This window comes from Pempheris klunzingeri, chromosome 13 (genome assembly GCF_042242105.1).
Source record: "Pempheris klunzingeri isolate RE-2024b chromosome 13, fPemKlu1.hap1, whole genome shotgun sequence".
NCBI classification, from domain to species: domain Eukaryota; kingdom Metazoa; phylum Chordata; class Actinopteri; order Acropomatiformes; family Pempheridae; genus Pempheris; species Pempheris klunzingeri.
In genome coordinates this window covers 13098020-13242198 of record NC_092024.1, presented here as the reverse complement: position 1 = coordinate 13242198, position 144179 = coordinate 13098020, and the positions used below count along the sequence as shown (strand labels likewise).

Below are 144179 nucleotides of genomic sequence, written 5' to 3'. Positions count from 1 at the left end.
TGCTGGTTCTGGAGACATTGTTTTGTTATTGATCATTAGTCAGTTTCACGAGGGAAAGCACCATCAATAGAGGTGACTTTGGCACTTAAACTGTCACCGGGGAAGTATAATGAAATAAGCTCTTTAATGGTTGAGACATCACTGAGCTCTATGTGATTCGAAGCACTCGGTTGCTCGGTAGGATATACAGCCTGTTGAAGAGTGGCATATTTCAAAATGACACCTTTCATTTCATTCCAACACAGCCATTATACAATGACTATAAAGTGGACTTTTTCCAGTGCATGTAATAATAATCATCATTATTGTGTAATTAAAATCAGTTGCTGTAATGTTGCACATAAAACCTGAGCTATTTTGTGTGGTGCGAGTGTTTCAGACAGAACAGTTTTACCCTTAGTGGTTTTGATTAAGCTTGAGTGGACACAGACACAGATGGAATATTATACATGCGTAAAGGTTAGTTGAGGCTTCACTGTGCAACCATTTGTTTCTTACTGGTTGATGTCTGTGAAGACAATCATGCTGTGCCGTGTTTAGTCTAAGCAGACATTCATGTGGAGTTGGGGAGGATTTCCCCATTCAGTCAGGAAACAGTGAGTACACTTTACATTACCATGTGTCCTTTGTGAGTGCGTGTGCAAGAGATGTTTTAACTCAAATGACTTTGCTCTCTTGCTGAGTAAAGTGAAGTCCTCAACTTCCAGCATCTGTGCTCTGTAGAGGTCTAATAGAACAGCGTTTCTATGGAATCACATTCATTCCACCTAACCCTCATACAGTCACACACACACCCACACATACAAACACACACACGCTTCACATACTCTGTACTGTCTGTCTTGCCATCAGCTAAACAGATGTGCTCGGTCACAAGATTTCACAGTTAGCCCCCTCAAAGGGAAATTGATTATAAAAAAATCAAAGAAATAAACACATCCCAGTAGGGAGTAAATAGGCCAAACTGAGCATTTATGAGAATCATTTTCTTTAGGCGAGCAGGATGTTTGAGTTATCTGTGAGCCAATAGGTTGTTGTGATGATGAGACTGTCCGCTGAAAGCTATGAAAACATGAGAAAAGACACTTCCCATGAGCTCAGAACATAGCACTGCATGCTTTTTAATCTTTGATAGAAGGGGAGACTAGACACCCAACTTCATCAATAGAGGCTGTGACAGAAATCCTGTATCAGAGCCTTTTTCAACTGTATGCACTGCTGCTGAAACATAATATGGAAACCTCAGCAGCATCGCCTTTGTCTCAAGTTCACAACATCTCAACACACTGTGCTCGCTACGTTGTACTTCTCAAGGTTGTATACTCTTAAATGCAGGAGGCAGGAGTTTCAATACAAGTTAAGTTTGTCGCCCTCTACAAAGGTTGTCTTTGATGTTTGGACAGCGGCGCTCTTCACATTCCCATGAATTATGAGAAGTGATGTAAATAGAAAAGTCTTTTAATCGAATGTTTATTTCCATTAATGAAATGTCTCCCCCATTATCTGGCTCCCTTATGATCCATATGTTAATGTCTAATATGGAACTATTTATCTGTTCAATTTGCCCCCCCCCCCCTCTTTCTCCCCATCTCGCTTATCTAAAATTGTGCTGTAAATTTGGCACTGTGAATGATTATGCTTATCGCCTGCCCGTAGACCTCATATTGAAATTTTGTGGCATGATTAGCCTATTTATCTATATAATTGGATTGGAGTGTGTGTATGTGTGAAAGCAGCTGATTTAAAGGACCAAGAGAAATAAATACCAAGAAATATGGCCAACACAATTGTGTCTTAGATTAATGCCATTTGCATACAATCAATAGTTGCAGCCTTGAAATCTTTTGGAGTCTAATCAAGTTATACTTGCCTATGAGATTATTGAAAAGAAAACAACCTCGGGCATGGTGTAAAATGAGACAACATAGAATTTACTATGCTAGGGATTAGTGTCATGAGACCAGGGAGATTTGCACAGGCAAAATGTGAACACTGCAACACAATGCATTACAATAGTTTCCGGCATGGTGTAATTCATGCAAACATCCCTAGGCTATTTATACCACTCCACTAGAATCTAATTGTGTCCAATATATAATCCAACTAAGAGTTACAGTGGCAAGGGTTCAAGTCCTGTCTAACATGAATATTTAAGACGTGCGGTGTTGAGGACAAGTGTGACAATTTGTGCATGCCACTGTTTCCCTGACTGCCTCTCAGGATGCAGGGCTTTTGAATGCGAACAGTTAATTTGTGTTTTGCAATAGACAGGACATATGTTGAACTGTTCAGAAAAAAAAGATTCAGGCTAAGTAAATTACATCATTGGCTTTTTGTGTATACGTGTGGTTGGGGACCTCTGCACCCAAATAGGGTGTGGTCTGAGAGGCATGCCTAACGTGAAATTATGTTCGTAGCTTTTGAGCGACACAAACGTGCGTGTGCACACACTCCCCCGCACACTCGCTCTCATACTGTTTTGACAAAGTAAAGGAATTTCATTACCCCTCCAAAATTGATTGGTTAATGTTTTTCTGAAATCAATAGCGCCTCACTCAGTTTACTAATTGGATTACTTGTTTTTGCTCAAGGATGTCCAAATACCAAGGTAATGTGAATTGTTTATGAAATGATTACCTTGAAAGTAGGGGCTAATGTCAGTGACTAATGCACTCATCTCTCGTGAACGTAAGATGCTTTCACAAAACACTCACAATAATAATATAGGTCGAGCTACCGCTGGCTGTGAATGCCAGTAACTGGGATATTAATAGCCTTAATACTAATCATTAATGAAGCTGTCCTTATTGAGGCTGCTATGAGGACACACTTGCCGAGTGTTTATTAATCAGGGAATAATAAGTAATCCGTGAACATTAATGGAAATGGATGAGACTAATGGATGACGCCTGCTCTCTCCTACACTTAAGCCTCTGACTTCATTACTGACAGGCAGATTAGTGGAAAGGAGAAAGAGCATAACAGACTCCACCTGTGAACATGCGTGCCCACGCAAACACGCACTTTTTCTCTCCCTCTTGTGACAACATGATGAAACACTGTCAAGCTCATTTGCTCCTCAGCAGACTATATGTAATTAACAGTATCCTCTCAGAGAAGCTGCTGAGAATACAACGAATAGACGACCCATAAATTATCCGGCAAGGTTGGCTCCTTCAATGCTTCCAATCTTATTATGACATTTTTCACCAATGCTCTCACTGCCGCAGAAGCAACTCCAGTGGATATAGGTTTTGTGTGTGTGTGTGTGTGTCTGCAGTGTGGTTGGTGGATAGATTTTTTTCTCATCCTCTTTCACCAACCATGACGGCTGTAGTCACTCACTTCATGCTAGCTGTTGCAGCACAAAGTTAATTTCACCCAGGCCCTGAAATGCCCTTTAACCATACTCCGTGAGCACATACCCAAGCCTCATCATACATCATCTGGATCTAATGTAGATGGGAGAATTCTATAATATGTACCAAACTGTTCAGATTGCGTATCGCTATCACATCAACCAAAGGGTTAAGCACTTAGGAGAGACATGACAATACAAAGTTCTCCCTGCTGCACTATAACATGCTCTGTGAAAGTGATAAGAGTGTCTGATCATGCATCCCAGCATTCTATATCAGTCCCTCTATAATGGATCCCCCCAATGGCTCCTTGTGGCTGCATTATTTAGATGGAATAAAATGCCGGAAGGAAGGGAGAAAGGAAGCTGGGATTCAGTGTTTCATAAACCAGGTAGTGTGATCGTCTAAATGTTGACTGGAGCCTGTAACAAAGATTAGCTGCATTTGTACACTACCTAGGGGGTTATCAGGGTGAAAGACATCCAGGTTATTTAATTTTGTTGCTGTTATTGTGTGTGTATGTGTGTGTGTGTAGGTGTGTGTGTATGTGTGATGTGAGTGTAGGCAAAGGGCGAGTGAGAGAGCAGAAGAGGTGACAGACGAGACAAAGTTGTCTGGTTTTGTTTGTTATGCTCAGCTCGCTCAGGCCATAACAAAGAAGGGGAGGTCCACACAGCAACAATTTAATTGGTAACGCTTGAAGTTAAGGGCACATGAGTTATCAGGAATTCACGCACGACATACGTAACCTAATGTAAGATCAATATAATAATAACTACTGCAATAACTAAAGTTTTTCAATCATGATTTCTGAATTCCCTCTCTCTATTTAGGCATCATGTATTTGGAAAAATTGCATTTTTTTGACCGCATTTCAATTATCAGTTACCTAGGAATGAAAAAAAACTTTATATTACAGCCACATATAATTACTTAAGTAATATCTAGGAAATAGCTTTATATGAACAGTGGGTACACTGTTTCCATCAGGAGGAACGACAATTATTTCAGTGCTCAGCACACCTACCGAGTGCACTTTTAACACCATGGACGCCATGAATACAGCATTTTCGTTGCCATGTACTTTAACTGGCCTCCTGGAGTTCTTTAGAAACCGACTTTCTCTTCGCCATGAAAATTAACCTTTAGCATACTGAAAGGTTCTGTCAGAAAGAGCTGCAAGCATCACAGCCTATGACTCATAGGCAAGCAACAGCATTGACAACGACACATTAATTGACACACATACGGGACCAATCAGTGTTGAATTCAGATACGTGGTGCATTGTTTATAATTTCATACTAGGTCAAGTAATAATGAGTGGGACAGATAATATTAAAATAATTTTAATTGTATTTAAAATCAGGACAATTTAAGTGAATGTTGAAAAACATTCAGGCAAAACAGGCAACTAGAACCCAAGAGGGTAATAAAGGGGAAACACATTTAAAGATATCAATGAGGTGAACAATTGTTGATCTATGTTATAGTAATATACTAACAACCATAAATTGGTTATATCTGCAATATTTGGATGAAAAAATGGCAATATGGTGAAATTAATATGGCAACAATCTGATAACAAGGAGGTAATGAAGGTGGATGTTTTAACAAAATCATTGGCTGATATAAACTCTTTAAGTCTTCAAGGCTAGCATTAGTATTAGCAATCGCATTAGCATGGAAAGCTGACATTAGCCAACAGTTAAATCATGTCAGCTTGTTGAGCTATGCAGATTAATAATAAACCATAATAATACGGTCAACTAACACAGTTTTCTTCAAGCTAATTTATTGGAATGTTCTTAACTTTACCCAGATATATCCATTGATAATACCAAGTTATTACCTGGTTATTAATTTGATAAATACATGGTGTAACCTAATTATTGCCTCTTTATTCTGTTACTATTACCCCACTATTACATGTTATTAATGAGCTGTAATGTAAAGTGTTGCTGAATATTTTTTGTCATGTGTGCATAAACAAACAATAGTTTACCAACATTGATATGCTATATGCTATTTATCAGCATTAAAGATAGACCAACACTTTATCTGAAGGGCCACACACATAAAGAGGTAACAGTTAACGGTTAACGGTTAGGCCTACAACACTTCCAGTTCAACAGAATACACGTGCACTGCTGTAACTCTTTTGGGGGGGTTTTTGGTCCCTACATACTGAAATAGGCCTACCTTGTTGCATTGATTGATTTATTGCTCTTCCATGACATAACGTTTATTCTTTTACATTTGTGATAGGTGATGAATTATTACATGAAAGAATTCATGCTTTTTCATTTAGCCTTACCATAAGGTGTTACCACTTAGCTAAGCAAGTAATTTATCAAGGATAACTCAAAATATACAAAGCATGATGTGTGAAGTCAGAGGTGAAGTGTGGGGGTTTGATGCTCTGAGTCTGTGCTAACCTAAGGCCATATGTGGCATCAGTAAGTATAAACTAAACACCATCAAACCAAACAAAACTAGGAGAGACATTTTGGACGCAAACTGGTTTACAAAGACTACCATGCAGGTGACGCCAGCACCTTAATGATGTGGAAGGGGCCAATCAATCATGGAGAAGCTGAGTGATGGAAGCAGAGACAGGTACTGTCATACCTTCCTGACTTATTCTGGCTTTGTTAAAGTGCATGTTTTTGAGAATGAAACCTCATCAAATATGCTGATGTAAAATAATTAATTTAAGTGACTATTTGCTGTCTTGCCATGAGTTAGTTGTGAAGGTTGATATCATACAGTTAAAGATAACAATCTACCTACCAGCGCCCAGCAGCTACCAGCTAACCAGCTCTGCCAGGTGACATGTGAGTGGCATCAATTTTGTCAGGTTACTCCTGGGGTGAAATTGAATAAGCGCGTTTCCCAAAATGTCAGACTATTCTTTCGGAAAACTAGTGTCACACTGAAAGTTTTAGCAATTTGTGTATTTGGACCCTCAAGAGCTGCAACCAGTACAATGGTCTTTTTTTGTCAGTTTGTTCCTAAAATGCCAGAAAATAGTGAAAATGCCTTTTACAATTTCCCAAAACCCGGGGTGACTTCTTCCCATTGGTTGTTTTGTCTGACCGACAGTCCAACTCAAATGTATCAATTTAGTCTTAATATATTTAGTAGTTGTTGTGATGATGAGACTGTCCGCTGAGTTGTATTTCACAAAAGCAGAAAATCTGCAAACCAGCTGAAGCTCAGCATTTATGCTTGATGAATAACTCAGAGAATTACCACTGAATCAATAGATGATCGATAATAATCTATCGTCAATTGGTTTTTTTTTAATTATCAAGTTGTTTTAGCTCTAGTTTGGTTCCATACCTAAACCTCAGACAGAAACACTTTGCTTTGAACACGCTGACAAAACACGCATGACAGAAGTGGTTAGCTTTGTTTTTGCCCATAAGCTGCAGAGACAGCAGAGGCCTGTACAGCCTGCAGGTATGACACACCACAGCTTCACCTGATGTGACACACTTACAGTAAAAGTGACATCCTACGTATCCCCGTCACTCAATTGCTGAAAACTCATGACAATATTGTGAAACAAACCAAACTGTACTGAATGTGATACAGTATTTGTTTTGGGTTAAAAAGCCGATGCTAAAATCACTTGACAGAGTGTCAGAGAGCTGATATGATTGTGCCAAAAACTGCGGCGAACCCGGACCAGGAAATTTCAGGCTGAACATAGGGACCTAATTTCTCTGTCAGTGAAGCATGGGCAACAGGGCACAGACTGAGGGATCTACAAGCCGTGTGAAAAATGCCACTGATCATCATGCTCAAGCATTTTTTTCTTTCTGTCATGGCTGTCGCCGGTGAGCAAAGCAGAACCCAGAAGTCTCCATCATCAGCCTCAGACCCCGGGGACAGGAGAAATCACATTATATCTGCTGTCACACAAAGTCACTGTCAAGGTGTGGCGGAGAGAGCACGCAGCAGCTCTGGTGTGATGCTGGAGACCCAGAAATACCTCAGACGCCTCATCTCAGCCCCTGGCTAGAACCAAGCTGCAATTCTAACAAGTGAGACACATTTCACAGTGATTTAAGGTAGAAACACCTCTCTCATCTCGTTTGTACTTACAAAACCCCTATGTCTTACAATTCTGTGTTCTGAGGTGATGCTGGAGTGCAAAGAGTCCAACAGATGGGATATGCAATTTAGTTAACCTTGTGTTCACTTCAGGCACTTCATCACAATTTGATAAAGAGGGTTTTATTTTAACACTGGCCTGCCCCCTCCAGGTTTTCTAATAAGAGGAGCTGCCTATCAAACCTGTGCTGTGGATGATGAAACTCCAGTGCAATAGTGAACAGCGAGGTGTAGAGCGGAGCTGTGTGTAGCAGTGTGCTTGTTCAGCACACACAAGCACGCACACAGACTCTGCTCTGTTGACCATGTTGTGTTGATGGACTTCCAGAGGGACGGTGTCTCAGGAGGTACGGTTGCTGCCCAATGCGAGACCAAAACAAAACTGTTGGATTGTGCTGCCATGCTAGAGATGGAATGAAACAAAAGCATGTGCACACACACACACACACACATACTAACACACAAAGCTCTGGAGGAATGCGGTGTCACTTCACTCATTCAGCCATGTCTGTGAATCAATTTATCACTTTTTTTTTATCAGTCACTTCAAGCTGCCGTATGTGTAATCTCCGTTCAGTTGATGTGGATTCGAATAATGGTTGCTTTTTTTTTGTCCTGCAGTCGGTGCAGCGTGAGAGGAAAACTATAGGGGAAAGAGAGGAAAATAGAAGAGAGGAGAATAGAGAAAAACGAGCACTATTGCCGGTTGACTGTGGTGCAGTTACTTTTCCTCCCAACTGCAAACTAAAGAATATCCAGTAGTTAGGATGAGTTTGTCATTGTTTAAGGCCCTTTAGGGATTGTATCTCATAAAGCTTTCATAGAGTGTTTCCGGCGAATGTGAGGCATTTTTTAATTCCAAAGTCTTTGATTCTCTGGAGAAAACCAAGATACTGGAACTTGCCACAGCGTACTTATTCTGTATCTATGCCCGCCATCTGAATTCCCAGGGAACTTAAAAGCACACGCTTTGTTATTCATGATCACTGTAAGTTTCCATGGGTTGTTTGCCTTTCTCCTCCAATTTATGTGTTCAAGTCGTTAGTCATTCAGCACGGCGTGCTGGTTACAGATGTTAATGACAGATCGGTTTAGATTGTTATTCAGTACATTAACATCCAACAGTGACTGGCGGCTCGACACACCCCGGACCTCTGGCTCTCTCTAGCTCCCGCAGCAGCGCTAGCCCACCCCTCCAGCCCACCTTGCACTCCCTCACCACCAGAGTGGATTCAGCAAAAACAGACCCCCAATCCCTCAGAGAGGCCAACTCTATTTCATGTCAAGAATAGCAAATGGGCTGTGTATGGTAAAAAGTTTTGTATGCACTTTTCTTCCCCTTTTAAAGAACTAGGCTACAGACATGTACCAACAAGGTGCATTTTATAGTGTTTACAGCAGCTGGTGATGAATACAGTCAAAGTCTGGCTTTTGTTCAGCACATTATAAAGCGCTGTGGCTTATTCCTAAGTCTAACAGGGCGTACGTATATACCCATTAACTAGGAAAAAACAATTTTGCTTTCATGCATTTGTTCTGCTTCAGTTCCTGGAAATGCATTTACATGCTGAAATATTATTAGAACCGGGACATGCATACAGTAATTGTAAGGTGATAGATTATCAAGCAGGATAAAGAAGATGTAGCTTATTCTCTTTGTGTTAAAATGAGGTTGCACTGCATTATCCATCTAAGTTAAGTTAATGTAATCAGGGGCCACCATGCTTTAACATACTCTTTAGTCACACTGGTAAACATGTATGTGGCAGCCACTTTCATAGTTACCATGCAACACTATTTGTAAAATTGAGCATAGACAAATAAATACTGGTGGGAATATTATAGTGGCGGGCACCGCAGAAACATTTTGCTGTACATGTGATGCTTTTCTCATCTTTGAGTAAATGGATGAGGTTGATTAGCTGCTGCTCATTATGACCTGGATGGCAGAGTGAGTAGAGCCTGACAGATCTGGCCTCATTTCCCTTCATGTTGCAGCAAATTAAATGGATCCCATGTAACACTGAAAGCTCAAAGCTTGGCCTTGGTCTTCATCTGATGAAATGGTACATCTGTTATGGGAAATAGGATGTGTGTGGTGTGTCTCCGTGTGTGTGTGTGTGTGTGTGTGTGTGTGTGTGTGTGTGTGTGTGTGTGTGTGAATAAGAGAGAGTATGCGATTGAGAGAGAGAGGGAGGCTAGAAAGAAAGAAAGAAGGAGAAAGGGGGAAAGAGTCAGGAAATAGATCAATACACCCCACTTCACCATGGGCCTACTGACACTAAATGAGAGAGAAGGTGAGAAATGATAAGATCATAGCACTGTAAATTTGTCTCCTTCTCCTGCGCTGTGCACTACTGTTTCTGTGCATGTTGAAAGGACCCGGAAAGGCCATGGATCATGGGATCACTACTGAGGACAGGACATTAATATAGTGATCCGTTTCTGCACATTCAAGAGGAAGCAGGATCTCTTAGCTCCAACGCGAGGAGCCGCGCACCCCTGTGTTCCACTGGGGCACATGATGTATGAAGTGGCTTCTCTGTTTATGGGTGAACAGTAACAGAAGAGAGGAACAAAGAGAGAGAAGCGGAAAGGACAGAGAGCAAAGCAGGGGAAGGGATTGCAGTAGCGGTCCTATAGCGCTGCATGAACAAAGTGAGGTGTTTATTTTCAGACACTATGCAGTGGTCACACAAACCCATGTGGGGCATTTTTCACACTACATGTACACTGTTGCCTATGCTCAAACCCCTACCTACAGCTTCAGCAGATAATAATGATGCAAATCCTATTTTGGCCTCCTATTTTGGTGACGAGGTTCTCCTGTTCCACCCTATTTGTGCTGAACAGGCTTTTCTGAGGCACTGATTCTTTATCTCACATGTTGTGAAAAGAACAGCCAACCCACTGCTCTCAATAGAGGTGAACTTATGTAGCACACTTACATGAAAAGACAATGACAGACGTTTATCAAGCGGAGTATTGAGTGTCACAGGGGAAGTGCTGATGTGGGATCACTGACGATGTCCTTTTCGTATCCTCATTTATAATAAAGAAGGCAAACGTTTTCTACCTCAGCACTCTCACTTTTGGTGAAGATGCACTGATAGAGGCCGATCTGTGTTTCACGATGAAGTCATCCTAATGACACATTTGAGCATTTATTTGGATTTGTTTACTAACATGGATTAAAATCTAAGTGTAGCATCAAGTCCAGTGTTCATTTTGGTTTATTTTAATTTAGTATTAGTCTTCTCGTGAAAATATATATTAGTATGTCAAATTTTAGGCATTGAAATTTTCTACAACTAAAGACATCTTTGTTGTGTACAGTTACCATGGTTACAGATGTACTATAGGTAGACACATCGATAGATCGATATCTAGACGTTAGAGGAAATCTTGGAGCTAACTCACTCAGGTACATCCACAGCACTTGTTAATAAAGTTTTTCTGTAGATGATATGTTTCTTTCAAGAGCCAGTAATCTCAGATATAACATACTGACAGTGACAGAACATTAATGAATGCAAGCTTCTTCATATTCATGGTATTGCAAGAACACTCGTTCCTCTGGGCTGGAAGGATATCAGATGACTGAGGTCAAGCAGCTTCCTCTGAACAAGAGATACATTTGGGATGATTCCACAGAAGCACGAAGGTTGTTGAATACGATTTTGGTTATTTAGTAATAGTAATTTATTCTTTTTTCAGTGTAATTTCTGTTTGTCCATTTGTCTGTTGCATTTTAGTTTGTATTGCTGGAGAAAAGATTTAGCTCATTTTCAGTGGTTACTGTTACCTGTTTTCATTGTGAGGCTTAAACAAATGTGTGCATATATATATAGATATATGTATATGCATATGTGTGTGTGTGTGTGTGTATTTCTTTCAGTTTCTTTGATGAAATTAACACTGGCTGTGTCTGAAGGGGAGGAAGGGAATGCTAAGAGTTTGATGGAAGTCACTCTGTCTCCTCTGTGTGTTTCCAGCCCACTGGTTTTTAGACTTGACCAACTGACCAGCATTCTAATAAAAGCACATATAGGAAAAAGACCTACATATTTATATTTTATATACACATCTTTTCTCCCTCTCTCTTCATCTCACTCTCTCTGTCAAACACACACACACACACACACACACAGACTGCAAATCCAAAATTAGCAAGCCTATAATGATTGGGCACTGGGAACTACAGGGCGAGGAGAGATCCAGATTGAACTCCATTAGCACTGAATCAAGAGAACACCCTGCATGACTCTCACCTGCTTGCTTTGAGACCCCCCAAATAGGCCCACATCTCCAATTCCCTGATAAACATGCACACACACGCTCGTAGAGGCAAGCACACACACACGTACAGTAACCCTCAACTCTGACCCATCTAAGCTAACAGGATGTGTTGTGCATCTATAAACATGAATTCCATTTACAGAGAATAAACAGATATACATAGACATGCATGCACTACACAGGGTGTAGCATTGCATGTTATGTTTAAATGCTGTCCTCTCAATCATGGCGTTCAGGCCACGGATGAAGTGGTTTAACCCAAATGGAGAGGAAATGAAAATAGATTTGTTGTGAAACTGAAGAGCCTAAGTTCCTTTGGTAAAAATGTGGTTCATTAATGAAAGACGGGGCAGCATCTCTATCTGCAACTTACTGCCATTGTCATTACAGAGAGGGTGATGTCACGAGCGTGTTTGAGTGAGTTTGTGCGAGTGAGAAGGAGGAAGAGAGAGAGAGTGTGAGCGAAGAAAGACGAGACAGTTATGTGTGGCATGTTATGCACAAGAACCAAATCAAGCAGCAAACCAAGTGAGTGGTAGCGGTCTTCTGGGAGAGCCAGTCATTTGCATGGCATTTAGTGGAGAGGCAACATGACAGCTAGCTGCTCCGCAACATGCTGTCAGACTACTGAACCTGCATAAAACCTGCTTATTAACAGCATTCAAGAGTTTTGTTGTGGAATTTTTAGTACTGTCTTATCACTGGTACAGAGCGCTCTTTGCTTTCCAGAACTCATTGCAAAGTGTGGCGTTCAGTGATTTTAAATGGTAGATCAATCGGGGAAGAGGACGCTATGTTCTATATTAACCTGTATTTTAACCTAGATTACTTTGATTTGGCCATTTGGAGGCAGCACAACAAGCTGTTTAACCCAACATTGTCATATTATCCCCTATATAGCATGATATGGCAAGCATGTTAGAATCAGTTGCCTATTTCAACAGCTTTTAACAGACTTGTAGCAACAGTAGTTTTTGCTTGGTGTCCTGCTCCTTTGGTCTGTTATCACCAGCTATTCACTAACATCGTGTGCATGTCTGAAGAGAGCAGTGAGACTGAATCAAAACAGTAAAGATGCCGGCCGTAAAAGCTGAAAGACACTTCACAGAGCTGAGGGGAACGACACAGTCAGGTTATAATTCTCAGTAGGTTTGTTCTTACAAGCGACTCTTTTCACACTACATGGTGAATTTTGATCTATTGTTAATATATATATAAAAAAAAAAAAGATTAGTGCAGCTTTAATGTTAATCATCATATAAAAACAGCATGTTTATGAAACATGAGCCACGATGATACTGCTACATGGAAAACCACAATTTTAAGCTTGGCTTTGTGAAATCTGTTATACTGTAGGACTGAATAATGAATAATTCACCACACAGTACGTATATTCACACATAACCGTTGCTCCCATGTTAATGACTGCCACCATCACTCCAGGAGCCTCCCAGTCCAATTCCCATTGCTTCCTATATGTCTCATCAGGCAGGCTGTTAGCAGTGATAAAGACAGAGTATCACTCAGCCCTCTTATCTCAAGTTCATCATCTTCTAATGCTTTGAATAAACCTAAAGTCATGAGGAGCATGGGACTCCATTTTGTAAGTTATTCAATTAACTAATGAGAAACGTTGTCTTGTTAATAACTGATTGAGGATCATCATTAAAGCATAATCTAACAGCTACGTTGCTCCCTCTCCACCCCTTCCCCTCAAACTGATCATTATACACCAAGTGGCTCAGTCATTGTAGTATAGTGGCTTCCGAAGTGTTTCATCAAGAATTTTCATCCGAAGCTAGATCAAATTGGAGGATTGTGATTGATGTCATGCTGCAGAGAACAATCAAGGATCCCCGATTTGTTACAAACCTCAGTAAAGCAGTTTTAAAGTGTGCTTAATGATGTATACCCCTTTTGTTTTGCATATTTATTTGATATTCATGAAGTGTCCAAGCACACTGACTTGACATCTGTCTCCATGGTGATGAATTATTGAGGGGTCTTTTCAGTCAGGCAGTTGAAAAGCAACTCCATTAATAATGAACAAGTCTGTGTACTCTTATAATTGTGTTATTTTCCCTGGAAAGTTGTGTGCACCCGCTTTCAATCTTGCTTTTGTTGGGTGGCTTTGATATGTGGACGCTGGCCAGCACTTACGAGCATGTTCTTTAAATGGGGCAATTTGGTGTAACTTTCAGACATGATGGTGATTTATCAAGTTGCTGTTGTTGGTGTTTAGTGCAGTGATTGTACATACTGACACACTTTGCTTGAACAGATTTGGTTTTGTTTGTCAGTGGCATGTTGGCCCCTTTAACTCATCTCTTTGGATGTGCTTATATTCCACACAAAAGGATGGAAAATTCTTTCTTGTTGCTGTTCTGAAATTCTGGTCTTTTCTTCCCAACGAGATTACCCACTTCGATCACATGCCAACCCTTGCCCTATTGTGAGGGTAAGCTCTAATGTTAAACCCTTGGAATAATTCTGTTGCTCAGAGACTTTGGATCATATTAGTAGTCTTTTGCCAGGCTGCACCACACCACCACGAAATACCGGTAGTTTCATCAGTCGGTAGTGTGGGTCCTGTTTTCCACAGAGAAGCTCCAGTGCTGGTTCTGTGAGAGGATTGGAGAGGACATGTGTAATGTGTGTGAAAGGATGTCCTGTTGAGTGAGAGCCAGCCTCATCTGTGCCAGTTCCCTACCTCTCCCTCTCCCTCTGCCCTCCCATCCCCCTTTTCTCTCAGTTTCTGCCACTCTATTCCTCTTTCTCTCACTTTGTCTCTCATGTCTTTCTGTCTCTGTAATATCTCCCATTTCGTTTTTACACACAGGCGAAGCAACCAAAACACACACACACTCTATGCCCGATGTCTCACTCAAGTGCAAACACACACCCACACAATCTGTCTCCCTGCTTCACTCTCTCTTTCCATCCTTTTTCCCCCTCTTTTCTCTCATCCTCAGTCAATTATACAGATGTCTAATGCTTTCTCCCTGCTGTAGGGAGCGGACAGAGCATCTATCATCCTCCAGGGGATGGTGGTGATGGTGGGGGGTGTGAGCCCCACGCTTTGCTCTGCAGCAGAACACTCGTTCCTCTGGGCTGGAAGGACGCCAGTCGACTGGGGATCAAACCTTGGCCCTCGGCCCGGCAGCAGGCTTCCACAGCTCCCTCCCTTCAACACCAGATCTGGGCCACTTCCATGTGGGACAGCAGCAGGCAGCTTTTTTGCTGGTATCTAATCTGTTGTTTGTTCTTGCAAGTACGCTGTCGATGAGCAGAGAAGGATGTTGGGGAGGAAATAGGGGAGAGAAACATGCCGGTATCAGAGATACCAGCAGAGCCTCTGTGGCCTAAAGGTGATGTTTGCCAATCAGATTTGTGGGGATTGAATCAGTAGGATAAGACACACAGGCCACTAAGCACTGTGGGGTTGTGCATGCTCTACGTTTCTGACAGGCCATGATACTAAAATATTTTAAAGTCTGTGTAAAGCAATAAAGATGTGCTACCATAGAAAAATGTGCTATTAACCACCCATCCAAATTCGAATGGCCAAAAAAAAACACCACGTATATAAAAATTAGGATTCAAAATCTGAAAAAATAAGTAATATTCTCTGCTTTGAAACTCTGCGGAAGCTCTGGGGTGTCTTCGCTGAGAGCACTGAAACCATGTCCACCATGATCTCCACCGTAGTCAACCCAACTTTGATAGCCAGTGTTAAGATGCCTTCTGATGACTGCTCCACTGGTGCAGACAGGGTGTCTCTTCTAGAGAGACATCTTGGTAAGTTAGAGCAGCTTCTCTCTGTTGGCACTACACTAGATATCACAGGCACTCTAGACGCAGCGTAGTGGCTGCTCTAACTCACAGACACGTCACTCTAGAAGAGACACCTTGTCTGCAGCAGCACAGCAGTCAACACAAACCAACCTAACACTGTTTATCAAGGTTGGGTCGACTGCAGTGAAAAGACTAAGCTGCAATGCTCAGTTAGAGTTATCCTTTATATAGTGCTGTAGGAGGAGTCATGCTAAGGCCTGCCCAAAAAATCCTGAACACCAGAGTGTCTGTCTGCACAAGTACTACTTATGTCAGTCTTTTCATGTTTTTAACAGTTATTGTGTAACATGTATGTTTAGAAACAAATCTCTGAATTAGCTTCACATGGATTTAAATACAGTTCTTTTTAGCCAGATGGGGTTTTCTATTTGCACAATGAAACAGGTTAGAAAAATGCAGTAACTATCCCTGTTTCTCTCCTGCAAACAAGATGAGATAGAGAAAATTGTGGGTTGAGGCCAGCTAAGAAGAGACTGGAAGGCTTTTTTTCAAACAACGTCCAATTTCTTTGCTGAAAACCCAGAAATACAGCAGATGAGCAAGTTGTGAATAAAAAGAATCTCACCTCATCAATATCTCCGCCAAGTCACAGGAGCTAAGAGAGGTAAGGGTTAGTTCATAATCAAAACAGACTCAATATTTCATCACTTTGCAGATACATTTCTGCCTGGCTTGGCCGATTTTGCTGAGTGGAAATTCAAGCAAGAGTTTTGAGGGTAACATTCAGAAGCAAGATTCTTCTAGTCAAAACACTAGTGCCCTCTGGGGACCTGTGATGCTTTACAGGGATGTTTTTAAATTGTTCAGCCTGGGAAAAACTTATTAGTAAATGAATAATTCAGCTTAAAAAGCTTCACGGGATGTATTAACTGTCAAACATTTAATGCTTGATATCTCAGTGCAGTACAACTCTGATAAAGTGAGTTGTCCACATTCCAAAAGGTCAGAGGTTAACAAGTGAAACTGGATGCTGTGCCTGTGTCTGTGTGGGTGAATATAGTGTGTAATCAATACACACATGCCGTTACCATGGCCTGTTGGAAACATTCCTGCCTTAGGGTGAGTAAGAAAGCAAAACTACACAGTGTAAAGGTGGTAGAGAGGTTGTGTGGTCGATAGTATTATGTGATAGTTCTGGTGGTGTTGAGAAAGACAGGGCTGGAGGTGGATACAGCCCTGAAATGAGAGTGAAATAATGATCCTGGCATCCCTGCAGTTCAGGTACAGCATAACCTCTGCCTACATGTACTCACCCTCCGTGTGTGTGCTCACAGGCACTGCAACAGCACTGAAAGTGCAGGGGGAAATGGCTATTCCCAGCTGTCAGCCTGACCTGCAGGTTAGCCGCTGTACTTCTGCCTGACCGGCTGTAAAATTAGGAGCAAACAAGGTGCTCTTTAAAAACAAGGGCTAGCATCCAAAGCCGTGTCTCTCTGGGGTAAATAATTCATATTAAAAACATCACTCACAAAAGCACTAAAAATATGCCCAGGGCTCTGAAGACTCAATGATGTGCCAAGCAGGGGAAGGCTTGTATAAGATGCACACATTGTGAAGAAGGAACACTGAATCATCTCACTTGGAGGCGTGTTGGTATAAGAAGATCATGAAGCTAAAACCAATCCTCTTGTTCTAGAAATAAGTGCACATAGTAATGGAGTTGAATTTCCTCATGTTGTATTCATTTTTGTATCATTTAAGATTGGATATACTCTTGATATAGTCTTAACTAAAGCAGGTCACTGAGCTTGGAGTCACTCTATTACTCAATGAGTCACACTAAAATTAGCTTTTTTTTTTTCCCGCAGCACTATGCCTTTTCAATCTCATTTTAAACAGATGCCATGTGCTTTGCAGAGCACCCAAGAAAATAAAGCAGCTCTTATTTTCCCTCTGAAGAACATACTCAGAGTAATAGTAGACAGAGGGAAATGTTGATCTCACAACAATCCCTCTTTGTGTATAATACAGCTTTACCACTTGCAAATGTATGAGGTTTGAATCAGCAAAATGTTCACAGAACAATTGCAGGAACGTAATGGGGCTTTGTATGTCCAAATATGAATCACGCATAAACGCAGAAATTACACTTCAACCATTTATTCTGGTTAGAGGACATGAGTTAGTATTATACTTTCCAAATGCTATATGTAGCTATCACTGCCCCAGTAAAATAGGTCAATAGATTGTGTGTGCGTCTAATCTCTGATCAGATGGTGTTCTCATCCAGGGCTATTAATGTGCTGATCCACTAATTGGAAGAGCTTGCTCTCTTAATGCAATGGCCTTCTAAATGTGTCCGTCCCAGTAATTTAATAATGGCCATTTCATGCTACTCTGACTTTTCAAACAGCTTGCTCGGGGCAGCTACAGGGACTGGTTATTGATTGAAACTCCTAGGCTGCCTGGGCTAGGCTGTGGGTGAGAGAGGCTGATCAGTCTGCTTCCCAGAGTCCAGATGCAACCACACACACACACACACACACCCCTCTCTCTCCACATGCTACTCATAAACACACAAACATGAAGCCTAGACCGACACAGGCACAAGTACATACTCGCTCGCAAATTTTCCCATTCCACTGAGATCCTCTCCACCGGGCTCCATCAGTGGAACACAGATGAGAGCTTTGAATGGAAAAGTAAAATGAAACTCTAGTGGGAAAAAAAATGTCACAGAAGTCCGAAATGAAGACGTGGGACATCTTCAACAGCGCTCTCATTCTACTACCTTGATGTGCAGCTCTGTGCATGGTCACTAGGGCCTGGTGCCTGTGTCTGACGAGTAATGAGGAGAGGGCCGAGGAGAAGAGATAAGAGGAAGAGTGATGGGGGTCAGGCTACAGCGTCGCTGGCAGCCCTCACAGACCTCACACACCACCCTCCTCCCCCTCCGACAAGCTGTCCAGGACACCGTTTGTTTGCACAAGGTGATAAATAATTTGGCCTGAGCTGACATGGATTAATGTGGCCCTTAGCCCCCTTTTCCTCCCTCTGCGTTCGGTCACAGAAATGTTTAGCTCCTCAAACTGGCTCTCCCTTAATGGCCAAAATGCATGAAATTCTTATCAGCTTTCAAAGCCAGGGACCATGAAGTGACCCTGCTGTTGCTGAGAGGCTATCGTGGAACTTAAAGGATGCTTTTATATATTTAGAGCAGCACCCTGGACATGTTCCCAGAGGCATTTACAAGAATTTTAGCAGTTTTGTTTCTCCCTGTGTGCACTTTGAAATGTTTTCATCTCCAATTAAGAGCATTTGGAGTACTTATTTCACATTTTTTTAACAGCAGTGGAAATGATTAAACTAAAGAAAAATAATAAGGGGAAAAAACAATACTTCATTAGAAACCCACAAAGGGAATACTGATTAATGTGATGAACATAAACTGTACACATTATAGTATGCTGTAATTTATGGTCCACACTGTGCATATGGAGCCAGAGTGGACCGAAATCTTCCTGCAACACACTGACCATACCACAGTGTGTGTGATGTTTGATAGTCTGGTATTGTAATCATACACCCTTAAACCTATGATGACAGTAACTGGGTGGCAGTGGGACTGAGAGCTGAGTAGCTAATTACACTCAGCAACCCTAAGTACTTGAAAAAATTGAACAATGCACTTCAGGCCATGGTGACAGTGTTTTTAATGCTACAAAGTGGTTTGTCTAGCCTCAATTGTGATAGTTCATACTTACCTTTGGCCACAAATGACAACAGCTTCATATTGTTAAAGAGCAACACACTCGTCCTCTCAGCAAACTATCTTACACTACTCAGCAAATTGAAAGGTGTTTTCTTGTCTTCTCTCCAGTTTTTTGTCTTCACAGGGGTGTTTCTTTTCAAACTACATTATTAGAGGCCCTTTAAAATATCTAAGATGTTTCTTGTTTCAATAATTAAACAGTGTACAGCTAAGGGCTCTCGTTATAACTCTTAATGTGCATGCCCTATGGCCTTTATCTTTGATCTTTCATGCTACACAGTGTGCTTTTGCATAATTTTCACTATAACGAGAAACACTTGAGCTGCCGTATCCTTCCTCCCTCTCTCTAATCTCGCTCTCTCGTTTCACTGTTGAGTGTAATCATTGTGCATCATGTATGACGCACAGTGATTGATTGACTGCATGTACATAAAACAATCATATTTGCATACTTGAGGAGCTTGAGTGGGAACGTGTCTGTGACTGTTGTCGAGGACAGTTTGTGTGTTTAAATGTGTCGAGGTCATTCTGTCTCTGTGTGTACGTGTGTGCTTGTTTGTGCACATTGATTTTCTCCGGGGTTCCAGCTCAGACCCTACAGTGCTCCATCATCATCCTCAGCCCAGGCCCCTGTAGGCATGGGTCACAGCTCTGCACACCATGAGCCTGGCTCTGTGATGGCTCATCCCAACCTAAATTCCATACACACACACAAACACTTACTTTCTTTGTGATACGGGCTCAAATTCAGACACCAGGGGCAAGATGCAGAGAACGCTGTATTGTGAATGGTGCAGTCGCGCACAAGCTTAATATCCAGATAGCCGTTAATTTGCAAGACCATAATCAAGTGTTTGCATATAAATACCTTTGTTCTATTGGTCTTTACACCTTTCAGTGAGAAGACAGCGAGGAAAAAGTGCAGTTTCACTGAATGTGTCACATAAAGGTCCTTAAACGTCAGAGCAGCCATCGTTATGCACTATATGCACGTATACACAGCGGTGGCTTTTTATAGCATCAATGATGTCTTTAATACATTAACTCATTACACATGCACCTGTAAACCATCACCAGCAGTCATAACAGCCTTCAAAGAGGTAATCAGAAATTATTTAGTTTATGGCACGCATATCAAAACAGAGCTACAAAGAGCTTCACAGTGGAGGATCAAATGAAAAGAAAATAAACACATAGAGTACACAGGTACAATTAATCTCCGTAATTGCCATGCATACATACAGTCTGATCTGAAGTATGCCCACTATTTGTATAAAAGCCATCTAATGTGTGTAAATGTTTTTCTTCTTTTTTTTTGGGAAGTTGTGTATGTTTGGTTTTGCACTTATACATTATTTGCATATGGTCGCTGTTTTTTTAAGGCGAGGAACATGTCCGAAGTTTTTCAGGAATTTGGATATATGGATATATTTAGTGAATTTGGCAGTAAATTGTAATTGTGTAACCTGTTTTGCTGTTAAATGAAGGTGTGTTTTTTTTCTCTGATATCAGGTGTTGTTTTACAGCATTAGCCACAGTGCCCCATGACATCATTGTTAGCTTCCAGGAGTAAGCACACTGTAATTAACATTAAGTAGCCCCCCACCCCCTCCACCATCTTCACCTCTTTCCCTTAACCCTTGCCTGTGTCCGTCTGTGTTTGTATCTCTGTGTCTTTCTTCCTCCATCTCTTTCAGTCTCTGTATATTGACTATGAACTGGCTGTAGCTCTGAACAGCAGGCCCACACAGACCAAAGCACCAGCGATGGTGGATTAGTCTGTTGAATTATTCAAAGCCGAATTCCCCATTGAAATGTGTAAAAGGTCCCTTGCTGGGTTTAAAAACAGAGTACAGTCGGAGCTGACAACAAAAGGTTCAACTTCAAATAAAAGGCCCCCATCACTTTGGCTCATTTGCATTGCAAGTTATTCATTTTAACATTAGACTTTTATTCTGACTTTGTGGCGAAAATTTTTTAATCATCTTTAAAAAGCACTGATTTTCTGGGGGTCTTCTGTTGTTGACTAGTTTGACACACAAAGCAAAACAATTAACACCACAGGGTGCTTAGAAAAGTCTATTTTTGCTTTTCCCCAAGTTTCAAACAAGATGCTGATGGTAAAATGTTGTTAAAGTAAATGTGCAAGGCCTTGCCATGTTTCATGGTGTGATGTAACACTGAGCCAATATTTCCAAAATAATTGTACACTGTAGACAGTGTTCGTTCAGCACAACAAAGCAGGCTGAAAATACTTTGTCTATAGATTGTTAATTTACTTGAATGAAATAATAGAATGCGGAGCAGTGAAATAAGGAAGTGAGACACGTTTGGCAGCACATTCAACATGTTACACGTTTTATGTTTCATATGTAATTGCCATTAAATGTTACTCAGTTCCGGATATGAAATGCAATCATGGAGTCTGGCAGTTTTTAAGCTCAATTCGACTTGAAGTCATGTCATTTTATGACATTTGAAACATTGACAAAAACTGTCCCTTTGCAAAAGTGCCCACATGATGCAGGGAAATATGCAAATATGATACAGTCACTGTAAGTGCTGCTACTATAAGTCATAGCCTGTGAAATAGTTTATTCACTTTATAGTCAATTGGGTTTAAACAGTGTAGTGTTTTAGTGTTATACCCTCTGTACTGGATCCAAATAATCCCACAATGCAATGTAGAAAATAGTAACCAGTTGATGGTCATAAACTCACAGCACGTGGGTGTTACTGTAAACTTGTGAGCTCTTGTATTGTGGGGACAGATAAAAAGAAAAAATAATTTTTACTTAGTTTTTTTAATTCTATTTTATTTCCAATCGGACACACAATATACTCCTTTACATAAAAATTAAATATAATGAATAGTAAACAGTGAATAAATGAACGGTTTTGGACACAGCCTTTTATGAACAGCAGTACCCAAGTGTAAATAGCTGGCATAGAACACTTTATATTGTAGAGCTGCTCAGAGCTTTATCCTCCATTATGAAGGAACAGCGCAGCACCTGCGAACACACATCCCCACAGGAAAACTAAATCCACTAGACCAGCAGCACCACACAACTATAGCATGAAATGCCAACCTGATTCTGAAATACCCTGTATCCCAGAGGAGTGCATGGATGTGTGTGTGTGTATGTGTCATATAGGGGTGCAGGGAAGGTGGGATACCTTGTTGAGGAGAAGAGATGGAGGCAGTACTTCAAAGCAAACAGAGTCAGCAATGCTATTTATGTATATCAATATATGTGGAGTTTCCCCATTGAGCTTTCCTTAAAATACTCGCCCACTGGCCTGTGCATTTCTATCTCTCCCTCCCTTTCGCCTGGTATATATCATAGAGAGGGGGAGTGACAGATGTATGAACCATTTTAGCCTTTTTCTTTTGGGCAGATGCATAGGCTAAAACTGAACTTATGTGAGCCTGCCTTAGAGACTGAATGACCAGATTAGTGCAATGTGCATAGACTATATGTCCTATTATGCCTTAAGAATGGCAGACATTGCAAATCATTTATTAGCATGGCAATATGTAAAGGGGGTAAATATGGATTTATGTCGAGGAGCAGCCGCACCATCAAAGCATCACACTCTGATGCCAGTGGTGGAGTTCAATAAGCTGGAGAGATGAAAGCTAATGAAAGGCAAACACGAGAAGGGTGTTGGTGGGGTAGGGGAGGAGGTATGGAAGGAGGGAATGGGTGGGTGGGTGAGTGTGTGTGTGTGTGTGTGTGTTTGGGGGGGGCGGGGGGTGAGCAGGGAAGGAATACAGACGATGGGAGATGTTGTCTGGTGTGGTCCAATCAAGCCACAGGATATAACAGTAGTCAATAGAGGGAGATGAAAGGGATCTCGATATGGAGGCTGTGTGGTCTCAGGGAGGACCACGTGCATGTGTGAGCCTTTGTGTGCTTGTGAATGGGCGCATGTGTGTGTGAGTGCATCAACGAGCAAGTGATTGCCAATGTGTTATGTGCTCCTGCCAAGCTGGCCAATGCATTTCTATACTGTAGCAGTAAATATGTAGCCAGGAACACATGCCCACTGCCCTGGCTGTTGCACATTATAGATGCTTCCTGCAGAGTCCCATGGGTACAGTACACCATGTTCCAATCAAGCCGCCTTAGATCATACCTACCTACCTACTGTATGGCATGACTGCGTTTGCAAATCTACCAGACATGAGGGAACACAGTTAAGGAACAGACTCGTATGAACAAATTAATTAGCATGTTGTCATTACATCTGTCTTTATTGAAGGTAGCCTGCTGTGTGATTGCACACCTGCTTTAGTACCTTTCATTCTGCGTATTAAACCTACAGCGCAGCATGAGTCATGCTGGTGCAGATAAGGACAGGCTTGGGATGTAAAGTAGTTTGCTGTGAAAGTTGTGGTGTTTTTGTGACTGAATAATGCATGTATTTCAGTCTTGGCTGAGCTAATGGCACACAGGCACTCATTAGCCATTTCTGGCTAAGTTTCAGGCTTTGGCCCATAAGCCCTTAAGTGTACATGTCATTGACGAGACAAATCCAGTCTCCAGTCCAGTGCTGAAAGAGCCTCTCACTCCTCAGATGCATTCACACAAAATACACAAATAAATGGCCACATAAACCATCACCACTACACTCTTCCCTTCCGTATGTCTCTGTTTAGTGTATCCTACAGCCCATTGAAAGAAAATGTGGATCATATTTGGCAACTCTTCAAGCCTGCATTTCTCACATACAAATGAGGTAACTCTCCATACATCATCTCTAGTACGCCTACACTGTGGTAAATTGCTGATGGTGTAAAATGTGTTCTGGGCATAAGGGAGTGAGGTTAAGACAACACCTGTAGAGAACAATGGTGGCTTGTTTAAAAATGAAAAAACTAATTTTAACTCAATGCAATAATCTTCATTGTTTCTCATTCTCTCCTATCAGATGCTCTCTGTTCTGTGCTGCACAGCTTACACTTGGAAACGCTGTATGGCCATTTTCACACTCTAGTGCTGACCTGTGAGGTGTACTGGCATGGGCTGGGTAATTGCTTTTCACTTTCTAGAGGACAATTTTGTGAGAAAAGATAACCGGGCAAGCATATGTTTGATTTGGTTTGGCTTGGTTTGGTTTGGTTTGGCTTGGCTTATCTTGGTTTGGTTTGGTTTGGTTTGGTTTGGTTTGGCTTGGTTTGGTTTGGTTTGGGTTGACTCAGCTGTGTAGAAATGCTGATGCCAAAATGTTCTGCGAGAGAGCTGCATTTGTGTGTAAGTTAGTTGGTTTGCTTTTCATTTTGTGGTAGTCCATTTTATTTTCCTTTGTGGTCTGTGTTACTTTGCTGTTAAATATCATGCAGTGTGTCAGTGCGCTTCAACTGAACAGTTGGCTCAAAATGTAGAATAGCTGACTGAAACTGAACAAGGAGAGTAGAAGTTCAGATCAGGTTGACTTGGTTGTTTCAGTCAGCGGTATAAAATTGACAGTTGAGTCCTCGTGAGTCATAGCCCTGCCGTTCCCTAATTGGAGAGATCAGATCATCTCTGCGTATTAATGTATAACTAATTACCTGACCAGAGGTATTACTGCTACAAGTTTGCAGGTAAGCTATGCTGCCAGGGTCACTGCCTCTGCACGAGTCTCTCTCTCCACTCATTACTACAGTAATGAAGTTATGCTTTCCCTTTTTTTCTTCTCTTCTATCTCATGTCCTGCTCCTTTGGAGCTGGGCCAGTGTTCTGCTGTGTAGTTCTGCAAACTGTCTCCGCTTTTAATGGCTCTTAGTTTATAAGCGTTGGCAGTCATACATGACAAGTAATTGTTGTGTAGTGTGTTATGCACATTTTAGAGACATTCAGCTTTTCTCCATTACTCAAAAAAAAAATGATATTAAAAAAAAAAATGTCCTTAATCCATTGCTTACTCTGTGTATTTGATGTGAAATATAAAACACTTGCTACCCCCCCCCCTTTGGACATAGCGAAGTATTTTACTTACTTTATGACTGTTGAAGGCGGACGGCTCGGTCACGTTGTAAAAAGGTGGATCATTGACAACAAGGCTCGTCAAAGACAGCCACATAATTTACAGACAATGACAGGCCTATGACATCATTTACACAGCAGTAACAGTTATTAGACTAAATGTTTATTGCAACACAGATTGCCTATTAACAGAAGAATAGTGTGCTTTATTGTTATGTTGCAGCATGTGTGAGCATTTGTGAGTTTGTTGGCTCAGGGCCAGGGAACCTGTTATTTGGGCTGCCTCTCTTCTCTCGCTCTCTCTCTCTCTCTCTCTCTCCCCCTCAGCCGCCAGGCATTTGAGAACTGGGGTACTTTTACACATAGTTAAACCCTGAACAGTCCAAAACTCAGCCTGCAGGCGCGCAGGCTCACACTACTGGATCAGGATAACAGGACTGCCATCTGCTGGTTACTTAGGGGGATGGATTTTGTACATAAGCGAGGAAGTGGGGAGGAGGGGTGATCTCTCTTAACAAAATTTAAAGTCATCATTGCTGACATCTGAGGAGATTGGTGTCAAGGCCAGGAACCCTTCTGTCAATCAGCCAAACACTTTGTTCATCAAATAAGATGCCTGTATTATTTGAATATCACAAGGCTCTTTGCTCCCCTTGCCGAAAACCCTCTGAATCTTAAGTAAGTTTTCTCTTCCACAGGATTAACATCAACAAATCACTTGTATTTTTATCTGTGTGGGTCTGTCTGTTGTTTTATGTTCAACATTTGTAAACTCGGTCTCCAGGTGTTGATATACTTGATATTGCGAGCACATCTTGGTTATGCAGTATGCTCAGAGAATCCCATCTGGAAGACCAAGCACACTTGTCCTTTTTTTTTTTTTTTAATCATTACCCAAAAAAAGTTTCTCCACCATTTCTAAAACAAGAAAGCAGTGCACCCTGAGGTACAAAAGCCACGGGGGAAAGAGGCTAGATGTTCCTCTCAGCTGAATATGCAACACTCCTCTAGCATTGTTAAAAACCACTGGACCAAGAATGAGTCTTTGCCCTCTTCACTACCAACAAAAACTGCATTTTTGCCTCTTTGCTTTTCCTTATTCGAGACTAACCAAAGGAAGGGTGGTGACTGAGAGGAGGGAGAGAGAAAGAGAGAGAGAATTGGGATGAGATGAGGGAGGTGGGTGGGGCGCAGCTTTCGGACCCTCATTTACCCTGTCAGCCCTCCTAGCAGGGGATAGTGTTCAGGATCTATTGATCACAACTCAGTGGAGCAGTAATCCTACAGACTTGATTGATTCCGACTGTTGCCCAGGCCTCACTGCACTGCCCAATCCTCCCTCTTTGCCTTCTCTGCCTCTGTACTTCTCCCAATCCCTCGTTCCCTCCCCTCCATCTCTCATAAAGCATTGATATGCATGACGGCCAAGGGGCCCCATGAAGGAGGGATGCAGGGAGGATTGGAGGGACGGGAGTTGGGGCATTAAGTGTGTGTACACTGCAACAGGAAATAGCTGGCAAGGTGACGGGTGCCTTGACACAAGAAGGGGCCCCGAGGTGTCTATGAGCTGCCTGCCCCCTGATCGTTCTCTTGCTTTTTGTCTAGCCAGAACTGATGAGTCATCGACTTCACACTTGCACTGTTCTGGCTGGTCAGCGAGAGAGAAGTTTTTGTCATCACAAACTAGGGTAAGGGGGGACTGAGGGAGTTTTTTTTAGTTGTTTTCAGTAAGAGTTTTCATACTGCACTCATTTAGTACGACCTTAAATCTCAATTATTGCAAATTACCTGATTAATTAGGAGTTATATGTAAAATGATAGTGGACAGCTTCCGACCTTACCATCTTTCTTACCATCTATCTTTAAATGCTTGCATTTTTAAGTTCAGTTCGGTGAAGATTGCCTAATGCTATTGAAAGTTGACAGAATTAATTATTCTTTTCAACCCAATATTCTATTTCCAGTGTAAGGGTTTATGTTCAACTCTGAAACTAACTATGACAACTCTACTATAGTTTCATGTTTCATAGGTATAGACCTACGAAACATGAAACTATAGTAGACTTTTCCCCATTGTTTCTCTTCTTTTTTATTTAAATTAGCTTGAAAGCTTTTGTCCATTATTTCTTTATTTATTATACACTGAAATAAATTATTTCTATTCTATTCTATTCTATTATTTATTGACGGCATAAGACATAGGACAAAACAAGAACATGAGATCATAAGTCTGCTCTGAGCATATGATGCAGAAAGACACATACATTTTTATTTGGTCTGCTTTGCACACTGATGACAATGCTTCTGTATTTATCTGTGTTTGTGTAATGGTGGCCACGGGGCTGCCGTCATGCAGCCCACAAGTGTTTCGGGACTCCTCTGAAGGTTTCTGGGACCACTTTTCAGAGAGTCTGACAGCTGCAGAGGGAGCTGGCTCAATCCTGCTATTCTCCCTGGCAGTGGCCTGTGCCAGGATTGAGGCTGGCTCAGCTGAGCTCTGACACACACTACAGATAGGGCACCAGCAATGGGAACTCATCCTCACACCCCAACATACACAAAAACACAGACAAACATGGGGCACAGACACAGGACACACACACAATATACAGAGAACAGACTGGCAAGATTTAAATTGTATGAAAGCTAATGAGGCTGTAAAGAATATTTGAAATGAATGAATGCACAAAAAAAATGTTATAAAAAAAACATCTTTTTGCATTAGAACCAAAACCATAAACGTGAACACAGTTGGTGCTATTCAGCACTTTTAAACTGAGATACTGACCTTGTCATTCCAAAAGTATGACTGAACCTGGGTTTAGTTAATATTCAGTGTAATTAAAATGTACAGTTTGAAAAGTGGCGGTGCTTTATTCTAGCTTTAAAGAGCTGGAATAAAACCTAAAAAGGCTTAATCGTTCTATAGACATAATTCATATGATTTAGTTGATGGTCCCATATGCTATAATGTTCAGTTTTTGTGACATGGTTTCTGAATGTAATGACATTCAATTAAAAAGCCATATGCAATGACATTCTTGAATCATTAAGGTCTTTTTGACATTTAAACACCCTTTTTCCTTGCCCTCTAATCAGTGGTGTCTTTTTATTCAAGTCTTACCACAATCACTTTCTCCTTTATCACTCAATGAGTCAGTTGGGTCACGTAGCCTGAGTCGGTAAGACTCAGAGACATTGTCCAGAGAATCAGGTGTGGATGTTGTCCGGAGATGCCTTTTCACAAATGTAGCAAACAGTAGGTGACTGTCAGATGAACAGATGCATTCTTTTTTTGGGTGAGGGGTGGCACCTGGGTAGAGGGCACTCAGGAGGCAGGACATGACCCACTAAGTAGAGTTGAGTACATTAAAATTTTGTTAACAGTACACTGAAGATGTTGGACTGGTGATAGCAATACTATGTAGATTTGGGCCGTATCTGCAATATCAAAAGAGTGGTGGAGAAAAGAGTGCAGTTGTTTGTAATTCTTCCGGTTGGGGCCAGTGACATAATAGAAACGTTGCTCATTCACACACTGTTAATTCAGACAATGGCCTGTTCTTCCACGGGCTCACCTAGATATTGGCAGATTAGTCCTTTTAATGTCTGATCCAACTGATTTGGACATTTGCGTTTTCACATCCAGCTCTCTGGGGTCAGGGTTGCAGTGCATGTGTGTAATTGATTATCAGGGAGGCAGACCCTGTGGTGTTTATGTTAACAGATAGTGCATGAACCTACTCCTGTCTTACTACACAAGTGTACATTCCCATCCAAAGAAATTGTACCTCTTCCTTCCTCTGGTGTAACCCTAAGTTGTTTTCAGCCTTTTACTCTCCACCTGACAGATGACTCTCTCCACAGGCTCAGGTTGGTTCTGAGACCTAATAATATTGACAGCTGGGCTGAGTACTAAATCCTCAAAATCTGTCTTATTTTTTCCTGCTTCTTCCTTCCTCTATACATGTCCCTGTACGCTTTCCTCAAGGCACCTCTCTTTCCTCCTCAATCCCACTGTTTTTTTTACTCTCCTTGCAATCACTCAGTTTTGCTCTCCCCCTCTTCCTGCACTCTCAGAGGTTCTGGCATTAGGGGAATTCCTGAGGGGGATTTTCCCTGCTTTAGACTATCAGTATGGCCCTTAAAAACTGTCTACTGTCAAAGAGAGTAGTGCAGAGTATACAGGCTAACACGTGTTACACAAGAACTTTATAGTAAATACACAGATACAGACAGCCTGTTTCTGTTTATCTGACTATACTCTTTAAGTACAACATGAGACAAACTTGTATTGCTAGATTTCATCCGAGATATTCGTGTATGTCAGCCTATGCCTGATGCTCCCGCTCTTCCAAGTGAAACACATCTGTTACTGTCAAAGCAACAATCTATGACAGACAACATGTAAGTAAATGTCTATTTTGTTGCTTGCTACGATCAATTAACATAACACAACAGTGATTAAGTCTTTACGCAGTTCACAAGAGCGCTTACTGATTTGCTGCTCCAAATTTGCTGGTGTTAGTTGGATACTACACTGTACAGGAGAGCAAGAGTAAACAGCAAGACTGAGCGGACTGAATGACACTCACAGCCACCATAGAGGAGCAGTCAAAGAAATAAACATTGTAGGGAACAAATATCTATGCAGCAAATGGTCTTTTATGTTAAAGTCTTTATCAGAAAGCCCTAATTTCATAATAGAAATGTTAAAAAACAGAAAAACTTATGATTATGAGGAAAAAGTGCCACATAGAACAACGCTCAAAGAGCTCATTACTAAGAACTGTACCAATTCCTAAACGTAAAGAACCAAGCCAAGTATTAGTAAGAGGAGTCAAAGCACATCACATTTGCTTAGGTTGTTATTAATTATGTCAATTACATTATTCAGCTATGCTGCTTTCTCTCAAGTGCAATTGGTATTTAAACAATAAACCAGATTTAAAAGCTTCTGTCCAATCAGTATTGCTCTTGATTCCTCTGGGTCTTAACAACCTGCCCATCTGGATAACACAAAGCTGCATAGTATAACTGTACTACTTTAATTTGGAGCCTGCCCAGATTTGGTCCACTGTGACTAGAACCAGGAGAGGCACAGCAACAAGCAAGTTTTTACTTCGCCTTTGTGCCAATTTCTTCACTATCAATGGATCTGCTGTGCTAGAACACCAAACAGGAAGAAGAGCAAAAGCTGTACACATTCCTATATACCATTACATTCTGAAATAAGTGACGATTTGTACATATCAACAAAATGGAAGCTGCCACACTGAGTCTCAACTGATTTATCATCCCACTGCATCATATCTCACTTTGTGCATACAGTGTGAAACTTAAAATCTCCACTCAGGTAGCACATTTAGACTTTTAACAACACCTGGTGTAAACACAGGCCTCCACAGCCTTTGACTGATAAGGGGATCCGTCCCTATTGTCAGCTATCTGAGACGCTTGATTGCTAGTCTATTACCGAAATATTTGCAAATGAATACAGACACTGAGAGAAAAGACAGTAGAATGGCCGAGAGCCCCGAGGCAGCTGATTTTTATGGCTGACAGCTGATGGTCACTCGCTGGTAAATGTGCTAACGAGGTGATAGAATTTTCCACAAAAGCAAAATAGCACTTCAGCCTTCCTCCTATACAATAGCTGACTCCTCTCTTTCCTTTAGAAAACACTCCACAGATGGATAAGCAACAGTTTCACAATTACTGACAACCGGGTGTGGACGGTTTGGATTGGTCTTCATAACAATGTCTTCCACAGATGTAGGCTCTCTTAAGAGCTGATTTATTGGAGTTTGGCATCTGCTCCATTTGCATGGGGTTAATCTCAAATGGTTAAAAAAGAGAACTCAACTCCCCTGTGGCCAGAAAAACAAGGTTTGATATGCAAATTGCATCCCCTTAGCTGCCACAAATTCAAAACGTTTCTCCTCTTCAATAAGGTAATTGTTACTGTTGCTGAAGCATGTAAAAATATATTTATATAAAAAAAGAAAGATAGTAAATGAGGGTGGGATGAGTCTTGCTGGTGTGGTAATTTTTTTAAAAAGGCTATACAAGGTAAAAAGTAGTAGAGATTCCTCAGTTCAGTAGTCTCACTCTTTTTGAACAACAAGCGAAGCATTGTGCTTTTTTTAATGCTGTCTCAGTGGACTTAATACTCGTTATTTTCTACCTCTCCTTTCTCCCTTGCTCTCTCCTTCCACCTCATATTCCCAGTGCGCTGTCTGTGCTCTTGCATCTGTAATCACAACGTTACCTCATTGGGGGCTGCCTTTGTAGCCTGTGTGTGTAGGTGAGCGTGTGTGTGTGTGTGTGTGTGTGTGTGTGTGTATGTGTGTGTGCGCATTTTGAGGTTCTGCTGGGGGCTGTGAAGGGGCTTAGCAGCACATTGGGTTTCAATGGGAGCCCACACCACTGCTCTGCCAGTTCTTATCTCCTCCCATGCAGGAGAGCAGTGGCATCAAGCCGGTGGCTTATTAGAGAGGCAGGGAACGTATCCCAAATAGCCCCCCCGCCCCTCTGCACTCACCCCTACACACACACACAAGAGACACACAGCGGTGGACCTATGTTTCTATCTGGGCCTGTGGCAGGGCCCATGAGGAGAAAGTATGTCTAGGCACACAATGAGTGTTTATCGCTTTTTCTTTTGTGTTGATGATGCAAAAATAAATTGCAATTTGGAGACTGAACAGCAGCAGGAGAGGAAGCCCCACCACTTAATATCGGCAATGGAAGCACTCTGTCCTGCTTTAGGGTTATACTTATAGTGATCAAGCAGGGAGAAATAGAGCGAGAGGAAGCAAGACAGAGTAATAAGAAATACATTGTTTTTATATTGTTTTCTCTGACAGACGAAACAGTATTAGCTGTGATTTTGCTGTTATTGCTGCTGCTGTGGGGTGAGGTGTAGTATTATTTCTGAGGTAAATGAGTGGAATCTGGACATTACAGTTGTTTCTGCTGTGGGCAATGCCTTCATTACCAACAGCTGAGCTGTAGCTCAGCCATTATGCCTTGGCAGAAGAATAGTAATAAACGGAATGAAAGGCCAGCAGGTCCTTTCAAAAACATCAAAGGCCTGAACACAAACATCTACCATTTACCTGCAATCAAACACAATTTGACTTAATCTATTTCTGCTTCACCCATCTCCACTCACCAAGATAATTTCAGAGGCCTATTTATTCCAAACTGTACAGTAGAAACAAGAATGTATTTTATTTCATCACCACTGGGTTTAAGGAACTTTGCTTTTGAGACTCTGTATGCTGTGCATGAAAGCCAAGGAGCAAATGTATAAATATTGGGCCTTGAAACGTGTGTATTCATTTTTAGCTTCGACTTCCGAGGAATATGTTGCCTTTGGTCTGTGAGCACGTGCAAGTGTGGGAAGATAATATTATGCATTTGCATGCAGTGCTTCAATGTGGGAGAATGTCATTGATTTATAACCATGATGAAAGGTCAGTTCACCTTATTAAGCAACACATAGGTATACTGCTGCATAGTATCGGATAACCATTAGAAGCCAATCTGTCCATTCCCACTGTGACTGGTGGAGGCTTTAAGGTCTCGGCTAAAAAACTGCATATAAATCAGCTTTAAATGAGTTTGTTTTAGAAAGCATACACCAGCATTATCTTGGAAACTTGTTTGAAATTATAGTTTATTAAACTATTCAAATCCTTCCTCTTACTCGCTTCCTGTTTTTGTCCTCTATGTGCAAGCTTATTTCCTAGAATTGATTTAAATGCCTCCCGTCTCAATAGCACAAACTAAGGACTGAGTTTTTAAAAGTGTGATTGTGTTCATGGAGACATTTACGCAGTTTATCCACAGTCGCTTTCAGAGCAGAGACATCTCCCACGTCCAGTTATTAACCTCATTATGTTAAGACAGCCAGTGAAAAGTGGACTCAAGGGGCATTTGAGACTGTCAGTGAGCATGGATTCAGCATTTGTCCAATCATCTGTCTCGTGTGGGCTTACGCACAACTTTCTTCACTTTGCATTTACCAATCCATTAATTTCTCACTCTTACCATGTCCTTCACAGTTATTTTGTCTGATTACACATTGTAAACTAAAGCCCTGCAGGCTGATTGCCCATACGCTCTGGCTTCATAAGAGCACCAGCTCCTCATCACTGGCTTTGCTATCTTTAGGCATTAGCATGTGTGTGGAACATTCTAGGACCCACCGCTAATCGAGCGAATGGAGACGGACCTCACAGAGCTCAGATGTGAGTGTTGAGGATAGGTTGTGTGGGTGGGACTGTGTGCGAGACCAGTTCCAGTAAGCGTGTACAGTATGTCTACAGGATGTGTGTGGGAGTATTTCTCTATATCTTAGCAGCAGGTTGCTTTTTATGGTTAAACACGCATATGTGTTTGTATTTGCATATATGCACATGTGCTTGTGGTTATACATCTGTGTCTAAACATAACTGCATGTGGCGTAAATGCATACATGTTTTCCTCCCTTTCTCTGTATGTTGAAGCTAGCTGCACGCCCACCTGTACTGTCCCGACAGGTGCAAGCTAATGTTCAGAGCAGAAAACAGATGCAAAAACGCTAGACTTGGCAAATGACAGACAGACAGACGGACTGACCAATATAAAGGAAAACCATCTGGGCCTGCAGTTGCTCCCCTTCAGCCTTCAGAAGGCTTCAGAACACTGCATGTGCCAGTCGCTGCTGGGGTGTGGCCTGGACCGAGAGATGGCACAGAGTGGATGACGAGATGGGGGATTCGGGCCCCAGCCTGGAGCTGCTCTGGAAGGAAAGTAGAAGAAGAGGCACCAGCAGGCCCTGGAGGTGATCCAACAGGCGCTCTTATCCTCTCAACTGTTGCAAAAGGATTGGTGGTTAGTGGGATAATCCACCGGCGTGGACTCTTCAGATAGCTGCCTCCACATGTGAGGAAGGAAGAGGAAAGAATAGTGTACCCGGCCAGCACAATCAAAGTCTTAGGCAGCAATGGTACTGTAGCTAAAAGAAAAGTCTGAATGCTGCCAAATTATGTGAACAATTAAGTCCTGGTTTCGAATAGTTTGTGTGTGGGTGAAATTATTTTTTATGCACTAGGTTTATGTATCCTACCAAACTGTTGTTGCACGCATCACCTCTACTTACATTTCATTTTTTAAAATATTCTACCATAGCATACAGATCCATTTACTTTTCACAGTAAAAGTGAAAAGGTTGCTCCTATAAGGGAATCAGTAGCTGTTAATCTAAACAACTCGGTGTAGCTTCAGTTGCTTTCAGATTGTTGTTTTGGTTTGCTGGTCTGTACAGTGAAAAGCTCTCACATATCTGTCAATGCTGAAATGTGGCCAACAACCCAACCAACAGCACTGATCGTATGTCAATAACACCAAATCAGAAATTAAGTTTAAAAAAAGGGCATCAAGCTGAGATTTAAAACAGACACACACTAAATTTATTTATTTGTTTACAAACCTTTTGAATGCATTTCTTACCTTTCAAGTCTTAACATTAGTGAGGCAGAGTTCTTTAACATCTTTTATATGCATGTTTATGTCCTTCTTCAGTTTGCTGCATTTGTTGGCAACAAATTGGGATCCACCCATAAAAACATTGCTCCATAGTGCTACTAGTGGTGAAAAACTCCACAGGATACCTTTAATTGGCAGAGAGGGCATGTTGTGAGTTTGGAGTTTTGGAGTTTTCTCTGACCCCTATTGGTCAAAAATGTTGTGCAGCTTTAATGAATGATGTTCATTTAAAACCTTTCATCCCCCCTTTTAAACACGTTGTCCTTGGCTTGCGTTTTTTAATCTCACTTTTTACTCCTATCCTTGGTCACAGAGTTTGTTTGATGCCATTTCTTTTCAAGGGCACCACTAGATAATGCTCTACACCCAGTACGCAGCAGATGGGAAAGATCCAGGGTGGCACGACGCCCATTTCCACAGGGTCATCTCGACCATTAGACCACCAACATCAGGTGACTGCTGATGGGAAATCTCCACCTAGTGTTCAAGGAATGCAGGAATGAGCCAAGGCACTGCGGAGTGTGCCAGCTCAATGAAATTGGCAGTTAAGGTGTTTTGAAAACTTGAGATAATAGATAGCTCTGACAAAACAGAAACGCAATATAGATCTGTTAAAAAAATCATTGGATAAAATGTCAGAACTGAAATGGCATTACGATATCCTGCATAGAAATCAATGAAGACCTGCATAATTTTGGCACAAGGACACTACATACTTAGTCCACTGCCTTATTTAAACATAAAACTCTCTGCCCTGATTCATAGTTTTACATTTAAACTACCATATAGGTTTCCAAGTTATAGCGTTTGAAGTCAAACTCTGGCAGTAAAGGCCTTTTTCACAGTGGACATTTGGACTTGTCCCACATCAGGAGAAGCACAGATGAAAATGATAACGTTAATAAGAATGGCTCCATTCAATTTAGGTGTTCAAGTCAGCATATACAATAGCATAGTAAGACCCTGGCACTGGCACACCTGCAGTACATGTAACGCTGTCGTGACTGTTAGTTACACCTGTGTATGAGGATTTTTTACATAATTAATTTACACAACAAACTTTTTTTTTTAAATTGAACTTTTGCACATGATCATGCTGAAGAAATGTGAAATTATTTTTTATGCACTAGGTTTATGTATCCTACCAAACTGTCGTTACATGCATCACCTCTACTTACATTTCATTTTTTAAAATTCTACCATAGCATACAGATCCATATACTTTTCACAGTAAAAGTGAAAAGGTTGCTCCTATAAGGGAATCAGTAGCTGTTAATCTAAACAACTCGGTGTAGCTTCAGTTGCTTTCAGATTGTTGTTTTGGTTTGCTGCATCTACATGCTGTAGATGGAGTTTGATAAAATCCAGAATTTGGGGAGGACAGCTCACTGTTTTCAGTGGTAGCTAAGGCCCTGACCAGGTTGCAAGTATTCACTTAAATAAGTTGGGCAACGTGTTAAAAAAGAGGCTTTCTTCAACTGATGGCTTAGTAACTGTTGTCCATGGCACATTATATTGCTTTCATACGTCATTTATGGCTCAGTTGCACGTTTCCACAAAATATGTATGTCCTAAATAGATATGCCAATTACCCTAATGGAAACCAGAAAGCGTGACTGCTTCAATTAGCAGTCCTGTTCCTGTTTCATTTTTCCTGCAACACCTCACAGAGTTTGGTGATGAAACACAATGCATTGTGGCGGTTGTATGTTGCCCGTTCTGCAGCTGGAAATTAACTGTTCCTTTTGCCTCAAACTGAACTGACACTACAACAGGATGATGTTACCGACAACACATCCACTCCAGAGGCATCAAATTACAGCACAGACTGTTGGCAAATGCACGGTTCTTCTGTGTATCTCAAACATGTTGGTGCTGGTGTAATTGGAATCAACACCATGTGAATGAAACACCGTATCCACCGGGCCTCTGCCTCAATAAGTAAAAGTGGTCACAGTCTGGTGACTCTGGTGCATCAAAGTTTCTGTTGTGTGTGTGATCGTGTGCTTGTATGATACAGTATGTGCTCACATTAACACACAAATGTGTACACACAGACATGCAATCACACACACTAATAAGTTGTGGCTGTTTGCTACACATTCTTTGATTAGCGGTCAAATTTGAAACCAGAAGAGAGAGTAAGAATTTTTTGTAAAAAGCAAGCCACATATACGATATGTACACTGTCTTACATTTAGATTTGCTCATGTGTGAATAGGTCCACTAGTATTTTTCTTCCCTCCTCTCCCTCAATCTACTTGTCCTTGTGCCAAATTTACAGGCTTGTTAGTAGGGAGGCTCCTGGACTTCAAACTATTTCACTTGGGGCAACCAAAACATATTTCTTTTTTTTTCCTTTAACTCTGGATATGTAGCAATTATAGACAGGAAGAGCTCCCCGTTTTTCCACATTATGGGCTGTGCTAAACTGAAATCAGCTGGTCCGGTGCTCTTTGCTTCATTTTGGAGGCTGTATTTTCGTGAGGAAACTAGATTTGGCTCCCTGCCCGTTTCCATTCTCCTTTTTCTGTGAGTCAACCGGCTATTATGACTGTCAGTCATTTTCGAACATAAAGGGGCTCATTTGAAAAGGCTCAATGCAAATCTCATATCTTACATGAAACAGTCTTGATTTATTTTCCCTGAGCTTTTCTTCCTAAGTCTTCAAACAACCTCCCAACGCACTCCCCACACCCCCTAAACACACACCCCCCTTGCTGGATTCACGCCTTTCAACATCCAGTCAAAGGAATGGGGAAGTGCTCTGTGGACGGTTGCCACGATCCTCCAGCACCTAACCCCCCCCCCCTCCACACACACACACACACACACACACACACACCCAGCCACCCCTTTTCCTTTTACTCCAGTCGATATCTGCCCACAGCAGGTGCCGCGCCGAGCCCAAAGATAGCAGTGATATTGAAAAAGAAGTATTGGGAACTTCATTTATACTCTGCTCACATAACTGTCATTCGTCTTTCTCTGGGCAAAGCCGGATGACACACCTTATTATCAGCAGCTGTTTTGTCTGTGTTTGTGGATGCCTATTTCTCTTTTCTGTGGATGTCCGAGAGATCTAAAGATGGTGTACTCATCCCAAAATGTATTACTCTACACACAGACTGAATAAACAGATGTAGTCTTTAAATGCATCTGTCTAGCTGATGCGTAGAATACATCTCTATGCTGTTCCAAAGTCCAGTTCTTCACCTTTGCTTGTAATCCTTTCCCCCTACTGACACAGAATAGCCCCCTCAGTGGTATGACTGTGTGTTGGGTTGATGACATGTGCTAACACGCTGTCTGAAACTGCCATCACAAGGAAGTTGGGATGCTTTGCCTCCTGCTGGATGGCAGCGGAGGACAGACACCACGTCAGTGCCAGACGAGGCAGTGGGAGCCACCAATGAGGCAGCTGTGACCTTGCAAACAGAAGCTCAGAGTCTGAGCCAAAACCTCACCCTCCTTCCCCGTGGTGATGTCCAGTGTGCCAGCAACGCCAGGTGCCCCTCCAGAAGTGTTTGTGGAGGCCAGGATGGAGCTGTGGGCTGCCATCCTGGGGCTGTTTTACATTAGAATTGAGAGCACAGGAAAGACAATATTGACTGATTTTCTGGTTGGTAATTCAGCGATTTACAGATTTTCTGGAGACATCTGTTGACTCAACAATACTTCTGGCAAAATACTTTTGGCTCAAATAATAAAGTGTGCATATTAGACATTCTGTTTTCATATTCAAATGTCAAAAGCGGATTTCTTTCTTTTCTGTTAAACAATTATCTGTATGTTCATCCTCCATCTATTCATTTTTAAACCACTTGTCCAATAGTTGGGGTAGAGTTTCGTTTTCCAGCATTAACAACTGACCCCAACTTTTCCAAGTTATGAAACACAATATTGATCAAGAACTTTTCATCATGATATGACTTCAATTAAAACTTTTTCTTCTTAAGCCATTTGGGCATTGTCTTCCAGCCAATTCTGCAGTGGCAGGATGATGCTTATTTGGAGCTTATATCCCACAGCTTCAGCCTTGAGATCTCCATAATCACCAAACCTCCCACTGTGAAAAGATTATCAAAGAACGCATGTAGCAAGTCATCTCTCACCACAGAGTCCTCGAGGCTAAGAGGGAAAACATGCATACATCAAGTAAAACATTGCTGAACATAATTAGCTACTTTATCCCAGTGGTCACTGGAACCTTAAAATCAATAATAACATTAGTAAAACAACAGAGAACACACAGCACCAGTGCCTCAATGCATGCTTTTGGAAAAAACACAAAGTTGCTTGATTGTCAGCGTCTCCTCTTGAATTATAAATCAAGGTGTTGTTGCTGTAAATGAAAGCTGCAGACGTTGTTAATGTGGATCCACAGCTGTCGTATTTGAGATTTTCTCCAGAAAAGGGGCCAAACTGGGTCCCCAAGCTGCAATTGTGGTTTCAGCGTTAATGCTGCACAGACTCCCACCCAATGAAATTTGGTTTCAGAAAACTTTGGAACATAGAGTTCATAAGCGCTCACACGCTAATCACATGATTTATGAAGCATGGTAGGCTTCTCTGCTTCTAACTTTCCTTGCTTGTCATTCTTTGCATAATGTTACAGTTAGCTTTGGTTAAATGCTGTGCGGGAGAACGTGAAAGAGTAACTGAGGAGACATGTAAAGGTTGATAAATACGCTAAGTGATCTTGAGGTCTTTTTGCTCTGTTTTCAATTTTCTTTTCCACATTCTCCCACATGAAATGGAATAACCTTCATTGCTTATATAACCTTCTGCATTTGATTACCATATTAACGTCCTTAACAGCATGAAGCTAATTTGTGAGCTATGGATGTCTTTGGAGAAGGTCACAGTAATGAAGTGTACACCAAGAACATGAATTCAGCCTCACTTATTAAACATTTGCTAATTGTTTATACTTGCGTGATTAGAAATTTGAATAAGAAAAGAATGCTGTGGACGTAATGTGCCATACCTGTGGCTGTCATCTCTTCTTTCCGTTGACCGTCCCACCCTTTTCCACCACCAGTGGTTCTAATTATCTCCCCTGACACAAGATACTCTGGCAATTTCACCTCGTTATATTTAAGAGATGGTTGGATGGTAGAACCATGTTTACTGGGGTGGCACTCTCAGTTATACTGAGGCTCTCTAGGAAAACCAGCCCAGGCTCATTTTATTCATACATGTACAGCATATTCACCTGTCAGAAGGGATTAGTTCAATGAGAATCATCTAAGAAACATCTCACCTTCCAACAAATGCTACAGGACCACCTAAATATCCTCCTAGTACTGTATGGCTAATGCTCACTCTGTCAGTATGGAAACTGTGCTGTAATACAGCAATCACGCAATAAATCCTGCCCTCACGAAGGGTATATCCTGGTTTTTAATTGAAACCAGTAAGGTGGTTTAGGACTGTAGTTTGTGGTGCTGTTAAAATTCTATTGCGTTAGAGGTGTTTGTAACATTTAGTCTACCCTCTTTGATATAAATGGTGCTGACAAAATGTTAAAAACAGCTCTCAGAGTAATGTGAGGTAACACAATTTAACAGCAAAACAAAGAAATAGGGGAAACAAAGCTGAATCAACACCTCTCAAAATCAATAAAAACTGAACATCACAATCTTCATGGCTGTTAGTGCATTTGTTTTAACTGGGTGTAAATAATAAACCAGAAACTGTGTAATAAAGAGTTGATACTGAATATAGTGATGGTAAGGAGTGACATTAGTGTTAAAAATGCTCTAAGATCCCTGAAATGAAACTATTTCTCCTCTTTCTAACCACAATGCTAGCAATGTATAGAGGCTAACATACAGTACAGCAATATAGCATAATGAGTAATCAGGCGTTGTATCAGGAAAGTAAGATCACACTTGATTTACCAAGCTAAAAAAATGCCAGTGCACATGGACAGAGATGATGCAATCAAACGTCAATGAATTTTAACAAGAGGCAGGAAAAGCAGGCTAATTGCTAATGCAGGCTAATTACTGAGTCTCCACTTAATGCTGTGGTAACAGTGAAAAAGAAAGACTAGAAAATCATCAAATTCTCCAAAACTAAATCTTTCAGAAAGATAAATAATAGAGAGAACGTGTCACAAAGTGAGATGAGGCAATGGAGTCAGAGGGGACAAGAAAGAGGATGTCCTTAAAGAGAGTGTTTTCTTTTTAAATTAAATACGCCTTCAAAAGGAAACCCCACAATGTCTTGGTGAAGCCACCTGCACACAGAGGGCAGGCTGCCACTGTTTCAATGGGCGCTGCATGCACACCCCAGCGGGCTTCCAGATAGCGGCTAAAGAGCTTATTTCCCAAATCTCTTTATCCTTTCTAGAACTGTGAGACGTTGACAGAAAGTCAGTTAACTCTAGCCAGTGGCAGCTGCATGGGTTTTGCATAATTAATTATTTATACGGAGCCAGACATAGTAATTACCATCCAGATGAATATGATATTCTAATCAGGCAGGCTTTAATTTTAATTGCCCTCCAGCATCTAACTGTCAGTGCTGGCCTGGCTTGATAAAGTGGAGAGTCTCTAAACACCATTAGACATCTGCTCTGAGAGCATTGCCTCCACTACCCACCAGCCCCACCATCCGCCATAAAAATCAATACAGGACCAGGGTGTGTGCGTGCGTGTGATCTTGCTCATTTTTCTAGGGAAAGCCATTTTTCGTCAATGACAAAACCAGAGCAGGGCTTCAAGCTATGGAGCCCCCTCCCTGATGATTGATGAGGCCTCTAGGATTTTGTGTGTCTTTGCTTTCTTTTCTTTCTTTTTTAAGAGTCCCATCTCAATATATTGTATGGAAGAGTTTATCATGCTTCTCTTTTGTCCTCTTCTAATTAGACAGTTTTCTGACAGGTGCACTGGAAAAATGGAAGGAGTGATTTACAATATTTATTTCCATGCAAGTCACCCCTTGTGTAGATGAGCAGTATAGACAATAGCATGCTGATTTAGTGTAATGGGTAGTGTGGCTATAAAAATCCATGTTTAATTTCCCCATGATTAAACAAAATATATGCCTTTTTTCTTTTTATGATTGATGCGTGTTTGTAAGATTTGCTGAATGTTTGACAGTTATATGATGATTTACACTTGTGGCTCACCAGTTTCTCAGATTTGGGAATTTCACGTCTGTTGATGCCCAGCTCCCTGAGACCCCTTGACAGATCTCAGTACAGCAGGCACCATAATCCCAACAGCTGTTACTATGGCAAGGTTTTTTTTTTCAGTGCAGTTTCCAACCACAATTCCAACAGAAAAATATTATCACACATTTCACACAGGTCTTATAGTTAGAGCCTGAGCCAGCTGTAGGGACTGAGTTGCATACTCTACTTGTAGATGGTATAAGATGAAATATAAATTCAATATGAATATATGTTGCTATTAAAAGGAGTGTTCTGTATATCAGTGACTAAAAGCACATGCCTCGCTTCCCCTTTGTGATAAAAATATATTTAACATCATTAAAAGTGTCTTAACCCAGCATGATGTGTGTTTCTCTGCCAGATGCCTATTTTATGCGTCTCAAATGCTCGTAGTAAACAAACCTTTGGCAGACGGATATGTATAATATGTGCATATATGAACAGCTGATTGGGGAAATTGCTTTAGTTTGGGGTATGATTTTTGTATACGGTGGACACTGTGCTGCGCTCTGTGCGTGCCTTGTGTTGAGCTAAGCCTGCACCTGCAGTGTTACACAGAGACTGTGTGGAAATGAAAACACTTAAACTTCCTTGACACAATCTGGAAAGGCGAGGAAACATATGGAATCCACAATTATTATGGCCCTGCACCTCAAGTGAGAAAATGGATGGCTTCACAGATGTGCTTGACAGACAATAACCCCAGTGGCCTCAACCAGTTTGCTACATTTCCCAAAGCACTAAATGAAAATGAGAGACGTTAAATCACGTTAGACATGATGACTTAGTTTATTCCCTTCGTATCTTATTTTATTTAAACTTTTTCAGCCTAACTGTTTTCAGCTTCCTGGCTGCCACCAGCATTAGAAAATGGAACAGTAATTGACAGCACTTGCAAGAATATTTGAGTCCTTCAAAAACCCTTGGTTCTCACCTAAACCTCCCATTGTTTCTCATCATCATTGTGCATTCACAGAGTGGAGCAACATTCCTCTATGCAGCTTGGCTCAAGGTTTTTTGATCTCCACACATTGCGACTGAGGTGAGAGGAAGTAAGGTCTTCAGATGTCTATGGCTCCTCATGCCCAAAGTTTGAATTTCATTAAAGACCCTCTCTGCTCCCCTGGCTACCAGGAACAAAGCCTGAGCCGGACTCGATGGTAATCCTGCCTGCGAGGCGCTGGTGTCAAAGGTCACTCGTCGCTAGCAGATGAATCCTGTGGTTGGGGTGGCAGAGGCTATAATGGAGAGGAGAAGAAGACAGAGGAGCTCTTTTTCTCAGGTTATCCAGGGAGAATCTAATGAGGAGGATTGGAGGAGAGAGAAGCCATGCGGCTGCTTGGGTGGAGGCAAGAGGCGAGCTGCGGGAAAACTTCAATACAGAAAGCAACAGTGAGGAGGATGAGGTAGTGAGGGAGAAACCTCTAATGCGTAACATGAAAAAAAGGCAGAGTGAGACATAAGGCACAATCAGAGGTTGCATTCTGTGGTGTTGCGTGAGAGCCACTTAGTGCCTGAGGACAAGCCCAAGGCTAATAAAGCTGAAAGTTGGTAGACGCTCTGACCTTGCTTTGGAAAGAAAAGCCCTAATAAGGACACAGTCTAAAGAGAGGAAAAAAACTTTGCTGTTTCTCTCCAGAGCAAACACTCTCTCCATCCCTATTTCATACACTCTCCTTTCATTATAGCACAGAGAGCAAGAGGAACCTATAGACACCCTAATGAAGGGGACCGTCGGATCGGATACATTAGAAGGAGGGATTAGACAGTGTCTGACACGGAAACTGACTTTGAACATGTTCGCAGTGCATGATTAGTAATAGACTGTGAAATTTCTAACTCAATTATAAGAGGCTTTCATAGTAATAGGATTTTAGAATGTGAGAGCATCAGTAATTTTAGTTTCAGCTGTCAAATACTGCTTTGGAGGATGTTACACTTAGTTATATGGCAAAAGAAAAAAAAATTAAACGTGTAATGTTTAAGTCGTTTCATGACTTTTACTCTGACTTTAATACTGATATCTCCTTTTGAACAGTGAAAGCACCACAAAAAGCTATTTGATCCACAGAGGCTTTCGAGTGTTGGTTTGGTGTGACTGGTTTCACAAAGTAGATCAGATGTAGACATTGCATGTTTGGATTAGCTGCTATTTCTTGCCCTCTCTGTTGCTTTGATTTTATATAAAAGTATTTGGAAAATCTATGGGCAGCGACAACAAGGGTTTGTATGCTGTTTCTTACGAGTGGAGTCAATGGGGTTCATCCTAAGCACGATTTCCTTCCATTTCATTGAATTCATCCTTATCTCTCTCTCTATACATTTATTGACTGAAAACTAATACGCCTTATATATGGAAAAGTAAGAAAATCCCACAAAAAGAGATGAAATTGCTTCCACACATGGGAGTCTTGATAATGCTAAGTCTGGATATTAACAGTAGTTAATCAAAATCAGAGAATCTTCATTCACTTTTTCTACAATAAATTGTTTAATTTCGTGTGTGTGATGTGTTCTTCCCATTTTGCTTGATCCTTTTCAGTCATCTGTGGAGGGAAAAAGGTTTTCTCCATGCTGTATTGGTTCTTCACAGCAGAAGGCGGATGATAAGGTAGGTGCTTGCATCAGAGCAGCCGGTCTAGAGCTGGCTGCACTAAGAAACTTTGACAAGTAGTCAATGTGAGTCCTCCCGGGGTGTGTGTTTTTCTACTCAGGCTCAGTCAGTCAGAGCACTTTTTGGACCCCTGGAGATAAAAAGAACTTCCACCATGCCCTAATACTGTAGATAATTTGTGCCATGATGTTTTTATAACGAGGCAGGGGATTAGGGTTTCGTTCAAGCTTTCCTTCATGAATTCAAGATTAACAACAGGGTCTGTCTGCACAACCAATTTGAAGGAGGAGAGATTTGAAAACCTGCTAGATACATCTGTGGATAACTCGTAGTCCAATATTGAAGTGTTATCAGAGGGACAGAGACAGAGAGGGAGAGAGAAAGCATCAGTCATGCCAATGACCACTAGTCTGTCCATGCAAGTGAATCCAGTTGTATAACCATTACATGCGTGTCAGAGTTTGTTTCTCCAAGACCTTTAACACAGCCTACTGAACATGCCAGAGCAAATCCCTGTGAATTGGCCCAGCGCTCCAACATTAATCTGAGGCAGGGGTGACCATCCACAGTCTAAATTGAGCCCTCAGAGACCATTCACCCAGAGAGAACGCGTTGTTAGAGAGCTGGAGGGACCAGGAAGGTACAGTGTGCCCCCAGTCCAATAGCTCGTGCTGCTGGAGATGAGATAAGGGCTATCAGCTGCCCGGCTCCGCTGAGAGAAAGTGCTGCATTTTGATGCTAAGGGCAGCAGCAGCAGCAGCCACCGCCGACAGGAACAGAGACCTAAATATGAGCTCAGGCAGGCATCAAAGGCCATTCTGGAGCCAGTGTAAGTGGAATGCCAATAGAAAATGCTCCAAAGATGCATGGCACTGATGCAGTCATCTGTGCCAAAAAAAATACTCATTGTTTCACAGTCCCTGTTGTAGAGAAAGCGTATCACTCTGTAGTTATTTCTGCTGGGTTCACAGTAGGTGAATTTTTCAGCTGTGTTGCTCTGCATTGTGTACGGCTTTGCCCTCTTTTGTTCCAATTCACCTAACAAGTTATAAATCAGCAGGAACACCAACATTAGCATTTGATTGACTGAACCTCCTAGTTAAAAACATAACTAATTTTTCTCCAGTAGTTAACGTTATTGTTTCGACCTCAGTAACTTTCTTTATTTGCCGCTGTTGCTTTCAGGGGAACCAGTGATTGCTAATCATTTTCATTTGCATATGAAGATAAGTCTAATGTGGTTGCTGGCTAATCCCCTCCCTCTAAGTGCTGGATAACAGACCATTTTTAGCTTTTAATCCATTAATGAAATTTGTTTGCTCATTGACTTGAATCATCACCATAATTATAGGGATGAATTTATCATTTCAAGTTATTTGAAATGATGGGTATTGTACGTCCCATTTGCATATATGAATTAATGACAGTGATGTGTCATTAATTGATATGATTTTTCACAGTCATTACAGTGCAAACCACATAATCAGAGGTACCTTAATGAGACGGTAAGAGCTAAGGTGAAAATTTGTTAGTAGTGTAGTGTAGAAGTCAACTAATATTATTTCATCATTTTACATTCACGCAATATAAAATATTTTATATTGCGAACATTTTAAGTACTTATTTATGCATATACTGTACTTTCAGAGGTTTGCATGTAATTTAAAAGGGAGAGCTATCTCATAATTTATGTATATGGCGACCCATTACTCCAACATGAGTGCATCTCACACACTCACGGAGGGGAGGCAAAGGTGCATGATTGTAACCATTCAACATTACAGTGCGCAGGCCTTCATCTGACAGCCTTAAATGCAGCCAATTTTACTGGTCAGCATTTTTAAATCATAAACCATTGTTTAGTGTCTAATGCACATATTAATTATGCATGCTGGTTAAGATGTACGTACCATGCTACAGCCATCTAAATCTCCCACAACATATTTTTAGCTCCTATCATTGATTGCTCACAGCCTTTCCACTACGCTCACCACTGGCAATTTGCAGATGCAACATTTTGGAAGCTTGTGTGCTTGTTTGTTACAGTACACTGTCCCTTGTGTCCTGATTTAGACAAAGAAAGTACTCGCTATGTGATTCAGAAAGATCTTTTGGCTCATGTTGTCAGTGGTGAATGCTGGAGGTTTGTGGAGACGGCTGCCCAGTAGCTGTGGATCACAAACACAGAAGTAGTCATTGCACACAAACCACTGTCAGTTCTCATCACTCCCAAAGACCCCGAGGGCTGGGGTGTGCATGTGAGTGAGGTGCTTACTTTGTGTTCCTCAGTCCTGATAGCCACCCTTGAGGCACCTTTCATCCGGAGATGTGCTCTCTGCTATTTTCAGCCCCTCTATATGTGAGCGCTGGAACCATCAAGAAGCACTAGATTGGAAAACCTGAGAGTGGCATCAAATAAATCTAAGGTTCCACAAGCATTTCCCCCCTCCACCTATTACAGAGCTCCAACTGACCAGCCAACAGTATCTAGTTAATAAATAGTTTCCACTGTGATGACTCCTGGGAAAGAGGCACGGAAAACAAAACATCTCATCCTGTTCCACAGTCTGCATTTAGATTTTTATGTCAAAACCACAGGGAAGAGGAAAATACAGTTTTTTTTTCTGCATACTTGATGAGAACAAAATAACTACAGTGATTCTTTTTTTCTTTTTGGGGGGTTGGGATGGGCATACTGACAGCTATTATTTTCTCACAATAATCAGTTCAATAGTACAGGACATGTTTACTAAAGCCACTATCCCTTTATGCTGTCACCAGAGCTATGATTCAGTTTCTTCCCTCCTTTCCTTCCATCATTCACCCACCGGGATGATAATCCTGCTGAATGATTAACATTCTGAGCGCCTGTGTATGAGTTCAAAGCTATCAGGTGTTGCTAATGTGTTTCCAATTTCCTACCATCCTCTTAGTGCAACCCGCTGAAAAATGGCATCAATATTACAGCAAGCAGTGCTTTTCGCCACAATGCTGCCTGTAAGCGTACAAGACAGCTTTCACATCTGATTATGACCCTTCATAAGCAGCGAGTGGCGCATCTCTCTCGCTCCTGCCCCTAAACATCGCTTAGGGCTACAGAGGCGTTCATATGGCCCCAATCTCTCCATGTCAGAGTGGCAGGAGGGTAATCGTTGGTGACAGAACTGCCCGTCTGAGTAGCTTTCTCGGCTGTGTGCGTGCGTATCCATTTTTGTGTGCGTTATACCCTGCCTGTCTGAGTGGCCACTGTGGCAGATGTGGATATTTCTCCATCTCCTCAATAGGCCTCAGGTCTATTGCCTCTCCTCTACTCCTTTCTCCTCATCATAGTGTGACCCCCTGCTATTCACCTGGGAGTGCAAGAAGCGATGATGAACTTCTTGTCCCAAGGCTGCCTGCGGGGATCCCAGGATACTGTGATGGTGTCACGCAACCTATCCAGGCATCTGGGAGAATCAAGCCACTGACATGCAGACAAAGCAGTAGCCAGGCTCTTTGTTATATGCGGGTGTGTGCCTGTGCATTTGTATGTGTGTTTGTAATCATGTCATATAAGAAACATGAATGACAGAGGTGGCTGGTGTCACAGGGGAGTCCCTCTCATTCTTCCGCCTTTGAAATCCCGCACAAACACACTGTTCACACGTGCACACTCTCCAACACACTGGCATATAGAGGCACCTTGAGGATAAGAATGCTTATCCATTCCCACTCATCTATTCCATCCAATCTTACCACTGCACATGCTGTTATGGATTCACTCTGGAGCTCTCTTTTATTCAGGACAGAATCTGTCTGTGTCACTCTTTTGAATCTCTCTTTTGGATCTCACAGTGGCATCGCTTAATAAGTGAACCCTGAACAAAGACCCTGTCTGCCTGTCTATGGCTCTTTTACACTCTTTTACTCTTACTACCACTGAGCATGAATTTATAACTGGAATATAAACTATAACCGTAGGCCTGTTATTTCATAGACTTGCTATGAAAATATTGGAAAGATGTGGGAAGCTGCTTCAAAAACAAATATTCCTGCAGTTAATTTTGTCCTAGAAAAGAAACAAATCTTGCATTAGATTCACATTTTGGCTGGAATCAAACTCAATCTCAATGTCTTTACAGCCATGAAACTATCAGCAGCGTGTCTGTTAGTGCTGGTGATACTGTAACTAACGGGATACAGTCGCAGCCTTCAGAATTCCTCCTCATCTGCATAACAATAGCAGGATACAATGAGCAAATGTATGACCATGTCTGACAGTTTTTAACCATGAATGCAATACTACATAGAGAAGAGGGGGAGAGAATGAGAGGAGGCTAGTCAAAACAGAGGGAAAGAACAGATGGGAAGACATAGAGAGGGGTAGAGAGTGTGTCTGTGTTAGGGGCGGGGATGATAGGATGTGCTTCATTATTTTGCCGCACGGTTTATTCTTAACTTGTATGACAACTGCCAGGTTTACGTAAAATCCAAATTTCAAACACTGAGCTATCACATAGCCTTGGGCAAGCATGGCAAAATCCCCTCCTCACAGTGTCTACCTCATAAATAGTTAACGCTTAAAACACTGAGACGGCCCTGCAAACTTTCTCCCAATATTCATATGCTCCTTGTCATGCTCCTGTCACACTCTTTAGACAGATGAATGTAATATTAATCCTCCCGCTACCCCTCCTCTGCCTTCCCCCAAACACCCTGCTCTCACCACTGCCATGACTCCTATATTTTCCTCCTTGGCCCTGGTCCAACTGGGCTGTCAGACCAAGGCCTCATCTTAGCCCCGTCCGTTGACGTCAAGGCGGTGCGAAGCATTTGTGCATGACATCTGCCAAACGGCGATGGCCTGTCAGGCTCCTCTCTCTGTCTGTCAGTGAGTAATTGGCACACATACAATATGAGCAGACGCATGCAGGTGGTACCTTCCCTCCCCACCTCTGGACCCCCAAGGGGCCCCGTTTAAGCAGAGGTCCCGTGGCGGCAGCCTGCTTGTGTATATATTATGGGCAATATCCTTCACTCCTCTGCAAGCTTTAAGTGCCAAAATAAAACATAATTGGCCGTCTGGAGTTTAGGCGTAATGGCATGCATTCATTTTAAGGTTTGAAAAGTTTTCCTCCTGCATGGAAAATGATTGTGGGATATTTTTGTTTGTTTATTTAACAGATGGCATTTGTTCTCTGGTTTTACTAACCCTGTACCTCCTGCAGTATGCCAGACTTAAAATTCAGCAGCATATGCGGTACAGCAGGGGTGTTAGTCACGGTGCAATAGCCAAATCCCAAACAGGTTGTAAATGCAGGTCTGCCTTTCTAGTCCCTCTGTCTACATCCCTATTGCCCTGCTAAAACCTGAGTTCCCAGTGTTCACAGATTTGCTAGAGGCTACTCTGAGGGCTGCTTACCTGCCGAACATGAGGCAGAGTTAGTCACTGTAACACTGGGATTGTCAAATAAAGTGTCCAAGAGTGTAAGACACCATTCAGGTCAAAGCTCTTCCTTGTCTCTCGCCTAGTCACATGTTCAAACCTGGTATCATCCAAGCAGCTCTTTATTTAAAAAATATACATGACCTGCACACACAAAGCATAAAATTGGCAACTGGATCTTTGCTGGGTTTTTTTTTCATGTATCACTACCATTACCAACTATATTTGGGATGCTGGGCTTTGTCAGTGTTACAGTAGGTCTGTATGAACCACAGTAAGTACAAATGCAACAAGGAGGGGAACTTGTGCAGACAAAAGTTAAAGTAATTTAAGTTCCAGATGCCAACTAATGACTAATGCAAGTTGCTAAGCCACTACCCTGCAGTTCTTTCACCATAGCTGACTCCTGAGAGCTTCTGTAAACTCTGCTGTTTTATATGGATATGTATGTATGTACATTTGCTATTTTTTAACACAAATGCAAGGAGGTCCAAAAAAACAACAACACATCTTTGAAGTTAGAAAAAAAATGCAGACAAACCTCACCTGACCTCACACCTCAGGCTGCTATCTGGCATTTTACACACTTGTCCAAGAGCCAGTGGAAAATGATGCTCAAGTGCCGTTAGATTTAAGTTAAGTAAATAGTGTTTTATAATATTCGATGGAAATTGTAATACTTCACAGATGTTGAGTCAAAATGAGGTGGGTGGATTGATTTTAGATATAAGAGCTGTATGACAGTTCCTTCTAGCTCACCAGCTAAATGCCAAACAACAGATAAAGTCTATTGATTTGCATCAACTTTACCCTGTTGCATCCATAAACATGTTCCTGTGTTGATAATTTGTGATTCACGATATGCAGCCCATGTTCAAATTGCTGTATTTTTATGGATTACTGTACGTGCAGACCAACTCCTGGGCAAGTAGACGAGAAACGTTAATACTATTCAGCTCCTGTGCTGTGTGAGGAGTAAATCTCTCATTAGTATGTAAACAGGACTGTAGTGGGTCAAAACAACAAGACCCGGTGGACTTCCACTCAGAATAATATGGCCTCGAGTCTTTCTACTGACAGACATTCAGAGCCCAGGAGCTGTGAGAGCCAGACCACCAGCCTCCCTGCTGACTCCAGCCGGCAATCAACAGCATTTTGAGGCCACTGAGAGGTCAATACATGATCCAGACACTTATCAACCGCCCCCCAGTAGCCTCCAGACCGTTAACATCTCTTTAAGTAAATTGTGTGTGCAAGTCACCAAGTGTTCTTCCACCCTGGCACTTTGATGACCTCAGTAGGCATTGCTGATTTTGCCTCTTCCCTGCTTCTTCAATTTCATCACTCTCTTTCTCTTTCAGCCTCCTTCCTCACCATCAAACGTCGGCTGATTGTACTTTCTATTCATTTCATCATGGCTTCTATAGCATTTCCATCTTATTTTGTAGAGTACAGCTTCCGGAAATTCCAGCCCCATCCTGGATTCTCCTTTCTGCTTCCCTTTTTGCTTTTCTTTACCCGTTTTTCTCTTTTTCTCTCCAGTATCCCACCTAATATAGATGACTGTTACTCATCTTGTCTGTTCTATCTATTCTTCATACAAAGTGGATAAGGAAGGTGAGGTTGGCTGTGGCTCCCTTTAGTTGCAATATTTTTACATAACACTGCAAATGTGCTCTGAGACCAGATGAATCTGAATGCTTCCTGATGTGGAACACATCGGTGGACCGGTGGCGGTGGCAGCTCCGCCACCCCTTCACCCCCACCGATGTTATTTCCATCTCCTTCAACAAGGGAGATGGCTTTTGTACTGGCGTATGGTATAGTGCACCATAGTGGAACTAAAAGACTGAATCAAGTGGTCTGATCCAACCCTCCCCAGGGGTTCAATGCTACAGAGACAAGAGATTATAGACTCACAATTCCTGTCCTTCAGAGGACCCCACTGTGACATTCCACCATTCTCAAACACATTCCCACAATGCAAAACAGGACCAGAACCATGAGATTTTTGCGATGGTGGAGAAAAGATAGAGAATTCTTTAGGGCATGCTCCATACTAAAGCACACCATACTGACTATATATTGAAAATGTTGTATACATGAGAAGAATGGGAAAAGGAAGATAACGTTCTAAGGGTAAAAAATCCCATCATTCACAGGAGTGCTTTCCAGTACGTGACTATATGGCATTCAAAATTGATGCCAGTCTGTTTTTATTCAGCCTTCTGTGGATCTGTAGGTGCTGTTGCCACAGCTCCTTTAAATATTTCATGCCCCTCCAACTTTTATGCGCCAGCCAATGATTCCAAGATATCGATTCATTTCACCAATCAAAACACCATGTCGTTGCCCTCACATGTCGAGGCCCCGGCTCCTGATATGCTCCCCTCGTTTTTCTGCTTGATTAATCAATAAATGCCCCTGCAATTTTGCCCAATTAGTTTCACACTCTTCCCATCGATTAAATGGGGAGGAAAAACATATTCCATTTTGATGCACATCAGAGGGAACTCAGACACCTCATCAGGTGGTATTGATCACAGCCAGCCGTCCTTACAGAGCTGTATGCCAATGACCTCCATCATTAGGCCCCACGGCTGCTGGCTTATGCACTCCAGACAAGTGCTGCTGTCATCAACCCCCACCCCACCCATCCATCCCCTCACCCCCCAGCATCTCCAACCACCTCCCTTCATTATCTCACTCTCCCCCTTTCCTGTACCTCTCCTCTCCTTTGCTTCATCACCTATGTCCATTCCTCTGCCCTCTCTCCCCCACCCATCATCCCTCCTCCATTCCCTCCTTCCCTCCCCTCTTGTTTCCCTTCATTTCTGTTCCGTATTCATTCCCTCCTGTAATCAGATCATGGTGACCCCCTGCTGGTGTTAATGGAGGTGAGAATCAGCCCTGGGTGTCAGGATGCATCTCATCTCTCAGGTGCTCGCCTGCCAGTAATGAGGACGGGCACTGTCAAAACCCAGCTTCCTGCTGTGCCAGATACACATGAGGGCATGATGAGCAGTGCGTATAAATAAAGGAAAAAAAATAAAGAAAAAAAATAGTTCAACTCTTGCCTTGTTCCACCACCTGTTATGGTATGAGCTAAGCTTTTCTGCGTGGGGCTGTGTTGTGTGACACCTCACAGACCCCCTCATATATGCCCAAGAGCGTGATATGATTAAGTGCAAAGTCCAGTGCACAGTTCCACTGCCAATACATGCACTCAGATGTCCAGTGGCATGTATTAATTAATTTTGAGGACAGGTTCAATGAGTATCATCAAAAGTGTCAAGTGCTGTTCAAGACTGATAACTCAGAAATCAAGATGGTTTGCACAGCCGTTGGTATAGTGCATATACACAGAAATATAGTAGGCACTACAGTTAATAGAGGTATTGGTCTCAATTTATTCAGGGGTGATGCAGATTAATTGGCATTTATGTGATGTAAATGTACTAGAATTACCCAAATGGCGATTTTTCATTGGCAGTCCTTGGGGCAGGTTGATGTTAAATTATTAGAAAAATAGACAAAGACAAGACAAAGGACAAACAAATGACACTAAAGCACACAAAGGACATTAGTATTTTTGTATTATTAGCATTATCAAAACTAGTAGTGCATCTAAATACTGTATTTCATCAATTTTCCCCAAACTTGCTCACTTTTGAGGTAAAGATCTTCAAAGTTTGTGTGAATCTGCTCTCAAAAATGGGGCTTTTTACATTTCTGTGTTCAGATGAATCTGAAATTATGAAATTCACAGTGAATCACAGAAGGACACAAATAACTACATAGACATAGACATTATATTAACAGCAGAGATAAATATCTATTAGGTCATTGACATATAATCTCAACAATGGACTTGAATCCCTCGGATCCCTGTGGCCCACCTGATAATCAAAGAGCACACATATTAACAGCACACTGTTGTTTCCACAGTCTTCAAAAGTTTAAAGTTTCAGCAGAATAATGCTTCTTAAAGGCAAAAGATATGTAGTCAGATTGATGCTGAGCTGTTAAAAAGCTCTACTGCCCATCTCTCTTTGGATATGGCGGGGAGAATGCTGATTACTCTGTAGTTGTTACTGTCTTCATTCCCTGATTCATGGATAGAAGTAAAAACTCCCTGGGCAGTGGACAGATTAATAACTTTGGTTAAGGGACAGATTAGTGATTTTTTATGGGTCTTTAGAAACAGAGTGTCTTATCTGTATTTGTCTTTGGCCCTTTAGCTCTTAAGAAAGCTGATAATCCTGTCAACTTTGGACTCTTAAGAGAGAAAGTGGGTAAATCTGCATCAACTTGTTCTAAAGCAACACTGTGCGAGATGGGGTTGCGATTTTTTATTGACTCCACAAAATGATCAAAAGCATCCGCCACAACACTTGAGTGTAGTTTCCTTTTAAATTAAGTTTGAACTTTCCTCAGAGATTTATTATTCTGTTTTTCCAAATTAGGTTTACATTTTGATTTGTTTAGTTAATAATGCTAATAAAAAAGTTTGCTTCAGCTTTTGAAACTCACTTATCACTTTGTTTCTGAGTAAGTTAAAGGGATGCCCATCAGATTCCATTCTACATCTGAGGTATCATTTAAGAGCATAGTCTCTTTTATATATTTCCATTCAGCCAAAGCAATGAGTTCTGCCAGATAGATTTTTTTTCCATTTACCAGTTACTTTAATACAGACACTGATATTATATTTTACACAGCCCTGAACGAGAAACACTATTTTAGTACTTTAAATGCATTCTTTCAACTGTTAAGCTGACAATTATAAATGCTAACCTAAAGCTATGGTTAGCATTTACAGGTGTGCTAATGCTAACCTAACTAAAGCTGGTAAAAATGCTTTATTAGATGAAAAATCAAGCACTATTTTTTGTGATATCATAGCTTTGAGAAAGATTTTATGATCAAACTATACTTTCACCATGTGAAAAGACCATATACACATCAAATATATTGCTAAAGACCAGATCAGTATGTATTTTTAGTATCTCAGATAACACTTTTTTTGTTTTTTTCTGTTTAATTCACAGACACGGTTTATGTTAAAATCACTTAATAAGGTGACCTCTTAACCAAACCCTCATGAAATGCACCATTATAAAAAGGTGGGTGATAACACTCCAATAATTACAACAGGAATTTGTGGTGAGAGAGAATTCATCCGCATAAAAGATAAACAAAAAATGTCCACATTTAACAGTGTCTCACTTCATTGCACTTTGCAGACATGCCATTTAAGTGCTTATCCAGTTCTCCACATGGCTTCACCCAAATAACTCTAAAATGATCAACTGTTTGAATAAGTTTTAAATCTTGTTGTTTAATTACTTTAAATATTTCTGGTTTCAGAGGAGTATGTGATTTACCTGAGAGATTGAGCAATGTAAATAATGAAGTGTAGTGTATTACCATATAATGTAGATATTCCACTACTGTCAACTTCATTGTGTTAGAAAAATGCCAAGTCAATCATACTCTAGCTGAGTAGCAACTTGAGAGGAGGAGGAAGAGTGCCGAAAAAGAAAGTATCAGGGAAGACCCAAACTGGCCTGCACATCTCCTTGTAGTAGGATGTCATGAGCAGGTCAGCAGATATATTCCAATAAGTTCTAGACCGCTATTATACACATTTTTACCAATATATGTGCTGGTAGGAATGTCTCTCCATCCATAAGATAAGATGGTATTGTAGGTGGTAAGTTTGTTAATTGGGACACTTCTCGCTGACACAATGTTAGTGAAAGTGTATCTTTGTTTCATATGCTACAGGCTTGTTTCCCCAGCATGGGCAAGCTAAGAATACAAGAAGCATCACAATGTATTTCATTATCAAAGTGATTACCTTGTGTTGAGTCAAAGGTTAAAAGTAGCCTTCTTAGAGATTGAATTCTTTAAATGAAGAGATTAGTGGGATGATGTTTGAGAAGCAGATTGGTGAGAGGAAGCACCTGCCCTGTTGCAGAGAATGCACACCTCCACCTCTGCCATTTTTGATATACAAGAGCAACCACTTAACTAACGGCAACTTACTTTTGCAAGAGAAGACGGCACTGACAGTTCTGAGGGGTTATATGATTCTGATGTTGCTATACAGTGAGCAATGCTCATTTTTCAGTTGTGTCCTGTAATTACAAGTAAATGTGCCTCTCTGTCTAAATAAATGTCTTTACCATGTGGAAAGCATGGCCGGGAGCAGCATTGGTCAATACAGACAGACAGATCAATATGTTAATGGTCCTTTCATTATTCAACTAATGCATGTTGGTTTTACATGCTAGACGGAAAGGAAAATAAAACTAGTATAATGCATAACACAAGTTATGTGTTTGTGTTACTTGCACCACTCTCATTATACATGTATAAGAACCACAAAAAGCAATAGACCATGTATTTAAAATGTTCCATTAATAGGTTGGTAAGACTTTGCAGAAGGTGCTATTCCTCAACGTAAGTCATATATAAAAAATAAATCATGGTGTATGGTTCTCAACAAGATCAAAAGCCTTCGCCAATATTTAAGTGCTGTTTCACACAATTGATATGTTTTTTTGTTTTTTTTCTCTCATGGATTCTGACCTATTGCTGTAAAATCATACTGGGCTTTAAGCTTGTTGATGTGTGAAAACTTTCAACAAAAAGCTTCTTGAGACCTCTTTAGTTTGCATTGCTACTACCTTTTGATGGGAACTACATAAATTATGCATGGGCTGAGCATTAGGGCTGAATTTAAACCCCAGTGTTATACACCAGCGCCTCAAGACATCTGAACACACAATCAATAATTCTCCATCAGCCAGGGAGGCTTCCGAGAGGCCCACACAGTCTTCTTTGAAGCCGCCTGACAAGTTAAACCCGGTCCAGTTTCTTTTCTACTAATGGCCACACTCTTAGGAGAATATGACATATGCTGTTGTAAAGTCTTATGTTATGTGGCCTAATTGTATGATATGGAGGGTACAGGGACAGGTTTAGACTTTAGACTAGTGTTGCAAAGTTTGGTGTGGTTGTGAAGAAAGAGAAAAGAGAGGGAATCCTCATCAGCTCAAAAATGTAAGAAACAAAATCCATTTCAGTTCTGCACAGTTTTAAAAAAATGACAGCGAGGATCCATATGAATTCACTTCAAATCTTTGAATGTTTCAATCTTGAGGTTTGCTTCTCTTTTCTTTTTCTCTCTCTTGTCTTTTCTTTCTTTCCTTTTTGGAATTGTGCCCTTTGGCAATATTCACAGAGAGGAGCTAGAGTTAGAGATTTAGAACATTTGCGCTAATGAAGCAAGCCTCCTCTTTTTAATTCCTTGAACAAGCCGTCGATCAATTAGGAACAGAGCTACGTTTGCATCCCTCTGTGTCTCATTTAGATCTCGCTTTGATTGATACACTGATTCTACCTACAACAGAAAGTCATTCCCATGAGAAGTGAGCCAAAGACTTGCAACACTAGCCCAGAAACATAACAAGTTTTTTTTTTTTTTTCTTGATGTTTTTTTAGGCTCTCTCTGTGTCAATCCATGTATCTGTCTCAGTTGTTTTCTTTACAGACTTAAGGTAGTTGTCACATCTTGGGCGGAGGGTTGCTCATGTGGTGCAACTTTGAGGCAATCTACTCTCCGGCTGCCTGAGAGACATGGAGTTAGGAGCATGAAGATTTGTTTCTCTTTCATTGGGCATACATGAACATGTAACTGTGAGGGTGCTCCAGATAAGTCTCTCTATTCATTTGAAACACAAAGGTCTACTCTATACGAAAGAATTGTTACACATGGCGTGCTACGGTCTACCTGGGACATGTTGGGCAAAAATCAATAAATGAATCCAAAAGAACTATTGAGCCACTGTGAGGGTATAATAACAAAACTACAGGTTATATAAAGGAGACAATTTAGAGGAATTCTGGGACTGAAACACCAGGTCTTAGTCAAGAATGAGCTTAGCTTGCTATCCATCAAACAGGCATTTGACTCAAACACCCTCTAAGAGGACAAAAAGTTCCTTTGATGGATTAGAATAGCAGCCCCAGCTCTCTGTAACCACACAGTGACACATTTTACTTCGCTTTAGTTAAATGAACAAATTGTCAGAACTTTTAGGTATTAATAATACACTCATCCAAAGGCCATGTCACAGGTCAGCAGACTGATTGTCTCCCCACACAATTTGTTTTTCTGTCTCTTCTGCAGTCAAAAACAGACCCGCCAAGGACACCACCACAGGACTGGCCATACAATGTCATACCTGTATGATGCAAGAATTTGACAGAATGCTCAAGCCACATGGCAAAGGTCCCCTTCGGACACATTTCAGCACCTCTGTTGGAACAGCAAAAGCATCAGGGGCAGCTTGCCAGAGGAAGCAATTGGTGCTCCCTGGATTGAAACCTCCACTCTGTCAGTTGCTGGGCAGAGAGTTTTTACTCCTGAAATAGTGATCGTACTTGTGTGTGGGTACAGTTATGTGTGTTAGAGATTATCCGATTACTAATGGAAGACTGTGGGACTAAGTCTCCCTTCTTTTCAGTGTGTCACAATCTTTTACATTTGTCACAGTGTGAAAGGCTGAGTTTACTCTCAAGTTGTGTCCGTTTATATTCAAGCTGTTTATGTTCCACTGGATTTTGTTACGCTCCAGAGAAACCGAGTAGATTGTGATTGTTTTCTGTGAGTTAGGTTGAAATTCATGCCTTGTCTCGTCCTGTTGTGTCCTCTCCTCTGGATTCACATTTCAGCTGTGCATCTAAACAGTATTGACCACAAGGGCACCCGCTGACAAACATACAATGAATTGCGGTCAAAAGGAATAGGTTGTGAGTCTGGGTTTTCCCTCTTAACAACCATCGCCACGGAGACCGTGAAGTGAAACAGTCAAGTAACTGTCAGCCGAGACAGTGGAGCGAGAAGAGAGGCAGAGAGAGAGAGAGAGATAGAGGGAAAGAGGAGTATATAAACAGACTCTCTGTAACAAGTTTGTTTTTTCAAGGTGTCAGGTTCCATAGCCAAGTTTATGGTTATCTGTGAGGTCTATCCTGTTTGGTTTGGCATGTGCCTGGGCTGCAGCAATAAATTTCACTGAATGCTATGAACCGTTAATTAGGCTGGCAAATGGAGCTTGTAATTTGGCAGAGGCAAAACCCACAGCACTTTGAATTGCAGATACACAGCTTCAGAGGCTGAAAGAAACTGCAACTGCTCTGACGAGGCTCCGACTGAAGTTTTTGTGTGTTTGTGTGTGCGTGTGCGGGTGGATGTGGATGTGTCTGTGAAGCAATCTGATTGTGTGACTGCGCATATGTATGTATTCATTTGTGTGTGTGTGTGTGAGAGAGAGACAGTGTTGGATTTGGCCATGCATGTAGATATCTAGTGCATGAGTGAATGTGTGGGTGTGTGTGTGTGTGTGTGTGTGTGTTTTTTTTTTTCTTTGGAGGATCTTTGGAGTCCTGGCAGCTGCTAATCTTCCACCAAAAGCAAGACTGAGGCTTTTCGCTCAGCACACCCCTCTTTTCTCTGTCTGTCTCAAATTGGATGGAAGTGAAATGGGCTCTTTTATGGTGAGCGGGTCGCTCAAAATGGCTAGACAATCGAGTGTGGCGGAGCATTGAAACAACTTGGAGGAGCTGTGATTTACTCTCATCTACATAAAATCACAGGGCAGGCAGACTCGCGCCACAGCCTGAATGAAACCTGACCGAAAGGAGTGAGGTTCCATCAGGCGTTGGATAAGTGCCGCGGACCGTATAGAAAAAAATAAATAAGAGAAGAGCAAGGTGCAAGGTGCAAGAGACAGAAAGGTGAAAATGGATGCATGTAAGTACAGGCTTAGTGGTCTGCCGATCACTATGGCCTTTGGATACATTCTGAATGCAATGGAGAGGTTAGAAAGGTGGGGCGTGCCGCTAGGAGCCCAGCCAAAGGAAGATGTAGAAGACACACACACACACACTCACACATTCATGTAGAGCCAGGGTGCCATGGGAATCCACAACAGTACTACAGGATCAATTACTGGCTGTTTGCTGGAGGGGTCATGCTGCATCGAGTGTCCAGGGAGGGAGGTCGATCAATGCTGACTGCAGAGGGGTCCAACATACCAAACACACACTCTATACATGTTGGGAGCTGGACTTGCCACTCATGCACCTACACACCCCTTAGACAGTATGTTATTTTTTATTTTGCAGCAAGCCGCCTGCACAGTGCAGATAACAAGAGTGACCACCGATGCATGTAACAACACGCGGCCTTGTGGTGATCTGTGAAAACTGTACTTGTGTGAAAGTAAGATATAGGTCAAAGATTATGCACACTGCCTACCCAGTGTAACACCCACACTATGTCCCCAAGTGATGAACCCCACACTAATTATGAGTGTGTTTAGAACATCACCAAACATGCCAAACATCAACCCCTACATTATACTAGGTAAAAAAATGAACCACACTCTGAAGGCATACTTTGCCATGATTGGTGGATTCTCACCGTCTCATCTGTAAAATCAAATGGATCCAAACGTGATCTATTGATAATAAAATGAAATCATTTAAAAGTGATTAAAGAGAAGCCATGCTTCGCTTTAGCCAGGATAGCAGTACCACTGGAAAGTCTGTTATTTGGTTGTTTGTTAAAACTTTGTAGGAGGGTTCATTGTCCTAATGACTATTGACTTTGTTGATCCCTTGACTTTAACTTCGAGCTCCACCATGACGGTGACATTTTTGTTTTTTAGCAAAATGTCTCAACAACTTTTGGATGGAATGTCATGGAATTTGGTGCAAACATTTCTGATGCACAGAGGATGAATCCTAATAACTTAGGTGATTGCCTGGGTTTTAGTTTCTACGCCTGCGTGATGGATTGATATGCTGTACATTTTGCCACAAGCATTCATGTTCCCAAGATGGTGAATGCTAATGACTTTGTTGATCCCCTAATTCTTACTCTAGCACCACCAGCAGGTTAGTTCAGAGTGAAAAGTCTTTAGAATGGATTGTCATGCAATTTGGTGCCGATTCTCATGGTGTTTTTGAACTATAATGATCCAGTTGTCAGTACAGGACTATTTCCTATTACAACTTCATTAGTGTTGACATGGCACAGCAACATGAAACAGATGAAAGCGGTGTGTTGTTGCATAAATATAGGAGAGCACCTAAATTTCAAACAACAGGGGCTGACTCCACGTGTTTGAATTTTCCTGAACCATAACATTATCACAGCTTGGCTGAGTGCAGCTGGACCATTACGCTTTTGGACTTGCAGCACATTTTAGTCACTTTCTGTGTAGAATTGTGTGTGTGCAGCTCATAAGACAGTTCATGACAAAGTGGAAAATAAAAGCATAAAAGTGATTGAGAAGGCCGAGAAAGCCAGAAACTCAGTAGTAATTTGATAATAAGCACATACCGGCAGATTGATAGGCATGATTCTGGGGAGGGCAGAGGCGTTCAGGGAGAGTGGTGTTATCACATATTGGACCCTGCAACACTTCAAGGCCCCTGCACCTCTAATGAGGTAAAGAGCTGAGGTGGAAAGATTGAAGATAAAGGCTGACAGAACAGCAACATGTAAATATCTCAGACTACAGTTCAAGTCAGTGTCCTTGCATTTTACAGGCTCTCAATAAAGTCAAAGTTTAGAACAGTGTATATGATATGTACACTGTATACATGTATATTTTAAGGATATAGCCATTGTTAGTAATATTCAATAACAATGACCGTAACAATAATTTTGCCGGGTGAAATACAATCTGCCCTCAACAGTATTACACATTGTTGTAGATTTGATCGTTCAATGTGTGCGGACTGTACTTCCTCTCAAACTCTACAGCTACTCCTCCTCACATTACTCCATACCATCACCTTCCCTATGGGATATCCTTGTCATTTCTCATCCCTCCCAGTCCCTCTGTTTTAAATGGCCTCCATTCACTTCCTTTAATTGGAGAGTGTGAGTTTTGTCACTATCTCATTAATGTCCAAGTCTCTGCACGCTCAGGCAGTTCTGCTCCAGTGGGCACATCTGTCTGTGCTCATCCATGCAGCCACAGAGGTGTCAGACGCAGGAAGACACACACATATTCACCCATATGCACATGCAAGGTATTGTCACTTTGGCTATTAAAAGCAAAGCTGGGCCGATTATGACCCCATTCACAGAGAGAATAGCTCTCTCGAGGTGAATGATGGCACATCATATGGTGCAAGGTGGAGTGGGAGCTTCAGTGGAGATGGAGGGAAAAGAAAATTGACTTAAAGAGATGGAAAGATGTGTGAGGGTATAGAAAGATGTGAGAAGAGGAGTGGAAACGAGCAGGTTATGAATGGTGATGGTGCCTATGTGTCCTGATTCACCAATCAGAATAAAGTGAAAGGCTTTCCAATACAAGGTAGAGTGGAAATAAGGGACAGCCAACAAATGCACACACACACACACACACACACAGAAGGGATTGGAATAATGATGAAAAAAATGAAAAATTTTAGCATGAATTATTTAGTCCACCTTTGTTCTTTTATCACCTTTAAACCTGTATAGGAAGTTTGTTGAATTAGTGTAGCATGGTTATAATTGGAAATGGACGTCTATTTTTCAGTTGCATCACTGCCGACAGATAACTGCTAATTTTTTTGTTTTTATCGTGGTTGTGCAAAATGAAATATTTTTTCTTGGCAGCAACCACTGCACACAAACAGCGCTTCACTAAAGTTTAAAAATAAAAGTTGTAGCTTAGAAAAAATATGGTATGTGACTTGGGTACAAATGCAGGGAGGTAGTCACAGTAAGATCACATCTGTCCGTGTAGCTGCGTAAGAATCTGACTTGTGTTGCTGTGTTCTATGTTCAAACCTTGGATCGATAAACAAGAGTAATATATCTCTATATTGTGAAATCGCATTGACTACACAATTTTTTAGGGTTATAAATGTATTAATTAATTTGGTCTGATGCTGTTGAATAATGAATAGTGACCTTTTAACCCTATTTTGGTCCCCACAAACTCCTGAGGGAAATATCTGCTAAATGCTTGATAATGTTCACCAGCTTGTTCCTAACTTGGCCTGTCTGCTATTTGATGCTGCATTTACTGTAAAGTGGGTTTATTAAAGCTCATTCACTGAAAACAGCTGCCCTATGGATCTGGAAATGAAGCTGTGGCTGTGGAAGTGCATCTGAATGAAAACAGTAAAATTGCTGGCCATAAAACCAAAACAATGAGCTGAAAGATGTTTGATAGAGCTTAGCACAACTGCAGAGTTGGGTACAAAATCTCCATGGATTTGTTTCTGCAGTCAAGCCTTTTTCATATTACAATGTGACCATAACATTTTTGATTTGATTTGTTTTCAGCAATACTATTGTTCCCGTGGAGCAATTGCAAAAATCACATCACAGCCTTTACAAGTAGAATGTAAAATAACCTTCCTCGCCACTACAGCAGTGACTTACATCACCTGTACTGATGCCATCCTGTATTGATCACTTAACAACAAGTGGCCCAGTAAAATGCATTTGTGCTCATAAATGTCAACTTTTTTAGTGTGCCTCATACTTGTTTCACACGCTACAGAGCAGAGGATTCACATATTAAAACTGCCCTTCAAGACTTTGGGACAGCACATGTAATAAAGGATCCAAATAAAGCCTTCCTGGTGGAAATCATGAGCATCTGAGGAGAGAGAGAAAGGCAGAGTGGAACTTTGAACATGTCAGCTGTTTTTTTCTGGGCTGTCTCAAAGGAGAGGTTTATGTAAGTGGTTTATTGCATGCCTGCATCATGGGGGGGGGGACAAAGGAGGGGAGACACAGGGCATTTATGAGATTAGCACAAAGTAAACTTCTTTTTAGAGTGATTTCCCCTGCAGAGGACATCAGCAGTCAGCAAGACAGACAGAATAGAAAAACCAGGGTGCGGCAATGGGTTCACAGTCAGATCAGAAATCAGAAAACAGCAATACCCAAAGCACAAGCCCGGAATATGGTCTGAAGGTATTAAATGTTTTCAGCGAAAATGAAGAGAAAGAGCAAGCGGCGGGCAAACTGTACCATGTCTCCATTACCTTAAGTGCATGGTGACACTGGAGGCAGAACAGGTGACAGCCCTGTCACATGCATGACTGTCATCCATGATGTTTGCACCCGCTTGTTGACTTGCAATACAAGTGTAGAGTCTTTTCCACATAATACATATCGAGAAGTAGGTGTGGATTTGTTTGAAGCTGACTGTTTCTTCAGTTCTGAATTTCAAAGGCCTTCTTTGTGCTGACCTTTTTTATGAGTCTGTATTCTTTTGTGTGGAAGGTCACACCAACCCTTTTTAACACTAATCCATAAATGAAAGTTTCTTTCTTGTCTAGTTCAAGATAAGGATTCTCATTAAACTGCATTAGTTTTAATAATTCATGACAACATTCTATATTTTAAGTTGTGATACAGCAATAAAATGGCCAAATAGTATGTGTGTGCTGGTTGCCTAAGGAAAAATGAATGAGTCTGTGTTACACAAGCGGTCACAGAAGTCACAATCCATTCCCTGAATTGTTTTGGTAGAAAAGCGAGAAGCGTATCAGCGCAACAAACATCTGACCTGGTGATAAAGTATCAGGTGGGAAGTGGCACTACATCACTCAGAGGGGGACAAACCCAATCTGCCACTTCAGGTCTACTGCTCCAAGGGAGGAAGGGAAGGTAGACAATACACCCAGGGAAAGAGTCTCAGCCTGTGCCGGCTCTGTCGCCAGTTAGCCATGCACAGCAACAGCTGGGCACTTTGATTAATTTGTCCGAAGGCAGTGATTTATTCGTTTGTAAGGGACCCGCGTGAACTTCACAATGGCTTTTACACGGCGTGCATACAAAGGCAACATGCATTCCCACTCGAACTCACTTAATATTTATACAAGTTTTTTTTTTTTCCCTTCTCTCTTCCCTCCTCTGTTTCCTCTTTCCTTAGCATTAATCAGTTTTGACAGCTACCAAGATGAGTGTGTTTAATGCGAATTTTTATCATGATTCATTTTGGTTAAAGGAGGTATCGCTGATACATTTTAATGGGGTATCTGCTTTGATTCTTCCTTATATAGACTCCAGAGTTGGTTACTCTACCCTGGCTCAAAAAAAAAAAAGAAATTGAATACTCTCTCCAAAGCCAGAATAGTATATCAAAACAACAGCTGATGAATTTCATATTCATTTTGTGACCTCAGAAGACTGGAGAAAAACTTGTACTTGCCCGGATATTTTATGTCTCTAAGGAGATAATCGCTGAAAGATCAAATCGCTGCACTCAGTGACAAAAAGTATTCCCAATAGATTAATAGTACCATTCTGAGTCTAAATCTTACTCCAACCGGTGCCAGAATTGCAGAATGTGTTGATGATAGGAGTTGTTTTACTGTGGACTCTATGTATACCACCTGTCAGAAACAGTGCAAAAGAGCATGTGAATAGCATCCATTAACCCTGAAACTAATCCCGCTATGGATAAACCATCTCTGGAAGGATAAACGTTAAATCAGAGGGTGTTTGGACTGTAGTGAAGCACCATCTATAGACAAAAGCACATCAACAGATCTTGACTGTACCATTTCCTCCTGCAGTGTTTCCCTTTATGTCTCTCTCGCTCTTCTCCTCCTCTTCCCCGTACTCTCAGGAACACACGCATGCACAATTTTCGCACGCACACACACTCGCATGCAAAGTGCTGACGCTAGCGTTTCGTGCTCTGTGTTTTCACTCTCAGCTCTTATAATCTGTTTTATCTCAGGTGCTGCCAATAGCAGGTTTAATTAATGAGAGGATATTCCTAATGTAATTTAGCCTGCACAGGATTATAAAATGACACATCACTCTGCACCCTGCAAGGCAATGAGGGGAAGATTCTGTGGGTTAGGGAAGGGATGGAGGGAGGGAGGGAAATAGAAAGAAAGAGGGAAGTCTGTATAATTTTAAAGTATTATCATCGCTGCATGAGAGCTGAAAGGGCTTTCAAAACCGAAAATTGCCTCGGTTAATGCTCATATCTGTCCTGAATCTGTGTGCTTCTATCTGTTTGTGTATATCATGTTTGTATATCTGTGTTTGTACGTGTGTCAGCAGCCTTACTTTCAGGGGGTTAGGATTTATCTTTCCATACAGGGGGAGTCCCATACTAATTAAGTCTAGGCCTATTAGAGTGAGCTTCTCAGCCTAAAGCATTATCAAGTGTCACTCTCCAATTCATCCTGAGACTCAGAGAAGCACCAGGCAGGCAGCCGAGACACAGGGTCACTATTAAAATCTAGATTGCTGGTGTCCAGTGTACACCACTCAATGGATGGGGGCATTTATGAATGGATGGCTGGCTATTGGACTGGCTATTGGACTTACCAACAGGGAATTGTTCTCCTTTAGCTTTACATTAATGCTCTTCCAAGGCCATCTTTTATAGAGTCACTTAAGATTATATATTACCATTAACTATGAATAAAGAGTTTAATCCATAGGTCAATAGCACTAGAGGGTATTTTTTGTATCCCTATTATAAATCATTGATAATTCCATATAATTTATGCATCGGATACATTTTAAAATGTTCAGAATCAGAATCAGAATCAGAATTACTTTAATAATCCCCAGGGGGAAATTGCTTTTTGTTACACACAGCTCCAAAAGAATAAGAATACACTTCAAACACGAAAGTAATAATATTGATAATAATAATAATGATACAAATAATACCACTACTACTAACAATAATATATAACAACATGTACACTCAGAGTGAGCTGTATTATATAATAATAAAAATAATAATGATACAAATAGTACCACTACTACCAACAATAATATATAACAACATGTACACTCTGAGTGAGGAGCTGTATTATATAATAATAATAATAACAATAATAATAATCAGGTGAGTCCAGAGTCCAGGGTCCTCTCCTCCCTCGTGGAACAGTTCCCGTACTGGATGAAGTTGGGCAGTGCCTTTGCCATGGTGACATGGTGACATGGTGTACCCGGGCTATGGCAGAGTGGATGACGTCACACGCCGAAGTCAGGTTGGCAGAAGGAGGAATGTAAACAGTCACCATGACAACATGTGAAAACTCCCGTGGCAGATAATATGGACGAAGACCAACAGCAAACAGTTCAATGTCCGGGCTGCAGATGCGCTCCTTGATAGTAACATGAGCAGGACTGCACCACCTGTTGTTCACCAGAACGGCCCCCCTCCTTTCCGCTCACCGCTCCTGGTGCAGTCCCTCCATCTGACTCCTGGCTAACGCTGTTAGCTCCTCAGGTATATGTGCAGGTTCACAGGTATATGTGCAATAAACACACACAGACATGGGATGAAAATTCATTTCATCCTTTTATAAGTTGTTGTTGTTAGTTGTCTTCAGTTTTGCAATATGTATGTGGTTCTCACTTATAACTTCAAGCAGATTTATGAAATGTACACTGTTGTCCATAAAGTTGGAATAATTGTTCAATACCCCCAATTTTGTTAAAGCCCGAATACACAGTTTGCAAAGGTTTCACTATGATATGTTTGGAAGAGTTTGATCAATGAAGTTGAGAAGATATATACTTTATTTATCAAGAATAAATCACATTGTCACAATCATTTACAAGAGGTAAAAAATGTTTTATTCCAACTTTATGGGCAACAGTGTATGTAGTGGTTAATTGGAAAAAATGGCTTCTTTTTCTTACTTTCTTATATCTGTTGGTTCAAAAATTAAAATGACAATTTAAATATTTTGTGCACAAACTTCAAATTCCATTCTTGAGTACTAAGTTATGGAGAGTAACACATCCTTACAGAGACGCACGGCTTAAGAGGTCCGGCCAATCAGCCGAATACAGTGAATTTTCTCCCTGCCTGGACAAATTATTACTATAGCCCACCATTTATTCCTTTTATCACCATCTGTGACATTGTTCAAGAACAGAAAGGCTTACTGCAGTATCAAAGTTGACACAAATTTAATTAAGTATCTGGACATAGACCTCAATTTTTATTTAATAGAATATATGTTCTATTGTGCATTTGGAGGGACAAAAAGAGGTAAGATCAAAGATTATTGAAAATGTGTACTCTGTGTTTAAAGAGAGCAACACTTGATAGAAATAAATGAAAACAGCTGCTTTTCCGTCCAATTATGTTGATTAATTTTTTTCTGTTGCCCCTCATCCCCTCTGTTGGTTCATACTTTATTAACCCACCCAATTTCTTTTTTACTTCAGCACCTTTGCAAGAGAGTGTTTAGCTTACTTGACCAATTATCTAAAAATGGAAAAAGAGAGCAGTTTTATTGGTCACAATGTGGACCACGCTAGTCGTAGCCTCATACCTAACAGTATTTGTTTATTTTGGCTGTATCATAACCCGGCAGAAATATTGTATCATCTGAACTAATGAGGCTTCCATAACCAGTTGGCATGAAACACTGGATATTATAAGCCACCCTTTAGCTGTTGCACCTGCAGTTTTGGACCCAAATTGGAATATTTGGAACATGCTAGATGTTTTGTTGCTTTGAAATCTCATAAAAGTGGTTAATATCAGACCTCTTTGAAGAGAGAGAGAGAGAAATGTTGCACTGTTAAGTAAAGATTGTAATGAATGCATTATTGTTCTGTTGCTCCCTTTGTATCTATATTTTAGTTACTGCAATGTGAAAGTACTTACGTCGACTTCATACTGATGTTGGATGAGAAAGTCTGCTTTTAAGAGCATCAAAAAATTTGAAAACTGAAATCTAAAATCCCCAAAATGGCCGAGCCACATGTAGTTAGTTGGCATGGTTACATTTTGCTTATAAAATCTGGTTTACCCAATGATGAACATAAGTTTCTTTTAGGGCCACATACAAGCTGACTTTTTAATTTAGAATTCTAGTTGAGCTGTTAACATTTGGCACTTTTGTGGTGTCACTATGTCTCACAGACTATGAGAAATTCCATTCCAGAGAGCTTGATTTGTTTTCCAGATGATTTGTAAAAGCTGCAGCACATTCATTTCAAGCCACTTAAACATTAAAGGCTATAAAATGCCGCACACATTTGGAACATCATTTGAAGAATTTGGAGCGGCAGAGAATTTTGTAATTGGCAAGATTAATAATATTTACAGCGTTGAGATGCAAATCTCCCTTCGCTGGGGCCCCATGAATAATTGAGTACGAACAATCACTCTGAATAATTCATTTCTAAATATTCTTCAGTGTGTTTTTTTATGACCAGAGGGCAAGCTGAGTTTTGTGACAGCAGCAATGTGCGGCGGTAATTACACTGAGCGTCTGCGGCCCCTCTTAATTGCTGGGAGAAGTTCCTTCGCGCCAGCAGGCTTTTTCAGAGAGGAGGAGAGATGGGGGAAAAAAAGACAGTAAGACAGAGACAGAGAATAGGGAGAGAGTAAACAATCCTTCTCTCCCTCTTTCTATCTATCTTCCCACTCATATCCCCTTACTATGCTTTCCATCACAGAGATTTCCTGTACCAGCTCTGCCTGCCCGTGTTTGCCGCTCATGAGTAGAATATTGATGCTAATGGAATTAATTACTTGTGGTGTGTTGTATTTTTTTTCAATATGTACATCCTAACAGCAAGGTCTGCTGGGGAGGGGGGGGGGGGGATGAGCGCAGACTTTGACAGAGGTGGGAAATTAGAAAGGGAGCTTTAAGAAAGAGATAAGTTGATGTGTGCAGTGAGGCCTCCAGACCTTCAGGACCTACCAGGAATACCGCGCTCCTGATTAAAATCACAGCTATCATTAAAGCAGCGCCCAACTCTCCGTTTTTAATTGAGGGGTTTTAAACAGACACAGTGACTTGACTACAAAACACAGAAAGCAGAGGCTGAATCCAAAGGCGCTTTCTTTGTGCTTCCAGCTGCTCAGGCCATTGGTGTTAATGATGGATCCTCCTGCTGTTAAGGCCACCGGTGTTAATGATAAATACACCAATTAATTTTTCAAGAAGTAGCCTGTGCGTTTTGTGCACAAACATCTCATCAAAGTTGTTTTATTTACCCCTTGATGCTTTTTCTGCAGTTGTTGCTTCCAGTCTGAAAATGTTCTTATTTATCATTGTTGTGTTGTGTTGTTTTTTTCCCCTCTTATTTTACATCACATAAATGCAATCACTGCAAAATCCCCAATAATAACTCTTCACTTTCTTCACTCGGATCCCCTGAGACGCTGCCAGTGAGACATGTGAGATGGACTATTTCATTGGTCGAGGCATAAACTGCAACAGAATGTCAGGAGTATTACAGACAAGAAATCACTTTGTAAAATTTTATTATGCCTTGATAGATGATTTGCACCTGTTCTGATTACAACCATAAAACACAGTTCCAAGCTTCATCATCCATCTCTTGAAGCGGAATATGCTTGGCGCTTAACTCAAATCCCCCATTGTGAGATAATAACACAACAAAAGATTTTGTGCTTTGAGCTTTGGCAGGATTTAAAGTTTTTTTGGCGAGGTAGATTACCTGTTGTCTGCTGTCTTCTCTTGTTAATTACCTCTAACAACAGCACGGTTGTACTTTGTCAGAAACCCAAAGCCATACTAACACCCTGTGGCCTCTCTCATCATCTTGTCTCGCCTCTCTTCTCCTTTACTCTCTTCTCTCATACTTTTGCAGTGTAGCCAGAAACTTAACCAGAGGCCTTGCTACCCACTATCGATCTGCGTGTCGTAATGATGGCTGAGAGATTGCCTGCACCAGGGAGTGATCTGGGAGCTAGTGCAGGATTAAGGAAGGCATGGATTGCTATCGATTTCTATCTGATACAATCATTTCATTTGGGCTCAAATCTCCTTCCTGGTGCATTGTGAGCCAATCCACAGCAGAGATCTTTTAATTCTCCCCCTCCCCAGCTCCCTTCAGAGAAGCCTAATACTATAACATGCCTCTCTACTAACAGGGTTAACACCTCCTGTTGTTCTCGCCATTACTACAAAACTTATTAATTAAGGCCAGCCAGAGGACTAAGACCTCAGGGCCCCACCCCCATGAGAGAGCCGAGATGGAATGAGGTCTTAGGGAAGATCTCAACTTGACCAGCCGATAGGTCCGATGGCTAATACAGCAATGCTCCGCTGTGACAGATTTGTGACCACCAGGGTCATTTACTTTGATTGATTGTTTTGTGTCGAGAATGCCCCATTTTCCCCCTGAAAATAAGGCCAATTTATTGAACAACGGTGTCTCATGGGTGAGCGTTTTTAATTTGTTGTCTCTGCTGATGAGATGTATCACTGTCACTGCATTTATGTCCTCAGCCCAGCATGCAAGAAGCCCTTTTAACACTCACACGCAATGTACAGTATGAAAACATAGATCATTAATGCTACCCGGTGATAGATAAATGAAGAGGAACATACTTGATGCACGGTGCCATGAAAAATATCCTTTTTGCTGCTAAATAAAATGTGATTTTTATTCCACAACCCCAACCAAGTGGTGCTGCTGTTGATGCTGCAGTACACCCACGCTTATCACCTAAATGACTGTGGATAGATGTTATCAATTCAAATGCAACTAATATTGCGTTTATTCCATCTACTTTCCTTTCCAGGCTTATGGCAGCTTATTATCTGAGCCTCTGCACTTCTGGGCTGATGATATTCACATACAAGTATCATGCTGACACAGACATGCTTTGTAAGGGGCTTGTTTCCAAGCATGCTCTTCAATTAGTCCAATTTATGTAGCAAGGCCAGGATTCACCTTCAAAGCAGGGGAGCAAACAGCCAGGCTTCTATTGATTTGGCCCTGCTTTTCCTCTCGGCCATTGATTAAATCTCCGGCATTATTTGCTATACAGGCCAGAGGGATGGTGTTATTGCTCTGTTCTGCAGTTACCTGTCAGTTTCCAGCCCTACCAGACGGAGAAATAAGGCCACCGGAGGTAGAAGAGAGAGGGATGTGATGAAAAACAAGAGCACCCCCCACTTTCTCTTCACCCCCTCTCTTTTTTTTTTTAACTACGGGAACAGATTTGTCCCTTAATGAAGGTCTCACCGCGGAAACGAGAGTGGTCGAGGGGGTCACGGGGGTTTCAGGAAACGCCCTCTTATCCCGGGCCGGCTTACCCCCACAGCCACTGGAAATGACAGTGCCCCAGTCCAAGTGTTTGACCCCACAGATTGATTTATCGTAATCAACTGTGGACCAGGAAGAATCCGGAGGATGCCTGTGTAGTGGGGAAAGGCACCTTGGGACCATACAGACAATCACTAGACCCTCCATCAATTTAAACATGACAGGAACCAAAGACAGAGAGACAGAGAGCTGCTGCTGGTGAGGGTGAGAGAGGAGGATGAGCAAAGTGGGGATGGATAGATGAATGAGTATATATGCATGTGGGTGTGTGTGGATTGGTGGTGATAGTGGGATATAGGACGTAGGGTCCCCAAGGCCAAGACAGTTAATTAGCTTTGTGAGAAAACAATCACACTAACAAGCCAAACAAACTTATTAGACTAGTCCCATTATCCTTCCCGCTCTCCCAGGGCCACCACCAAAGTGGCAGTTTGAGAGACAGCTTTTCTTCAGCTGCAAGTGCAGATTTACACCTTTGCATGCTGATTCTGGTAAGACACAGAAACATGCAAAAACTCACACTTGCAGATAGTTAACAAACAGATGACTGCCCTCATGTGGAATAATACTCACTAATTCAAGCATTCGTGCTCTTTCACAGAACATTTTTAATCACCACTGAAATGTAGCCTCTGTATTTGTTTTGGCAGGAAATGAAACCGGTTCAATTATGTGTGAGATACAAAGGGAAATGATTCCACAAGCAGCCCCTCTCTCTTTCTTCAGGCATGACTGCACCACTAGCTTTATGTCACTGGCGTATAGTACAAGCCAGTGATAAAAATGAGCTTGGCACATAAAGCAGCATCTGCCCACGCAACCTGCACCACACTGAGTGACCGGTCTTGAGCAGCCACTGGAAGCACAAACACTCCCACCTCTTACTAGCTTCAACAGATTAAATAATGCTCGACATAAATTCTGAAGGAAGGGAGGGGATCTCCGAATTTGGGCTCAACTCTCAGCAGACAGTGTAATTTCAGCATTTATATACCGATCCATAAATTGCAAAAAGGTGGCCTCTGCATGCATAAGCACACACTATCTCCCATGTTCATCTATCAAACACACACATTCACATAAAAATCTGATGCACATAATCAGAGATGTGTTTATTTAAGTTTATTACCATTATTGAGTGCCACGCTCTTGTGTTAAAGCGCATGTAGTCTGGTACCGCTGGCATATGGGCGCATGGGACGATATGTCATGCTGTACATAAAGAGGCCATGGTGCAGAGTGAGAGCAGATGCAATCCTCCAGGGGTGTGGCTGGCACCGGGCTGCTTTCCTTGGCCACTGTCCATGCTCTCCCACTGGTGCAGGACTGTAGGAGATGCCTTTAATATGGCTTTAAGTCCCATTGAACAGTGGGGAACCTAGGGATCCAATTTAATACCGGCCAGCTGCCCAACTCTCCTGTACACAGTCTGCCATATGTAGATCTTAGTGTGAGTATGAGCAAGTTGTGTGACTTTGTGCATGTGAGTTTCCATGCTTTAATGATGTAAATGTGCACACAAGTGTCTGGATTTGTTCTTAGGCCATGGGTTTACAATCCAAACGTTTACATGCAGTTCTTACCCAATTAGCTTTTTAGACTTGTCATCTAGAGCTGAAAAATATATTGACTATCTAAAAAGAAATAGAGATCAGTTACCTTGAAAAGGGTATGTTATTTAACTGGTGCTTGGCAAGATTATGTATCTTGTACAGGAACAAATAATGTGCAATGAAGACTTTCCTGAATTGCCCTTTTTGCACTGTAAAAGATAACAAGGAGGCCAGCAATGGGTACCAGCCATGGTAAAAAAGGATGAAATCACACTCAGACTATGCTCATATAATTCAACAAGTTTGGTTTCTCTACATTCTGGTGGGTGCGGTGAAAAATGTGGCATTCCAAGTACGGAAGGGCCCCACAGTGCTCTTACTCCTTGGGCGAAAAGCCAAATCCCACTACCCAACTCCTCCTCTGAGAGAAGTGAGAGGCTGTGAGGGCTGAGGTTTGACATTGGACCACTGGAGACCAGCTACCCTAACCTCAACCCTGACCCCCAAACCACTGCAGGACTCCCTCACTCAGAACACGTGGATGACATTTATTGTGCATTGGAATTCACAGCCCCCTCAGTGATTTCATAAGCCGTGTGCGGACAAATGGTTGTGTGTGTAGTTTCAGGTCATCGTTTTTACAGAGGGGAGCTTTTTGCTACATGCTTCATTACTGAAAGAGAAGTCTGGCTTACAAAGGCCCTTTTGAACAGAGCGTTGCCATCGTTAAAGTTTGCTGACTTTCACTAGTTCCACTATGTGCGGCTGATTCTCCTTGATTGATACAAATAAACAGTATGTGGAAAAGTGGTGAAAGAAAATCAGCAATTGCAGATAAAGTGTTTTTTGGTGTGTGTGTGTGTGTGTGTGTGTGTGTGTGCCTGTGGTGTGTGCAGAGTAATGATGCGCTGTGTCTGACCAGAAAGTCATGTCTTAATGATGAATAGTTGATTATAGAGAGATCTTCCTGCTCGTCCCAGGCCCAATGTGCTCTGTTATTAGCATGCATACAAATGGATCATACCCAGCAGCCTCTTCACTCTAACTCGCTAACACCATTAGATATGCAGCTCTGTCTCTCCATCAATAAAGCATAGTCATACTGGGAATTAGTGTGTGTGTGTGTGTGTGTGTGTGTGTGTGTGTGTGTGTGTGTGTGTGTGTGTGTGTGTGTGTGTGTGTGTAGGCGAATGTTACAGACAACAACTCGCAGTTCACATTAACTCTTTAAGACCAGACATCCTCAGTAAGTGCCACTAACATCCCTCTCCCCTCTCAGGTGTCAGAAGTCCTTCTTTCCCAGGGTTATGTTCATGCATGTGTGTGTAATTGTGAGGAGTGAGTGTTTTTCCAGACTGTGATTCTAAACCTTCTTTTTAGTGACATCATTGGCCCTTAAAAAGCCTGAAACCTCGTATCGTTAAAAGACTGAAAAGTCATTTCACAAGAGAAGCACATGCTGTGGTTGAGGAGGGGCTGGACATTCTGGTTTCTTTGACATTTGTTTGTATGTATGTTTCAGTGTGTATGTTCACAGTTTGGTGTATCCATGTGTTTATATCATTATATACTGGCAATGGTGCTGCTAAATTCTATGACTAAACATAGTGGTAAGGGTACAATACAGAGAGTGTGAGTGTGTGAATGAGTAGAGGGTGCACTCTTTGCCAAAAGGCATTTCCTAATTTACTACCTGGCAATCCTCAGTATGGAGGAAGCACGCTATCCAGGGATACATAAATCTTTGTAACATACAGGTTATTGCTCTTTTTATGTTGAAATTCTGCTTGCCTTCGAATGTTACAAACAGTGTTTGCTTTAACAACACAATCTGTTCTACACAACTGCCATTTGTTTTATGGACTATATACGTTTCAGAGTTACACTCACGAGCAACAGACAGACTGCGAGAGATATAGCTGAGTGTAATGAACTGCCTCCCTCCCCAATAATCTACAAAGTGACATCAGCATGATATTTAAGGGGAAAAAAGTGAATTATGTAAAATGTCTGGCAGTATTTCCCACCTCATATTGCTGTGGTAAATCATTAGAGAGCATCATTGAGATTGCTGCTACAAACAAGAATGTTTCATAAATCTGTGTGTGCATGTGCATAATGCTAGTGTGTGTGTGATCATTAGACTGTACTCTATCGTCTCCAAAACCTTCCTTAATGATGCTGAGGCGTCTTTCTTTTGGGTCGCTATGTGCCAATTTGGGACAAGATACGCATTATCTACTAACAAAAGTGTGTTTGAAATCATTATCTGTCATTTCTGTGACCTTATGTGTGTCACACAAGAGCAACCAGCAATTTCTTCCTGTAAGCTTCCATTGCAGATTTCACAATAACCTTATTTTCCCACTGTATTAAAGTGTTTCCCAGAATAACTGGAAAAAAGATAAAGCGAGGCTACAAATGCAGCACAAAAAAAAAAAAAACTGAAGCACATAACAGCATCTGAAGTTTCCTTCACCCCATTTATCTTTCATTATTACAACATCTGCAGGCCTTATCCCTACACTTTTTAATAAGAGTGAAGCATCCACAACAATGACATGTTGACATCATACTCAGCTAGGCAAGTATTTGAAATGGGAGATAGCAAGTGGTAAGTAACTGTAAGCCTTTTTACCCCTGTTGGGGTATATTGGGACATATGGTAAGCTTGAGGCCTCTCTGGTTTACACCAGCAGCAGGGAAGGACCTCTGATTGGCAAGCATGTCAAGTTAAATATGTGGTCTACCTCCTGACACTTTAACCGCTGTTAGGGCAGGTTTCTCAGTGTGTGTGTGTGTGCGTGTGCGTGTGTGTGCGTGCGCGTGTGCGTGTGTGTGTGTGTGTAGGACAGAAGAGAGGCGGTTGGACAACAGAGGGATAAGGGGTGGTGAGGAAGTTAAAGGGAGGGTGAGGTGAAGGGCAGTAATGGGGTCAGCCTCAAAGGTGAGGGCTATAATGCATCAGTAACCTTTCCTCCCACATGCGCGCCACACAGCCATGTGCAGTGTTTGCATCTGTGCTAGAAAGCACACATACTGGAATACACATTCACATGTAACCCCAGCATCAAACCCCAGCACAGGATCTGTTGTTTGATGAAGACCAGAATGCCCCACCAGATCACACAAATCCCCCTTTAACTTTCCTACAATTTTGGCATTATAGGCCAAACTGTGTCTGTGTTGACATTATTTAATGCAAAGGGATTATCCCTAGAGTTCAACAAAGAATTTAGGCCGCTGCTGTCTCACTGTGGGTTTACACAAGCTTTTGATGGATACCCCTGAATCTATTAACCAGCTGTGTACTGTAGGTGTAGCTGTACCCTCTGGAGTGCTGCATCACTCTTTAGTGCTCTGCAGTTTCATGTTAATTGTACAACGCCCCGTCTAGGTGCCAGCTGGAAAGGATGGAATATCCCAAGCTGTCATCAGCAGCTTGTTCTTAAGCCCCCCAAAAAACACAGCGTGTTCATATTCAGTCATCTGCACTTTACTACTAAGCTGAAAATGCTAAAATATTTGCTTCTCTTTTCTTCAGTCACCAAATGAGATGTTCAACAACTACACCCTGCTGAGATCTGTAAAGTAGCGATCGGGGTGCCAGAAACAGTGGAAAACCTCAAAAACCACAAGCATAAAGTTTAAACTTAATTTCTTACACAGAAGTGATCCTCTCTTTCCTTTCAACAGCAAATTAAAGAGAATTTCCCAAGATTGTGCGATGCTGTTGGAATAATTCATTTTTTGCGGTTGCCACATTGCTTAAAGCGTGTATAGGCATTGAAACTTGGCTGGCCTTACAAGTGAGAGGAAGAGAGCTTTAAACCTCCGGCCAGGTTCTGCCTGGAACAAGGCAATCTCCTTCACTCACAGAGCCTGCATTTTTAATGAGAACATCTGCTCCGGTGGCCCTCTGGTGGAACCAAGGCTTGCTTAATCACACAGTCGAGCCCCTCAAGTCCCTCGCAGTGGGATCTGCTCAGCCCAGTGATCAGACAGAGCTGGCCACTTCGCACTAGAGCAGAGTACTGGCTGGTGGGTAGAAAGAAAAGGGGGGTGGAGAGGGCATAGTGGATGTATTATATTTGATGAAAAAAACCTCACCCGTATCTGGTGGAAGTTAAAACAAGATAGTGAAAAGAATCTGACTGAACAGAGACAAAGAGAGTAGGGGAGACACAGACAGACGTCTATTAGTGCAACATGTGCAGTCTGTTTCCTACAGGTGGCTTAGAGGCCAGACCGCCACACTAATACGTGACATTTTGAAATTGTATCTATTTGGTAAATGGCTGCATTTCTGTGCTTTTAACTAAAGCACTTTACAATTTGCCTTTTATTCACCCATTCACACACCAGCAGTGTGCGAGCTACCATGCACTGGTCATGGTATGAGGCACTAGTCTGACTGTTGGGAGCAATTTGGAGTTCACTGTCTCGCACAAGGCCACTTTAATATGTGTGGATTGAACTACTAACCTTGTGATTGGTGGATGACCTTCTCTACCCACACAGCCACAGCTAATTTCTCTCATTTAGGTCTCCATCCACACTAAACTTCTGGCTTCTGCCCATAAAATGGAGCTTTTCATAAGATTTGAGAAAGCTGGCGTATTCTCATAATGTAGACTGGGAAAATGAAGCTTTTCTAAAATGCTGTCGTATGACTGTTTACAACATTGTTGCATAGGCGTTTTCTACATACTGTACAACCAGCTAAGAGCCTGTTTTTTTGCTGTCTGTTGTTATATGATTTCATGAAATAGTCTAATGATCAACCTGTTATGCTCGCTGACCTTATTCTAGCAGTCTAGCAATGACAGCTATCCTTTGTCAGCAAGTACAGTAGCTTTTATGGACCACAATCAAACCACCATTTTGAATTTATGCTTACAAAATAAACAAGGAGATGTGTAGATGAGAGCATGGATATGTCATCTCAGTTATATCCGATACAAAATAAGCAATTGCTGACCAAAAGGAGCATCCAGCCATCATGTATCCATGTCACAGCTAGAGCTGTAATGTATACTGGAGGGGGAAGAGGAAGACTTAATCACTTTTGTTGTTATGGTGTGTTTTGGTGTTTAATTGCAGACAGAGACCTTTTTAAAAAAAAAAATGATGTGATGTGATCATTTATGCTCCCAACAGTGTTTGGGATGTAAACAGTGTTTTAATGTATCTCATAGAGTGAGAATGGCCAGTGAATCCTCCACAAACTGCAGGGAGTTGAGCTGTGATAACACAAGATCTCTTATGCAAAGAAGGGCATAATAGGGCATAATCAGGTCATAATAATCCAATCAAATCAGTCAGAGTTTTTCAAAAGGCAACTATGCTTTTTCTCTCATCAGGTGATAATAAGATATTGCATTTCTATTTGTAGCTGCATGATATAATTGAAAAGGTATAAAACAGAGAAAGCTTTCTATGCTGAAATTATCATTGAGCTTGGTTATTTAAAATTAAATCTCTGCTGTACTGTTGTAAGGCTTTTGCTCCAAATCTGCATATTGAGACTATTGTTTTCTAGCTACTGAGGGCAGTCTATTATCCTACATGTTGCTAGCTAATAACAAACTGCATATGAGAGATGTTCTGAACAGACAGTTCTCAACAGCTAAATGAAGAAAATGCATTTTAACCATACTGAAAATATGGGGTTAAACATATGGAGTACAACAGACTAAAGTGTGAAACATGGTGAGGATGTTTCAAAGTGCTCAGTAGGTCCTGTCAGGACTTTGCTGAGGGTGGAACTTTTGAACTCTACAATAAGGAACACTGATTAAAGTTTGTTAACTAAGAAAGTAACACAATTAAAAAGAGATTGACTCACTCATCTTCTTGATGAAGAAAAGCACTTTACTGTCATTAGATCACTGAAGTGCTTACAATGGAAGGAATTTGGAAGTGCAAGTGTGTGCGTGCCTTGCTGTGTCCACATGTGTATCTTGGCACACGCACAGTACATCTGTAAGAGTTTTTTTTTGTGATGGTGTGTGACTGTGTTACATATATAGTTTTACTTGGGAATCTGTGTGCAGGTATATCCACTCATATGCATGTACACGTACACACAATTCTGTGTGTGTGTGTGTGTGTGTGTAATAGCGACAGACAGACTGACCCTCTTAGCACTGTGAGCGCAGTGAAATACGAGCTGCTGAGACGCTATGAGACTGCTAGCCTCTGGTTGAACCTCCAATGAGGCCCACCTCTGCCTGCACTACCACCAATTAGATAGCACCCATAATGCAACCTGAAAGATGCACTGAGCCTGGTAGCTTTATAAACATCCTCCCTGTCTACAGCTAACGCTCACAGGCTCGTCTTTACAGCTCGACTTTGTATGTGGGTGTGGGTTTAAGTGTGTGCATGAGGCGTGACAGTGTATGTGAGTTTGAGTGTTGAGAGTGATAGATCCTCCCTTCCAGGGATGCACTCCCATCCTGACAGTGAGTGTTATAGTCACTGCTCTCTCTCTCTGTCTCTGTCTCTCTCTCTCTCTCTTTCTTTCTCTCTCTCTCCTGACTACATTATCTTATCTGATTACTCTCTTAGCCGGGATGCGCAGACATACTGGAGACTGCAGTGTAATATAACATGCCTATATGACTTGTGGTTGCTACATGAGATACGCCACCACACACATCATACCACCGGTAACATCAGACCTGTCTGCTTGCCTCTGAGACCTGACAGCTTCATTGTTATTAACCATACACAAGAACCGAGGCACAGACAGCCCGGCATATCAATGCTGCAGCAAAACTCTGTAATTACGCCGTAAATCAAAGCAATCTCCGGCCAAGCTCCGACCAATTTATCTGCAGACCCAGATTTAATGTGCACAGGGAGCTTGTCTTTCCCCGTGGCTTGTGTACACCCCAGAACCGAGTAAGAAACAAGCAGTGCTGTGTAAAATACATTGTAGGGCAATGAATGATGCCTTAACTTGTGCATTCTCCATCTTTTCAGCTGAAAGATAGCTTTCACAGCTTTGGATCATAAAGTGGCAGTGAAACTGTAGCCTACCATCAGTGCACAGCACTATTAAATAATCCACCGTGTTTTCAGTGGCCTGTGGGGATGATGCAGAGGATGGTATAAACATTAGAGTCAGGAACAGCCCTCCAGTAAGCCTTTTTATGCCATGTGAACAGGTGTGAACTCTGCCTCTCTGCGTTCAAACAATTGTTAGAAGTAATAAGAGACATAAGGCTAAAAATTCTGCTACAGGCTGCAACAACACATTCTCCTTGAAGTATATCCAAATGATGGTCTTCTGAAAGCTGCATGATAACAGCTTGTGAATATCATCCTATACGTACTGTCTGAATTTTAAATAAACTCAACCGCTTTGAGCCTTGTTTGCATGTAACTGACATACTTTATTGCATCAGACATACTGTAACGTAGAGGACTTAACTTTAAATGGGCCACCATGTTGCACCAATCTATCATTCTCTGAGCAGTCTGACTAGTTTGAGGTCAGGGGAAAGGATCAGTCGTTTAGGAGGGCAGAAAATTGAGGTCAGAGGGAAAGAGGAGAGGGAGTGTGGGAGGATAGGAGTGAAAGTGATAGAAAGACACGTACCTAGCACTCGCATATACTGTACACACACAGCTACGGTGGTCCGGTGGTCCTTGTCATCAACTGTTTTTAAACCTCACTAATACTAATGAGATGATTTAGTTTCAAGTTTTGAAACATCAAAGTTCTGGGGATTTGAAAGAAGACAACTTTGGCTTGGATGTAGCCGTAAACACAAAGTGTACACTCAAGAACATTTTACAACACTTGTCTCCTAAGCCACACTTTTCTGTCTTCATCTCTCATCAGCCATAAAACAGTGCCAGTTACAGAGCGATATCTTCAGACTGAATAAGAATATGTGTTTTTTTGTGTAATATACCACCATTTGATCCCATCTCTTATTATTTCTGTTTCTCTCTGCTGCACTCTCCCTCCAATTGTGCCAAAGAAGGCCATAAATCTATTGCTTTTTGGCTGCTTCTCCCCGTTGATACTTTCATGAGGAGTTGTACAACAAGTCGGCATAGAAAGAAAGACAAGTCGGGGTAAATAAGTCAGAGAAAGGTCTTAGAAACAGCAAGAGATTAAAGAAAAACATGCGAAGAGTCAGAGGGATAGACAGTGAGTGTTTTTTGGCCAAATAACAGGGTGTCAGATTCTCCTGGAGAGCAGTGTGGGTGTCTGTGGGCTGACATGGCTGTAACAGAGAAATCCAATGGACCAGTGACTTTTCAAATTAAAATGTTGCTCCGCGCATATTAATCACACCAAGATAGAAGACTATTACACCCTAAGGGTGTTCCAGTTACTTGCCTATTGGCGAGTATCCATTAACTACCTCAGCGTAGGAGTGTTGATCTAGAATTGGTTTTGCTTACGTATTAAAATCAGTTTGATGGTCAGTGGACTTACAGCAGATTATTACTCTTAGTACTCATTTATTTTATACTGTTTTCCATCTCCACTGGTCTACTTCAGAAGAGAATGGTTGTCAGAGGCATTTCCTCCCATGTTATGAATGTGTGTATGTCTTCATGTGTATGTGAGTGGAGGAGCAGGGGTGCTTGCATCTGTAAGAACCTAACCTCGTAAAAGCATCTCTGCCTTTTGTTGCTAGACTTCCTTCGGGGTAGCCCAGAGGTCAGACTTTTTCAGGTGGTTTTGAGATTTACCAGTTACGTTTGCCTTTAACTCTTTTGCGATAGATGACTGAACTGCTTTTGAACTAATACCCATGGTTTTGCAATCTTTTATAATGCTGAACCATTATGATCATTTGCTCTGCAGGTTTACTTTAAAACTGTGTTCAAAACTGTCACAACTGTTGCCAATCTGTAGGTGTTAAATACAAACAAAGTTTTAGACCAAACAGAAGTAACTTTCTTGCTAAACAGCAAAACCAAGAATGTAGCAATTACAGTACAAATGCCTCTGAGACACTAGAATTTGGAAAAGAAACCCCAGTTCTCCTACCTAAATATTTCACTTGCTTCTATATGTGCATATGGAGTAGAATATGCTGGAAAAAAATGCATAGTACATGCAAATACATAAGATCTCTGTCTTCAGGCAAGATCTACAGTACTTTAAATTAGCTGACTCCTCCACAGATCCCCTGAAAACATTTCAGAAAATGATTTTTTAAAGACAACAACAAGTCATTAAAATGAAAGATCATTTTAAATTCACTGTTTATTCTTCTCCATTGCTCTGCTGTGAGAGCACTTTAAATTAGGTGGAGAAGTGAATACCTCGAGGGGTGCTTCTGTGTTTGTGTGTGCTTGTGTGTGTATCTGTTTGCGCGTGTGTGTGTGTGTGTGTGTGTGTGTGTGCATGCTTATATGAGTGTCTGTCCCTTTGTCAAATTAGTGTTAATGATGCATCAGTCAAAACTCTTACACAACTTGACAGCATAGTGAATTTTTAATAAGTCCATACTGTTGTCACAATATATTATCATTACTAGTAACGACTCTATACAGTATATAAACCAGATAAGATGAATACAAAATTAGTAAATTCACAAACTTAAGAAATAGTTACTGCTTGCGACATGAACTATAGAATAGTAGAAAAGTCCACTTCCTCTATGACTGTATGACTGTAATACACTATGATATACATGAACATATATATGTTTTATGCTCATGTGCTCGTGCATTTTTTAAATCAGCACCACGTCATATGCGCTTTACTTGAATGTTCTATGGCCACTAAGTGACATATAGTATTTCTAAGAACACAACTTTTCGCAGTAGCACAATACCCACCTCAGTCTGATAAAAACAGTCTACCTTAACTCAAACATGATGGTGCGTCCAATAGGCAGGATTAATCATCTCCCTGCTACAGAGCTATAGTGGGCTGCTCCATCTTGGCCCGGAGGAGACATCAAACGCACTCTCCCTGCCCGCCTGCCTACTGTTTCCCCTGGAGAGACAGAGATGGGTTAGAGAGTGGAGACTGGCCTCTGGTAGTGCAACTCTCTGTGGAGTCCATATTGATTACACCTGCCACTGGCGGCTAGCTGGAGCTGTGTATTCTGACAGCTGGCAGCACAGGGCGAGATGGATAACTGCTCCAGCTAGGCTCTGGCCAGCTACATCATCACTTGGCTTTGTAGAGGGTGTTTGGAAGGCAAGATGTTTTTTTTTCTCTCTTTTTTATTATTTTTGTCACTGGTGCAGTTTTAGTTTGCCTCCTTACAGTATGGTTCACCTGCATGGAACTACTCCTACCTTAAGTCTTGTTTTGTGAAAGTGAGCTTTCTTAGCTTTTCTGTCCTGACCCTCTACATCAAAGAGCTGACTTTATCCTGTATGTTTTAATGTCTGCAAATTAAGATACAGAAAACACTAAACGCTGAAAGGGTCACATGGTGTCCGCTTAACAATATCCATTCTCCATATCGTATTCGACACATGGTTGACCACAGGCATGACTATTAAAGTTTTCTTATCAGAGATGGACAGCACTGGAAGTGCTTCAAAGTGAGTAAGACTTGTAGAAAACATTTCTGCTCTTATATCAGCCCCGAGGACTGCTCACTAAACTCTATTTAGAAGGCAAGAGGGGTGACTTGTGGGAAGAGTTGGGATGTAAAGCCAGTGTGAATCCCTTTCCCCCATTAGCTTGCAGTCCCTCCTGTAGGCTGCTAGGTATATGGTGTTTATTATGGAGATGAGTGGCTATAAACTCAATATTTTCCAAGGTGCAGTGAGAAGACTGTAAAGTAGGGAAATGCCTCTCACACAGGAGAGCGATACAGCGAGCAAGCTAAATGGGTGTAGAGGGATTCAGATGGCTTAGTCAGGATAAGGGACTGGGATCTACAGTACGCTTCTTTCATTTGTGTCTCCCTGCTTCTCTCTCTCTCTATCACTATCTGTTTTCACACCCCCAAGGCCTTATTTACAATCCTTTACTTCTCACACTGCAGTCAGTGACAACAGCAGTGGGTAACAGAAATTGAAACGGAAGCTGCACCAAATCCCTGGTCATCTGCTTTAAGAAAATGCACTCATGAATTCACCATGGACATTCAGCTTAAGCAAGCATTTGGTACACTGAGTTAATAGCATCATAATTAAAAAGTAATGTGATATATGACAGTATGTGGTGCACTTTTACAGTGTTGTCCCACTGAAGTTGAGCAAACATTTGCTCTGCTTAATGATTCATATTCCTCAGTATTATTCTGACTTTCTTTGTCAGTCTTTGTGTTGTAATTTGCAAGCGCAGCTTCCCCCAACCGCAGCGCATCTGTCTTTGGTAGTGTTCATCAAAGACCAGTGGCTCCCCTGACACCGCTACAAGAACCCAGGATCAAGTTGCTCTACTTTTATTTATATGTAGTGCTGTGTGTTTAAATATCTTCTTGCGATCTGGGAGCTTAGTATATTTTGACCCAGCCATTAGTTCTGTGGTAGGGACAACAAAAAACCAGACCTCTGTGTCTCATGAGAGTTCAAATCAAAGAGTAAGACCAGAGATAGAGAGAGATACCGAGAGAGAGAGGGAGAGAAAAAGAGAGAGAGAGTCAGTCACTTTAGGTATTTTGAGAGCCAGTCAGCCACTTGCCTGTCAAGCAAGTAGCTCCTCAGCTGTCTGGTGATGCCTGATGAAGTAGGAGACATGCCTAAGCATTAATGGAACTGAAACAAAAATAAACCATTTTCAAGTATAAAAAGAGATGCACATACACAGCTGCGTAAAACTTGGCAGTGTTGCCTTTGATTTATTCCTCTGGGGGAAGAAGGACGGTATTTGTGTGTTTGGAAGGGAAAAAAACATGGCACACAAGGAACGTTCCAAGTTCGCCACAGGAAATCAATTTATTTGAGAGGGCAGCCAAGCTAAAAATAGGGAAGCCCCAAACAATAGAGTTGGAATTAATTGCCCAGATTTTGTGAGAAGGCAAGAAGACTCCAGAGAGCCAAAGTTTGTTCTCTGTCTTGTTTTCATATGTGTGTTATGGAAATATTAGTCTGGTCTAGTTGTCATGTTATTTTGTTTTTGGCATATTTCTGCTTGTTTGCAGCTGTCAAAACAGAACTGAATCTCAATCATTTTCTTTCCTGATATGACGACTTACCACTTGTCAACGCTACTGCCAGCTGCCTTATTTGACAGGATATGATGATTTATCACAAGTTCTCCACAGTAAATAGACAATAACTGTTTTGTCACACTCCACTGAGTTCTAACTGGGTTTTCGGGAGTGTGTGAGGGAGTGCTGTAGGGGCCTTATGGGGGCTGATGTGCCGTTTTTAATGAGATCGCACAGCAGTGTTTAAATATTTAACCGTTCCTGGTGAAGCCTCCCCAACAGCCGCCAGGCAAAACTGGTGAGGTTTCATACAATCATCACAGACTATAGAGCACCTATCCCCTGAAAACATCAGAAAATAAGCTCAACCTGAATATATAATGGAATCCTGAATACACAGCCAGCTGTGCCTAATACCAGCACCTATCGACAGAGATGCTGTCTTTGCCCCTGCAAATAAGTATTCAGACACCATGACAAAGGGTGAGCATGATGATGAAAAGCTGTTGAATTATACATCTGTTTTTTGATGGGATATTTTCAAAACTTTTTTCTCTCCCGACAAAGTAATTCCCCCATTTCTGTCTCGCTTTTGCCTTTTCCACCTCATTTTGAGCTTTGCTGCATGTTTTTGACAAACATTTCACCACCGATCAGTTCAACTCCTACACCCTTCATGTTTTTACATCCCACCACCCGTCATTCACAGAGAATGGCGCTGGGGTGTCTGCCACCACCTGCTGTGTTCAGAGGGAAGCGGTTGTGCTGCGTATGCATGCGGTGTGTTTACGTGTACTATGGGAGTGTGTGTGTGCATGCTGGAGGAGTGGTTGTAGATGAGATCAGGCTGGTTGGACAACATTTGGTAGGAGGTGTGGGCCAAAAAGGCACGAGAGGGCTGAGAAAGTGTAATCGTGGTCATGTGCTTTAATTTAGTCTGCTGGATAACTCAAACACATTGATATAATATGATTATTTTCCCTCAATCTTGTTTAGAAGTCATTAAAATATGAGGTTACTTGAGGATGCTATTTTAATCTTAGCTTTTAAATGCCCTCTTAAACATAATTTGGAATTTTCTTTTTGCAGTCACTCTGTTTTAATCAGATTTTCTAATCCAATTTGGTTTAATGCCTTTACACACCAACCCTGGCAGTTTTTAGGATGCTTAGGAGGTTGAGGTTGCTTAATTTTTAGGAAAGATGCAACATACTGTATTTGCGGGTGAGGATAGTGTTTGGGAAATGTGCTGTACCTGCCAGCTGGAGGGATCTGGAGGGACCACAGATGACAACATCCGCAGCATCTCCCTTCACTGTCGCTTGCCCCCCCAACCCCCACCCATCTACCATCCTCTCCTCCTTTTCCAGTCTTCCCCCTCGGCTCCTCTCCCCTCTTTTATCCTCCCTCCCCCATCGCAGACAGCCCATCCCCGCCTGTCTACCAAGCAAACTCTGCTCTCCTAAAATCCAAAATCATATCCAGTCACTGCTCTGAGGCCCCACTGATTGAAAGGAGCATTATTAGCCCTTGCTAACCTGCTCGTCGACTGTGTAAAATGTTGTTTATTTGACAAGGGATGTATATAGACATTGCTGTAGGGTCTTTAGAATTTGGCAGACACTTGGTGGCAAATCATATGCATGACTCCTCTTGCCATGCCGCTTCATGTGGCTGCCAAGTGAGGCCCACTGGGGTCTTTGCCAGGGGACCCAGACTACTATTCAAGCCCCCCACCCCCACCCAACCTCACTCCGAACACACACACACACACACACATAAAAACACCTTGTGCTTTCTCGATGCCCTCTCTCCCTCCCCCAACCTGTACCAGCCCTATGCCCTCCCTCCCTTGCCCCCCCAGTCTCCATACTGCACTCATTATTAATGATCTGAGGGACAGCTTTCATTTGATCTATTACTTAGGATGGGATGGCGGCTGCTGTGCTGCTGCATCCCTGCTGGATCTTTAATTATTTCATGGAGGGCTTTCCTCCTCTCCGCTGCTCCTTCTCTGTTGTGCAGATGAAATATTGAAGTTGAGGAGTGTAGTGCAAAGTGGCCCCATACAGGGTGAGGTCTGTGTGTGTGCGTGTGTGTTTGTCTGCTTTGTGTCCGTGTAGTCTAAGTGTATTGTATATCTGTGTGCATGGATGTGTGTGTGTGTGTGTGTGTGTGTGAAGCTGGGCTCAGGCAGAGACTTATTTTTTCCATAAATGTAGTTTGGACTTTTATCTCACAACTTCAGTAGTGAGGTCACAGATTGGAAGCAGATTGCATAAGTTAACTTTTTCCTCAAACCACAGTTAAAGTTGGAAACGCAGACATTCACTGTGTTGATGTGAGTTGTTGTTATTGTTGTTGAGAATACTGAGTGTATCCTTGCTATCTGACAAAAACAACTGATCCAATCCTTAAATGTTTCTATGAGGAAAAACACTATTAACAAATGTAAGGAGAATTATTTCAGTGCATGTGTAATGTACTGTGATTATGGGCCATTAATGTCATATTACAGTCGTGTTAAGGGGCAATAATGGCGTGATATTACCACTCACTTTTTGTTGCCAAGAATAACAAAGCATAACAACATCTGACATGGAAATATGGCTGACACCGCAGGCACACACAACTTTGCATTCAGGTATGATGTATGGTGTAATGCCTAATTGCTTTGCTCCCCTACTTCATAAATTTTGGACTCTCTAGAGACAGAGGCTACTCTATTAATGGCAATCAAAATTCCACACATGTATGTGCTACATTCATTTTGTGTCATACCGCACATCCACAGCATCACCAAGCAGCTGAGGGCTGATGAATTCAATAAAACGTTCTGTGATACTTCATGTGAGCGCGATACCTCATGTTGGAATCCATACTCCATAAACATAATGACACCTTATTTTAGTTTATTTGATTACATGTGATAGTATGATTTGCATCTGCAGCACCTCTCCACTCAGTAAAACACTGGATTGCTGTAATTGGTAGTAGGAGTAATCCATGTGCTTATGTGGGGGAGCACTGGAATGACATTGATATACAGCGCTCCATTAATTGCCATATGAATAGGGTCTGCAGTGGTTGGCGCTCTGCTGATGCATCACAGTAAAAGAGATGGGTCACTCTGTCTTCTCCAGCCCGCAGCTTTGCCAAGCTCATAATTACTAAAACCTCCAATTAATCTTCCCATCACATAGGCCAAATATACACTTCCTCCATATATGAGTTACAGTATATGCTCTTAGTAAATGTGCAGGCTCGTGTGCACGTGTGTGTGTTTACACGAGTAGGTACATTTGTGTGTGCGCACTTGTGAGGGCCTGTGCCCATGAGAACATCAAGTGCAAACAGTACTATGTGTTCTCAGTGTACTCTGTAGCTCCACAGCGAGCCACGCAGGTTATCAATACAAGTGGCATCAGTTGTGTCAATACCACACATTAGAACTGAAGGGAACTACCATCTGTCGTGCACTGCGAAAAGGACACCATCTTCCTAAAAGGGAGAACAGCGTGTTTACTGAAAGTTCATATGCACTATATAAGCAAGCTACAGCACAGACACAGTTTGTAAAACAAACTTCTTTATGTAAGACATAATCACTAAAAGGAGACTCCAAACACATATTTAGTGTAAGTGTAATTTAATTTGAAACACATTCTTATAACAAATTCAAAGTATTATATCTGAATATAAATTGAATGCTGTTGCGGTTTACAGTGTTTACAGTTTTGTGTAACGGTTGTGTGTTTTAACACTTGGATTTTGTCCATTTATGTAACTGACTGGCGTTTACATAAATATTTCTATCCATTTCCTCAATGTCGGTCCAAATACAAGTGTTTGTCAGTAGGTGCAGCTAGTAGCAGTAGGTGTCTGAAGGCTACGCTGTGTCTGATTTCTGAGAGGTCACAACAGCAGCTGAATGGACACTTCTTCCTGACAATACTTGTGTGTGTACCTGTGTGTGTGTGTGTGTGTGTGTGTGTGTGTGTGTGTGTGTGTGTGTGTACATGAATATGCATTCCTGATCATAGAATGAAGTTCTGGCCCCTGGCTTTTAAACTATTTACTCATTCTGACTAGAATCCCTTCTCTTCTCGTCTGGCCACCGTTTCGCCTCCTATCACATTCACAACACCTTACTGCCACCCAGTGGTGACAGGACGTACTACATCCACTTGATGCTTGGACGACAGCAGGGGAGATGGAGAACTGTTTACAAGTGGCATTTGCCCCTAATTAAAAGCAGCACTTGCTGCAGCACTTGGTCTGCAGAAGGACTAGCATCTACAGTGATGCAAGCTGGGCCGCTGATCCTCCTGTAAGCCTCCTCCACTCTGCAGAGACACACACGCACACACACACACATTGGTCAACAAGTGAGGAAAGTAGGCATAAAAAAGCAAATAACACTTTACATTACACTGAATTATCTGTTTTCAGGACAACTTTCAGTATTTTGACTGCTGACAGTTTTGGTGGACAGTGATGTGAGTGATAAAAATGCACAACATCTGAGAAATTTAGAATGAGAAACGGCACAGATGGCACACACATTTCCTAAGACAAATGAGCAATAGGCCTTGTGATAGTAATTGTCCAAGACTGCAGAATCTCTCACTCTCTCAGCGGCAGACAGTCAACTCCCTCCGTTTTCTAATTCTGCTGGCCCAACATCTGGCTGTCCCGTGTGGAAAGGCCATTATGTCAGGATAGAGGATGAATGAAAGTAGCCATCGACCTGTCTGTGTAGCCACTAACTGGGCCGGCAGTGCCTGTGAGTTTTGACCAGCTTAATGGAGCACAACAGCTCAGCAACTAATCACCTGCTCTTTCTCATCAGCTGCTTCCCCCGTGGGACAGTAATTGATTGTTAAGTGTTTGATGGATCAGACTAAGACTGAGCTGACCTGACTCAGTGAAACGTGCAGTACAGTTTGCACCCCATCTGTGGTTTCATGTTTTCACACTCAGAGAGAACTTTTTTCATCACAGACTGTGGAACATTTGTCCACATGTCACTCAGCTAAGTGTGTCTACTGTGACTTTTCCGTCTCTCTGTCTTTCTGTCATTACCCACGCTGGGTGCCTTGCAGTAATACTGTCATTACTGGACCTTAGTCACATTCATAGAATAGTGCTTACGATGAAATCCCAATGACACCTACACTGTAAAAACTATGTTACAATATACGCCTACTAACAATGTCCAAATTGTCAAATTACTGCAGTACATACAGTTTAGTGATTTTCAGGCTTAAAACTTTCTTTTCTTTTTCTCGCATCTGTAATGAAATAGTTTTCAATAGTTTTCAGTTCAACTTCACTTGTTTCAGGGATTTGTTAACGATGCAGATGACTGTGGTGGTGTGATCGTTATAGAAATGTCTTTAAAAACTACTTTATTTGTATTAAAAACAATGAAAGTGAACACAACCACTGCCAGTTTTCTTTCACTTGCTTTAGAAAGAGTAATCCAGTATTTGTGCTGAAACTAGAAGTTGATTAATAAATTACTTGATCTCCAGAAAATGACACAGCAACTATTTTGATAATTGATTAATCAAGTAAACATGTTTCTCCGTCTCCAGTCTGGGCATGTTTTGCTTTTCTCCCTTTCATATGACAGTAATTTGCACAATTCTGGCTTTTGGACTGTTGGATGAAAATAACAAGTCATTTGACGACATCTTGGATTTCTGGCCCTTCCCAGTATTTTAAAGGTGTAAACTTGTAAATTCAAACTTGTATGTATCATACACATATATTATGTACATCTAATCCAAATATCTCACTTGAGTCTGAAAAGCTGGTTTTGGTCCAGCTCTTGCTCCTCTTTAGTCTCTCCTTGATTTCTGTTCCTCAGCCTCCTCTTCCTCTCCTCGGGGTCCAGGGTGAGTAAGACCACCAGGCTGGGCTGGAGCAGGTCACTGGGCCAACGGTAAACCTCTGAACCCTCTGCTGGAAGGTTGCACACTGGGCCGCTCACTGCTGTGGCTATGGCATAAGCTGCTGTGCTGTGCCAGAATCTGTGGACAGAAAATGGGTGATGGATGGATGGATGGATGGATGGATGGATGATCAGGTTAACCAGCCTCACTGGAGTAGGAGATGTTAAACATTAAATTGTAGGTCTAGATCCCTGTGGAGTGTATCTATTGTCCTCTCTATTACAAAACAGGTCAAACAACAAGCAAACGTCTCGACACCGGCGACATCTCAGCTGTCTCTACCTGTCAACGATGACAGGTGTCTTCATGCCCTCCTGGCCCATTTGCTCTGCTGTGATGTAGTTCCCCAGAGCGAAGAAGGCCCTGCGGATGAGGGGCGGCTCCCGATCAAAGCGGGCCCTCGAGGGGGACAGACACTGGGGAGGGGACCGCAGAAGAGCCGCCCTCAGAGTATCCCTCAGAGACTCCGTCAAAGTGGTCTTACCTGCGATGGGAAGAGAGGGGGGAGGAAAGAGTCACCTCACAAACAAAGAAGGAACAGAAAGTTTTCAGAGAACCAAAGGCCGAATTGATGATACTCTTAAATGTAATAAGGGACTGAAGTGACTCTTGAAAGGTTGGCTGACCTAAAACTCCCATCCTATCCACGTGGTTGAGTTTTCATGAGGTTTGCAAAGAGTATTAGACGAGCAAGCTCCTCAATAAACCATTTTCACAGTGATGTAACTTTTCTGAGGTCATGATACATGATATTCCATTAGGCGAAGCTCACTGGCAGATAATGGCTTTAGCAGAGGACAACTGGCCATCACTTTAGCGAGACATCTATACATCAAACTTATCCCATATTTATTTATGAGGTAATGGCATTAACCTGTGGCATCCAGACCCTCTATGACAATAACAGGGAAGTCTGGTTTACTTCTGGACTCCGCTCTGCTGGGCAGCAGCTCCAGCACAGGCTTCGCCTCTGGGATGATGTCACCACACTGCAGGACAGACACAATCATTTTTTGCTGCTGTGAGAGGAGCCGTAGACTGTGGTACACGTTAACACACGCTGCTGTGGGCCACCTGGCCCTGATGGATAAATGGAAGAATCAGGTGCTACCTAGAGCCTCTTGGTGTACTGCTATACCCTCCTCTACCACATGAGTATGCCATTCTGCCATATCTTGCAAAATAGGATATGTGTATATCATAATGGGGCTGCAAGAACCTGTTTCATGACTTCATAGGCCTCATCAAAGCTGTAGAACACATCGGAGTTGATGATGTTGAGAGTAGATGGGTGATACTCTGGCGCTTCTGAGGGCACCACATAGTAGCCCTGTGACATTTCCATGGTTTCTCTGTCTCCATTAGACCACAGATGCTGAGTCCACAGCTGACTGTCCCCACTTCTCAAGTATGAGCACACAAGCACCGGATCACGCTGCATTAAGTCTCGCAAAATTCTCTCTGACTGGGATGAACTCTCTGAATGATCCTTTAAAAAGTACCCCTTGATGAGAGAGTCCTTGACATTGGGCAGAAAGGAGGACATGGGAGACACATCGCACTGTGGAGGCAGGTCTCGCATCAATTTCTCTTTGAGCTCCCAGTAAAACTTGGCTCGTCGGACTCTGTCGCTGCTGCAGACCAGGAGAGAGAAGCACCTGCCGGGGATTTGCGCTTCTCTGAACGGCCGCGGCTCTTCTTCTCCACGATGCTTCCCCTGAATGGAGAAGTAGGAGGGTGCCCCATCCAGCTCCACTGAGAAAACACGAGAGGACCACTGAGGAAGGAGAGACATTGCGCGCCGTGTCATCTGCTCCACCAAAACTGAGCTGATCGCTTCACCAGCCTGGTTTGGTGCCACTAATTGCGAGGCATCACGCGATCTGTAGGGAAAACGAAACGAACTGCGCTAAAACTGAGAGAAACGAAACTTAAGAGAGCACTCAGAGGGGGTGTGTGTGACTTTAAGCCAATGCATTTACTCCACTTTACTTATGTTTTCCTTCACTCTTCAGTTATGTTTCTGTAAACAAAACAAAACAATTCTAATAAATAAAACACACCTAGAAGTATGACACATGATCGCTGACTCAGAGACAGGAAGGTGGTGTGACCTAAAGGTGTGGCACAGAGGGACCCAGGGTTGGTAAATTGTGGATGAGGGAATAAACGAAAAGAAGCTCTGAAAACTGCATCGATCTTTATTAACAGCAATTAATACATTGTTGAGGGCTAAAAAAAAAAAAATAAGCCAAGAAAGACTCAGACACAAAATCTAGCAGAACAGTCCTTTATAAACTCACAGTAAAGTTATGGTTAGTTAGTCATAGTTGGACACGCCTGCTGAGTCGCATTCTGGCACTCAGCTGGGTCTCGTTTTCGATGTTTGTAAACAGAAACTCAGCTGTTCGACCTCCTCTTTCCCTTTTGAACCTGCAGCCTTGTATTTAAGACGCGTCCTCATCCACAGAGCAGGCAAAACTCGCTCGATTTCAAGATGCTCCTCTCCTCTGTGTTCGCGTCTCCGATGATCCTGCTGCAGCTCTGCATCAGCACCCTGCGCTCCATTTACACCAGCTTCTTCTCAAAGGGTTGGCGGCTGTCAGCAGGAGCCTGCAGGGGACAGACTTCACCTGTTGACGGCGAACGGAGCCCAGAGAAAGCTGAAAATGCGACGACTCCAACAAGCGTCAACTATCATTTTACGCGCAAGTGTAATTACAAATGTGGATTCTGTTTCCACACCGCGAAGACGTCCTTCGTCCTGCCTCTGGAGGAGGCCAAGAGGGGCCTGGAACTCCTGAAGGAGTCAGGTAAAGTTGGCATCGCAGCAAGCTCTGGTCTTCTGCGTGGTTATCGACCCTCTTGCATGCAGTGAAATGAAATTCATCTCTCTGTTTATTAGGCATGGAAAAGATCAATTTCTCGGGAGGAGAGCCTTTCCTGCACGACAAAGGAGATTTTCTGGGGGAGTTAGTAAGGTTCTGTAAACAGGACCTCCAGCTCCCGAGTGTCAGCATCGTTAGCAATGGAAGTCTGATCAGAGAAAGATGGTTCCAGAAATATGGTAAGACTCCTGATTACTGATAATGTTGTAGAACAAATCCATTATTTTTTAACTTAAGTCTTTCTATTTACTGTATTTTACACTAGTTTGGACCATGTTCACAAGAAAGAAGAAATATGCTGTCATTTGGCACCAGTGCATGATCTTGATCTCACTCTCTCCCTCTCTCTTGCACCCCCTCTCTTGCTCTCACTCTCTCTCTCTCTCTTTCTCTTTCTCTTTCTCTCTCTCCTCCAGGTGACTACCTGGACATCCTCGCCATCTCCTGTGACAGTTTTGATGAAGCAACCAACCAGCTGATTGGCAGAGCTCAGGGCAGGAAGAGCCACCTCGACAACCTGTACAAGATTCGCACCTGGTGCCAGCAGTACAAAGTGGCATTCAAAATCAACTCGGTCATCAACACCTTCAACGTGGACGAGGACATGGTGGAGCCCATCATGCAGCTTAACCCAGTCCGCTGGAAGGTAACCACAGAAAGGGAGAGTGCGTACAGTAAGACTGTGTGTGTGAGTGTCTTTAGGCGCGTCGTCACCCTCGCCATCTGTGCTCCCTGTGTGCAGGTGTTCCAGTGTCTGCTGATTGACGGCGAAAACGCAGGAGAGAAAGCGCTGAGAGAGGCAGAGAGGTTCGTCATCGGTGAGCAGCAGTTTCAGGAGTTCCTGGATAGACACAGCAGCGTCCCCTGCCTTGTTCCTGAGTCCAATGAGAAGGTGTGAAATTAGTAACAGCAGCAACAAACATGACAAATGAATATAAACTCGTCTTATTTTAGCTAAGCATTTTACACTAACCCATGAAACCTTGCGATGTAAATGAGCTCTGATTAGTGTGATCATGTTGGGTGACAGGTTTAAGACTAACAAAATTGAAATTTGTGGCCTTTGTTGTGTTCACAGATGAGGAATTCCTACCTGATCCTGGATGAATATGTAAGTACCGTATACAGTTTATGGACTGGACACAGTCCTCCTGAGTTTGCTGCTTTTACAGGCCATAACTGTTTTCCCTTAATTGAACTGTTACTGTGACTGAGCCATTAAGTTTGCTAAAAGTGAGTAACTTTTTGGGGCATTTAAAAGTCATTCAATTTGCATTGCTTGAATTGAGTTGAAAGGCTTTAGTTTGGCTTAATTCTGATCATTTAAATGTGCAAGTTTTTAGGTATTTGGCTGGGGAAGAATCTAAATCTTGTTTTGCCCTCTAACTGTTCAATACTTGGGTAACTTGGGTGCGTGCCACTGATTTACTCTTTCTTCATTTTTCAGATGCGTTTCCTGGACTGTCGAGAGGGAAGGAAGGACCCGTCCAAGTCCGTCCTTGATGTTGGTGTGAAAGAGGCCATTAGCTTCAGTGGCTTTGATGAAAAGATGTTTCTAAAGAGAGGAGGGAAATATGTGTGGAGCAAAGCCGACATGAAGCTGGAGTGGTGAAGACCTGCATCTCGATTTATTTATCGTTGTTTATTGATTTCTCAGATAATTCGTGCAGTATTAATATAGTTATTTTATTTTATCTGTTACTTTTAAAAGTTAATGTGATGCCTGTGAGTATTGGAAAAATGTACATGTACATGTACAATACAAGACATGTTGAACTGTCAGAATTGTTGCACTTATTTGCTTATTATTATGATTATTACTATTTCGTTCCTGCACTGCAAACACTTGTGTGACCAAAAACAATATAATAAAAATATCCTTTATTTAAAAAAAATAAGAAAGTGTTTTAATTTATTGTTGTCAGCGTGCAGCATGCTAAATTATCATGAAAAGTCACTTTCTGCCATTATGGCTAATTAAAGAGAAGCCTAAAGGTGCTTGCATAAGATAAACAGCTAAACACTGATGAGAAACATACATTATGCATCATTTTTGGTCAAACAACTTCAATAAAGCTACACTTTGCTGTAATCATATCCAATATACTAGATCAAGGCGAGGCAATTTTATTTGTACAACTCATTTCATTCTCTGAGGCAATTCAATTACAGAATAAAAAAATACAGTAAAACAATTAATAACTGAAAAGTGCAAGAGTAAAAACAAGAAAAACGGGATATAAAAGCCAAAAAACAGGGCAAATGGATTAGAGAAGGGAAAGGTAAATTGAAATGATATGTAAAAGATATTAAGAAAATAGAATTACTTGTGTATTACAGTGCAGATTAGATTAAGTGCACTGTAAGAGCAGAAACTAGTTACACTGGCTCTTTTAATAGCACATAAGATCCTGTTAAGCAAGTTAAGCAGATGCCATGTGTGACTTTAACAACTGAGAGGAATTCTAGCCATGTAATCCTCAAGCTGAGCAAGAACTTATCTTCCATTATGCCATTATTAAACTGTCAGCGGCTGTTCAAATGCAAAGTGCATTCATATTGTTCTGCTTTGCATTTCGTTGGTAACCGAATATTTTATATGGAAGTACAAATCATGTGAGCTGTAGCAACATGATGACTGTTTCCCTCATGATAACGCTCGGTGGACTGTCTTAACGCAGAAGATAACACTGGAAGTTAAAGTCCAACCTTTTATCCCTGACAACATGCCGTTTCCTATAAATATATTACAACGCCATCCGAAAACATTTTCTCATGACTCCACAAAGTTTCACCACCTGTCCTGCAACCAGGAGATAACTTTAATGAAATAGTGAAACAAAGCTGACCCTCATTTTGCAGGGGATTCTGCAGAGGAGGACCCCTGGAGTTCAGGAGAGTTTTATCAGCTGATTTTGAAAGCAAATTCACTCATACATGTGTATAGTTTTGGTTTAACTTGCTCAAATGATATTGGTCTCTTATCCTCCATCCTGATACAACAGGGGCGAATGAAGTGCTTTTTATTTATCTATTTATTTGTGGCTGTGGCTCAGTGGGTCATCCCTCAATCGGAAGGTCGCTGGTTTGAACCCCGGCTTTCAACATGTTGAAGTGTCCTTGGGCGGGACACTGAACCCCAACTTGCTCCTGAAGCAGCTTCAGTGTGTGAATGTGTGTGAAAGAGCAGCCTCCTCCTGTATGAATGATGTGTGAAAGAGGATGTGATGTAAAAGGGCTTCGAGTGGTCAAAATGACTAGAAAGGTGCTACACAAATATGGACCATTTATTCATTTTATTGGTGCACAGATTGAAAAAAATACACCAGAAACTAAACTCCCCTTGCCTTTACTGTATTGCGTTTGTGTCATTTGTCCAGGCTCTGAGAACCGTGGAAACAGCCTCCTGCATGTCTGGACCCAGCCAGCAGGAAGTGACAGAATATTGCGATTGCAGTATTTGGCCAGCAGGGGGCGCCGTCGCGCGTGAAAAGCTGGCGGGTGCTGCTCTGAGCCGAGCTGATCTGATCTGAGCTGAGCTGAGCTCTCCTCTCCTTAAAGCGGCGGCGCAGCACAGCAGACGGGAAGCCTCTGACGAACAAATGGCGTCGCTCCAGTGCGAAGCAGCTGATTTCCCACCGAGCTCGGCAGCGGGGACGCGGGAGAGGTAAACACACCGCCCCCGGATTCTGTGCAGCGAGGCGGCCTTTTGCTTTCCGCAGGATTTGTGTAGCAGGCTGGACGCTGCGCGCTCCTCTGTAATCGAGAGCAGACCGCTGTTCCGGTGTCCAAACAATCCCACTGTCAAGCCAAACAGACAGGAGAGTGTCCGCTGCAGCTTGTGCTTCCCTCTGGGTCGCTTGTTATTTTGTTATTCTCGCCGATGGTTGTCGGGTTTTGTGTTTCACCAGGGCCTGATCTCAGGCGCTGTAGGCGACAGTAGCGGGTCAAATGTTTCCACCTCGACGTTGGAGGGACACATAATGAACATGGGCATCACCCCTTCAAAGATATCCTCCTCCTCCTCTTCCTCCTCTTCCTCCTCCTGCTCCGCCTGACTGGTCGGTCGCGTCTTCGTTAATCCAATCCAGGAGATCATCTTTTCAACCTTTTTCCTGAGGTTACACCATCAAGACGGCGTTATCTCAGAAAGCCAGGTAAGGCTGCTGTGCTCCAGTGCAGTGGGACACACAGGACGAGCTGTGGCAGCTTATGGCCTCACTTACAAACTGCTGTCGCATTTTATTTTCGCCATTTCCTCGTTTTTACAGCAAGATGTGCTGCACTTGGCCCTCAGCCTCGGAGGTGTCAGCAGCCACTTCTTAAGTGTAACTGAGAGCCTTTTAACTCCTTGCTGGGCTGTTTGGGAGGAAACAGCTGGGCTGAATGGGTGACAGAGCTGTGGCTGCAGGTACAGTAGCTGCTTCACAATGACATCAGTGAGGGTTTTTTTTTTCCCCCCCAGTGTGTCCATGCAGTCTCTGTCTGTCTACGTTGCTTTTAAACCCTCAAATCATGTTTGTTTCCCCACGCAGCAGCTGCAGAGTGTTGCTTTTGAACTCCAAGCCTAACGTGCTCAGAGTGGATGGCTCCGCTGAGCTCTCAAAGGTCACTCTGTGCCCTGCTATTTCCATTTTAAGCAGCAGGTCCCCCCTCAGGGTACAGTCAGATTCTAGGCATCGCCATTGAAACCAGGCTGCTAGACAAACAGAGCATTCCTGCAGTGGGCGCAGGCCTCGGCTGTGAGGTGTGTGGTACACTGAGTGTATTTTCTAATCTCTGTCTGTCTCTCATACCTGGGCATGGCGCTCTCATCACTCTCCTCTCAGGTATGTTTGTGTCAGACAGCGGCTGATGGTGATAATGCGAGGTGTTTTTCCTCGATCCCTCACAGCTACGGAGGCCAGAGTGTCATCAGCATCCTGCAAAGACTTTTTATGTCCATTAAATGTCTGATGTCAGTGTGTGGAGTAAACTGGCTCACGTCCATGTGGTGTGTTGTTAAGTGCTTGGTTTTGTGCCTTGCACTTCATGAAACACACTCAACATATGGACACACACACACACACACACACGCACAAGGCCCATCCTGTCATAAACCTCGGCTTTTAAGATCCCTCTCATAGTGTGTTATCGATTCTGTCTCCAGTGTCAGGCTTCTAGTCATATTACAGGAGCACGCACTCGCTCGTTCTCACACACGTATAGGGAACGCTGTGTGTTTCACATGGAATTACACATGACATGCAGGAGAGGCTCTGATGCCCTTTTGTTTTTTGTTTTTTTTCCATTCCCGCTACAGTTGTCATTGGGGAATAAGTGCATCAAGCCACCGCTTCTTGCTGCAGATTTGTTCAAAACAAGACAAAGATGGTCTGTACAAAACAGCAACACATTCCTCAGAGTGACCAGCAGCAGCCAGTCCGTTCCCAGAGGAGAGAGAGGGGAGATGAGTTTACTTTAGAGTGAGAAGGAATGAGGTTATGATGCCCAGAACTCTACGTGCCATTCCAGTCCAGAGGGAGCACAGTCGTGGTCAAAAATACACACATATGAACGTACATGGAAATGCGTACGTACACATACGAGGGAAAGTTTCTATAGACAAGGAGGGGCTGTGGTTGTTTTGGTGTGCTGTTGGCCGCACACAGCAGGCTCTCTCTCTCAGTACAGACTTAGTGTTTATCTAAGCCTTTCGTGGGCCTGCCTGACCTTGGCATTGCCATGTGCTGAAAAATATTAGTGCTGCGTTTTGAAAAGGGTCTGCTGCTGAATATGTTACTGTGATGATAAGGCACTTTGGTAAACCTAACAGATATTCTGATTACATAGACTCAGCTTTGGCCTTGAAGCAATTTTCAAGCCATGTTTTTACAAACAAAGCAGCTCACAGACTTGCAGTTTTATGCCTTGAGGCCGGGTTATTCACACTACTGCACTGGACTGTATGTGGAGGACTAATAATACAGTAAAGGTAGCAACTGCGTTTTTTCTGGCCCTCAGTTTGTAGGGTGTCATTTCACATTCTGTGGCAATTACACAAGTGTGTTTGGGGAATAAAAAGTGCTTTGGTTTTCTAGGCCTGAATCAGTCTGAGGCAAATTTCCACCTCAGAAAGAGGCTATCTGGCCGTGTAAGAGCTGTAACTCTGTTCAGCTCTGCTGTAGATCACAAAGCAGCACCTAATGTTAAGGAGATTAGTGAGCCTGAGACGGAGTTGATCTAGAAATGTGACACACATTTTGTTTAAATACACTTAACAAGTAATTAAAACTCAATTACTGCCAGTTCCTCATTACCTTAGTCTTGTTGGAGTGATTTCACTGAATTGAAGAGGGTCTGTGAGGGCAGGAGGACACCAAATATATAATTAATATGCTTAGGTAACCAACATTTCTAAAGCCACTTAGCTGTCTCAGATGTACAGTACGTTACTGCAGTGTGCATTTGCTGAATCACTCCTTTATTCCTAGTAACATTTGCACGTCTAGAGAAGTCATTTTGGTGTAATCTGACTCCAGGGGTTGTAGTCTGCCTTTGTGCAGTCAGTTTGCCAAGGATTATGCAACAGCTTAAATGCCATTTCAGCAGGGTGTTGCGAGTGTTCAGGGCGGTGCTGGTTTCCAGGTGCATAGTGTTTAGTGTTTGTGTGTTTTGGGGAGGGTTGTGTTCACACTAGGTAGTCAACAATGCAGCCACTTGATTCTTGATTGCAGCCATGAGCTCCAAATGATGCTCATGGCTCAGCAAGCGCTTTAGCTCCATGCGTTATGGCTTGTGTCGTTTAGGATCGCACTGGGACGAGAATGGGTCTGTTATGAGAGCATTATCTGACGCCCATGTTTGCTGAGCTTCTCCCAGACGGCCGTTCGGCATTTTGCAAGTGCTCTTGCCGGCTCCATCTTCTCAGATAGGTAGGGCTTGTAAAGTGAGACGCTATTCTGTAAGAAATGCACCCCTGATTGTGCTGACGGTCTGACACTTTCCAAGATTTAGCGTTTCGGGAATGTGTGAACTGCAGCATGCCCTTCGGGTGGAGTTAGTCCCACATAAACAAGCAGTGAGCACAAGTCACTTTAGACAATGAAAAAACGGAACCTCATCTAAACATTCAGGTTTTGCCTGTGAACTCAATAATATGTGTTTATTTTCTTGGGACAATGAAGCAGGAAACACGCAGTCTGTATGTGTTATACTGACTGTGGAGTTCCTTTCAAGCTGTGCTGCGTTAGTAGCATCCACCCATACGTACATACTGACGGCCTAATAAGGGCCACAGCCAAAATATTACAACTCTTAAGATATTTTCAGTGCAGCTTTAATGGGCTTTTATGGAAGGAAAAAAAATTTAGAAAAGCTTTCTAAAACATTTTTGGTTCTTACTTTGGTGTCTGTCCCACGCATTCACACCACACGGGGTTCCTTTAAAGTTACTAATTTGGAAAAAAGTCAGGAAGAAATATTTTCCTGGAGGAGACAGTAGTTGTTTTCCACCTACGGTAGATTCAATGCACTATGGTCCAACAACAAATCATGTTTGATGTTCATTAAAGGGGTGCAGCTCACCCCTCAGCTCGGCTGGGAATAAGCCAGTCTTTGCTCTTGCTATGTCTGTCTCTAACACTGATGCGCTCCACCTACATGCAAAAACAGCAGTATGCAGCACGTCCAGGCCCGTATTCTGCTGAAAGTCATTCTTGGAAATATTGGAAATGACTAACTGGAGTAGAAGTAGATGAGTCAGGAGGTCGGCCAGGATCTGGGAGTGCCAGTGATGAACCAAAAGATGGTAATGCCTGGCTTGAGTTAGTGCAACGAAGGAAGAAAACTACGAGCTCATGTTCAGTGGAGATCTGATTACTTTATGATTCACATGCTGTTAGTCTTTGGGGACAGGCTCCTCAAATTTAAAGGTCTTGCTAGTATTTTGTCTGACTAATAGTTGGAGCACAGTATTGGTCTAAGCACTGGAGACACTTTTTTCTCCCCAGTGAACCTGCAGTCTTATCAGTCCCACTGAGACTTATTTACTTAATCAAACAAAACAAGTTGTAATCCTTAAGATTTCAATCCTGGTTGGTTTGGCAACAGCATTGGTTACCGTGGTAACAGCAAAGACTCCTGGAGCAGCTACTTTGTCAGAGATACAGTAGAAGAGTGTTTCTTTTACCAGCGCTGCCGAATAAACTCTGGTATCATAATGAAGAAGTCAATCAAAAATGATTACAACTGTGATCTGATTGATGCTGTGTAGAAGCAAATAGTTTTCCCAGACAACAGCAGAGCACAGTTAAAATGGTTACCTTGCTCATATGTGGTTGCTTCTTCTTGTTCCATTAAAAATTATCCACCATCATCCGAAAAATACAGAAAATGACCACTTTCTTGTCTTGTTGACACATTTTGGATAGCCAGACGTCGGGGCGTGGCGGACCCCGCCAATAAAAACTATTATATAGAAAGATCATTTCTGAATGTAAATACATTGATGGGCTCTTGCAGAAAAATGCAGACCATAAATGGTATCAAAAATGGAGCTTGGTTTCATGATCGTTTTAAGGACTACAACTGGTGCGATGGTTTTGTTTGTCCTCCTGTGATGTTACATTTACATTTCTGAGCTGTGATAGTATAAAAGTACAACTTTCAACAGACAACATGAGGCAGTGGGAAGTATTTGACCAGTTTGCCTTATAGTACTGCTAGTTCTTTGACCTGCAGTGTGTGGGCCTTAGGAAGGATAATGAGATTATAGTTCTATCACGTTATCTGAAAATATTAGTTTTATCAGTAATTCTGTTAACAGTTTTCTCCTATACTTATTACTGTCTGATATCCTTGTTATGTCCCAACCATGACAGGGAGTGCCTCACTTGTGGCAGCTCTACCTACACTCTGGGTGACTGAAGATGTTAAACCTTGAAAAACCTTTCTGAAAGTTCTTTCTGAATATGGAATATAAAATCTCAAAAAAGGAAAAGAACCCAGCAGTGAATGCACTGTGATTTAATCAGTGAAAGGGCTCATAGAACTCACTTAAAATGTGTTACCATGGTGGTGTAATTTCTCTTTTTCCCACTCTTTTGATATGTAAACTCACAAGGAGACACCTGCCCCTTGGAGTGTTTCCTCCTCTCACTTTTAGTGGGTTTACATCCTCTGTGCGTCTGCAGCAAACCCAACAACAGGACGTCGGCGCATTTCCTAAGGTACTCTCTTGGCTTCCTCCTTCCCATTCTCCTGCAGTGGGACTCGGAGACCGGGTCTGCTTTACAAGTTAGCAGCTCACCAACGGCAAGCATGAGAGCTGGAGGGCAGAAAGAAAGCGAGAGACAGACTGTGCCGTTGTGTCGAGGTGTTTAAGATTTAGAAAGGCCTCTGTGGAAGATGATGTGTCGGGAGCGTCTCGGCCGTGGAGAAGCTAAAGCATGAGATCCTGGGATGACATGTGAAACTAGACAAGTCCTGAGTCTGTACCCTTTTTGGGGGGGGGGTTCTGCATGGCCCTAACTCGGCGATTAATGAAATTGCTTGTGAATTGTTTAGCCCACTGCTGGTGAGAGTGTCACCCTACCCTGCAGATTAGGCTCTGAGTGCCTCTCTGTTGGAGTGCCTCTCTCCTCCTGTGACCATGAAAACTCCATTGTGGAGTGGAGCGACGGCAGCCCTCACCGTGCAGCAGTCACAGTCATTACTTTAGCATTAGCTATGTAGTGTTCTCATTATAGTCATTTCAGTGAAATAAAACTGTGGAGATGATATAACTCTGTTTAAACGTCTGGATCAGTACAGTACTGTGCAATCACTTTTTATAGTCAGGTGAAATGGGGCATATTTTTATCTGTTTTTCTTACTTTTTTGCTTCTGTATAAACTTATTGCAGACAGTTCCTTTATAGCCAACACATGCGAAATAACAGTTAGTGTTGCCCAGTGGCATGGTGGTGGATTTGTCCCAAGGGTGTGCATGTGTGTGATTATTATTGATGTAGTCCCAAAGGATCTATTATTATCGTCTGTACATTAAACGTGAAGAGCAAACACTGAATGCTGAACGTCCTCGTGGCGTGTAAAAGGAAATCAGTTTCATGTGCTCATTGCCGTGAGTGCGAACACTGTGTTTTATGTGACGTCAACCGATAGAGCGTCTTTAAGAGCCTGTGTATGTGCGCTTGTCACATGAGTCACAGTAAGACCAGCTGGCTGATGATTAAAGGACGATAATGCCATTTTTTTAACAACTGAATTTATCAAAATAATTGATCCTACCAACATTTATTGTCTGTGTTTGTTATAGCTTTTCCCTCCATATAATACAGCTACATTGTCATGTTAGAGTATCTGATGACACATTCCTCCATTATTCGAACACAAACCATATTATTAGTTTATTCATCTTAGCTCGGTTGACAAAACAGTGTAAACACAGAATGGTGTCACCTGCAAAGGCAATATCCATTTTTTTTAGTCAGATAAAGGAAGGGATTTAGAAAGCACCAGATTTTAATACGCATGTTAGCCATGAATTTATGAGCAGTACGTGTTTTGAAATGCAGTGTTGCTATATGCAAATAGCATTGTGGCATGGGGTCATGGAAATACAGATTACATTAGTTCAAGATCAGCAAATATCCTATTCATCCTCTTTTTTTTTTGTTTTTGTTTGTATGGCTCTAATAAGAAGTTGTCTGTAAGCTGCCGCATGTTCTAATTGGCTTTAATCAACCATTTCTTTAACGGAAAAGAACTAATTGTGAAGAGTGTTTACCAGTTACGTCTCCTTCAGACAGCCTGTGAATACAGCTCTTACTTGTTGGGTTTTCAACCGCTGCCCTCGGTGGGTGCGACCTTGTGTTTGTTTGCTGTGCTGATGAAAATTGAGATTTCGTTGGAGAGAAAAACCGTCCATTGAATAACTCTATTCAGCCACCTTTTTAATAAACAAGCAAGTGGATTTCAATGCAGTGTTCTTCTCACATTTTGTTTTGGGTGGAACTTCACAAAGAATTCTAATGAGGCTCACTTCAAAGATGAAGCTGACAGTTAAAAAAAAAAAACAACCTGGCAGAAAAACTACAATAAAATAATCGAAATTAAGCCAACAACATTAACCAAATAAATCGAGTGAGTTTCGAAACAGAGAGTTGAGCCAGTTTTTTTTTTTGTTGGATTCTGTTTTGGATAGAAGAACAAAGTGAATTCTGGATGGATGGGAATAACTGGCTTTAACGACGAACTGAAAGTAACTTCCCATGAGAACATGCATAAGGGAGCAGATGAGTCCAAACACGTTTATAGCCAGCTGAGCCGAGAGGTTTCATGAAGTTGGACAAAAAGAAAAAATCCCCAATCTGGATTTGGGTGTGTGTAAGCTTTTTGCTTCTATTAATACAGTACAGGTAACATTCAAGATTGCCAGAAGATCCACAACAACAACCTGAGAGCTTAATCTGATTATTCACTGTAATCTGGTTATAGTGGGCATGTAAACATAATGTCTGAAGCTGTGGAGCAGTGAGTGACAACATATTGCCAGCAAAGTCGACCCTTTGCTCGGGCTCTCTGGATCTGTCAATAGAAATGGGCTCAATGTGGCACGCCTGTCGTCTTCACTTAGCTTCTGGAACACTAATATGAGCATAGATGGCTTTTTGGAGAGGAGAGCAAGCCTGTTGTCTCAGCTTAGTGCCTTCTTTCAGGCACCTCTGGAGTTGGCAAGATGTGATGTCATTTGCCGCCGTCTCAAATGAGGACATTTTTCTAACCGTCTTATCTTGTTTTTATGTTCTTTACAGCTCTTTGTGTTGCAGAGAACTGTATGCTGTCATCCTCGGTCTGTACAGTCTGGCTATGTCACCCTGGACAATAAGACATTGTGGGCAAGAATTGCCTCTTGCTTTAACCAGCAGGCCGAATGTTTTGCTGTGTGCACGCTGCACTGTATGTCTATCTGTGCTTTCTTTCTCGTGAGATCAGCACGGCAGGGGGTCTTCTTTGCCGTCTCTTCTCCTCCAGGTACTGAAAAGTTGTCAGGGAAGTGGAAAGTAACTCGTTCAATTGGGGGAAAAAAAATTTTAAAAAAAATCTAACAGTTGGAAGAAGAGCTTTAGGAACTTTCAAGTCAATGAATGTCGTCAAACGCATGGTCCATTTTGGCAAGCGCTGAATTTCCCTTCAATGTCGGCTCTTTAAAACTTCAAGGTACAAACACAGAACACTTATAATGCTACTGAATCTCATGAATATTTAGAGTTGGTCATTAAGTGCCGCCAAAGCATCAGCTCATTTGCCTAACGGTCTGCTTAGGAGGCTTTCAGCGTTGTGAAAAGGAGTCCTTTTTTATTACAATTTCCAATGAGTTTCTCTTCTTACTGTTTTCCCTTTTTACTTTGTTGCCCCTTTTCACTCTTTTTTTTTTTTTTTTTTTACTTCCACATCTTCCTTCCTTCCTCTTTCTTTTTTTCGTCCCAACTCACTCATCTGTATTTGCTCTGCTTTGTTTCTGTCTTTTGTCTCAGGGCAACTGTATGGTTTCTGTGGCATTAAGGCTGTGAGATTGTTATTTCTGCTGACAGACAGCGATTTCTAAAGCTTTGCCGTGTTTGCAGAGCTCACAGTTTCCTCCACCTGTTGACACTGCTGCAAACATTATGACCGTTGTAACTCCTGAACTGGCATTTTGACGTTTTACATTTCCACTCATGTGTTGCACTTGTCATGCAAACCCACATTACTGCAAAGAATATAAACTGATCCTAGAGGCCACACTATACTTCTCTGTCCCAGTGTTGTTGTGAATGCCATGTGTTCTGCATACACCTGAAATAATTATGTTGACATTTATCTTTTACTTAATGATGGAGAGTAGTTGCAGTGTTTGTGAGGAGAGGGATGAGACTACGTTTGCTACATTAGAGGAAACACATTTACTGAGGGGAAAAAAAGTACTTAATTGTTGCTCTTGCCTGTTCAGCGTTGCTGTCACTATCAACAGGCCCAACTGAACTGGCAATTAAGTTGAAAAGAATCACAGTTTTTGCAGTAATAGTGTTCTCTGCTCAGAGGGAGGATATTTAGCTTGCATTGCAGCAGAAAAATGGCAAGAGACCAAGTAGACATGAGACTACGGGTTTTTTGCCCTACATACACAGGCATGACCACTGTCGGTGCCAGTGTGGCCCAAACTGCTAAAAACGGACTTTAACTGGCTAGGCACCACGACACACACACACACACACACACACACACACACACACAGCTTCTGCACAACACTCACAATGCCAAAATACATCTGGGTGATTGTGTAACTCCTGAGGGCATGGAAAAACTAGGCCTATCACCACTCTTAGCTACCCTCTCAGCACCCCAACCCCCCCCCCCTCCATGTCAAGGACAGACGGCGACTGTCCCCGACCGCTGCTCCTCCACAAAGGCACGTCACCTTTCACATTCAGCGAGTGAGCTGTCCAAAAATAAAGTCCCCGTGTGTGCACTTATGAATGTGGGCTAGTTGATTGTTGATCAAGAGAGCAGCACAGTGTGGCATCCATGGGTCATGACGCTACCGTATGATCTACGTCAACCTATGGCCCATATACAGCCACGACCTACATTCTGCCTACAATGAATATGCTGGAAATAGATGCTGGCAGCATTCATCAATGTTATTTTTGCATCAGCAGATGCTAGCAGTGATATGTCCCACATTGATTTTATTGTAATAGAGCACCAATGTTATAATTCATATGGAAGACACAGTATGTGAATATAATGAGGGTTGTCAATCTGCAGACGTTTTTACTGACTTGTTATTCATTTTTGTCAGTTGTTGCATTAAGTGCATTGCTTGGTTTTGCAGTTCCACAACTGTTTTAAAGGAGTCATTTATTACAACATGAATAATGCAGAGGATGTCGATTACTATCCAGGCAAGACGCCTCAAGTACTGTTGGTGCATTTGACCATAGGTGATGTGCTGTACACCCTTTTGCACCCTTTTGACTATATTTAAGAGAGGGGACTCACACATATGGTTATGTTTTTGTCTCTGGTTAAGGTTGCTAACATCATCGTGCTGGGACATTGATCAGAAGATAAAACACTGCAAATTATTTGTCTTCTTGCAGGACTGAGGACCAGCAGAGTCTACAGTGGTCGCTGTAAGATGCAGAGGATTTAATAATAATAGTGTTGTGCAAAAGTTGCTGTCTAATGTTGTAATAATAGGAACACCTTCTAAATGCAATGAGGCACAGTTCTATAATTATTTGCTTCAAAATGAACAGCTCTCAGACCGGGTTTTGAAAAGCATTGAGTGAATTACTATCAGGGCAGCGCATCATATTTATCTGCTTCATATTTGTAGGCTGCGGCCTTTTTTGTGAACATAAGAATTGCTTTGGCTTTGTTTTCAAGTGACAATTATTATTTTCAACCACTCATCTTTGATTAATGTCATCTACGCCGTAAGTTGTACAAATTGCCGTTTTGAATGTTTTAAATTGAAACGTTCAGTCATTTGTCGGCGAATAAGCAGAGTGGAAAAGGATCAGAACTTCCGCATGATAGCGTTGTTTAATTTTGTTTTTAATCACTCTGATAATTGACTTGTTTATTTGCGTTGTGCTGCAAAATACTCTAATCAATTTATTGGTAGCAGATGATCAATTACGCTGAAAAAATTGCATTTATTCAATGACTGAGTGCTTCCCCTACAATCAAAAGCCTATTTAACATTGACGTCTCTGCAGCGTGCTTCTGTCTATCTACAGGATAATTTTAAGATCCATGTTTGTCTGCATGCACATGTGCCTGACTCTCTGTGTGTGTGTGTGTGTGTTTTCTCTGTGATCTGCTCTGTTTGTTCCATTGCCCAGTGGGAGCTTTCACAACAAGCTGACAAGAAGTAATCGCAGGCAGTAAAGGTAAGCCAAGGGAGTCTGGAAAATGGACAGCATTGGCCACAGTCCTCTCTCTTTTTACTCGGCCTCTCTCCGTTTCTCTGCTGCAGTGGACACAGAGATGATATGACAGAAATTAAACTTAAAGGCCCCACTAATTGGCCATGAAGAGCGAGGCTGGCCTGTTTAGGGAGGAAAGAACAGGGGAGGGAGGAGCAGGCGGCAGGATCACTGTGCTCACTCAGACCACGTGCAGACAGGCCTATCTGAATTTCTTTTTATTTTTGGTTTTTTACTTTATTTGAAATCCAAATTAAATTGCATGCTTTGCAAACACATGTGTTTGTGGAATGCAATTACAGCTGCCAGTCCAGTGAGACAATAGCAAATAATTGTTGCAGTTTGCCACACAGAAATGTTGACAAGAGTAAACTTGAGTTTGGATAAGGTTTCGCTGATAAGGCCAGTCGGAACAAAGTTTGTCTGAGTCAGCTTGTATCATATCATGCTTCTCACTACATTAATTCTGCTGCAGCAAGTAATGACACAATTGAACATCTACTGTGCTCGCTTGTCCCCAGACTTCAGGTAGAATATCATCAGCATGGTCTCAGTCCTCATCCCAGCCGAACACAGCGTGGCCTTCAGTTTTTGTCCGTCATCGCACCGTCTCCCTCTTGGCGAACTGGTTGACAGCACATTCTTGTAAATCAGCTGAAGGACGGCTTTGTGTGCTCGGCGAAAGAATGTTCATTCGTGAATATGTGTGTGCAAGAGAATGAGTGAGAAAAATGTGGGGGTTGCTACCACTCTCATATCGGCGAACAGTCGTTGGCAGCTTTCTTTCACATCAGCCATAGGTGAGGTGTATAAATAGAGTCTTATGCAATGCTTTGATGGGACATTATATAATTACACACAGTTAACACTGTCAACCCAGGGAGAAATGGAGAACTGAATGATTGTTTTCCCGTCTTTTCCCTCTCTCTCTCATTTTTCATCTCTCCAGGAGCAAATGATGAGATAGATTGCACACACTGGTGCACTGAGAGCACTTGGTTGACTTAAGTTCCTCATGAATGTAAAGTCTGCATTGCTATGCAGTGCGAGGCTTCATGCTGTAGCGCATGAAAATGTGCTCTCACATCTCTGCCTGAGTCTAATCAGGTGAGAATTGCATTTAAATGTTTTTTTTTTTTATACGGCAGGAAGCAGCGTTTATATGAAAGCAGAGCAGGGCCGGTCTCAGTAACAGCAAAAACACCAAGGCCACTGTATTAAATAAAATCCTAAACAATGGCTTGAATTTTATTTTGCCAAAGTTTCTGGCTTATACAAACATTAAAAAGAAATTAACTTTATTATGCAATATCTGCACTTAACCCATTAAAGGCGGGTGTGGTTGTCAAGTAGTGTTTAATGTGAGAGCAGCATGTTAACCATCAATTTGATCAGGCCTGCTTTGAAAATGAGGACATATGGAGGCAATAAACGGTTATTTCCACAACATAATGAGACAAAAATGCGGATATATTGTGTCTTGTAAGTAGCAGTTAAATGTTGACATCACTGGAGTGAGGACATTTAGTGAGATGAGGTGAAGGGCTAAAACTAAGTTTGCTGCGTGCTACTGTCTGCCCGTCTATGTTTTCTGCACTGCAAGCGACTTATTTTACACAACATGCTGTGCAGATGAATAAAAACTTTAATGGATGATACTTATACTGCAGCAAGAAATCCCTTATTTGCTTCTAGCTCTCCAGAGAAGTTTGCATCAATTGCTCTTCTGTGACCACATCCACCCCTCTTATGCAATGGGGTGTGTGTGTGTGTGTCGGATATGGTGTCATTACCTCACGAATGCTGCTGCAGCCAGTTAAACTGTGTGTGGAGTGGAGCCCCTTTAGACTGATGACTGACACATAGTGACCACCGCTCAGAATGAGTGTTTGACTCCTGACTTGCTTCTAACTCCAGCTTTATTGATTTCCAGCTCTCTGACCTGACCTTGTCAGACGAATTGTGTCCTGCGTGCACAGTCACATCGCTTGGAATATACTGTATATGTGTTTGTGTGTGTGTTTCTCAGTGATAATGGACCATCTAGTTAATAATGCAGCAGAGGGATGGCATTGCACCACTTTTTCTAATTTTCCCTTAGACGCTCTTTCCCTCTCCCACCCTCTCCTCTCCTCAGGCCATCCTTATAAAACAATTTCATTTGTCCCCATCGAGCCAGTCTGTCAGTACTTGCATGGCCAGTATAAAGTCTGGGAGAAGAGAAACGGATTCAAACGCATTGGAAAGTCCTCCTCTGTGCAGGATGAGTTACTTTTTACTGTCAGGTTTTTGCCACAGGGCTAATGGGGCTCAGTAGCTCAGACAAGGAGACGGATAAAGAAACAGACTAATTTCAGTCCTCTTTGATCGGCTGTCAATCAAGTCACTTGCTGAACAGTTTTTTTCAGTCTCTACCACAGAGGTGTTGATATCGCTCCCCAGGCCTCAGTATTTACTGTTAAGCACACGTCCCGTCCAGTGTCTGTCACAGTTCTGTAATTGAACTTTAACTTGCAACTTCCTCCTCTTTGCCTGTGAAGTTTGTCCACGTTGGCAGAATAATAGCATTCAAATTTGCAAGATGGTTTCTATTGCTGCATTAAATCATTTTCAAGTGTTTGACTGATGCTCCTGTAACCTTTTACTTTTGCCTTTGCCTCTTTGGAACTCGTGTTATGTTTCTTTGACCGTCAGACCTGCTTTAAAGCTGCTTTAAAACGAGGCTCACCCGTGCAGCTGCATTTCCAATTGTGAATGAATTACTTCAGTTGTGAAGTCGTCTTTCATGTATTGTTTTTTGCCTTCCTGCTCACTCCCCTGAGGGTCATGTTTGTAAGTCCTTGGCTCCATCCTGATAACAAATTGCCATTTAAGCTTGTGGAGAAGAGTTCAGCACCTACATAATAGAGCTTCCGCATCGCTCAGTGCTTTCTGGTCAGTGTGATGGATGGTGGATAGATGGATGAATGCCAGATGGGTTGAGTGAGTCAGACATGAGGTGCATCTCTATTTTTTTTTTTTTCCCTCACTGTGCAATTTCCTCCTCGGTCCTCCTACGTAAGACACGATGAGGAGGTGCGAAGGAGGAAGACTTGAGGCAATCAGATTTTATCCAATGAAACACTTTTTTTTTTTTTTTTTCTGGTCAGGCGTCATCTGAATGGACATCACATACTGATAACAGGTGCACAGCTGGATCACCTGAGAATGGGCTTGTAGCTGCTCTGCGCCATCTTGGTATCTTAGAGCTTTTGTTTTCACAGATAATAACATGTCGTCACTTTTCCACAAGCATTTCCCTTCCTGTGAATTGCCTTTTTTTACATTTGCATCTGGAGTTATTCACGCATACTTGCACATTTTTTCCTCCTCTTGTAAATTCATCACTAAATAAACTAAATATGATGATGCTGTCTCATTATGTACTGGAATAGTTTTTAGGAAAAACATTTAAATGATGATGTTTCCGCCCAACATAATTGATCACTTCGCCGTGACTAAACAGGAAAACGACACTTGCTGTAAATCAAAATGGGTTTATTGGTGAAAGAACACACTCATTGCACGAACAATGAGAGTGATTTATTTCTTTTACTTACTAGAACATCTTCAGCCAATGTACTATTAATCTCCATGACTGTGCTAAGGTGCATGCTAAGGCTGTGAAAAGAGGATGCCATCTGGTTTCAGGAAAGAAATCTTATGACACCTACATTTCTGCTGCCATGTCTTCTGTCTCTTGCTTGTATTTTGACAAAACTGCAGTGGACTGGAGTGTAGTGGTGCACTCAGCAGCTGCAGTGTCCAATCAATCACTCACAGATTTCCAATGGAGTGGAGTGTCTTTCTAATAATAGACTTCCACATAGGATGGTCTCATGTATCCTTTGGGTATCTTCCTCTTTCTTTTCTCCTTGCGCCACTGAGCAGCATTAAGGGAACTGAGATGTTCGTATTCATAGCAGACCCAATTATTTTTTACCTGGGGACAGACGAGTAACAAGATATGAAATAAAAGAAATTAAGTAGAGACATACATCCTCCTTGCACCAAAGGCTGCAGCACATCACATGACTCTATGGTTTTGCCTCATGACCACAACAGATTAGTCTCTGTCTCGTTTTTATCTTATTGCTCTAGCAGGTATCATCTGTGGTTTGTGTCCACCTAGCACCCTAATGAATTTGATCCATGGTGGGTGCAGCAGCCTGAGGTTTTCCTCCTCCTCCTCCTTAAAAGATGGAATGTGTTGTTCAGAGGGGCGGTGTGAAGTGAGATCATATCTCTGCTAAACCACAACGCACTCTCTTGTCTCTTTTTCTCTCCCCTCTCCGGGTAGCACATGTAGACGGCACCAAAGTCCACTGAGCGATCATGTGAACTCTTCAACCCTGTCCCCTCCCACTCGCCGTCCCATATGTCCGCGAGCAGGCGGCTGCACATTAAGGCAGACTATACCATGACCAGTGAAGCCAAACCATAATCTCCCCCTGCCTCTTCTCCTCTGCCATGCCTCTCTCCCTCCCGTCCATACCCACCTCCCATCACCAAAATCCTCCCTCAGCCGGTTGCTAAGCAGCACGGGGAGAGCTTGATGCTGTTGACGTTGTGTGCGCGGGACCACTTCCTGTAAACAGCCGAGTGGGTGCTCTTTGCTCTCAGCTGCAGAGGGAAGGAGAGAGTGTGAGGCGAGACAGCCTAAAATAACCCTCCCTGACTCTCACAAAATATGACGCGCATTGAATAAGAAAAAAAAAAAAAAAAAAATCATCTCAAGTGAACATTTCACAAGGAGCTGAGAGGACTTTCAGGAGCTTATGAACTGTATTTTATTTTTTCACTGCCATAAAGCATGAAGTGTGGAAGAAAAAAGAACACAGCTGACAAGGGCCATTTAGGCAGAGAGCTGTGTGTGTGTGTGTGTGTGTGTGTGTGTGTGTGTGTGTGTGTGTGTGTGTGTGTGCGCGCCCCCTGAAGAAGCATTTTCAGTCTGTGCTCATACTGTCATGCCCATTGTGTCACAACAAACAAGTCTTGGACTCATTATGCAGACGGACACAAACAAAACTGAGCTGCAAATATTCTCACTTTGAAAATGTCCTTTTGTCACGAGCACGATTGTGAGCATTATTCATTCTTTACTTCATGCTGCATTTGGCTTCATTAACTCTTCCTCCTCTCTTTCTCGTCCGTTTCAGCTCCGTGGCGGTGAAGATGACCACGGCGCGGTACCGTCCCACCTGGGAGCTGGCCGTGGATCCCCTGGTCTCCTGTAAGCTGTGCCTTGGAGAGTTCCCTCTGGAGCAGATGACCACCATCACACAGTGCCAATGTGTCTTCTGTACACTGGTGAGCAACAAGTTTCCTGCATAACGATGACTTAAGAAGACTTTTTTTATTGAAGGATACTGAGGGAAAACAAAAAGCTGGGCTTCACCAACAATGCAAAGTGCTGAAGTAGACAGAATTAGTGTTACATGCAGTGCAAGCATCTCTGCATCAAAGTAAATTGATCTTCAGACGCATGCTAACTTAATAAGAGTTTTACTGTAATAAAATCAGCAATGACCACAGGATCTATTACAGATCTCGCATTGCTCTTGTGTAACACTGGAGCCGTGGGAACAGGCTGGGACAGATGAACAGTAACACCCACTGGCTGTCAGATCTTTACCAATCTAGTCCAGAGATGAGGAAACAATAGCCAAGAATGACCACTAAAAATAGACTTCCTAGAACACAGTCTGGGTGGCGTCAGTAACTACCAACGCTCACTTAGTACAGTTTATTCCACAGATGTCGGCCACTATGTAAATACAAAGACTGCCCGATATCTTCTTTATCAGCCATTTAATATTTAATTCCGATGTTTCCTCTTTTATAGTTGAGCATTTAAATTGTTTAAGAAAACCGAAAACGAAATACACAGTGCGGCAAGATAAATAAAACTACCCGAGGACAGCAGAACAACTTGAAAACACAACACTGACACATTATCACCTCATAAAATTGAACATTTTAGCAAACAGTCGACTATCTAAAGTTCAGTCTCCTTTTGGTCTTGTCTCTTTTCTTTTTTTATTCTAACCTGAACTGTAACTCTGAACTACAACTGTAACAGAGGAACTATACGAGTGAAATGAAGCTTTAGGGGTTGAAGAAGCTTAAAGTCTCTTAAAGTAGAGCTGAGCTGAACCACAGTCAGAATAATTGTGGCAGGTTCGTCACATTACAGATGGATCTGATCTATTGTTAGTATGAAAATATGAATCTGTGCAGCTTTTAGTTTCCAGTTTTTCCTGCAGTTTTACATCTAATACTGTCTCTGAGGCGACAAAGCTAGCGATCAAGAGAGACTCAGTGGCCAGTGTTTGTTTACCAGCTTTGCTGCCTCGTGCTCTGTTTGTTTTTCTTTTCTCATCTAACTGACTGACTGAATATTGAACTGGGACAATGTTGTACTTGTCTGTCTGTCTGTCTGCTTCTCCTCAGTGCCTGAAGCAGTACGTGGAGCTCCTGATTAAAGAAGGCCTTGAAACTGCAATTAGCTGTCCGGACTCTGCCTGTCCCAAAAGAGGACACTTGCAGGAGAATGAGGTATTGATAAAAGGAATTTTTAGTTTGACTGAATATCAGAACAATCCCTACTGCTCCTCAGAGACGCTATTAGACATGTCCATGAGCCCAAGGATATATCAAATAATGTCACATACATCTTAGCAGTCAGTTTTCATTTTACCCAGTAGTGTACATAATTTTTGCCTGGACAAGAAGCTACTGTATATACATGAAAATGTAGCATGTCATGTGTTCTACCTGCAGGGCATTTTTTTTTTCCATGTCACAAACCTCCTACCATGCTGCTCTTTTTCCCTCCACATAAAAAGTACGAGCTGATGAAATTAACATTTCTACAGTCAGTTTAACACCTCCACGCTCCCTCAAAGCTCCGGCTTTACTCACCACTGTGCTCCACCTGCCAGTTGTGTTTATGCCGTTATAATGAGCATGCCTGCCTTCCTAGCAGAGGTCAATCTGAGGGCAAAGCCTTCCTCATCCTCCGGGCTGTTTGGTTGATGGGCCACTCTAACTCTCTCTCTCACTAGGTCTCAGAGGCCCGCAGGCACAGCATGGTTCAGCACACCACGGCCTTATGTTTCTAATCAATCAGTGTCACCGGCCCTTTTAGGAACCCTAGTTACTCCTGTCAGTCAGACAGAACATGCCTCATCCCTGCATGCTCTGACAACAATGCCTTCACCTTGTAACTGACTGCTCTTTTACAAAGCCTGAATGCTCATTTCATTGCCCATTAAATGACTACATTTAACCTTGAGTGGGCCTGCGTATGCGCCTCGAATACATTCTGGCAACTGGATTCTCGCTCTCTGAAAATTGCGCGAACTGCCGCAATTGGTAAGCAAGTGGCGAGTTAAGATCTTGTCGAAATTTGGATTTGACATTGTTCTCCAAATGATATTCACATACTGAATGTGTAATTGCTCCATGCAGCTTCTGTCTATAAATATGCGCAATGACCTGCTTATTTCCCTCCCACCTCTCTTCTCCTCTCTCCCCGTAGATTGAGTGCATGGTGGCCACGGAGATGATGCAGAGATACAAAAAGCTTCAGTTTGAAAGGGGTGAGTCAGTGTTGTCTCCAGAGTTTCTCAGTGGGTGATGTGTGGGCACTGACTGTGTGTCGCAGACGCACGTGGACCCTCCTGTCCTCCAGGGAGACTGTATTTTAATGTGACACAAAAAGATGACGACAGTCCTGTCTTGCAAGTGTAGCCGAACTGCTGCTCACACTGTGTGGAGTCAGTCATTAAACCCCCGTGGAGATTTTTGCCATTGAGTGACACCACAGGGCATCTCCGGAAAGCTAATAGAAAAGATATGAGCAATGCTTGTTTGCTCAGTAAATTTCAGTCTTCAACACTGTCGGGTGTTGTCAGATTGTCTGTTTTCTTTGCACACAGTTCACCATGTCGACACTGAACAGCAGTCAACTGATTCAGAATTGAAGTGTTTTCAATTTTTGACTTCTGACAGCAAAAATTGTGGATTCGATACCATTCGTGAACTGCAAGTAACCATGCAGGCAATGAATATTCTTGTGACAGGTACTCAGGCCTAACATTTGTCTGATTTGTACTGTAGTATTCTGACTCAACGCTGTCATCCTCATCAAAGTGTAACACCAGCTCCCATCAAATATGCATGAAAGGGAAAGCCTCGCAGACTTTGTTTAAAGAGATTCTAATTGGATTGGTTCTGCTCGAGACTGTTAAACTGTCTGTCTGACTCTGATGGAGGCAGGTGTCGTCGCATGCTAAGATGTTTTAGTTAACACCTTTTTATCTCTACTTCAGTGTGCAGTTATGTATTCGGTGTCTGCAGTTTACACTGTTTTAGAATAAATGTCAACCTACCGGCACAAGGCTTGGTGCTGGAAAGATAATGGCAGGTCTGTGTCGCGTCGCTCCCTGCTGTCAATGTAGACATGTTAGGCAGTCATGTCAGAGTTCAGCTGCTACCAGAGAAGTCAGAAAGCAAGCCATGCTTTATTTATTTATTTATTTATTTACGATCTTAAATGCAGTGAGATCACATGCACAGGCAATATGGATATACAAACAAAGAACCAAAGAATATTGTGCATTTTCAAAGCCAAAAATAACCCCCCCCAAAAAAAGAGTAAGAAAGTATCATGTACCAAAAACATAGTATCTGAGACTTCTTTTCATTTGGACTGATACATGGTCTGTTTATTTTCAAGTTTTATTTCAAGTGCTAGCTATGAAAACAGAAACATTACATAAATGTATGCATCCAAGATTTGGTATCACAAGGTTACACACGTTACAGTGAGATAATATAATAAGGAAAAAATTTATGAAAAATCAAGGATGTCCCTTCATTATCTAATCACAATCAGGTCTCAGAGGTTTGACATATGACACCCATTTTTCCCAGTCTTGTATGAAGATGTCCATCGTTTAAAAGAGAAAGCAAAGCTTTTCCATCATTTAAATCTCCATTCTCACATCTATCCAGTTATTTATGGCAGGTCCATGCATCATCCATCCTTTGGTCAGAGCCTTGAGCCAGAGCTCTGTTTATTTTCCTAGAATACATTTGTTCATAAAATGATTCAGAGGATCTAATCCTGTTTGCTTTTTATGGTAGTTTTTTGAAAATCTCATCTATATTATACTACCTGCCTGTTGGTTTTTCAGTTTCCTTGCCAATAATTTTGTAAATTTAGAGCCATTAGCATTTTTTCCCCTCAGTTTCTTGCTTACACAGTATATTATATTAACTTGTTGTGCAAGTTTTCTTTGCTGTAGCTTTCTTTTTCAGAGAGGGTTCCAGCTGTGATTTTTGCCTCTTAGGACAGCCTTTACTGCATCCCATAGCACGAATTCCGTTACTCCTTTTGCTTCTTTAAATGAAGGGTCATTAAGAAGGCATGAATTAAACCTCCATGCTGTATTTCTTTAGCAGCACATAATAGTCAGTCCTGGTGTATACTGAGTGAGGGGTAAGGTAATGTGTGTGCTGCCTTGCATTAAGAAGCATCTTTCTATCTATGGAGCCTTCGCCTTTCATTAATACATTGAACTTTTTGTGTATGTGAGTCGATACGCTTTGGTAGCAGAGAGTGTGTTCAGACCTCCTCCATACATTAAGACCTCTTCAGTGCGGCTCGTCTATATGTCAAATATCTCCTTGAAAAAAGAAGTCTCGGAGGAGCATAGAAGTTAAGTAGAGGGATTTCTCTCCCATATATTGTTCCCTTAACCAAGATAAATCTGCCTTTCTTATCTTTCTCTTCGTATGTCTGTTCAAAAGCTCTTTTATTGGAAATTAAGATGGCAACCTCCACAATTATGATTACATTATTATGATGAAAGAAATTTAAAACTCAGAAAGATAAGCTTCACAGATATATTTGTGAAGCTTTTTATGTGTCATGCCTTCTGTAAGAAAACTCAAACTGCCGTTAAAATAATCTGCAACAATCAGTCTCTCGTGTAGAGCATAGAAATAATAAGATGAACTAATATAACGGCCTGTGAACAGTCAACAAACCCATCGTATTTACCTTACATTATTCTCTTGTTTCCATTGTTACCCTGCTACCTGACTGCTTCTAACACTAAGGGGGTGAAGGGGCGCTGTTCACCAACGAGTAGGATATTTTAAAAATCTGTCAGAGGAGACTGCGTTCCAGCCTGGCATCTCTGATGGGGGCAGAACCAGAAGCCGCTTTCACTTTTTGATGATACTTGCCCTGCAGGTTTTCCTCCTACACATCGGCACAGACAGCACACAGAGCATTCAGATCTCACTTGCACAAATAGATGCATGGACACAGACAAACGCATGTATAAGAACACAGAGGGGGGTCCTGTAAATGAATAAGAATCCTCAGAAATAGCTGTTGATGCCGCCTGGATAAGGGCAGTCAGCCGTCTCATCGATGTCCCAGTCCAGTCAGGCAGAACAGTTACTGTAACCGTTCCATATTTCTCAGGCTGAGCCAAGAGTGCATGTGGAATGTGTGCTCGGAGTTCTTGGCACAGAGACAAGGGGAAGGAAGGAGAGGATACAAGGGCAAGTGCATCACGCTATGAACTTAAAACAGAACTGGCAAAACACACACAAAATAGTCTCTTTACCACCAGAAAACAGAATAGGAAAGCACATATTCATGGAATAGTCATGGAAATTAGAGAGACAATCAGAGAGAGAGCAAGACAGAATGGAACAATTGTATGAAAGCAAATTAGCATGCAGCAAAATTATCCTTTAACATTGTACATTATGTAAAATATGTACAGTACAGGCCAAAAGTTTGGACACACCTTCTCATTCAATGCGTTTTCTTTATTTTCATGACTATTTACATTGTAGATTCTCACTGAAGGCATCAAAACTATGAATGAACACGTGAAATTATGTACTTAACAAAAAAGTGTGGAATAACTGAAAGCATGTCTTATATTCTAGTTTCTTCAAAGTAGCCACCCTTTGCTCTGATTACTGCTTTGCACACTCTTGGCATTCTCTTGATGAGCTTCAAGAGGTAGTCACCTGAAATGGTTTTCCAACAGTCTTGAAGGAGTTCCCAGAGATGCTTAGCACTTGTTGGCACTTTTGCCTTCACTCTGCGGTCCAGCTCACCCCAAACCATCTCGATTGGGTTCAGGTCCGGTGACTGTGGAGGCCAGGTCATCTGGCGCAGCACTCCATGAGTGAGAAGGTGTGTCCAAACTTTTGGCCTGTACTGTAGATCTCACTTACCTCTGGTGGTATGTTACCATGCACAGTGTTCTGGTTCTATGTGCTGAGACCAAGAGATACCTCTGAAACATCAGCCGCCAACAATGGAGCAGACTGTCATTTTTGCTCAAAACATTTGAACAAAATCATCCAAAATACCATCATACGTTCATGATTTAAAAGCCACATGAAAATATTGATATGAAATTAATAATATTATTAATAATAATAATTTATACCCAACATACATTCGTATATAACTAATGTAGCAGAGAAATTGCACCTACTTTAGGGTGTTCATAAAACTCAAAAGTCAAAGTGCCTGTGATTTTATATTCCGTTAATTTATGTACACGGATTGTAACATGATAAAATCTAGTCAGGCCTCCACAGTAATAACAGTGTCTCTTCCTCTGACAGCCAGACAGAACAAGGTCATTCTCACATGAACATAAAAAAAATGTTTAATCACCATTTATTCCCCTCCACTAACCCTTTAAGAGAGAAACTGTCCATGACGTTGGCACTTATTTTGTTGCTTTAGAGGTGCTGCTGGACCCATGCCGGACGTGGTGCCCCTCCTCCACCTGCCAGGCCGTGTGCCAACTAAAGGAAGCAGATTCTCCAGCGCTGCCCCAGCTGGTCCAGTGCGCCGTCTGTGCCCTCGAGTTCTGCTCAGCCTGCAAGGCCAATTGGCACCCCGGGCAGGCCTGCCAGGAGAGCAACCTGCCCATTACCTCCTTCCTACCAGGAGAGAACAGGTACTGCCTTACCTGTTTATCACTTAACAATCTAATGTACTAGTAATTCTCTTATCTGTGTTTATCATATCAGACATTAGACCTTTTTCGTTTCACCTCTGTGTTCTGTTCTGACCTCTGTGACCTCATAATCGGATTAAAACATTGATACATGCTTAATGTGACCCATTAAGGCTTTAAGCAGCTGTAAAGAGTTATCTAGTTCTGAAACGATAAACCGATTAGCCAACAGAACATTAATTGGCAGCTATTTTGACAATCGATTAGTCGTTTTAAGATATTTCTTGGACTCTTGGTTGCACAAAACGAACAATTTGAATGTCAACTGGCACCTTGAACTTGAAAGGGATTTTATGGACCATAATTGAGAAAATAATTGACACATCAGTAAAGAGAACAACAGTTGCAGGATGAGAATTAGCTGCTGGATACGAAGTGTAATAAAAACAACCCTTGAAATTGGCCAAGAATAACTGTAGATAAATTAAATTAAAGCTGATATTTTAACAGCTAATAAACTGATGACTTGATGTTTTTACTACCTATTCAACATCCCAAAACATGTTTCATACTGTCTTAACACAGTGTCAGAGTGTCTGCTGCTGTAAACCCTGGGAATTATACTCATTATCTCAGAACTGGAGTTGCAATCCACATGTCATGTTGGGCTCACCTGACTGGAGTCCAGAGCAACTTGTCAACATACAGCAGGTTTCACTCTGTGCGTCCTTAAATACAGACTGACAGCCGGTCTCGCTGGCTGTTCTGCAGCCACAGCTCACTTCAGCATTAGCCAAGGCTCAAGCACAGAGTAAGAGGCAGATATAAAACAATCTGCTGGAAGTAAACGGCAGTAAAGCAGTCTGGGATGGGCTCATTATTCATTTTTAGGTTACAGGATCTGTCTTTGAGGGCAGCCCAGAGGCATTTGCAGCTGACACGTTTCTTTGTGATATCCTCTTACTCTGGAAACGTCATTAGCTCTGCAGAGCTTTCCTCCTTCAGCACAGGTTAAGGACCAAGCTCAGAGGCCACAGTAGGGGGGAGAGAGGATTAACAGGTCTACTCTTAGTTGTAAAGAGCCTCGACGTTTGAACTACACATGTCCACTGTAAGGGTGTCTGGAAGAAGCTGGATTCGGAGTCTTCTTTGAGGAAGATGGCTGGATAAACTCCGCACATCCCCGTTTCTCCACTAGAAATGAAGGGGCCAGTTTGCTGCCTGAGGACATAGCCCAGAATGACGGCTACCTGCTCGCCTCCAGATTTCAGGAGTCAGCACTTCACTGAAACAATGGAAATGGATACGCACAAACTGACACCGGCGGGGGAGGGGGGAGGGTGGGAGTGTGGGAGGGAGTTCAATGCCATTTAGGGACTGGTGGTTTTCAGAAGAGTTGTCGGCTCCTGAACGAAAGCTACCCACCAATTCAGCCAGAGATTGAAAATATTGATTACTGTGTTAAAGCTCTCTTATCCCAAGCACTCCTTGTAAAGTGAATGCTGAGTGATTTTTGGATTTCATATCATGGTTGGAATAAAAAAAAAAAAACACACTTCAAACTTCTTCTCTTCTTTCCCAGCTCTTTTTATAAGAACGAAGAGGACGACGCACCAATCAAGCGATGTCCTAAATGTAAAGTTTACATCGAGAGGGACGAGGGCTGTGCACAGATGATGTGCAAGAACTGCAAACATGCCTTCTGCTGGTACTGTCTGGAGTCCCTGGATGTGAGTTTGTTCTTCATAATTTTTTTATTCCTTTATTCACTGGTATAGAGAGCAAGATTATATTTCTTTTTTTGCAGCTCTAAAAAATCTTTACAGTTTAATATTGCAATACTGTGTTTGCACGCTGTGATAATCCTGGATCATCATTTGTCTTCCTGCAACAGCAATAGCTTCCATTATCAGGGTATTGTAGCTTAACCTTGGTCTTGGTAAGAAAGGAAAAAGATGTATGTTTTTTTTATTTGTTATTTGGGGGGTTTCTTTGAGCTGTGGTGCCTTATGTAATATTAATTGTGCGAGCACAGACGTGCGCGACACACAGGTCATTTTAAAAGTCATTTTCAGAGAAAAGCTGCCCATGTCTCTCAGGATGTTAATGGCAGGTCTTTATCTGTATTGTGTGTGTGTGTGTGTGTGTGTGTGTGTGTGTGTGTGTGTGTGTGTGTGTGTGTGTGTGTGTGTGTGTGTGTGTGTGTGTGTGTGTGTGTGTGTGTGTGTGTGTGTGTGTGTGTGTGTGTGTGTGTGTGTGTGTGTGTGTGTGTGTGTGTGTGTGTGTGTGTGTGTGTGTGTGTGTGTGTGTGAGACAGGATGACTTTCTCCTGATCCATTATGACAAAGGGCCTTGTCGAAACAAACTGGGCCACTCCAGGGCGTCTGTTATCTGGCACAGAACACAGGTGAGAAACTCATCTACCTCCCCTCTCCTCCCCTGTCTCTCACACTCACTCAGGACTCCCCCCTTGAACCACACTGCAGCATGTGGCCATACACGTGCTCCCTAGTTCTGCCTCCCTCTCTCTTTCTGGCTCACGCACTCGCATTCAGTGACAGACTGCTATTATCTTGACAGCACAATAGGGAAAAAAAAAAAAAAAGACATCTTGATCTGCGTGCACTGAAAAGTGTCTGGTGGTCAGTGTCCTGCTGTTTCCAGCTAAGCCTATTATGTGCACCTTTCACTTTGGTTATGTAAACCTTTTTTTCAAGGTCCCTTTTTTTACTGATAGGTAACGAAATTAAATGGAAAGGATTACATATGACGGACTGGATATGACATGTAATTTCCCACATGTGAAATGGCGGATTACACATGAAGGATTAGATTTGACATAATTTCCCACATGCGATCGTGTGTTTTAAGTCTACGACAGAGGCAGAGTCTTTTCACTCCCTAAATTTCTCCTCAGTGTCTCTCCTTAGCCAAATAATCTGTTCATGGGTGGCGCGTCCCTTTGTCCAACATACTTGTTATTTTGTCAACATTAGCATACACACTGGCATCTGTTGCCCAGTGGGGCAGGCTTAGTCATATGATTACAGTTCAGCTGGTGGAAGCTATAGCTACACTGCTCTGTGTCTTTGTCTCTCTCCCTTTGCTCTCCTCATTTCACCCCCCTCCTTCCATCACATCTTAAAAAGCCCCACTCTCACTCCCTCATAAATACAAGATGTAGCAAGGCAAACCTACTCTGCAAAAAAAACAAAAATCTTCTCATCGGCGGTATCTGACAGCATGGGGTCTATGTTTTAATGAGAGCCCTACCGTCAGTTAGATGGAAGGTCATGTCGTAAGCATGTAAGCATCACCAGCATCTGTTAATTAGTGCAAATTACGATCTATACACTGTGCTTTCCCCTACAGGAAAGCCTGTATTCTAACTGGATAGTTTGTAATGTGTTTTAAATCTGCTGGGAAGCAAATACCCCAGAAAGATGTTATTTTGTGCTTTAAACGGGAGGAAAAGCACTGTGCTATTATAAGTCACTGTTGCATGTGACTGCATGTTATGTATTCCATTTTGTGGCTCTGAACTTGCTGGTGTCTGGCTCCCCCATGTGGTGACTCTAATAACTTGTCATGCTCATAACAAGAAAGAATGAAAACATGAACTTGATCATCTCAGTGTTACCTTAGTAATGTTAGCACTGTAAAAGAATCTGTTTTTACTCTATGATTGGTTAGGTTTTATTGATAGTCGGTCAGACCATCCCATATTTAGAACATCGGATGTTCACTGCCCAAATTACAAAAGCACTTCAGCAACTTTCCTTTTGCTGATGCTAGGACAGAAAACTGTGCGTCACTTGATTGGACAATGAAACCATTATGTCACAAGATGTGGGAGATCCCTAGCAACAGTCTCAAAACAGCATAACAGTTTTAGCAGCAAGTAAACAAATAATACACAGATTCATGCCAAGATCGCTCAAAGTCAAATGGTTTTCCTTGCATTGCAGTGCAGCCCGACAATATGTCTTCGGTCCATGTAGTTTTACAATAGGTCTCTCAAATTGTTGCCCAACTGATCCATTGCACTAGATTATCTGGGTTTGTCAGTCACCTCCCATATATTCGTGTAAGCCTGTGTTTTCTCTCACAAGAATAGAGGGGTAGTTAAGATATATGAATGTGTACAGAAAGTAAATAATGTATATGCTGTCATGTAGTATGGATTACATTACTAAGTTACTGGGAAAAGACAAAGCTTTTGAAGCATCTGTGCTGAAAAAGGTTTGTTGTTTTCAGTCATTACTTGCCATCTGCTGCCCAACATTGGTATTGCAGTTGGTTGGGAAAAGTAATAGAATACATTTTTAAAAAGTAATAAAAGACTTTGTGAAAGTGATCTCACTACTTTCATTTTTAATATTTTGTTCAGTGCAACTTGCATAATTAAAAGTAGATATAGAAAATAGTTGTCCCTTATACCACCTGTGTGATGTATCAAAGGTTTTTCTGTGCAGTGAGCTTTGAGCATAGCATCACTGCACCCAACCCCCACATGTACCTGCTACTGCGCATATGTAGGAGTGTTGAACTTAAACCTACTGTATTTAATTTCTACTCATGTCTCCCTGCAGGTTGTGGGGATCTTCGCTGGCTTTGGCCTGCTCCTGCTGGTGGCTTCTCCTTTCCTCCTTCTGGCTACTCCCATTGTCCTCTGCTGCAAGTGCAAGTGCAGCAAAGGCGATGACGACCCATTGCCAACCTAAACATGCCATCAGAGCTGGAGCGGAGAGCCGCTTCAAGGATGGGCCATCTTTTTTTCCCTTTTTTTCGTTCCCCTTTACGTTCTCTTCCTCCTACAAGCTTTGAGCGCTTCATTTGTTTTGAGCTGAGCCTGCACCAGCCCCCGGCCGCTTCGGGATCCATCGCTCTGCATGAGAGAGGCATGGTAGAAAAGCGACCCTACACCTTGGCCTGAAGAGAGGTGCAGGGTTAAAGTCCAGAGGAGGTCAGACTTGTTTAAGGACCACGGTGTCCGTGTGTGAGACGTTGGTGGTTTGGGGACGTGATGGAGGTCGGGGCCACTTCAAGTGGTCCTCAGTCGTGGGTTACTGTGGCGTGGTATTTTGGCGGGTCGTTGCAAACAAAGGAAAAATCCAAGTTAAGAAATGCTTTTCTCTTGTATGGACGATATCAGGCAGGAGCCACCTTAGACAGAACTTTTACTTTATCGCTCTGTTTTGTCAGTTTGTCGTACGCAGCAAAAGCTTTTCCCCCCACCACCGCACTCGATGTAGCTCTACGGATTCAGTCAGTAGCATTAGAGTTGCACCACGCATGTTTGGTGTTCACTCGATTTGCACACAGAACATGAATTCCATGTCATGTTCACGACTGAGGTAGAGACGGGAGGCTGTTGTCACACTCAACTCGATGTACAGCACGTCCTCTTGATGATGTCAATGTTTTATAACCTGTTTCTTTTAATAGAACTGTGCTCAGAGTAGTGTCTATGTGTTGTACTTTTGAGTGTTTTCCAATCTGTAAGGTACACCTTTTTAAAGGGGATCGCCACTCAATCTAAAAATATGCTTATTTTCTGTGGTCAAGTGACAATGAAGCTTATGTTTTATACCCAAATGGTCTTTTTTCATTATTGTTACTATCTCTCTAATTCATTCTCTTTGACACACCTCCGGACACAAAGAATTGGAGTCATATTTGAGAGAGGGAGAAAGAGAGAGAGAGAGGGAGAGAGAGAGAGAGTGTGTTTTTGGAAGATCTTACAGATTTTTACTATCCTAGACACAGAAATTTCCCAAATTGAGTGGTGCTCCCCTTTAAGTTCAGCATTAATGTAAAGTCTATCAGAGGACCTTGTATCCACGTGTTGTGGACCCATTTTAATACTACACTAAAAGAGATGTCACTCCTGTAATTCTCAGTCCCCAGGTGGTGGTTTAGCCAAACAGAAACGAATAGCCTTAAATTGAGAATAGCCAAAATCAGGCATTTCCCCCTGTGCATTAAAAACAGTTAAAGTCAAATCCAAATAATCCCAGGGAAAGCATGTTAACAGCGTTTTAGAGCATTGCAGACAGTAAGTGAAGCCCTTTATATTCAGATGATTATATGATGTCATCCATATGCCACACTGTTAATAGCCATACTGTAAACAAACTGTCCTAAGCTGATGTTTTATGTGACCTAGGGCTGGTATTTCCTGAGCCTTTTTGAGCAGGAGCGCTGACCAGCATCGACTGAAACGCCATCACAAACAAATCTGAAGCTTAACTCGGATCAGATCTCCCACTCTTTGAGACTTACCAAATACCTGCTGGCCCAAAATTGCAAACTTGCATATGTTAGTGGTCCAAGTGTCGATGTTTTGTTGGTAGTTAGATCTCCAACAAGAAGCAGCTATTCCTTGCAGGGACGTCAGAAAAGCCTATAGAGTAAAAATAGAAGAATGTTAAATTTTCTGGCCACATAATTATGAAGCTGCTCTCTACTATATCACTTTATCTATGCAAGTTTGTACATTACCATTCTTAAAAGGTTATTGATTGGTCATAACTGTATGTCATGGGTAGGTTCATATAGTGAAAGCTGCAGAATGTCACCATGCATGTGCATATCATGGCTTTTATTTAATCAGGGAGTTATTCAGAAATTAGACATTTTTATTGTCATCATCTATGTTGCTGTTATCTATCCGTCTTTTAGTTGTATTCACAGTTTGTGAGCTGGACAACCAGGACAGAATTTGGCCATTTTTAATAAGTCAGTGTTTCATTTTCAAACATCAAACAGCTTCACAAAAAACAGATAATCTGTCTTAGTCCAGGAGAGAGGTGAAACCATTTACGTTTAAACAAATTATTTCAGTATGTTTATATGTATTAGGTGGATCTAATCATTTTTGTTACCATTTATAGCAATTCTAATGTTTTGAATAAGCCATTTACCATTGTTTACTTCCCCCTTCCTTCTGGTGTAAGTCACCAGTGGTCATGTAGCATTTCATGAGAAGTGTGGCTACAGTTACCAAAAAGGTGATGAATAGTTAACAAAGGTAGCTAATGTAAGTAGCTAATCATCCACAACTCAAGCCTGTCCTCTTAAATTTAGCTGCGATAATTTTGAGTATGATAAACCTTATTATTAGTAGCCTTAAATTGAGAGTACCTTATCTGTAGCTTGTGTTGCTTTCACTGACCTCATCTACTGTATGAGCATGATAATTTGATATCAAAGCCAGTCCAATTTCTACCTTTTGAAGTTTGGTGCTTTGCCCAAAAAATAGTTTAATTTCACAAGCTTTTGTTGTTTTTATGACAATCGTGCCAAGCAGATTTTCTGGAAGGGATGAGGAAACGGAGCTGTCTACTGTCTGTGCATTTTGACCATGTATTTGTATTGTATTAACAGTTTTTACAGGGTGGAAAATATTTTAATGCTTCTTCATGTAAACGCTGCACTGTACATGGGATTGTTTGACTTCTTGATATGACACGTGTGTGTGTGTGTGTGTGTGTGTATGTGTGTGTGTGTGTGTATGGTGCCTGCTGTGTTTAATGGAGGAGTTTAGCAGCTGAAATCAAAGTCAAAAGAGAAGTAAATAGATATGAAAGAGTGCAACTGTACTTTTTAAGGGGGTCTAAGGTATCAGGACTCTGATATCAAGATTTAATTCAAAAATATTCATCTAACCATCATCAAAGTCTGGCACAAACTAACTAAAATTTAACAGAATCATGGCCACTTCCATTTTTTTTTACACAACATTCTTCTTTACCCATGTTTGCTGGCACCACTGAACAGGTAGATACTCTATTATGCAACAAACATAAAAGGGCCAAACAGCAAACATTACAATCACTGCAGTGTCACATTGCATGATTATTTTCTACACTAGGGCCAGAAGAGGCTCGTCAGGGCTCCATGTAAAAGCCTATATAACCACTTAAACAGATGAAACATCAGCACAGGTGTGTGATTAGGACAGTTAGACCGAGTTAAGGGCTCTCCTCCAATTTGGCCCTCGAACGGGAAGCAAGGTCAAGTTTATTTTACAAAGGCTCAAGATCTTTGCAACTATCCTTCGATCAAGTTTGGTTACAAGCAGCAATTTATATTTTATAACCTGTTGTGTCAAGAGATGAAGCTGCATGATTTTTCTCTGACTTCTACATGTTAAATATTACAATACTGTAGCCTCTAAAGATCTTTGAAATGGTAGCGTTGTCACTCTATCACCCAGTTGTCTTTTTTTTTTCGGAGTTTGTTTTCCTCCCTTTTTTTTTTTCAGATAATCTGTTTTGATGTTCAGCCATATGATATACAGCATTGGTCGGCCTTCCTCTGTTCAGTAGGTCGGCGTCATGTGTCTGTTACTTTTTTTGTTTTGTTTTTTTGTACACCTATGTTACATCATAGTTTGTTGTATTTGCATCTGTTTTAAGAGCGGAATTCTTCAGGCCTGATTTGTCAGTTTCAGTAAGTGGATTATTGTCAGAGGAAATGCTGTCTGTATTTAGAGATGGTAAACAATGTCTCTAGTTTAGTCATTGACTGAAAGTTCATTGACACAGGTGATACAAAGATATCAACATTGTAAAATGGCATATTTGAATCAGTTCTGTGCAACTTAGACTCGGCATCTCAGCATATCTACAGTTCCACTAACACTGTGACACCAGGTATTAAAGGTTGTTGTTTTTTGTGACTCTGCTCTTGTCATTCATTCACACCAATGTATGGAAAGATTACAAATTAGCATGGAGAGGTCTTGTGGCCTGTCTGGCTGTGAAATGGCTCCCTCTGGTGTTGAAGCTGTTTTGCTCCCTTTTCATTAACCGAAAGTGCAAGAGGATACACACAAGTCTAAATCGGTTGCAACAGAGACTCCAGTTTGTACATCAGTTTGCCAAAGATTAGGTATGGAAAATGATAAAGGAGCATCTTTCATCAAGAACAACTAAAACAATTACAATTTTGTGTTATTTGTCTTTAGAAAGAGGACAACATTTCCCTTGTAAGAGTTAATTTAACATTTCATTGAGATAATTACCCGAGACAAGCAAAGCAATGTACCATCACATGACTAAAAATTAAATGTAACTTTTACTCATTTTAAAGTTGTTCTCACCTTCTTACATGGGCGGACTAATAGCTTGAGTCATACAAAAACTTATTTTAAAGCTGCTTTTGATCCTTGAGAGACGTGTTCATCATTTAATTCTCTTAACAACGACCTACTGAAGAAAATGTTCACATCCTGTCATCTAGCCTTTGTTTTACCTGCGTCAAGCATCTTTCCTTCACATTCACAGACGCACTGCCTGTTCTTTTGCAGCTCTGTCTGTTCATCAGACGTGTCAGCCTTTTGTTAAGGTCTGCCAAAGAACAGGTTGTTCTCTCCCTCTCTCTCTGCCTTTGTGTCTATTTCCTGCCAGATGCTGGATTGGGAGCATTAACAAGACAACCCTGAAAATGAAAGTGCAAACGCTCGGTGATATATCATCCCTCACCAGCTGTTCTCTGTTTGGAAGTCTCTCCACCAATCACTGGGCAGGACCACAGGAAGTTGCCATCTGTGGGCATCATGGTGACAGGGTTTGTGGATGGGCGTTGAAGCTGATGTGTTATCTGGAGCAAATGAAGTATGATACGGGGGAGAGGGGTGGGGGTGGGGTGCAGGGACGGAAATGGAGAGATGGACAGAGAGACAGGGAGGAGTGCATCACCTGGAAGAGACAAAGAGCTGAACCTCAGAGAAACGGGAGACAGAGAGCCAAGCTCCATCGCTGAGAGAGGGATGGATGAAAAGAGAAAAGACAAGGCCTTTGCACCTGCTCTGTATAGAACACAAGGTTCTGCTATCACACGTGCTGGCTGCAGGCCGATCAGGCTGGTCTGCACTGGATTTACCTTCCAACACCTTGCTGCCAAATCTTCCTCCTGCTCGCCATCAGCATCCTCTCCTCAGCTGCTCAGTGCTTACAAACTAACCAAAGTCTTAAACCATCTAGCCCTTATACTATATCATCAGTGCAGGAGAGTATAGAAGTAATCTTACTGCATAAAGAGATCTCTCCTTTCCAGGATATAGTTTAGTCCGGTGGTTCCTAAACCCTTTTTGCTTGTGGCCTCTTAATATGAAACAACATCTACTTGTGACCCGTCATGTCTGAACTGTGAGCATTTCAGTTGAGACAGATTCCTCCTTGTTAGAATTTTTTTTTTTTTTTTTTACTTTTTGGGGGCATGAAGAAACGAAACTATGCAGTAGTAACAAGGAAAAAGCCAACAAACAACTTTGTTCAGCACAATTTTAGTCCTACCTGGGTAATCATCTCATAATCTCATTCATCTCATGGCCCCTTTTCAGGGTCTCAACAACTGCTAGGAACAACTGGTCTAGTCTAGTATGTGTGCTAAAAAACTAAATGACAGAAACTCTTACCTTCTTGGAGCCAATCAGTAGGAATGGGCACTGCAGGAAAGATACCTTTTACAAAAGAAAACATGAAGTTAGTTACATAAACACTGTTGTCTTCATCACAAGTCTTGATTAATGGCTTTGTGTGAGTCTACAGTACAATCTGCATTACTAGTGATGCTACATGTAGTCAAAGAAAGTCTTTGGATAACTGCCTCTACTTACTTGTTAGTATGGTGAGATAAATGTTGACCATACCAGGGTTCAGTAGTGCACTATAGTAAAGCAGAAGCTCATCAAGCAGTTCTGTTGTAGGTAATGTTATAATTTACATGATGTTAGGAGTGAATCTGCTTGCCAGAAGAGGGAACTAGAGTGCTATAAAAACAGCACAGCCCTGTTTGTCAATAATGGTACCAACACTTACTTTTCATACATCAAATACCGAGAGGTAAAGCAGTGTACAAAGAGTACAAAGAAAGAGTTCGGTCCAGGTCTATCTTGCTCGCCTAGCCTTTGTTCATCTCTGCACATTTTCGAAGGCTGTCACAAAATTACAAAGCAGTTACCATCAAGGATCAGGGATACATTAAATATGTTTCAGCACCTTGATTTATTTCCTCATTAAGTCACTGAGGGCAGGGAATGGTCTTCAGTGCTGTATACAGCAATGTGCAACCATACATTGTTTTTTTGTTCCACCGAGCACTGGTGCCTGTTCTAGAGGGTCTCTCCTCAGTCCTGACTTGTCACACTGATGGGCAGCACTTGCAAAGTAAACACATGCTGACATTAAGAGTTCCCTGTCAGCTCTCAATGGGGGTTAAGGGTTAATAATATGCATGTGTATTTGCTCATACTTGCACAAACAGCACATACAGGACCAGGGGCCATTGTACATCAGCTAGTGACTGACACAGGATGACAGGTCCCCTCCCCTGATCTATTTTATCCCAGTAGGTGGTTGTACTGCTCATTGTCCCTTAAGCTTATGACACCTATTAGTGCTCATTAGCGTCCTGTGGTTCAGCAAGACAAGGCTCTGACCTGTCAAATCAACAAGGGATATCAACAGCATCAACAGTATTTGCTGATGTTGTTCTAGAAATCAAGTTCATTTCCAGCAAATAGTTATTAGCTAAGAAGGAATTTGCCACTAGAAACTGAATACGAATCATTTATATTTGTATTTGAATAGCTCAGCTTGAATTATTGCATTAAATGTGAATCTGAATAGCATAATTGTCAATGGAATTCATTAATTTGGAGCTGAATTTGGAACTCCAATAAACTTAATTCAGCTCTCTATATTCTTGAAATTCACTTTCAGTTTACTGAGACACACATCTGGTTGTTTAGGAAGAGCAATTGAATGAAGTGAAAGTTTTTTCCTAAGCTTTGACAATATTAACCACAACGTCTGTAACAGGGCTGATCATTGCACTGATTCAGAATCAATTAGGAAGCGATTAGCATACAAGCTAGCCAAAAAACATAACTAATCAGTGAAGACGCCTATAATTTTATTAATATATGTCGACTAGTTATAGTATCATAAGTAACATTAAAGATGCTGCGCCTTATATTTGTACCAACATGCATTGTTTTTAATTTGTTGTTAGCATGTTTATGATGATCTGTGAGGATCAACAACCAGCCCTATTAAAGATGTTGGTGCTAATATTGTGAAATACATTTTTGTGAGCCAGCTAAGCTAGTTTTGTTTTCTTCGCCTTTTCAACAGACTTGGAAAACATTAACATTACAGCAGAGTCAAATCAGTTCATATTGGCTCTGTCATTATTATACGTAGCCCATTATTTGCAATTGAACAAAGATCACCACATAGAGTAATCACCTGATCAATCAGGAAGCACAATGAGCATATGAATGACATGCTGTAGAATACGTTCATATGACAAAAGTTACTCCATGTTCAACTGCAAAACAGGTACCAAACACTGTCTATATCCTAAAGATTAGAGGCTGTGTAACGCATCTATCACAAATTCGCGCAAATGACACTTCACTCCCAATTCTCTAACCAAGTGGCTCATCACAGTACATTAAGTAGACTTTACTTAATTATCTAACAACCACATTTTGTAATAAACATCCTGAACACAATATGTAATAAAATTCCTGCATTTATGACACATTCCAGAGGTTATTCAAACATGTGGGAGTTGGACTTGTTAAATGAACAATTAATAACTAAATAAAAATAAATAAAGACATAAATCAATTAAATTCATTAAAATTATCATAACAACATTTACGCATTGTCAATTATGCATGTCAATAATATATTGACTAATTTTAAAAGATACAGTTGGTTAGTAGAATACTAGTATCTCTCATTGGCCAAAAGTAAACTAAAAAAGTGTCCTTAGCTTAATAGAAATTGGACTTGAGGGTTTATAGAGACATAGAAACTGCACGACAGTTAGCGCTATACTCAAGACAAATTACTTTCAAAATGTAATGTATAAAATATTACTAGTTACTTTCATTTCAAAGTAATATATACATTGTAAGAGGAAATAAATCCATGGATGACCTCAAGATCAGGCTTGGAAAGAAATTATCTGATTTTCACTTTGCTCCTCAACTGATAAAAACAAGACTAAAACTACAACTTTTGTAATTTGTTGATCGAATGAAAGGTCACTATCAAATATGCCCAGGTTTCTGGCTGCAAGTTTAACATTAGTGGACCAGGTGTTTTTGGATGATAGGTACAGACTTTGGAAGACCACAGTCCTGATAACAGATCTTTTTTTTATTTAGCTGGAGAAAATTATGGGCAACCCACCATTTTATTTCTGAGAAACAAGATAAAAGATGGATAAAATTGCCTGCTTTGCTGATTTTACATGGAACATACATTTTTGTGTGTCATCAGCATAACAATGACACTGAATTTCATACTTATGCATTATATGAGCCAGAGGCAGCATGTACACAGTAAATAGGAGAGAGCTGAGGATGGAGCCTTGGGGTACACCACAAGTTAGAGAGGCCACAGAGGAGGAAGCATCACCAATTAAAACTGGAAATGTTCTATGTGTTAGGTATGAAGTGAACCGGTCTAGGGCTGTAACCCTAATGCCAACCCATTTTTCAAGGTGATCCAGAAGAATAAAATGATCAACTGTATCAAATGCCTCATAAAGATCAAGCAGAATTAAAATTGAGCAGTCACCAGAATCAGCTGTGAGTAAAAGGTCATTAGTACCTTTGATGAGGGCCTGTGACACTCATGGAAACCTGAAACCTGAAATTTATCAAAGATACTATGGATGCTTTAGCTTTCAGCTAAAGATTTTTTAAGTTAGATTTGAGGATGAACGATGAAGCATGGTTTAAAAAAAGTTAAGAAACTCTAGTCCGAGTATAGACAGGCCTGCATCAATGGTCAACTGCACGATAAATGACAGCAATTTTGTCTGCTAGATGGGCATGTAATGTGTTCAATCTCCATCAACATCTTGAGGTCCATCCAGCAGGGTGTCTTGCAATGAGACAAAAGGGGCTATTCAGCAAAAATAGTGAGTGGATGATGGCTTAAGTGCGTAAATATGTAAGTTATGGTCAATTTAAAATGAATTACATTTTTTGGAAGAGATAGTTTTGTGCTATGTTTTGTACTACAAATAGATTTTCTTGTTTAAAGCAGTTCAGTTTTTGTGAACATTTGAACATAGTCAGAATAGCTATTTCTAGCTATTATATCCTGTTTCCAGTCCTTTTAATTAAAGTAACCTAAACTGCTGGCTGTACTTTAATATCAAATGGACAGATAGGAGAGTGGTATCGATTTTCTCACTCTCAGCAAGAAAGCTAAAGTGTGCCAAACTATTCCTTCAATAATATTTTAAAAAACAACAATATACAACTTATATTAACCTGGCTTTTACAATTAGGACTGTTTAAACAGTTGCAGGCCTAATCCAGTATGTCAAAATGTTAAAAACAACACTGCCTTTCTTTGTTGAGTTGCATGAGGCCCCTTGCATAAGAACCTGTCAGTCAGTGACAGACTGAATTGCAAACCCTCCATCTTCCCTCCTCTCTCTTTCTACCCCTCTTCATGTGTCATCACATACCTCATCTCCCTTTAGTTATAGCTGTGTTTGAGTCTCTTGCCACACTGTGCACCTCCATAAAATGCATCCACCTCATTCCACTTTTTCTTCTACAACCCTCTGTGTTTGCTTTCCTGCGCCACTTGTCTCCTGTCTCATTCCCCACTCTCCCTCCTTCTTCCTGATTTTATCTGGAAGAAGTTTGCCTGGGGTCATTCACCTGAGCCTCCTCACCTGGTCTCTGACAGGCCTGTTGGGGTGGCAAGCCTGCCTAGTGAGGATAACTGTTGTTGAGGGCCGCGGGGAAAGTAACAAACTCTGTTTTCTATCATGATGATATACCTGAGACCAGCAAAGACTTTCGGGATTTGGTTTGCAATGAGTGCATAGTCGAATACAAACAGACTTGAGATGATTACAATATTGTCAGGTGTAAAAAGAACTGTAGGGAAATCACTCAAAGAAATGTTTTCAAGTTCTATTTACATTCGGTTTAGCAAGAAACTTTTTCCTTTTTATACCGCAAACAAATTGATTTTTTAAATACCTATGGGCTACAGTGAAATAAAAAAATTATTTTCATCTGTGGATTTAACAGAAAGTTTGTGAAATGGAGCTGGATCAATTTCCAGCCCACTGCTCTTTTCGTGATGTCAGTTATACGTCTTTTAGTCACTGGCAGTTGATGTGTGTTTGATTAGTGGGACTAGAACCGTCAGCTTCCAGAGATGATGTACTGTACAGAGCCCCTACTGCACCTTCCACTGCCACAGCTTCCAGCCATGCACCTGTTCCCTCAGCCTGCTCTATCTCTTGCTCTCACTCACTCAAACACACACACACACACACGTCTGTGCCTGTGGTTTCAACTTGGCTTTTTCTCATTAAAGACTCAGTGAAATTTGACAGGTTTTGACAGCAAAGGTTTCCACATAGATCCAGCCATAGTGACAGATATCCGACAGCTTGATGATAACTGCTGCCTTATGGCAGAAACACAGGTGTCCCTCATGGGTGATGACAAAAGGCAGCTCTGAGTGATGGACGTGTTTGATGAAAAGTTACAGAGCTGGAACAAGTGTGCATGCTGGGACAAAAACAAGATAAAGGCTGTGAACTTGCGTGAGGTCATTGTGAAACTGACTCAGTATTGAGAATACTCACTTCAGTCTGGCCTAAATATTTTGATGTTCATGAGTTGTACTTGAATCCAACCTTTCATGATTATTCCTAATTTATTCCTTATGATTTAAGTTTATTAAATTACCCAACTTTAACTATTGATCTTCCCTCCATATATCTGCACCTACTTCTTGCCTCTCGCCCGTTTCCTCCTTAGCCTCCACCACCACCTTCTACCTGTAAATCAGCTCCTTAGTGCGGTTTTTAATATTGCTTGAGTGTGCAGTCTTTTTAACGCGCTCTGGCGTTCACTCCTCTCGCGTGCCCTCTGTCAACAGTAAACTTTCTGAAAAGCGAGCTTAACAGGCCGTGAAAGGGCGGCACAGATGGCTACATCCTAGGTGGTAATTATCAACCACTTCCTCCCAACACAAAAAAAAGAAACAAGCGAAGGTGTTGCCGTCAGGTCAACTGATGCCGCTGACACGTTCGTAGGCTCTCTGGCAGTGAGCTCAAGCCGACGTACAGGAAAGGGCCTTCTGGAGCCCAGACAGCACGTTGACAGTGTCACGGGTCAAGTACAGCCATAAGAGGATGATTTTTGGCTTCAGTGCACATCAGCCAGACGGAGATCTATATTAAAACACAATTTTAGTTGGCAAGAAAATCACAGTTTTTCTAATATACTGTACTGCTTTAGCTTAATGTCACATACTGTTTAACTGAGGTTCCTCAGAAGTATTTTAATTGCATTCTAATGGGTTAGTTCTGATGTTGTGTAATGTACACTAGACAGGCAATAAAAGCCAATTAGTCTGAAAGTGTTTCAGTCGGCACAAGGTGTTGGTAATGGCTGAGTTTATGCACACTTAACAAACAAGAGGCTGTTTTTTGAAGAGCTTAACCATTTATTTTGCTGTAGATCTATTAAAATTGAAGGTGACAGCTAATTTGAATCCTCTTTAATTTGCGGGAAATTTAATACACTACAAGGTGATAGGCGAGGCTCCCCCTACCTCCGTACAAGCCGCCCGCCGCATGCAAAAATATGTAAATGCTGCCCGTATTAGAATCTTTGTCTGGTTGTCATTCTCACATGGGGCACATCAAAGCCATATGACCTGATTTTGCACCTGCTGTTTAATTAAATTTACAAGACAGACACAGTCTCCACTCCCGGTGATATACAAATCTGGCTTTATTACCCCGGCACTGTAATTTACAAGGCAATTTACTGCTGGGCGGTAATGGTGCCTGCCAAAGTGCCCCCTCTGAAAAGATACACAAACATGTACAACAACAAGTTATCCCATTTCCCTTCCTGAAGATGGGACCAAGAATGCCAAGACCACTCTATAAAGTGTAATCACAGAGCTAGTGTTGTTGGGGCCCACAGGCCATCTATTGTATATTCGAAGTACTGGCCTCAGTCTTCCAATTACTGGAGAACCCAATACCAAATAAAATTAAACCGAATGTACTTCAAAAAACCGGCATGAACATCTATGAAGTGAATATGATACGTAGTGAGCACTTTCTATATGAGGGCTCTGCTGCCATTGTCCAAAAAAGCACCTCCAGCCATTGCAGAGAGTATAAAATGTAAACATAAGCGCATTAAAAGCGCAGAGCAACATTTGCAGAGGATATTTTAAGTCCCGTCTGCTATTTCTACATTTCCTAAAGTCTCTTGTTTCAATGGGATACTGGGCTTTAATACATCCAAACTTCCCACCTTTCCTATTGAATGTTTCAGATATCCTCTCATTTGGCTTGGTTTCATAACTGTACAGTACTGCAACAAATTCAGGTTTTCTCCTCCTATCAATGATTAGCCTCCATCACAGCGCTGATTTTTGCATCACTTTGTGTGATGTAGTATCTTTTCAGAATCATCGTGTATTGGGACACATTTATTCTGTTGCAGTTGCCTAAATCATTCATTTCTTTACATTTTAGGGCCCTGCGTGTAGAATTAGCAAATTTCTGACTTTGGCGAAGCCAAGCGGCAGTGTTGAAAAAGAAACTGTAAATGGCCACATATGCCATTTAAAAGTAAAAAAGGTAAGGACAAGTATTCCTTACCTTACAATACCACATGATAAAGACTTTGTTTTGATAATAGGAAGTGACAAGGCTTTTGCTCTTGAACCCCAGTTTACTAAGGGTAAAACTTTACTAAGGAGGTTAATACGAGCGGGTGTCACGTAACGGTGAGGCTTCAGTTTGGCCTTCACAGTACTGGCTCTATAGGGTTTATTGGCTAGAAATGCTGTGGGCTTGACTGTAGAGGTGTGCACGTGAGCATGCATCTGTGTGTGCACGCAGATTTGTGATTGCATGTGAATCTGAGACATGCCCCTGGTTGCAGTAGAGTGTGCATCTCAGGCAATCCATAATAGATGATGAAATTTGGCAAGCCGTCCAGCCTTATGGTCCTTTCCTCCTCCTGCAGCTGCTTGTTTTCCCAGAACTCATCTGTGCTGCTGACCAAGAGTTGTGTGCGTATGTGTGCATATCTGAGAGAGAGAGAGAAAGAGAGAGAGAAAGAGAGAGAGAGAGAGAGAGAGAGAGAGAAACTATGTCCGTATGTCACTGTCTTTGCCCACAAGCGCTCCATGAGCATCTTTCCATTCCTCAATATGTCAAACTTGAATATGAAAACGGGGAACTTTTTCATCACTCAACCACCATGTGCACATATGGCCACAAAGCTGATTGTGAATGTCAAAGTTGAGTGCAAAGGCCAAGGAGCAGTGACAAAGCAACAAAGCACCACAGACTATAAATGCAAGCCACACTGTGGAGACACAGATCACAGTTTCAGAGATATCAGTCCAATGTTAAATGTGTAATCTTTGGAATCTTTCTGGTCAGAGGAATCTAGCAGGGCAGCTAGCCTAGATAGACATAACAAAATCCACCTACCAGCACATCATAAGGTCAGTAATTGACATGTTATATCTAATTTGTTTAATCTGTTAAAAAAAAAAAAACACATGGTGGTTTTACAGAAGGTTATGCTCCAAACTATTTCTTGGCTGAGCACAGTAGTAGTGCTTGGGTAAGAAATAGTTTGCCTCATAACACCCCCATTAAACCGCAAGCTAACCAGCTGCAGGGTTTTTTTCATATTTACTACGACATGGGAGTGGTCTTGATCTTACAATCTGTCTGATCATCTGATAGTTGCTTTACTCTGATTTCATTTTAGGGAGGCAGCCATGTTCCAAGATCTTTGGTGAGGACATTTTACCATAACCAGCAGAGTTGATAGCCAAAACTTTCAAAATAAGACAGAATCTGAAATAAACCTGAACTGTTTTTTAAGTGATATTAATGATCTGGCCCATGGGTCCAGAGATTGGGGACGCCTTTGCCTGCTCCCACGTGAGTAACTTTGACCAAGAGTTGTTCAGGATGGTCGGTGATGTATTGTTGTTTATGAAACATTATCAGCTGGTGCGATGGCCTCAGGCTTTCTGGGTAAATTGTTTCAAAGTCATTGACCCACAAAGTTCTAAGTTTCTGCCTGTCTAGCACACTTGGATCCATACAAACAGTGGTGAGTAGTGCGCCATGATTGATGGGATAGTCTGGGCTGGTAAGGTGGGATGCCTGCGCGCAGGCTGTACAGCAGCTGTTTTCTCCAAGCTCGAGGAGACCAAAGACAGAAAGAGTGTGTGAAAGTGAGAGAAAGAAAGAGAGAGAGAGGTCGAATAGAAAGCAAAGGGAGGGCAGAAGGAGGTTGAAGAGAAAAAGTAAGTCTACCTTCCTCTTGCCCTTCAGGCAGACCAGGTGTCTGCAGCTCCACGCTGAGTTGTACCACAGAACCTGGCATGGCTGCTCTCAAACAGGTCCTCCTCCTCGTTCTCCCCTTCCCCAAGGATGGCCGCAATTAACGCGCGCACACACACGCACGCACGCACACACACACACACACACACACACACACACACACACACACACACACAGAGTGCTCAGTGTATAGAAAACATGCCTAAAATGACAACGCCCCAAGCCACAGCACATGGAACGGAAAGAGAGAGAGTAGGAGAGTAGGGGAGAAAGAGAGAAATGCGGGAAACAAAAAGAGAGAAAAAGGGAGCCAGAGAGGCACACCGGAGAGCTTGTTTTATAAAGGTGCAGGTGCAGGATTTGAGTGACTGCCAGGTTGCACTCTCCTTTTGGTTCCATATTAACGTTGTCAGCTTTTTACCTCCCCTCTCCTCACCTGCGCTGCTCCATTCCTCACCATGTTCTGCTGTTCGCTCATTTTCAAGTGCTCCCCTCTCACCCAGGCTCTACAGTAACACAGCTGTAGAAGAAAGTTTGGCAGATACTTTCAGCCCTGCGGCCATGCTTTTTTAATTTTAGAAGTATTTTTGAAGTTCTGGATGGAAACAACTAACAAGCTACCATCAAATCAAAGCTAACAGCAACACACATTTCAGCACGTAGTTCTTAGGAAAGGTTAGATATGCACACAAGCTGATGACAAGATGTCACTCGCCTTTGGTGAGTCAGCTGAAGTGGGTGCTGTGACACTGTGAACAATTGGGCACCTGTGTGAAAGAGACGCATGACTTGTGTCACATGGGAGTCAGACATTGCATCTCATTGGGATGATATGACAGTCAGGAAAAAACATTTTCTACAGCTGCTACATTACAAAACTCTTTGCTGAATGTACAATACCCACTGTTGCCATTGTCACAGGCCATGTCATTAATATTTGTAACTCACAGTAAACAGATTTAAAAAGAATCTTAAAAATTTAAGAAGCAGTGGATGAAATACTCTTATAGTATAGCTTCAAAAACATTGGAGCCTTCATACCTCAGAATGCAACCAGCTACATATTTTCCGTAGACCCTCCATGCTTGACTGATGGCAACGGACACCTTCTACTACAGTGTACTGTATATTTGCAATTCTACCCTCTGTTGACATTTTCCCAGAAAACATAAAGCTCCACCAAAGCCACAGAGATATTATACAATTATTTTCATAAAGCTGAGTAGGACTCCACATGACAAGTAAATTGACCTTCATGTTTAAAATCAGTGGAATGTCTCTTTAAACCTGCAATTCCAATGTTTTGGGCAAATGGGGGATAGTGGAAACAAGCTGTAAACACAACTGACATATCATCACCTTGACACGGCAAAAAGTTGCTCATATGCACGTCCAGCAGCTACAAAGCAATAATAGCTTGTTTCTAGTCACAACCAAAAGTGGATGTAAGTCAATCAATCAATCTTTATTTATAGAGCGCCAATTCATAACAAATGTTATATCAAGATGCTTTCCATAAAAAGCAGGTCTAGACCAAACTCTTTAATTAAGAGAGAGACCCAACGATTCAACATGAAGGATTCAAGAATCCCCACATGAGCAAGCATCAGGTATTAGGCAACAGTGGAGAGCATAAGTATTTGGCTTTTGAGATACTAAAGGCTCCATTATGTTCACTAGCTCATCGCTAATTTTGTTCATATGATGCTGGACAGCTTACAGTTGGCTTGTCAAGCTTTTTCATTGAAAACAGCTACCTTTGGCGGTTAAAAACAACACTGATAAGAGCTGTGAGGTTGAACCAAAACAGTTAAGTTACTGGCCAAAGACCCTACAAACATCTGTAGAACTGACGGGAACTCATCGGGTGATACATTTATATTCATCACTGCCAGCAGCCCCAGCCACATACAAGTAGTAATGTGATCCATTGTTAATATACAAATACTGATAGCCACTTCAACTTCCATTTTAGTTTGCACAGTTCCTTCTTTATAGACTGAGACAGTTAACTATTTCAATGCAAAAATGCATGGTGGTCAAGCTAAGACTGTGTATAGAAAGAAATTGTATACACTGAATTGGCCTGTGTGTGTCAGTGCGTGTCTAATATCTCCAATCTCTAGATTCTACACCTCTGCACAAGCTGCTATTACAACCCCAATACTTATCTGTGTAATTAAGCTTTCATGTCATCATTTTATCACATCATTTATTTATTTTTGTCCCTACAGATGTTTGCCTGCACACTGAGAGCTATTTTTAAATCAGTGAGACAGATGTCTCTCCTGACAAAGGCAAACTTTTACTTTCACTGAAAGGCACCCACATACATACGCACACATGCAAAACAATTATCATAACAAAAATTTACTACTTCTTTCATGGATTGTTTCTATAACTGCTACTGTTTGCAATGTTATATATATATATATATATATATATATATATATATATATATTTTGAGTTTAAACTATCACCACCTACTGACAAAATCAAACTATGCAGTCAGCAAGTTCACTTTTAATATTATAGCACAAATTATCTCTGTATTCATTTTTGTTCGTTTTATATTTTCATTAGTTAATGGTATCACACGTCGTAATATATATCAGACCTCTACTCAGATTGGTACAGATGTCGAGGTTGAAATAGCTTTCTGTCATTTTTGATGTATAGTATTTTGATTTTTCATACTGATGGAAAATATTCCAGTCTTCTATGAGCTACGAAGCCATGCATGACAGAAGCTGAGCTTGGAGAGGAAAAAGTTTCACAAATGGCCAAATGTCACTAATTAGTTTGAACTCTGCATTTTTGATGAAGCCAGTTGGTGTGGTGGGGTGGTGGTGTTGGCAGGGGGCAGCGGGAAGAGGGGGAATTGATGGGCTGTGCCTCAAAATGTAAATTAAACAAAAGGCGGGAGTTCACATGACAGCTTTGGAGGGGCAGGGCTGGAGCCTTCTGATTTTCTGTGTGAGAAGGAGAACAAGTGGAGCACAGTGCACCAAACATTGGCACATGGCAAACAGCTCGGAGGCAGCGGAAGCAAA

At 41.8% G+C, this 144179-nt stretch overlaps 3 protein-coding genes across 3 annotated transcripts; 2 read left to right on the top strand and 1 right to left on the bottom strand.

Annotated features, from left to right (window-relative positions):
- Positions 1 to 89569: 89569 nt before the first annotated feature.
- On the bottom strand, positions 89570 to 93634 carry cmpk2 (cytidine monophosphate (UMP-CMP) kinase 2, mitochondrial). Its single transcript, XM_070842363.1, has 5 exons — positions 93036 to 93634; positions 92691 to 92805; positions 92099 to 92300; positions 91661 to 91894; positions 89570 to 90202 (listed from the first exon to the last, which is right to left on the bottom strand). The coding sequence occupies exons 1-5, from the start codon at positions 93624 to 93626 to the stop codon at positions 90082 to 90084; spliced, it is 1263 nt and encodes a 420-aa protein (XP_070698464.1). The 5' UTR covers positions 93627 to 93634; the 3' UTR covers positions 89570 to 90081.
- Positions 93635 to 94222: 588 nt separating this feature from the next.
- On the top strand, positions 94223 to 96553 carry rsad2 (radical S-adenosyl methionine domain containing 2). The gene is made up of 6 exons (XM_070842364.1): positions 94223 to 94629; positions 94722 to 94883; positions 95121 to 95350; positions 95447 to 95596; positions 95783 to 95815; positions 96152 to 96553. The coding sequence occupies exons 1-6, from the start codon at positions 94314 to 94316 to the stop codon at positions 96314 to 96316; spliced, it is 1056 nt and encodes a 351-aa protein (XP_070698465.1). The 5' UTR covers positions 94223 to 94313; the 3' UTR covers positions 96317 to 96553.
- A 2226-nt stretch (positions 96554 to 98779) lies between these two features.
- rnf144aa (ring finger protein 144aa) lies at positions 98780 to 127854 on the top strand. The gene is made up of 8 exons (XM_070841825.1): positions 98780 to 98861; positions 114862 to 115012; positions 116156 to 116260; positions 117246 to 117306; positions 121500 to 121716; positions 123299 to 123446; positions 124034 to 124123; positions 126309 to 127854. The coding sequence occupies exons 2-8, from the start codon at positions 114878 to 114880 to the stop codon at positions 126438 to 126440; spliced, it is 888 nt and encodes a 295-aa protein (XP_070697926.1). The 5' UTR covers positions 98780 to 98861; positions 114862 to 114877; the 3' UTR covers positions 126441 to 127854.
- Positions 127855 to 144179: the final 16325 nt, after the last annotated feature.

Excerpts from the sequence above, each read along its gene's own strand:
- rnf144aa (XM_070841825.1), top strand. The coding sequence starts at position 114,878 with ATGACCACGGCGCGGTACCGTCCCACCTGGGAGCTGGCCGTGGATCCC. Across the intron at positions 121,717-123,298 it reads TTCCTACCAGGAGAGAACAG|CTCTTTTTATAAGAACGAAG; the intron begins GTACTGCCTTAC and ends CTTCTTTCCCAG. Across the intron at positions 123,447-124,033 it reads ACTGTCTGGAGTCCCTGGAT|GATGACTTTCTCCTGATCCA; the intron begins GTGAGTTTGTTC and ends TGTGTGAGACAG.
- rsad2 (XM_070842364.1), top strand. The coding sequence starts at position 94,314 with ATGCTCCTCTCCTCTGTGTTCGCGTCTCCGATGATCCTGCTGCAGCTC. Across the intron at positions 94,884-95,120 it reads AAGATGGTTCCAGAAATATG|GTGACTACCTGGACATCCTC; the intron begins GTAAGACTCCTG and ends TCTCTCCTCCAG. Across the intron at positions 95,816-96,151 it reads ACCTGATCCTGGATGAATAT|ATGCGTTTCCTGGACTGTCG; the intron begins GTAAGTACCGTA and ends TTCATTTTTCAG.
- cmpk2 (XM_070842363.1), bottom strand. The coding sequence starts at position 93,626 with ATGACACGGCGCGCAATGTCTCTCCTTCCTCAGTGGTCCTCTCGTGTT. Across the intron at positions 92,301-92,690 it reads AGAGGGTCTGGATGCCACAG|GTAAGACCACTTTGACGGAG; the intron begins GTTAATGCCATT and ends TTCCCATCGCAG. Across the intron at positions 91,895-92,098 it reads ACACCTGTCATCGTTGACAG|ATTCTGGCACAGCACAGCAG; the intron begins GTAGAGACAGCT and ends TTCTGTCCACAG.